Source organism: Ursus americanus, unplaced genomic scaffold, assembly GCF_024610735.1.
Source record: "Ursus americanus isolate L20-20 unplaced genomic scaffold, mUrsAme1.1.p SCAF_168, whole genome shotgun sequence".
In the NCBI taxonomy this organism is placed as follows: Eukaryota; Metazoa; Chordata; class Mammalia; order Carnivora; family Ursidae; genus Ursus; species Ursus americanus.
Window position 1 is genome coordinate 1 of NW_028273750.1, and position 133,966 is coordinate 133,966.

A 133,966-nucleotide genomic window follows, 5' to 3' on the forward strand; every position below is an offset into this window, starting at 1 on the left:
CGCAGGAGAATCTGTTGGCCCCACCAAAGCCTGGAAAGGGCCTGGCCACCCCTGGGGCTCAGGCCCCCTCTTCCTCATCGCTCACAGACTCTTCACACAGGGCCAGGGACGAAGGCTGCGGCCCGCGACTGACCCGCAGCAAATACTCCAGCACTTGGAACTTGCTGGTTTCAGCATAGGCCCTGGGACCCCACAGGAACTCGTAGCGGGCAGGGTCGCTGCCGGGCACCTGCCGGTACTCCACGTACCCTTCCTGCACCCAGACATTGGTGAGGAGCTCCCTGGGCTCCCCGTAGATGACGTGCTCCCTGCTGGCGTACACCCCCATGACCCCCAGCACTTCCCACACCTTCTCCTCCGGGGCACAGTCGCCCTCCAGGACGATCACCCCCAAGAGCACCACCAGGAGGCCGGTCTTGGGCATGCCCTGCTCACCGCTCGGCAGCCCACCGCAGGTGAGGCCCAGGACGGTGACCAGGACGTAGGAGTGGTCGCTGGGGTCCACCTCCTTCACATCCACGCCAAAGACCAGCCGCATGCACTCGGACGCTTGGCCGAAGATCACGGGGAAGGCGTCCTGGTAGTCGTTGCCGACCACCTCCAGCATCTCTGCCTGGCTGGTGCGCTGCTGGGTGAGATACTTGAGCACCAGGAACGCCACCAGGTCAGCAGCCTTCCCCTGGAGTGTGTCCTGGAGCAGGGGCTGGGCTTCCTCGGGCTCCTCCCAGCCGCTCGACCCCTCCTCATCTGGGCTGCTGGAGCCATGGTGGGGCTGGCCCCATGCAGTGGCTGCCAGGCCAGTGGGGGAGGGGCAGGCACTCTGAGGGCTCTGGGGAGCACTCGGGCCCCCAGCAGCAGACCCCTCCTCCGGAGGGCCCAGAAACAGGGCAGAGCAGGAGATGCGAGAGGGGCTGGACTGGGAGGAGGCAGAGGCTGAGGAGGAGGGACATGGGCCCCCCTCCTCCCCAGCCCCGGACAGCTGTGCCTCCACCAGGCTCTGGGCCGGGACTGGGTCTTCCTCCAGCTGCCAGAGCTCACTCCTCCGACCCAGGGACATGGCGCCTGTCGGGCTGAACCTGAAGACAGAGGTGGGATGGCTCCTCAGAGTCCAGCCGGCCTGCAGAGGCCTGAGGTCCCAGAGCTGACAGTGGGCTGCTTCCTGCTTAGGAGAGGATGGGAAGGGCAAGCCCCTGGGTCCTCACCTTGACCTGTGGCACTCCCCTGCGCCTCCCCTGCTCTGTGACCTTAGGGACTCCTGCCTCAGGCAGAGACCTCGACTCTGAGTTCTTGAAGCCCCTGGAGGAGAAAGGGAGGGGCACCTCAGGGTGCAGACAGGAGGGCTGGGTCGGACTCTGTGAGGTCCCCACCAGTCCAGGCTGGGTGGTCCCCTCCTTGGCCTCTCAAGAGGCGGCTATTTCCCCTGCCAGAGCCTGGGCCCCACCCAACGTGGGACTGAGGCCAAAGGATCACAGCAAGGCCACGCAGCCCTGAGACTCCACAGAAGGTAAGCTAGGAGGCCCACATCTGGCCACAACTGCCAAAGGTCCACAGGGCTTGTCACGGATGTCCAGGGATGGCCAGGCTCGGGGTTCCATCTGTGCTGGGATGGGTGTGCCTCTTGGTCGATACCTTGACCCCACGGAAGGCCTGGGAAAACTCTCACCCGCCCTGTGCTGAGGCCTCATCTCCGGAGGACGCCAGAGGGAAAAATCAATTAGCCCACCATTTCCTGTCTCCCCATGGCTGAGAGAAGTAGCAGGGCAAGCCTGGTCCCTAGGGATCCTGCTGTGGGAGGCATGCCCTCATTTCTCACCTCCATCCCCACCAGGGCCAGGGCCAGGGCCAAGGTCCCTGCCTCCCCCACTGACTAGAGTCCAGACCCTCAGGCCCAGGCCCAGGCCCTCCCCTCCCTGAGACCAGGGATCTGGAGAGGAGGAGGGGCTCAGCCCAACAGGCTCCACCCAGGGTTCCCAGGGTTCTCAGGTAGGGCCTGGCCAGATTTCTAGGCCATCTCCTCCTTTTCCTGAGGGGTGGGTTCGGACCCAGCCCCTCCTCTCTCAGGGGTCCCCACATGGATTCTTGGCAGTACCAGGGACTCCTGTGTGTCTCCCAGGAGGGCTTCCTCAGATGACCTGACTGAGACCTCTCCCAGCATGGTCCTCTCGTGCCTGAGAGCTGGGAGAGAAGGGTGCGGACGCAGCAATCCACGCCCTCCCCCTGCACCCCACCCAATTCACAAGGAGCTCAGATCGGGGGTTGGTCCCTCTGTCCAGGGGCAGGAGTCCACTCTTTGTCCCTAAGGTGCTCACGTTTACGTTCGGCAGGTGCTGGAACTATCCCTTCTCCTATCCTCAGCATGCATCCTGCAGAACAACGCCACCACCCCGCGGAGACCCAGGGGAGAAAGTGGGGTGCTTATTTTCTTGACTCCCAGCCTGGCCTCGCAGGACTGGCCACCGGGGCAGGACTTCATTTGGGACCCCTGTGTCTGCGTGGGGGTCTGCTCAGTCCTCCCTCAGAGTCTTGGGGCTCCACCCTCTGCTGACCTGAGGCCACAATCCTCAGACCAAGGCTCTCACCTCCCTCAGACCCTGGGTGCAGAAGTCAAGAACACTTCAGATGTTCCCCCCAGCTTGGGGGACATCCAAGAAGGAGCCCACGGGCAACAAAATCACTGTCTGTTTTAGGCTCTAAGGTCCTCAACGCTCACCCTGCATCCCTCGGGACTGCCCTGTGCTGTCCCCAGTCCTTTCCCCTCTGACAGCCCCACGCATCCGTGAGATCCAAGGCCAAATGTGGGGGTGCGACAGCTGCCCTATGGCCTCCCGTCGGTGACTCTGTTCTGGGGTCCAGGGTCCACGCAGTTCTCCCTGAGGGTTCTCGCCTTGACTTCGGGAGGATTTGACCTTCCCTGCTGCTGACCCTGATCTGCCTCTTACCCGAACCCCCAGACGCTCTATGACCCGGATGTGGAAGTCTGGACATGCCACTTGTCCTCTTCCCGCTCAGGGGCTTCCCAGGCCTGATGCTGTTCTGGGGTTCAGGGTCGCTCATGTCCTCCCACCGGGTCCTCGCATCCAGTCCCATTAGCCCCTGCCCCTCGTTTTTTAAACCATGGCCCCCGCTTCTGTCAGACCTGGATGCGGACGTCCTGACACACTGCCTGTGGACTTGGCACAAACACGCCTCACAGGGCTGACAGCAGGGGCAGGTTTCAGTGCGCTGTCCCTGTTCTGGAGTCCAGGTCCCTCCCTGAGTCCTCCCTCAGGGATCTTAGCTTGAGCCTCAGCACATCTTGTGTTCCTCTCTCTGCTGTCTCCAGGCCTGTTCCCTCAGACCAAAGCCCTCGCTGCCCTGAGAACCATGGGAAACGATCCTGGATGGCACATCAGGCAACAAAGGCCAGGGATTCCCTGAGATGGGTTCCTTCGGGTCACTTAGGCCTGTCCTCTATTGCCCACCTGCACTCCCTGGATGGCCAGTGCCTTCATCCCTGCATCTGAAGGCCGCTCCTTACAACAAGCTCTCAGTGTCTCTGGGACCCAGAGCCGAAGTCAGGACACGCCTCATGTCATGCTTGTCCCACTCAAGGGCCTCCCAGGACTGATTCCCTACTGGGCCCAGGGTCCCTCTGTCCTCCCTCTGGTCCTCACCTTGACTCCCGACAGAAGCTGGGCCCTCCCAGCCTTCCGACCTGAGGCCGTGCTCCTTACCGCACGCCTCCTGACTCCTGAGACCCAGAATCGGATCTGCAGGCTCGCTATGCATCCCCATGGCCCCCAGGGATCTTCCTGGACTGACACTATGGCCCCACCCCTGGGAGATCTCCTCTGTCCTCCCTCAGAGTTCATAGCTTGACTCGGGTTACTGCCTAGGCCCTCTCCTCTGCACACCGGAGGGAGGCCCTGCTCCTTCCACCCAGGCCCCCAGGGTCTCTGACACTGGGGATGCAAAAGTCCTGACTCACCACCTCCAATCCCCCCTGCACGGACCTTCCCTCACTGCCTCTGTGCTGGGGTCCAGCGTCCTTCAGTCTTCCCTCTGCATCCTCAGCATGAAGCCCAGCAGGCCATGGGGTCTCCCCTCTGCCCACCTGAGCATTGGCTCCTTTCACCAGGTCCCCAGTCTCTCGGGAGACCCGGATGCACCAGTCCAGCCACACTGGCCTCGTTTCCCCATCGCGCCCAGGGGCCTTCCTGGACTGACACTAGGGCCTGACCTCTGTGAGTTCCCCTCTGTCCTCCCTCAGGGTTCATACCTTGACGCCCATAAGCGCCTGGGCCCTCGCCTCTAAAGACCTGAGATCTGCTCCTTACCACAGGCCCTTTATCACTCGGACACCCAGATGCAGAAGTCAAGACTCACCACGTGTTCCCATCCCGCACCAGGGGCCTTCATAGAAACCCTGTGCTAGGAACCAGGGTCTCTCAGTCCTCCCTCTGCATCCTCACATTGAAGAGCAGCAGGACCTAGGCCCTCCCCTCTGTCCACCGGATGGAAGACAGACTTCTTCCTCCGAGGCCCCCATTCTCTCAGGAGACCACGTTGCCGAAGTCCGGCCCCAGTGGCGGCGTGTTCCCATCCCGCCCGGTAGGCTCCCTAGACTGCCATCCTAGGCGGACTTCTGCCAGGGTCCCCTCTGTCCTCCGTTATGGTTCATCCCTGGTCTCCTCTCGATTCGCGCCAGGACCCTCCCCTCTGCCCACCTGAGCTTTGGCTCCCTCCATCAGGCGTTTAATCTCTCAGAGACCCGTATGCGGAAGTCCAGACTCACCACGTGTTCCCATCCGCGCCCCCCCCCCCCCCGCGCATTGCCCCCGCCCCCGCCCGCCCATGTATCTTCTATGACTGACTCTGCTGGGGTCCAGCGACCTGCAGTCCTCCCTCTGCATCCTCACCACGATGCCCAGCAGGACCTGGGCCCTCCCTTCTGCCTACCTGAGCATCCGCTCCTTCCATCAGGCCTTTAGTCTCTCAGATACCCGTATGTGGAACTCCTGACTCACCACGTGGATCCACCTTCCCCTCCCCGCCCCCCCGGTGGACCTTCCCTGACTGCTGGTGTCTAGTGTCCGGCAGTCCTCCCTCTGTATCCTCACCACGACGCCCAGTAGGACCTGGGTACTCCCCTTGCCCACCTGAGGGAGTCCCTGGTCCTTCCACCAAGGCCCCCAGTCTCTCGGGAGACCTGGATGCACCAGTCCCGCCCCATCGGCCATGTGTCCCTATCCCTCCCAGGGGCCTTCCCGGTCTGACCCTGGGGCCCGACCGCGCTGAGGTCCCCTCTGTCCCCGGCTTCTATGTCCGTGGGTCCTGCCCCCGATCCGTCCCCACGCGGTCCCTACCTGGACTCCCTGGGCCTGCCTCTGCCCCTGCCCCTTCCCGACCTGGCATCCTTCCGCTCTGACCAAGGTCCTAAGCTCCCTCAGACCCCCGAGGTGCATTTCACCAGACGCCCTCTGTGGCCACCCTCCCTAGGGACCCCCAGGGCCCGGCCGCGCCAGGAACCCAGTGCCTGGACCGAAGCGGGGGAGGGTGGGCCGCACAGTTCTCCCTCAGGTCCCACCACCCGCTCCAGGGAGGGCCTGGGCCCGTCCCTCTGGGGACCTGTGGCCACTGTCCTGGGCCCCGGCGGGAGGGGCGCAGCCGGACGACGCTGCCCCTGCCCGCGGTCTCTCGGGGCTACCGGCAGGGGCCACCTGGCTCCTGGGCACCCCAACCCACCCCCACCCCCACCCCCAGTGTGCTCCCTCACGGGTGGGTCTACCTGCACGCCTCGCCTCAGCTGACCAAGATCCCGCCTCCCTCACGCGGAGGTCGTCGCCGCTCTCAGAGCTCTGAGGCGGAAGTCGGAGCTCGTCACTTCCGGACCCCTTAGGAAGGGGTCCCCTAGGGCCGCCAGCACGTCGGGCGGCGATGGGTTCCGGCGAGGGGGTAGGTGGGGGAGGAGAGGGGAACGGGCAGGGCCGGGGTCCCCCGGTCCTCCCTGGTCTCCTTACCTGGACTCAGGCAGGCAGGGTTGGAGCCTGTCCGCCTCACAACCAGTCTCGCACCCACCCCACCACTTCCTTAACAGGGAGGCAGAGAGTGGAGTCTGGCTACTGTCACCACGCAGGTTCCTGGTGACCAGCTGCACAGAAGCCATCACGGCGCCCCTCTGGTCTCCCCAGACACCCAGGCCGGGCCAGGGGCATTTGCACTGCAGTGCTCGCCCCGGGAGCCACACCCCGTCACCCTGCTTCCCCTTCTTCTGCAGGGCTCAGGGCACCCCTCCCCACCTTCCTGCCAACACTGCGGCTGCTGGACACAGTCCCCTATGCCTGGGACGTGTCCTGCTTCTCCTGGTGTCCTCACTGCTCACCCACAGTGCCTTCCAGAGAGCAGAGCTCAGCCACTGGCTGGCAATCAAGGCGAGCAGGGCTCCCTCTGCGCTGACAGGAGGTTTCTCCTCCTTTCTTGAAGAACCAAGCCAATGCAGGAGCGCACATCTGCGTGTGCCTTTAGCATTTGCACAGTGACAGACAGCAAAGCATCAGAAGCAAGAACCAACAAACTTTCCCTTTTATTTCTCTATTTCCTGACCCCACACTTCACTCTTCCTTTTTTCACCTTTTCAACCCATCCTTAGACCAATGCCCTGTGATTTTGGTCCAGAGCCCAAAGAAGGAGGCAAGGGGTCCCACCTGGTTTCCAGGACATGACAAAACTCTTAACTCTTGACCTGGGTAAGGACAAATGCTGTGTGTTTGTGGGGGGGGGGGGCGGATGTCACTCACACACTCAGCCGCCAAAGCGGATGAAACCTTCTATGCCAAGGAACCCCACTGGAGAGCTTCCTCGAGGACACCAAGCTCTGCATGTGGGAGTCATCACAGAGAACAGCCCCCTCCCATCCCCCCCAAGGAGGCTCCTTGCCCAGCTTTCTTCTCCCAACCCTCCTTGGCCCTGCACTCCTTAGAAAGCCCAGGGCTGCCTCTTCACACACACACACACACACACACACACACACACACACACACAGTAACAGGAAAGAACCAGCAAGCAGCCTCACTTCCCGCCCAGCATCCCGCAGGAGAATCTGTTGGCCCCACCAAAGCCTGGAAAGGGCCTGGCCACCCCTGGGGCTCAGGCCCCCTCTTCCTCATCGCTCACAGACTCTTCACACAGGGCCAGGGACGAAGGCTGCGGCCCGCGACTGACCCGCAGCAAATACTCCAGCACTTGGAACTTGCTGGTTTCAGCATAGGCCCTGGGACCCCACAGGAACTCGTAGCGGGCAGGGTCGCTGCCGGGCACCTGCCGGTACTCCACGTACCCTTCCTGCACCCAGACATTGGTGAGGAGCTCCCTGGGCTCCCCGTAGATGACGTGCTCCCTGCTGGCGTACACCCCCATGACCCCCAGCACTTCCCACACCTTCTCCTCCGGGGCACAGTCGCCCTCCAGGACGATCACCCCCAAGAGCACCACCAGGAGGCCGGTCTTGGGCATGCCCTGCTCACCGCTCGGCAGCCCACCGCAGGTGAGGCCCAGGACGGTGACCAGGACGTAGGAGTGGTCGCTGGGGTCCACCTCCTTCACATCCACGCCAAAGACCAGCCGCATGCACTCGGACGCTTGGCCGAAGATCACGGGGAAGGCGTCCTGGTAGTCGTTGCCGACCACCTCCAGCATCTCTGCCTGGCTGGTGCGCTGCTGGGTGAGATACTTGAGCACCAGGAACGCCACCAGGTCAGCAGCCTTCCCCTGGAGTGTGTCCTGGAGCAGGGGCTGGGCTTCCTCGGGCTCCTCCCAGCCGCTCGACCCCTCCTCATCTGGGCTGCTGGAGCCATGGTGGGGCTGGCCCCATGCAGTGGCTGCCAGGCCAGTGGGGGAGGGGCAGGCACTCTGAGGGCTCTGGGGAGCACTCGGGCCCCCAGCAGCAGACCCCTCCTCCGGAGGGCCCAGAAACAGGGCAGAGCAGGAGATGCGAGAGGGGCTGGACTGGGAGGAGGCAGAGGCTGAGGAGGAGGGACATGGGCCCCCCTCCTCCCCAGCCCCGGACAGCTGTGCCTCCACCAGGCTCTGGGCCGGGACTGGGTCTTCCTCCAGCTGCCAGAGCTCACTCCTCCGACCCAGGGACATGGCGCCTGTCGGGCTGAACCTGAAGACAGAGGTGGGATGGCTCCTCAGAGTCCAGCCGGCCTGCAGAGGCCTGAGGTCCCAGAGCTGACAGTGGGCTGCTTCCTGCTTAGGAGAGGATGGGAAGGGCAAGCCCCTGGGTCCTCACCTTGACCTGTGGCACTCCCCTGCGCCTCCCCTGCTCTGTGACCTTAGGGACTCCTGCCTCAGGCAGAGACCTCGACTCTGAGTTCTTGAAGCCCCTGGAGGAGAAAGGGAGGGGCACCTCAGGGTGCAGACAGGAGGGCTGGGTCGGACTCTGTGAGGTCCCCACCAGTCCAGGCTGGGTGGTCCCCTCCTTGGCCTCTCAAGAGGCGGCTATTTCCCCTGCCAGAGCCTGGGCCCCACCCAACGTGGGACTGAGGCCAAAGGATCACAGCAAGGCCACGCAGCCCTGAGACTCCACAGAAGGTAAGCTAGGAGGCCCACATCTGGCCACAACTGCCAAAGGTCCACAGGGCTTGTCACGGATGTCCAGGGATGGCCAGGCTCGGGGTTCCATCTGTGCTGGGATGGGTGTGCCTCTTGGTCGATACCTTGACCCCACGGAAGGCCTGGGAAAACTCTCACCCGCCCTGTGCTGAGGCCTCATCTCCGGAGGACGCCAGAGGGAAAAATCAATTAGCCCACCATTTCCTGTCTCCCCATGGCTGAGAGAAGTAGCAGGGCAAGCCTGGTCCCTAGGGATCCTGCTGTGGGAGGCATGCCCTCATTTCTCACCTCCATCCCCACCAGGGCCAGGGCCAGGGCCAAGGTCCCTGCCTCCCCCACTGACTAGAGTCCAGACCCTCAGGCCCAGGCCCAGGCCCTCCCCTCCCTGAGACCAGGGATCTGGAGAGGAGGAGGGGCTCAGCCCAACAGGCTCCACCCAGGGTTCCCAGGGTTCTCAGGTAGGGCCTGGCCAGATTTCTAGGCCATCTCCTCCTTTTCCTGAGGGGTGGGTTCGGACCCAGCCCCTCCTCTCTCAGGGGTCCCCACATGGATTCTTGGCAGTACCAGGGACTCCTGTGTGTCTCCCAGGAGGGCTTCCTCAGATGACCTGACTGAGACCTCTCCCAGCATGGTCCTCTCGTGCCTGAGAGCTGGGAGAGAAGGGTGCGGACGCAGCAATCCACGCCCTCCCCCTGCACCCCACCCAATTCACAAGGAGCTCAGATCGGGGGTTGGTCCCTCTGTCCAGGGGCAGGAGTCCACTCTTTGTCCCTAAGGTGCTCACGTTTACGTTCGGCAGGTGCTGGAACTATCCCTTCTCCTATCCTCAGCATGCATCCTGCAGAACAACGCCACCACCCCGCGGAGACCCAGGGGAGAAAGTGGGGTGCTTACTTTTCTTGACTCCCAGCCTGGCCTCGCAGGACTGGCCACCGGGGCAGGACTTCATTTGGGACCCCTGTGTCTGCGTGGGGGTCTGCTCAGTCCTCCCTCAGAGTCTTGGGGCTCCACCCTCTGCTGACCTGAGGCCACAATCCTCAGACCAAGGCTCTCACCTCCCTCAGACCCTGGGTGCAGAAGTCAAGAACACTTCAGATGTTCCCCCCAGCTTGGGGGACATCCAAGAAGGAGCCCACGGGCAACAAAATCACTGTCTGTTTTAGGCTCTAAGGTCCTCAACGCTCACCCTGCATCCCTCGGGACTGCCCTGTGCTGTCCCCAGTCCTTTCCCCTCTGACAGCCCCACGCATCCGCATCCGTGAGATCCAAGGCCAAATGTGGGGGTGCGACAGCTGCCCTATGGCCTCCCGTCGGTGACTCTGTTCTGGGGTCCAGGGTCCACGCAGTTCTCCCTGAGGGTTCTCGCCTTGACTTCGGGAGGATTTGACCTTCCCTGCTGCTGACCCTGATCTGCCTCTTACCCGAACCCCCAGACGCTCTATGACCCGGATGTGGAAGTCTGGACATGCCACTTGTCCTCTTCCCGCTCAGGGGCTTCCCAGGCCTGATGCTGTTCTGGGGTTCAGGGTCGCTCATGTCCTCCCACCGGGTCCTCGCATCCAGTCCCATTAGCCCCTGCCCCTCGTTTTTTAAACCATGGCCCCCGCTTCTGTCAGACCTGGATGCGGACGTCCTGACACACTGCCTGTGGACTTGGCACAAACACGCCTCACAGGGCTGACAGCAGGGGCAGGTTTCAGTGCGCTGTCCCTGTTCTGGAGTCCAGGTCCCTCCCTGAGTCCTCCCTCAGGGATCTTAGCTTGAGCCTCAGCACATCTTGTGTTCCTCTCTCTGCTGTCTCCAGGCCTGTTCCCTCAGACCAAAGCCCTCGCTGCCCTGAGAACCATGGGAAACGATCCTGGATGGCACATCAGGCAACAAAGGCCAGGGATTCCCTGAGATGGGTTCCTTCGGGTCACTTAGGCCTGTCCTCTATTGCCCACCTGCACTCCCTGGATGGCCAGTGCCTTCATCCCTGCATCTGAAGGCCGCTCCTTACAACAAGCTCTCAGTGTCTCTGGGACCCAGAGCCGAAGTCAGGACACGCCTCATGTCATGCTTGTCCCACTCAAGGGCCTCCCAGGACTGATTCCCTACTGGGCCCAGGGTCCCTCTGTCCTCCCTCTGGTCCTCACCTTGACTCCCGACAGAAGCTGGGCCCTCCCAGCCTTCCGACCTGAGGCCGTGCTCCTTACCGCACGCCTCCTGACTCCTGAGACCCAGAATCGGATCTGCAGGCTCGCTATGCATCCCCATGGCCCCCAGGGATCTTCCTGGACTGACACTATGGCCCCACCCCTGGGAGATCTCCTCTGTCCTCCCTCAGAGTTCATAGCTTGACTCGGGTTACTGCCTAGGCCCTCTCCTCTGCACACCGGAGGGAGGCCCTGCTCCTTCCACCCAGGCCCCCAGGGTCTCTGACACTGGGGATGCAAAAGTCCTGACTCACCACCTCCAATCCCCCCTGCACGGACCTTCCCTCACTGCCTCTGTGCTGGGGTCCAGCGTCCTTCAGTCTTCCCTCTGCATCCTCAGCATGAAGCCCAGCAGGCCATGGGGTCTCCCCTCTGCCCACCTGAGCATTGGCTCCTTTCACCAGGTCCCCAGTCTCTCGGGAGACCCGGATGCACCAGTCCAGCCACACTGGCCTCGTTTCCCCATCGCGCCCAGGGGCCTTCCTGGACTGACACTAGGGCCTGACCTCTGTGAGTTCCCCTCTGTCCTCCCTCAGGGTTCATACCTTGACGCCCAGAAGCGCCTGGGCCCTCGCCTCTAAAGACCTGAGATCTGCTCCTTACGACAGGCCCTTTATCACTCGGACACCCAGATGCAGAAGTCAAGACTCACCACGTGTTCCCATCCCGCACCAGGGGCCTTCATAGAAACCCTGTGCTAGGAACCAGGGTCTCTCAGTCCTCCCTCTGCATCCTCACATTGAAGAGCAGCAGGACCTGGGCCCTCCCCTCTGTCCACCGGATGGAAGACAGACTTCTTCCTCCGAGGCCCCCATTCTCTCAGGAGACCACGTTGCCGAAGTCCGGCCCCAGTGGCGGCGTGTTCCCATCCCGCCCGGTAGGCTCCCTAGACTGCCATCCTAGGCGGACTTCTGCCAGGGTCCCCTCTGTCCTCCGTTATGGTTCATCCCTGGTCTCCTCTCGATTCGCGCCAGGACCCTCCCCTCTGCCCACCTGAGCTTTGGCTCCCTCCATCAGGCGTTTAATCTCTCAGAGACCCGTATGCGGAAGTCCAGACTCACCACGTGTTCCCATCCGCGCCCCCCCCCCCCCCCCCGCGCATTGCCCCCGCCCCCGCCCGCCCATGTATCTTCTATGACTGACTCTGCTGGGGTCCAGCGACCTGCAGTCCTCCCTCTGCATCCTCACCACGATGCCCAGCAGGACCTGGGCCCTCCCTTCTGCCTACCTGAGCATCCGCTCCTTCCATCAGGCCTTTAGTCTCTCAGATACCCGTATGTGGAACTCCTGACTCACCACGTGGATCCACCTTCCCCTCCCCCCCCCCCCCCGTGGACCTTCCCTGACTGCTGGTGTCTAGTGTCCCGCAGTCCTCCCTCTGTATCCTCACCACGACGCCCAGTAGGACCTGGGTCCTCCCCTTGCCCACCTGAGGGAGTCCCTGGTCCTTCCACCAAGGCCCCCAGTCTCTCGGGAGACCTGGATGCACCAGTCCCGCCCCATCGGCCATGTGTCCCTATCCCTCCCAGGGGCCTTCCCGGTCTGACCCTGGGGCCCGACCGCGCTGAGGTCCCCTCTGTCCCCGGCTTCTATGTCCGTGGGTCCTGCCCCCGATCCGTCCCCACGCGGTCCCTACCTGGACTCCCTGGGCCTGCCTCTGCCCCTGCCCCTTCCCGACCTGGCATCCTTCCGCTCTGACCAAGGTCCTAAGCTCCCTCAGACCCCCGAGGTGCATTTCACCAGACGCCCTCTGTGGCCACCCTCCCTAGGGACCCCCAGGGCCCAGCCGCGCCAGGAACCCAGTGCCTGGACCGAAGCGGGGGAGGGTGGGCCGCACAGTTCTCCCTCAGGTCCCACCACCCGCTCCAGGGAGGGCCTGGGCCCGTCCCTCTGGGGACCTGTGGCCTCTGTCCTGGGCCCCGGCGGGAGGGGCGCAGCCGGACGACGCTGCCCCTGCCCGCGGTCTCTCGGGGCTACCGGCAGGGGCCACCTGGTTCCTGGGCGCCCCACCCCCACCCCCAGTGTGCTCCCTCACGGGTGGGTCTACCTGCACGCCTCGCCTCAGCTGACCAAGATCCCGCCTCCCTCACGCGGAGCTCGTCGCCGCTCTCAGAGCTCTGAGGCGGAAGTCGGAGCTCCTCGTCACTTCCGGACCCCTTAGGAAGGGGTCCCCTAGGGCCGCCAGCACGTCGGGCGGCGATGGGTTCCGGCGAGGGGGTAGGTGGGGGAGGAGAGGGGAACGGGCAGGGCCGGGGTCCCCCGGTCCTCCCTGGTCTCCTTACCTGGACTCGGGCAGGCAGGGTTGGAGCCTGTCCGCCTCACAACCAGTCTCGCACCCACCCCACCACTTCCTTAACAGGGAGGCAGAGAGTGGAGTCTGGCTACTGTCACCACGCAGGTTCCTGGTGACCAGCTGCACAGAAGCCATCACGGCGCCCCTCTGGTCTCCCCAGACACCCAGGCCGGGCCAGGGGCATTTGCACTGCAGTGCTCGCCCCGGGAGCCACACCCCGTCACCCTGCTTCCCCTTCTTCTGCAGGGCTCAGGGCACCCCTCCCCACCTTCCTGCCAACACTGCGGCTGCTGGACACAGTCCCCTATGCCTGGGACGTGTCCTGCTTCTCCTGGTGTCCTCACTGCTCACCCACAGTGCCTTCCAGAGAGCAGAGCTCAGCCACTGGCTGGCAATCAAGGCGAGCAGGGCTCCCTCTGCGCTGACAGGAGGTTTCTCCTCCTTTCTTGAAGAACCAAGCCAATGCAGGAGCGCACATCTGCGTGTGCCTTTAGCATTTGCACAGTGACAGACAGCAAAGCATCAGAAGCAAGAACCAACAAACTTTCCCTTTTATTTCTCTATTTCCTGACCCCATCACTTCACTCTTCCTTTTTTCACCTTTTCAACCCATCCTTAGACCAATGCCCTGTGATTTTGGTCCAGAGCCCAAAGAAGGAGGCAAGGGGTCCCACCTGGTTTCCAGGACATGACAAAACTCTTAACTCTTGAACTGGGTGAGGACAAATGCTGTGTGTGTGTGTGGGGGGGGGGGGCGGATGTCACTCACACACTCAGCCGCCGAAGCGGATGAAACCTTCTATGCCTAGGAACCCCACTGGAGAGCTTCCTCGAGGACACCAAGCTCTGCATGTGGGAGTCATCACAGAGAACAGCCCCCTCCCATCCCCCCCAAGGAGGCTCCTTGCCCAGCTTTCTTCTCCCAACCCTCCTTGGCCCTGCACTCCTTAGAAAGCCCAGGGCTGCGTCTTCACACACACACACACACACACACACACACACACACACACACACACACAGTAACAGGAAAGAACCAGCAAGCAGCCTCACTTCCCGCCCAGCATCCCGCAGGAGAATCTGTTGGCCCCACCAAAGCCTGGAAAGGGCCTGGCCACCCCTGGGGCTCAGGCCCCCTCTTCCTCATCGCTCACAGACTCTTCACACAGGGCCAGGGACGAAGGCTGCGGCCCGCGACTGACCCGCAGCAAATACTCCAGCACTTGGAACTTGCTGGTTTCAGCATAGGCCCTGGGACCCCACAGGAACTCGTAGCGGGCAGGGTCGCTGCCGGGCACCTGCCGGTACTCCACGTACCCTTCCTGCACCCAGACATTGGTGAGGAGCTCCCTGGGCTCCCCGTAGATGACGTGCTCCCTGCTGGCGTACACCCCCATGACCCCCAGCACTTCCCACACCTTCTCCTCCGGGGCACAGTCGCCCTCCAGGACGATCACCCCCAAGAGCACCACCAGGAGGCCGGTCTTGGGCATGCCCTGCTCACCGCTCGGCAGCCCACCGCAGGTGAGGCCCAGGACGGTGACCAGGACGTAGGAGTGGTCGCTGGGGTCCACCTCCTTCACATCCACGCCAAAGACCAGCCGCATGCACTCGGACGCTTGGCCGAAGATCACGGGGAAGGCGTCCTGGTAGTCGTTGCCGACCACCTCCAGCATCTCTGCCTGGCTGGTGCGCTGCTGGGTGAGATACTTGAGCACCAGGAACGCCACCAGGTCAGCAGCCTTCCCCTGGAGTGTGTCCTGGAGCAGGGGCTGGGCTTCCTCGGGCTCCTCCCAGCCGCTCGACCCCTCCTCATCTGGGCTGCTGGAGCCATGGTGGGGCTGGCCCCATGCAGTGGCTGCCAGGCCAGTGGGGGAGGGGCAGGCACTCTGAGGGCTCTGGGGAGCACTCGGGCCCCCAGCAGCAGACCCCTCCTCCGGAGGGCCCAGAAACAGGGCAGAGCAGGAGATGCGAGAGGGGCTGGACTGGGAGGAGGCAGAGGCTGAGGAGGAGGGACATGGGCCCCCCTCCTCCCCAGCCCCGGACAGCTGTGCCTCCACCAGGCTCTGGGCCGGGACTGGGTCTTCCTCCAGCTGCCAGAGCTCACTCCTCCGACCCAGGGACATGGCGCCTGTCGGGCTGAACCTGAAGACAGAGGTGGGATGGCTCCTCAGAGTCCAGCCGGCCTGCAGAGGCCTGAGGTCCCAGAGCTGACAGTGGGCTGCTTCCTGCTTAGGAGAGGATGGGAAGGGCAAGCCCCTGGGTCCTCACCTTGACCTGTGGCACTCCCCTGCGCCTCCCCTGCTCTGTGACCTTAGGGACTCCTGCCTCAGGCAGAGACCTCGACTCTGAGTTCTTGAAGCCCCTGGAGGAGAAAGGGAGGGGCACCTCAGGGTGCAGACAGGAGGGCTGGGTCGGACTCTGTGAGGTCCCCACCAGTCCAGGCTGGGTGGTCCCCTCCTTGGCCTCTCAAGAGGCGGCTATTTCCCCTGCCAGAGCCTGGGCCCCACCCAACGTGGGACTGAGGCCAAAGGATCACAGCAAGGCCACGCAGCCCTGAGACTCCACAGAAGGTAAGCTAGGAGGCCCACATCTGGCCACAACTGCCAAAGGTCCACAGGGCTTGTCACGGATGTCCAGGGATGGCCAGGCTCGGGGTTCCATCTGTGCTGGGATGGGTGTGCCTCTTGGTCGATACCTTGACCCCACGGAAGGCCTGGGAAAACTCTCACCCGCCCTGTGCTGAGGCCTCATCTCCAGAGGACGCCAGAGGGAAAAATCAATTAGCCCACCATTTCCTGTCTCCCCATGGCTGAGAGAAGTAGCAGGGCAAGCCTGGTCCCTAGGGATCCTGCTGTGGGAGGCATGCCCTCATTTCTCACCTCCATCCCCACCAGGGCCAGGGCCAGGGCCAAGGTCCCTGCCTCCCCCACTGACTAGAGTCCAGACCCTCAGGCCCAGGCCCAGGCCCTCCCCTCCCTGAGACCAGGGATCTGGAGAGGAGGAGGGGCTCAGCCCAACAGGCTCCACCCAGGGTTCCCAGGGTTCTCAGGTAGGGCCTGGCCAGATTTCTAGGCCATCTCCTCCTTTTCCTGAGGGGTGGGTTCGGACCCAGCCCCTCCTCTCTCAGGGGTCCCCACATGGATTCTTGGCAGTACCAGGGACTCCTGTGTGTCTCCCAGGAGGGCTTCCTCAGATGACCTGACTGAGACCTCTCCCAGCATGGTCCTCTCGTGCCTGAGAGCTGGGAGAGAAGGGTGCGGACGCAGCAATCCACGCCCTCCCCCTGCACCCCACCCAATTCACAAGGAGCTCAGATCGGGGGTTGGTCCCTCTGTCCAGGGGCAGGAGTCCACTCTTTGTCCCTAAGGTGCTCACGTTTACGTTCGGCAGGTGCTGGAACTATCCCTTCTCCTATCCTCAGCATGCATCCTGCAGAACAACGCCACCACCCCGCGGAGACCCAGGGGAGAAAGTGGGGTGCTTACTTTTCTTGACTCCCAGCCTGGCCTCGCAGGACTGGCCACCGGGGCAGGACTTCATTTGGGACCCCTGTGTCTGCGTGGGGGTCTGCTCAGTCCTCCCTCAGAGTCTTGGGGCTCCACCCTCTGCTGACCTGAGGCCACAATCCTCAGACCAAGGCTCTCACCTCCCTCAGACCCTGGGTGCAGAAGTCAAGAACACTTCAGATGTTCCCCCCAGCTTGGGGGACATCCAAGAAGGAGCCCACGGGCAACAAAATCACTGTCTGTTTTAGGCTCTAAGGTCCTCAACGCTCACCCTGCATCCCTCGGGACTGCCCTGTGCTGTCCCCAGTCCTTTCCCCTCTGACAGCCCCACGCATCCGTGAGATCCAAGGCCAAATGTGGGGGTGCGACAGCTGCCCTATGGCCTCCCGTCGGTGACTCTGTTCTGGGGTCCAGGGTCCACGCAGTTCTCCCTGAGGGTTCTCGCCTTGACTTCGGGAGGATTTGACCTTCCCTGCTGCTGACCCTGATCTGCCTCTTACCCGAACCCCCAGACGCTCTATGACCCGGATGTGGAAGTCTGGACATGCCACTTGTCCTCTTCCCGCTCAGGGGCTTCCCAGGCCTGATGCTGTTCTGGGGTTCAGGGTCGCTCATGTCCTCCCACCGGGTCCTCGCATCCAGTCCCATTAGCCCCTGCCCCTCGTTTTTTAAACCATGGCCCCCGCTTCTGTCAGACCTGGATGCGGACGTCCTGACACACTGCCTGTGGACTTGGCACAAACACGCCTCACAGGGCTGACAGCAGGGGCAGGTTTCAGTGCGCTGTCCCTGTTCTGGAGTCCAGGTCCCTCCCTGAGTCCTCCCTCAGGGATCTTAGCTTGAGCCTCAGCACATCTTGTGTTCCTCTCTCTGCTGTCTCCAGGCCTGTTCCCTCAGACCAAAGCCCTCGCTGCCCTGAGAACCATGGGAAACGATCCTGGATGGCACATCAGGCAACAAAGGCCAGGGATTCCCTGAGATGGGTTCCTTCGGGTCACTTAGGCCTGTCCTCTATTGCCCACCTGCACTCCCTGGATGGCCAGTGCCTTCATCCCTGCATCTGAAGGCCGCTCCTTACAACAAGCTCTCAGTGTCTCTGGGACCCAGAGCCGAAGTCAGGACACGCCTCATGTCATGCTTGTCCCACTCAAGGGCCTCCCAGGACTGATTCCCTACTGGGCCCAGGGTCCCTCTGTCCTCCCTCTGGTCCTCACCTTGACTCCCGACAGAAGCTGGGCCCTCCCAGCCTTCCGACCTGAGGCCGTGCTCCTTACCGCACGCCTCCTGACTCCTGAGACCCAGAATCGGATCTGCAGGCTCGCTATGCATCCCCATGGCCCCCAGGGATCTTCCTGGACTGACACTATGGCCCCACCCCTGGGAGATCTCCTCTGTCCTCCCTCAGAGTTCATAGCTTGACTCGGGTTACTGCCTAGGCCCTCTCCTCTGCACACCGGAGGGAGGCCCTGCTCCTTCCACCCAGGCCCCCAGGGTCTCTGACACTGGGGATGCAAAAGTCCTGACTCACCACCTCCAATCCCCCCTGCACGGACCTTCCCTCACTGCCTCTGTGCTGGGGTCCAGCGTCCTTCAGTCTTCCCTCTGCATCCTCAGCATGAAGCCCAGCAGGCCATGGGGTCTCCCCTCTGCCCACCTGAGCATTGGCTCCTTTCACCAGGTCCCCAGTCTCTCGGGAGACCCGGATGCACCAGTCCAGCCACACTGGCCTCGTTTCCCCATCGCGCCCAGGGGCCTTCCTGGACTGACACTAGGGCCTGACCTCTGTGAGTTCCCCTCTGTCCTCCCTCAGGGTTCATACCTTGACGCCCATAAGCGCCTGGGCCCTCGCCTCTAAAGACCTGAGATCTGCTCCTTACCACAGGCCCTTTATCACTCGGACACCCAGATGCAGAAGTCAAGACTCACCACGTGTTCCCATCCCGCACCAGGGGCCTTCATAGAAACCCTGTGCTAGGAACCAGGGTCTCTCAGTCCTCCCTCTGCATCCTCACATTGAAGAGCAGCAGGACCTAGGCCCTCCCCTCTGTCCACCGGATGGAAGACAGACTTCTTCCTCCGAGGCCCCCATTCTCTCAGGAGACCACGTTGCCGAAGTCCGGCCCCAGTGGCGGCGTGTTCCCATCCCGCCCGGTAGGCTCCCTAGACTGCCATCCTAGGCGGACTTCTGCCAGGGTCCCCTCTGTCCTCCGTTATGGTTCATCCCTGGTCTCCTCTCGATTCGCGCCAGGACCCTCCCCTCTGCCCACCTGAGCTTTGGCTCCCTCCATCAGGCGTTTAATCTCTCAGAGACCCGTATGCGGAAGTCCAGACTCACCACGTGTTCCCATCCGCGCCCCCCCCCCCCCGCGCATTGCCCCCGCCCCCGCCCGCCCATGTATCTTCTATGACTGACTCTGCTGGGGTCCAGCGACCTGCAGTCCTCCCTCTGCATCCTCACCACGATGCCCAGCAGGACCTGGGCCCTCCCTTCTGCCTACCTGAGCATCCGCTCCTTCCATCAGGCCTTTAGTCTCTCAGATACCCGTATGTGGAACTCCTGACTCACCACGTGGATCCACCTTCCCCTCCCCCCCCCCCCGGTGGACCTTCCCTGACTGCTGGTGTCTAGTGTCCGGCAGTCCTCCCTCTGTATCCTCACCACGACGCCCAGTAGGACCTGGGTACTCCCCTTGCCCACCTGAGGGAGTCCCTGGTCCTTCCACCAAGGCCCCCAGTCTCTCGGGAGACCTGGATGCACCAGTCCCGCCCCATCGGCCATGTGTCCCTATCCCTCCCAGGGGCCTTCCCGGTCTGACCCTGGGGCCCGACCGCGCTGAGGTCCCCTCTGTCCCCGGCTTCTATGTCCGTGGGTCCTGCCCCCGATCCGTCCCCACGCGGTCCCTACCTGGACTCCCTGGGCCTGCCTCTGCCCCTGCCCCTTCCCGACCTGGCATCCTTCCGCTCTGACCAAGGTCCTAAGCTCCCTCAGACCCCCGAGGTGCATTTCACCAGACGCCCTCTGTGGCCACCCTCCCTAGGGACCCCCAGGGCCCGGCCGCGCCAGGAACCCAGTGCCTGGACCGAAGCGGGGGAGGGTGGGCCGCACAGTTCTCCCTCAGGTCCCACCACCCGCTCCAGGGAGGGCCTGGGCCCGTCCCTCTGGGGACCTGTGGCCACTGTCCTGGGCCCCGGCGGGAGGGGCGCAGCCGGACGACGCTGCCCCTGCCCGCGGTCTCTCGGGGCTACCGGCAGGGGCCACCTGGCTCCTGGGCACCCCAACCCACCCCCACCCCCACCCCCAGTGTGCTCCCTCACGGGTGGGTCTACCTGCACGCCTCGCCTCAGCTGACCAAGATCCCGCCTCCCTCACGCGGAGGTCGTCGCCGCTCTCAGAGCTCTGAGGCGGAAGTCGGAGCTCGTCACTTCCGGACCCCTTAGGAAGGGGTCCCCTAGGGCCGCCAGCACGTCGGGCGGCGATGGGTTCCGGCGAGGGGGTAGGTGGGGGAGGAGAGGGGAACGGGCAGGGCCGGGGTCCCCCGGTCCTCCCTGGTCTCCTTACCTGGACTCAGGCAGGCAGGGTTGGAGCCTGTCCGCCTCACAACCAGTCTCGCACCCACCCCACCACTTCCTTAACAGGGAGGCAGAGAGTGGAGTCTGGCTACTGTCACCACGCAGGTTCCTGGTGACCAGCTGCACAGAAGCCATCACGGCGCCCCTCTGGTCTCCCCAGACACCCAGGCCGGGCCAGGGGCATTTGCACTGCAGTGCTCGCCCCGGGAGCCACACCCCGTCACCCTGCTTCCCCTTCTTCTGCAGGGCTCAGGGCACCCCTCCCCACCTTCCTGCCAACACTGCGGCTGCTGGACACAGTCCCCTATGCCTGGGACGTGTCCTGCTTCTCCTGGTGTCCTCACTGCTCACCCACAGTGCCTTCCAGAGAGCAGAGCTCAGCCACTGGCTGGCAATCAAGGCGAGCAGGGCTCCCTCTGCGCTGACAGGAGGTTTCTCCTCCTTTCTTGAAGAACCAAGCCAATGCAGGAGCGCACATCTGCGTGTGCCTTTAGCATTTGCACAGTGACAGACAGCAAAGCATCAGAAGCAAGAACCAACAAACTTTCCCTTTTATTTCTCTATTTCCTGACCCCATCACTTCACTCTTCCTTTTTTCACCTTTTCAACCCATCCTTAGACCAATGCCCTGTGATTTTGGTCCAGAGCCCAAAGAAGGAGGCAAGGGGTCCCACCTGGTTTCCAGGACATGACAAAACTCTTAACTCTTGAACTGGGTAAGGACAAATGCTGTGTGTGGGGGGGGGGGGGCGGATGTCACTCACACACTCAGCCGCCGAAGCGGATGAAACCTTCTATGCCTAGGAACCCCACTGGAGAGCTTCCTCGAGGACACCAAGCTCTGCATGTGGGAGTCATCACAGAGAACAGCCCCCTCCCATCCCCCCCAAGGAGGCTCCTTGCCCAGCTTTCTTCTCCCAACCCTCCTTGGCCCTGCACTCCTTAGAAAGCCCAGGGCTGCGTCTTCACACACACACACACACACACACACACACACACACACACACAGTAACAGGAAAGAACCAGCAAGCAGCCTCACTTCCCGCCCAGCATCCCGCAGGAGAATCTGTTGGCCCCACCAAAGCCTGGAAAGGGCCTGGCCACCCCTGGGGCTCAGGCCCCCTCTTCCTCATCGCTCACAGACTCTTCACACAGGGCCAGGGACGAAGGCTGCTGCCCGCGACTGACCCGCAGCAAATACTCCAGCACTTGGAACTTGCTGGTTTCAGCATAGGCCCTGGGACCCCACAGGAACTCGTAGCGGGCAGGGTCGCTGCCGGGCACCTGCCGGTACTCCACGTACCCTTCCTGCACCCAGACATTGGTGAGGAGCTCCCTGGGCTCCCCGTAGATGACGTGCTCCCTGCTGGCGTACACCCCCATGACCCCCAGCACTTCCCACACCTTCTCCTCCGGGGCACAGTCGCCCTCCAGGACGATCACCCCCAAGAGCACCACCAGGAGGCCGGTCTTGGGCATGCCCTGCTCACCGCTCGGCAGCCCACCGCAGGTGAGGCCCAGGACGGTGACCAGGACGTAGGAGTGGTCGCTGGGGTCCACCTCCTTCACATCCACGCCAAAGACCAGCCGCATGCACTCGGACGCTTGGCCGAAGATCACGGGGAAGGCGTCCTGGTAGTCGTTGCCGACCACCTCCAGCATCTCTGCCTGGCTGGTGCGCTGCTGGGTGAGATACTTGAGCACCAGGAACGCCACCAGGTCAGCAGCCTTCCCCTGGAGTGTGTCCTGGAGCAGGGGCTGGGCTTCCTCGGGCTCCTCCCAGCCGCTCGACCCCTCCTCATCTGGGCTGCTGGAGCCATGGTGGGGCTGGCCCCATGCAGTGGCTGCCAGGCCAGTGGGGGAGGGGCAGGCACTCTGAGGGCTCTGGGGAGCACTCGGGCCCCCAGCAGCAGACCCCTCCTCCGGAGGGCCCAGAAACAGGGCAGAGCAGGAGATGCGAGAGGGGCTGGACTGGGAGGAGGCAGAGGCTGAGGAGGAGGGACATGGGCCCCCCTCCTCCCCAGCCCCGGACAGCTGTGCCTCCACCAGGCTCTGGGCCGGGACTGGGTCTTCCTCCAGCTGCCAGAGCTCACTCCTCCGACCCAGGGACATGGCGCCTGTCGGGCTGAACCTGAAGACAGAGGTGGGATGGCTCCTCAGAGTCCAGCCGGCCTGCAGAGGCCTGAGGTCCCAGAGCTGACAGTGGGCTGCTTCCTGCTTAGGAGAGGATGGGAAGGGCAAGCCCCTGGGTCCTCACCTTGACCTGTGGCACTCCCCTGCGCCTCCCCTGCTCTGTGACCTTAGGGACTCCTGCCTCAGGCAGAGACCTCGACTCTGAGTTCTTGAAGCCCCTGGAGGAGAAAGGGAGGGGCACCTCAGGGTGCAGACAGGAGGGCTGGGTCGGACTCTGTGAGGTCCCCACCAGTCCAGGCTGGGTGGTCCCCTCCTTGGCCTCTCAAGAGGCGGCTATTTCCCCTGCCAGAGCCTGGGCCCCACCCAACGTGGGACTGAGGCCAAAGGATCACAGCAAGGCCACGCAGCCCTGAGACTCCACAGAAGGTAAGCTAGGAGGCCCACATCTGGCCACAACTGCCAAAGGTCCACAGGGCTTGTCACGGATGTCCAGGGATGGCCAGGCTCGGGGTTCCATCTGTGCTGGGATGGGTGTGCCTCTTGGTCGATACCTTGACCCCACGGAAGGCCTGGGAAAACTCTCACCCGCCCTGTGCTGAGGCCTCATCTCCGGAGGACGCCAGAGGGAAAAATCAATTAGCCCACCATTTCCTGTCTCCCCATGGCTGAGAGAAGTAGCAGGGCAAGCCTGGTCCCTAGGGATCCTGCTGTGGGAGGCATGCCCTCATTTCTCACCTCCATCCCCACCAGGGCCAGGGCCAGGGCCAAGGTCCCTGCCTCCCCCACTGACTAGAGTCCAGACCCTCAGGCCCAGGCCCAGGCCCTCCCCTCCCTGAGACCAGGGATCTGGAGAGGAGGAGGGGCTCAGCCCAACAGGCTCCACCCAGGGTTCCCAGGGTTCTCAGGTAGGGCCTGGCCAGATTTCTAGGCCATCTCCTCCTTTTCCTGAGGGGTGGGTTCGGACCCAGCCCCTCCTCTCTCAGGGGTCCCCACATGGATTCTTGGCAGTACCAGGGACTCCTGTGTGTCTCCCAGGAGGGCTTCCTCAGATGACCTGACTGAGACCTCTCCCAGCATGGTCCTCTCGTGCCTGAGAGCTGGGAGAGAAGGGTGCGGACGCAGCAATCCACGCCCTCCCCCTGCACCCCACCCAATTCACAAGGAGCTCAGATCGGGGGTTGGTCCCTCTGTCCAGGGGCAGGAGTCCACTCTTTGTCCCTAAGGTGCTCACGTTTACGTTCGGCAGGTGCTGGAACTATCCCTTCTCCTATCCTCAGCATGCATCCTGCAGAACAACGCCACCACCCCGCGGAGACCCAGGGGAGAAAGTGGGGTGCTTACTTTTCTTGACTCCCAGCCTGGCCTCGCAGGACTGGCCACCGGGGCAGGACTTCATTTGGGACCCCTGTGTCTGCGTGGGGGTCTGCTCAGTCCTCCCTCAGAGTCTTGGGGCTCCACCCTCTGCTGACCTGAGGCCACAATCCTCAGACCAAGGCTCTCACCTCCCTCAGACCCTGGGTGCAGAAGTCAAGAACACTTCAGATGTTCCCCCCAGCTTGGGGGACATCCAAGAAGGAGCCCACGGGCAACAAAATCACTGTCTGTTTTAGGCTCTAAGGTCCTCAACGCTCACCCTGCATCCCTCGGGGACTGCCCTGTGCTGTCCCCAGTCCTTTCCCCTCTGACAGCCCCACGCATCCGTGAGATCCAAGGCCAAATGTGGGGGTGCGACAGCTGCCCTATGGCCTCCCGTCGGTGACTCTGTTCTGGGGTCCAGGGTCCACGCAGTTCTCCCTGAGGGTTCTCGCCTTGACTTCGGGAGGATTTGACCTTCCCTGCTGCTGACCCTGATCTGCCTCTTACCCGAACCCCCAGACGCTCTATGACCCGGATGTGGAAGTCTGGACATGCCACTTGTCCTCTTCCCGCTCAGGGGCTTCCCAGGCCTGATGCTGTTCTGGGGTTCAGGGTCGCTCATGTCCTCCCACCGGGTCCTCGCATCCAGTCCCATTAGCCCCTGCCCCTCGTTTTTTAAACCATGGCCCCCGCTTCTGTCAGACCTGGATGCGGACGTCCTGACACACTGCCTGTGGACTTGGCACAAACACGCCTCACAGGGCTGACAGCAGGGGCAGGTTTCAGTGCGCTGTCCCTGTTCTGGAGTCCAGGTCCCTCCCTGAGTCCTCCCTCAGGGATCTTAGCTTGAGCCTCAGCACATCTTGTGTTCCTCTCTCTGCTGTCTCCAGGCCTGTTCCCTCAGACCAAAGCCCTCGCTGCCCTGAGAACCATGGGAAACGATCCTGGATGGCACATCAGGCAACAAAGGCCAGGGATTCCCTGAGATGGGTTCCTTCGGGTCACTTAGGCCTGTCCTCTATTGCCCACCTGCACTCCCTGGATGGCCAGTGCCTTCATCCCTGCATCTGAAGGCCGCTCCTTACAACAAGCTCTCAGTGTCTCTGGGACCCAGAGCCGAAGTCAGGACATGCCTCATGTCATGCTTGTCCCACTCAAGGGCCTCCCAGGACTGATTCCCTACTGGGCCCAGGGTCCCTCTGTCCTCCCTCTGGTCCTCACCTTGACTCCCAACAGAAGCTGGGCCCTCCCAGCCTTCCGACCTGAGGCCGTGCTCCTTACCGCACGCCTCCTGACTCCTGAGACCCAGAATCGGATCTGCAGGCTCGCTATGCATCCCCATGGCCCCCAGGGATCTTCCTGGACTGACACTATGGCCCCACCCCTGGGAGATCTCCTCTGTCCTCCCTCAGAGTTCATAGCTTGACTCGGGTTACTGCCTAGGCCCTCTCCTCTGCACACCGGAGGGAGGCCCTGCTCCTTCCACCCAGGCCCCCAGGGTCTCTGACACTGGGGATGCAAAAGTCCTGACTCACCACCTCCAATCCCCCCTGCACGGACCTTCCCTCACTGCCTCTGTGCTGGGGTCCAGCGTCCTTCAGTCTTCCCTCTGCATCCTCAGCATGAAGCCCAGCAGGCCATGGGGTCTCCCCTCTGCCCACCTGAGCATTGGCTCCTTTCACCAGGTCCCCAGTCTCTCGGGAGACCCGGATGCACCAGTCCAGCCACACTGGCCTCGTTTCCCCATCGCGCCCAGGGGCCTTCCTGGACTGACACTAGGGCCTGACCTCTGTGAGTTCCCCTCTGTCCTCCCTCAGGGTTCATACCTTGACGCCCATAAGCGCCTGGGCCCTCGCCTCTAAAGACCTGAGATCTGCTCCTTACGACAGGCCCTTTATCACTCGGACACCCAGATGCAGAAGTCAAGACTCACCACGTGTTCCCATCCCGCACCAGGGGCCTTCATAGAAACCCTGTGCTAGGAACCAGGGTCTCTCAGTCCTCCCTCTGCATCCTCACATTGAAGAGCAGCAGGACCTAGGCCCTCCCCTCTGTCCACCGGATGGAAGACAGACTTCTTCCTCCGAGGCCCCCATTCTCTCAGGAGACCACGTTGCCAAAGTCCGGCCCCAGTGGCGGCGTGTTCCCATCCCGCCCGGTAGGCTCCCTAGACTGCCATCCTAGGCGGACTTCTGCCAGGGTCCCCTCTGTCCTCCGTTATGGTTCATCCCTGGTCTCCTCTCGATTCGCGCCAGGACCCTCCCCTCTGCCCACCTGAGCTTTGGCTCCCTCCATCAGGCGTTTAATCTCTCAGAGACCCGTATGCGGAAGTCCAGACTCACCACGTGTTCCCATCCGAGCCCCCCCCCCCCCCCGCGCATTGCCCCCGCCCCCGCCCGCCCATGTATCTTCTATGACTGACTCTGCTGGGGTCCAGCGACCTGCAGTCCTCCCTCTGCATCCTCACCACGATGCCCAGCAGGACCTGGGCCCTCCCTTCTGCCTACCTGAGCATCCGCTCCTTCCATCAGGCCTTTAGTCTCTCAGATACCCGTATGTGGAACTCCTGACTCACCACGTGGATCCACCTTCCCCTCCCCCCCCCCGGGTGGACCTTCCCTGACTGCTGGTGTCTAGTGTCCCGCAGTCCTCCCTCTGTATCCTCACCACGACGCCCAGTAGGACCTGGGTACTCCCCTTGCCCACCTGAGGGAGTCCCTGGTCCTTCCACCAAGGCCCCCATTCTCTCGGGAGACCTGGATGCACCAGTCCCGCCCCATCGGCCATGTGTCCCTATCCCTCCCAGGGGCCTTCCCGGTCTGACCCTGGGGCCCGACCGCGCTGAGGTCCCCTCTGTCCCCGGCTTCTATGTCCGTGGGTCCTGCCCCCGATCCGTCCCCACGCGGTCCCTACCTGGACTCCCTGGGCCTGCCTCTGCCCCTGCCCCTTCCCGACCTGGCATCCTTCCGCTCTGACCAAGGTCCTAAGCTCCCTCAGACCTCCGAGGTGCATTTCACCAGACGCCCTCTGTGGCCACCCTCCCTAGGGACCCCCAGGGCCCGGCCGCGCCAGGAACCCAGTGCCTGGACCGAAGCGGGGGAGGGTGGGCCGCACAGTTCTCCCTCAGGTCCCACCACCCGCTCCAGGGAGGGCCTGGGCCCGTCCCTCTGGGGACCTGTGGCCTCTGTCCTGGGCCCCGGCGGGAGGGGCGCAGCCGGACGACGCTGCCCCTGCCCGCGGTCTTTCGGGGCTACCGGCAGGGGCCACCTGGCTCCTGGGCGCCCCACCCCCACCCCCACCCCCAGTGTGCTCCCTCACGGGTGGGTCTACCTGCACGCCTCGCCTCAGCTGACCAAGATCCCGCCTCCCTCACGCGGAGGTCGTCGCCGCTCTCAGAGCTCTGAGGCGGAAGTCGGAGCTCGTCACTTCCGGACCCCTTAGGAAGGGGTCCCCTAGGGCCGCCAGCACGTCGGGCGGCGATGGGTTCCGGCGAGGGGGTAGGTGGGGGAGGAGAGGGGAACGGGCAGGGCCGGGGTCCCCCGGTCCTCCCTGGTCTCCTTACCTGGACTCAGGCAGGCAGGGTTGGAGCCTGTCCGCCTCACAACCAGTCTCGCACCCACCCCACCACTTCCTTAACAGGGAGGCAGAGAGTGGAGTCTGGCTACTGTCACCACGCAGGTTCCTGGTGACCAGCTGCACAGAAGCCATCACGGCGCCCCTCTGGTCTCCCCAGACACCCAGGCCGGGCCAGGGGCATTTGCACTGCAGTGCTCGCCCCGGGAGCCACACCCCGTCACCCTGCTTCCCCTTCTTCTGCAGGGCTCAGGGCACCCCTCCCCACCTTCCTGCCAACACTGCGGCTGCTGGACACAGTCCCCTATGCCTGGGACGTGTCCTGCTTCTCCTGGTGTCCTCACTGCTCACCCACAGTGCCTTCCAGAGAGCAGAGCTCAGCCACTGGCTGGCAATCAAGGCGAGCAGGGCTCCCTCTGCGCTGACAGGAGGTTTCTCCTCCTTTCTTGAAGAACCAAGCCAATGCAGGAGCGCACATCTGCGTGTGCCTTTAGCATTTGCACAGTGACAGACAGCAAAGCATCAGAAGCAAGAACCAACAAACTTTCCCTTTTATTTCTCTATTTCCTGACCCCATCACTTCACTCTTCCTTTTTTCACCTTTTCAACCCATCCTTAGACCAATGCCCTGTGATTTTGGTCCAGAGCCCAAAGAAGGAGGCAAGGGGTCCCACCTGGTTTCCAGGACATGACAAAACTCTTAACTCTTGAACTGGGTAAGGACAAATGCTGTGTGTGTGTGGGGGGGGGGGGGGCGGATGTCACTCACACACTCAGCCGCCGAAGCGGATGAAACCTTCTATGCCTAGGAACCCCACTGGAGAGCTTCCTCGAGGACACCAAGCTCTGCATGTGGGAGTCATCACAGAGAACAGCCCCCTCCCATCCCCCCCACGGAGGCTCCTTGCCCAGCTTTCTTCTCCCAACCCTCCTTGGCCCTGCACTCCTTAGAAAGCCCAGGGCTGCGTCTTCACACACACACACACACACACACACACACACACACACACACAGTAACAGGAAAGAACCAGCAAGTAGCCTCACTTCCCGCCCAGCATCCCGCAGGAGAATCTGTTGGCCCCACCAAAGCCTGGAAAGGGCCTGGCCACCCCTGGGGCTCAGGCCCCCTCTTCCTCATCGCTCACAGACTCTTCACACAGGGCCAGGGACGAAGGCTGCGGCCCGCGACTGACCCGCAGCAAATACTCCAGCACTTGGAACTTGCTGGTTTCAGCATAGGCCCTGGGACCCCACAGGAACTCGTAGCGGGCAGGGTCGCTGCCGGGCACCTGCCGGTACTCCACGTACCCTTCCTGCACCCAGACATTGGTGAGGAGCTCCCTGGGCTCCCCGTAGATGACGTGCTCCCTGCTGGCGTACACCCCCATGACCCCCAGCACTTCCCACACCTTCTCCTCCGGGGCACAGTCGCCCTCCAGGACGATCACCCCCAAGAGCACCACCAGGAGGCCGGTCTTGGGCATGCCCTGCTCACCGCTCGGCAGCCCACCGCAGGTGAGGCCCAGGACGGTGACCAGGACGTAGGAGTGGTCGCTGGGGTCCACCTCCTTCACATCCACGCCAAAGACCAGCCGCATGCACTCGGACGCTTGGCCGAAGATCACGGGGAAGGCGTCCTGGTAGTCGTTGCCGACCACCTCCAGCATCTCTGCCTGGCTGGTGCGCTGCTGGGTGAGATACTTGAGCACCAGGAACGCCACCAGGTCAGCAGCCTTCCCCTGGAGTGTGTCCTGGAGCAGGGGCTGGGCTTCCTCGGGCTCCTCCCAGCCGCTCGACCCCTCCTCATCTGGGCTGCTGGAGCCATGGTGGGGCTGGCCCCATGCAGTGGCTGCCAGGCCAGTGGGGGAGGGGCAGGCACTCTGAGGGCTCTGGGGAGCACTCGGGCCCCCAGCAGCAGACCCCTCCTCCGGAGGGCCCAGAAACAGGGCAGAGCAGGAGATGCGAGAGGGGCTGGACTGGGAGGAGGCAGAGGCTGAGGAGGAGGGACATGGGCCCCCCTCCTCCCCAGCCCCGGACAGCTGTGCCTCCACCAGGCTCTGGGCCGGGACTGGGTCTTCCTCCAGCTGCCAGAGCTCACTCCTCCGACCCAGGGACATGGCGCCTGTCGGGCTGAACCTGAAGACAGAGGTGGGATGGCTCCTCAGAGTCCAGCCGGCCTGCAGAGGCCTGAGGTCCCAGAGCTGACAGTGGGCTGCTTCCTGCTTAGGAGAGGATGGGAAGGGCAAGCCCCTGGGTCCTCACCTTGACCTGTGGCACTCCCCTGCGCCTCCCCTGCTCTGTGACCTTAGGGACTCCTGCCTCAGGCAGAGACCTCGACTCTGAGTTCTTGAAGCCCCTGGAGGAGAAAGGGAGGGGCACCTCAGGGTGCAGACAGGAGGGCTGGGTCGGACTCTGTGAGGTCCCCACCAGTCCAGGCTGGGTGGTCCCCTCCTTGGCCTCTCAAGAGGCGGCTATTTCCCCTGCCAGAGCCTGGGCCCCACCCAACGTGGGACTGAGGCCAAAGGATCACAGCAAGGCCACGCAGCCCTGAGACTCCACAGAAGGTAAGCTAGGAGGCCCACATCTGGCCACAACTGCCAAAGGTCCACAGGGCTTGTCACGGATGTCCAGGGATGGCCAGGCTCGGGGTTCCATCTGTGCTGGGATGGGTGTGCCTCTTGGTCGATACCTTGACCCCACGGAAGGCCTGGGAAAACTCTCACCCGCCCTGTGCTGAGGCCTCATCTCCGGAGGACGCCAGAGGGAAAAATCAATTAGCCCACCATTTCCTGTCTCCCCATGGCTGAGAGAAGTAGCAGGGCAAGCCTGGTCCCTAGGGATCCTGCTGTGGGAGGCATGCCCTCATTTCTCACCTCCATCCCCACCAGGGCCAGGGCCAGGGCCAAGGTCCCTGCCTCCCCCACTGACTAGAGTCCAGACCCTCAGGCCCAGGCCCAGGCCCTCCCCTCCCTGAGACCAGGGATCTGGAGAGGAGGAGGGGCTCAGCCCAACAGGCTCCACCCAGGGTTCCCAGGGTTCTCAGGTAGGGCCTGGCCAGATTTCTAGGCCATCTCCTCCTTTTCCTGAGGGGTGGGTTCGGACCCAGCCCCTCCTCTCTCAGGGGTCCCCACATGGATTCTTGGCAGTACCAGGGACTCCTGTGTGTCTCCCAGGAGGGCTTCCTCAGATGACCTGACTGAGACCTCTCCCAGCATGGTCCTCTCGTGCCTGAGAGCTGGGAGAGAAGGGTGCGGACGCAGCAATCCACGCCCTCCCCCTGCACCCCACCCAATTCACAAGGAGCTCAGATCGGGGGTTGGTCCCTCTGTCCAGGGGCAGGAGTCCACTCTTTGTCCCTAAGGTGCTCACGTTTACGTTCGGCAGGTGCTGGAACTATCCCTTCTCCTATCCTCAGCATGCATCCTGCAGAACAACGCCACCACCCCGCGGAGACCCAGGGGAGAAAGTGGGGTGCTTACTTTTCTTGACTCCCAGCCTGGCCTCGCAGGACTGGCCACCGGGGCAGGACTTCATTTGGGACCCCTGTGTCTGCGTGGGGGTCTGCTCAGTCCTCCCTCAGAGTCTTGGGGCTCCACCCTCTGCTGACCTGAGGCCACAATCCTCAGACCAAGGCTCTCACCTCCCTCAGACCCTGGGTGCAGAAGTCAAGAACACTTCAGATGTTCCCCCCAGCTTGGGGGACATCCAAGAAGGAGCCCACGGGCAACAAAATCACTGTCTGTTTTAGGCTCTAAGGTCCTCAACGCTCACCCTGCATCCCTCGGGACTGCCCTGTGCTGTCCCCAGTCCTTTCCCCTCTGACAGCCCCACGCATCCGTGAGATCCAAGGCCAAATGTGGGGGTGTGACAGCTGCCCTATGGCCTCCCGTCGGTGACTCTGTTCTGGGGTCCAGGGTCCACGCAGTTCTCCCTGAGGGTTCTCGCCTTGACTTCGGGAGGATTTGACCTTCCCTGCTGCTGACCCTGATCTGCCTCTTACCCGAACCCCCAGACGCTCTATGACCCGGATGTGGAAGTCTGGACATGCCACTTGTCCTCTTCCCGCTCAGGGGCTTCCCAGGCCTGATGCTGTTCTGGGGTTCAGGGTCGCTCATGTCCTCCCACCGGGTCCTCGCATCCAGTCCCATTAGCCCCTGCCCCTCGTTTTTTAAACCATGGCCCCCGCTTCTGTCAGACCTGGATGCGGACATCCTGACACACTGCCTGTGGACTTGGCACAAACACGCCTCACAGGGCTGACAGCAGGGGCAGGTTTCAGTGCGCTGTCCCTGTTCTGGAGTCCAGGTCCCTCCCTGAGTCCTCCCTCAGGGATCTTAGCTTGAGCCTCAGCACATCTTGTGTTCCTCTCTCTGCTGTCTCCAGGCCTGTTCCCTCAGACCAAAGCCCTCGCTGCCCTGAGAACCATGGGAAACGATCCTGGATGGCACATCAGGCAACAAAGGCCAGGGATTCCCTGAGATGGGTTCCTTCGGGTCACTTAGGCCTGTCCTCTATTGCCCACCTGCACTCCCTGGATGGCCAGTGCCTTCATCCCTGCATCTGAAGGCCGCTCCTTACAACAAGCTCTCAGTGTCTCTGGGACCCAGAGCCGAAGTCAGGACATGCCTCATGTCATGCTTGTCCCACTCAAGGGCCTCCCAGGACTGATTCCCTACTGGGCCCAGGGTCCCTCTGTCCTCCCTCTGGTCCTCACCTTGACTCCCGACAGAAGCTGGGCCCTCCCAGCCTTCCGACCTGAGGCCGTGCTCCTTACCGCATGCCTCCTGACTCCTGAGACCCAGAATCGGATCTGCAGGCTCGCTATGCATCCCCATGGCCCCCAGGGATCTTCCTGGACTGACACTATGGCCCCACCCCTGGGAGATCTCTGTCCTCCCTCAGAGTTCATAGCTTGACTCGGGTTACTGCCTAGGCCCTCTCCTCTGCACACCGGAGGGAGGCCCTGCTCCTTCCACCCAGGCCCCCAGGGTCTCTGACACTGGGGATGCAAAAGTCCTGACTCACCACCTCCAATCCCCCCTGCACGGACCTTCCCTCACTGCCTCTGTGCTGGGGTCCAGCGTCCTTCAGTCTTCCCTCTGCATCCTCAGCATGAAGCCCAGCAGGCCATGGGGTCTCCCCTCTGCCCACCTGAGCATTGGCTCCTTTCACCAGGTCCCCAGTCTCTCGGGAGACCCGGATGCACCAGTCCAGCCACACTGGCCTCGTTTCCCCATCGCGCCCAGGGGCCTTCCTGGACTGACACTAGGGCCTGACCTCTGTGAGTTCCCCTCTGTCCTCCCTCAGGGTTCATACCTTGACTCCCATAAGCGCCTGGGCCCTCGCCTCTAAAGACCTGAGATCTGCTCCTTACGACAGGCCCTTTATCACTCGGACACCCAGATGCAGAAGTCAAGACTCACCACGTTTTCCCATCCCGCACCAGGGGCCTTCATAGAAACCCTGTGCTAGGAACCAGGGTCTCTCAGTCCTCCCTCTGCATCCTCACATTGAAGCCCAGCAGGACCTGGGCCCTCCCCTCTGTCCACCGGATGGAAGACAGACTTCTTCCTCCGAGGCCCCCATTCTCTCAGGAGACCACGTTGCCGAAGTCCGGCCCCAGTGGCGGCGTGTTCCCATCCCGCCCGGTAGGCTCCCTAGACTGCCATCCTAGGCGGACTTCTGCCAGGGTCCCCTCTGTCCTCCATTATGGTTCATCCCTGGTCTCCTCTCGATTCGCGCCAGGACCCTCCCCTCTGCCCACCTGAGCTTTGGCTCCCTCCATCAGGCGTTTAATCTCTCAGAGACCCGTATGCGGAAGTCCAGACTCACCACGTGTTCCCATCCGCGCCCCCCCCCCCCGCGCATTGCCCCCGCCGCCGCCCGCCCATGTATCTTCTATGACTGACTCTGCTGGGGTCCAGCGACCTGCAGTCCTCCCTCTGCATCCTCACCACGATGCCCAGCAGGACCTGGGCCCTCCCTTCTGCCTACCTGAGCATCCGCTCCTTCCATCAGGCCTTTAGTCTCTCAGAGACCCGTATGTGGAACTCCTGACTCACCACGTGGACCCACCTTCCCCTCCCCCCCCCCCGGTGGACCTTCCCTGACTGCTGGTGTCTAGTGTCCCGCAGTCCTCCCTCTGTATCCTCACCACGACGCCCAGTAGGACCTGGGTCCTCCCCTTGCCCACCTGAGGGAGTCCCTGGTCCTTCCACCAAGGCCCCCAGTCTCTCCGGAGACCTGGATGCACCAGTCCCGCCCCATCGGCCATGTGTCCCTATCCCTCCCAGGGGCCTTCCGGTCTGACCCTGGGGCCCGACCGCGCTGAGGTCCCCTCTGTCCCCGGCTTCTATGTCCGTGGGTCCTGCCCCCGATCCGTCCCCACGCGGTCCCTACCTGGACTCCCTGGGCCTGCCTCTGCCCCTGCCCCTTCCCGACCTGGCATCCTTCCGCTCTGACCAAGGTCCTAAGCTCCCTCAGACCCCCGAGGTGCATTTCACCAGACGCCCTCTGTGGCCACCCTCCCTAGGGACCCCCAGGGCCCGGCCGCGCCAGGAACCCAGTGCCTGGACCGAAGCGGGGGAGGGTGGGCCGCACAGTTCTCCCTCAGGTCCCACCACCCGCTCCAGGGAGGGCCTGGGCCCGTCCCTCTGGGGACCTGTGGCCACTGTCCTGGGCCCCGGCGGGAGGGGTGCAGCCGGACGACGCTGCCCCTGCCCGCGGTTTCTCGGGGCTACCGGCAGGGGCCACCTGGCTCCTGGGCGCCCTACCCCCACCCCCACCCCCACCCCCAGTGTGCTCCCTCACGGGTGGGTCTACCTGCACGCCTCGCCTCAGCTGACCAAGATCCCGCCTCCCTCACGCGGAGGTCGTCGCCGCTCTCAGAGCTCTGAGGCGGAAGTCGGAGCTCGTCACTTCCGGACCCCTTAGGAAGGGGTCCCCTAGGGCCGCCAGCACGTCGGGCGGCGATGGGTTCCGGCGAGGGGGTAGGTGGGGGAGGAGAGGGGAACGGGCAGGGCCGGGGTCCCCCGGTCCTCCCTGGTCTCCTTACCTGGACTCAGGCAGGCAGGGTTGGAGCCTGTCCGCCTCACAACCAGTCTCGCACCCACCCCACCACTTCCTTAACAGGGAGGCAGAGAGTGGAGTCTGGCTACTGTCACCACGCAGGTTCCTGGTGACCAGCTGCACAGAAGCCATCACGGCGCCCCTCTGGTCTCCCCAGACACCCAGGCCGGGCCAGGGGCATTTGCACTGCAGTGCTCGCCCCGGGAGCCACACCCCGTCACCCTGCTTCCCCTTCTTCTGCAGGGCTCAGGGCACCCCTCCCCACCTTCCTGCCAACACTGCGGCTGCTGGACACAGTCCCCTATGCCTGGGACGTGTCCTGCTTCTCCTGGTGTCCTCACTGCTCACCCACAGTGCCTTCCAGAGAGCAGAGCTCAGCCACTGGCTGGCAATCAAGGCGAGCAGGGCTCCCTCTGCGCTGACAGGAGGTTTCTCCTCCTTTCTTGAAGAACCAAGCCAATGCAGGAGCGCACATCTGCGTGTGCCTTTAGCATTTGCACAGTGACAGACAGCAAAGCATCAGAAGCAAGAACCAACAAACTTTCCCTTTTATTTCTCTATTTCCTGACCCCATCACTTCACTCTTCCTTTTTTCACCTTTTCAACCCATCCTTAGACCGATGCCCTGTGATTTTGGTCCAGAGCCCAAAGAAGGAGGCAAGGGGTCCCACCTGGTTTCCAGGACATGACAAAACTCTTAACTCTTGAACTGGGTGAGGACAAATGCTGTGTGTGTGTGGGGGGGGGGGCGGATGTCACTCACACACTCAGCCGCCGAAGCGGATGAAACCTTCTATGCCTAGGAACCCCACTGGAGAGCTTCCTCGAGGACACCAAGCTCTGCATGTGGGAGTCATCACAGAGAACAGCCCCCTCCCATCCCCCCCAAGGAGGCTCCTTGCCCAGCTTTCTTCTCCCAACCCTCCTTGGCCCTGCACTCCTTAGAAAGCCCAGGGCTGCGTCTTCACACACACACACACACACACACACACACACACACACACACAGTAACAGGAAAGAACCAGCAAGCAGCCTCACTTCCCGCCCAGCATCCCGCAGGAGAATCTGTTGGCCCCACCAAAGCCTGGAAAGGGCCTGGCCACCCCTGGGGCTCAGGCCCCCTCTTCCTCATCGCTCACAGACTCTTCACACAGGGCCAGGGACGAAGGCTGCGGCCCGCGACTGACCCGCAGCAAATACTCCAGCACTTGGAACTTGCTGGTTTCAGCATAGGCCCTGGGACCCCACAGGAACTCGTAGCGGGCAGGGTCGCTGCCGGGCACCTGCCGGTACTCCACGTACCCTTCCTGCACCCAGACATTGGTGAGGAGCTCCCTGGGCTCCCCGTAGATGACGTGCTCCCTGCTGGCGTACACCCCCATGACCCCCAGCACTTCCCACACCTTCTCCTCCGGGGCACAGTCGCCCTCCAGGACGATCACCCCCAAGAGCACCACCAGGAGGCCGGTCTTGGGCATGCCCTGCTCACCGCTCGGCAGCCCACCGCAGGTGAGGCCCAGGACGGTGACCAGGACGTAGGAGTGGTCGCTGGGGTCCACCTCCTTCACATCCACGCCAAAGACCAGCCGCATGCACTCGGACGCTTGGCCGAAGATCACGGGGAAGGCGTCCTGGTAGTCGTTGCCGACCACCTCCAGCATCTCTGCCTGGCTGGTGCGCTGCTGGGTGAGATACTTGAGCACCAGGAACGCCACCAGGTCAGCAGCCTTCCCCTGGAGTGTGTCCTGGAGCAGGGGCTGGGCTTCCTCGGGCTCCTCCCAGCCGCTCGACCCCTCCTCATCTGGGCTGCTGGAGCCATGGTGGGGCTGGCCCCATGCAGTGGCTGCCAGGCCAGTGGGGGAGGGGCAGGCACTCTGAGGGCTCTGGGGAGCACTCGGGCCCCCAGCAGCAGACCCCTCCTCCGGAGGGCCCAGAAACAGGGCAGAGCAGGAGATGCGAGAGGGGCTGGACTGGGAGGAGGCAGAGGCTGAGGAGGAGGGACATGGGCCCCCCTCCTCCCCAGCCCCGGACAGCTGTGCCTCCACCAGGCTCTGGGCCGGGACTGGGTCTTCCTCCAGCTGCCAGAGCTCACTCCTCCGACCCAGGGACATGGCGCCTGTCGGGCTGAACCTGAAGACAGAGGTGGGATGGCTCCTCAGAGTCCAGCCGGCCTGCAGAGGCCTGAGGTCCCAGAGCTGACAGTGGGCTGCTTCCTGCTTAGGAGAGGATGGGAAGGGCAAGCCCCTGGGTCCTCACCTTGACCTGTGGCACTCCCCTGCGCCTCCCCTGCTCTGTGACCTTAGGGACTCCTGCCTCAGGCAGAGACCTCGACTCTGAGTTCTTGAAGCCCCTGGAGGAGAAAGGGAGGGGCACCTCAGGGTGCAGACAGGAGGGCTGGGTCGGACTCTGTGAGGTCCCCACCAGTCCAGGCTGGGTGGTCCCCTCCTTGGCCTCTCAAGAGGCGGCTATTTCCCCTGCCAGAGCCTGGGCCCCACCCAACGTGGGACTGAGGCCAAAGGATCACAGCAAGGCCACGCAGCCCTGAGACTCCACAGAAGGTAAGCTAGGAGGCCCACATCTGGCCACAACTGCCAAAGGTCCACAGGGCTTGTCACGGATGTCCAGGGATGGCCAGGCTCGGGGTTCCATCTGTGCTGGGATGGGTGTGCCTCTTGGTCGATACCTTGACCCCACGGAAGGCCTGGGAAAACTCTCACCCGCCCTGTGCTGAGGCCTCATCTCCGGAGGACGCCAGAGGGAAAAATCAATTAGCCCACCATTTCCTGTCTCCCCATGGCTGAGAGAAGTAGCAGGGCAAGCCTGGTCCCTAGGGATCCTGCTGTGGGAGGCATGCCCTCATTTCTCACCTCCATCCCCACCAGGGCCAGGGCCAGGGCCAAGGTCCCTGCCTCCCCCACTGACTAGAGTCCAGACCCTCAGGCCCAGGCCCAGGCCCTCCCCTCCCTGAGACCAGGGATCTGGAGAGGAGGAGGGGCTCAGCCCAACAGGCTCCACCCAGGGTTCCCAGGGTTCTCAGGTAGGGCCTGGCCAGATTTCTAGGCCATCTCCTCCTTTTCCTGAGGGGTGGGTTCGGACCCAGCCCCTCCTCTCTCAGGGGTCCCCACATGGATTCTTGGCAGTACCAGGGACTCCTGTGTGTCTCCCAGGAGGGCTTCCTCAGATGACCTGACTGAGACCTCTCCCAGCATGGTCCTCTCGTGCCTGAGAGCTGGGAGAGAAGGGTGCGGATGCAGCAATCCACGCCCTCCCCCTGCACCCCACCCAATTCACAAGGAGCTCAGATCGGGGGTTGGTCCCTCTGTCCAGGGGCAGGAGTCCACTCTTTGTCCCTAAGGTGCTCACGTTTACGTTCGGCAGGTGCTGGAACTATCCCTTCTCCTATCCTCAGCATGCATCCTGCAGAACAACGCCACCACCCCGCGGAGACCCAGGGGAGAAAGTGGGGTGCTTACTTTTCTTGACTCCCAGCCTGGCCTCGCAGGACTGGCCACCGGGGCAGGACTTCATTTGGGACCCCTGTGTCTGCGTGGGGGTCTGCTCAGTCCTCCCTCAGAGTCTTGGGGCTCCACCCTCTGCTGACCTGAGGCCACAATCCTCAGACCAAGGCTCTCACCTCCCTCAGACCCTGGGTGCAGAAGTCAAGAACACTTCAGATGTTCCCCCCAGCTTGGGGGACATCCAAGAAGGAGCCCACGGGCAACAAAATCACTGTCTGTTTTAGGCTCTAAGGTCCTCAACGCTCACCCTGCATCCCTCGGGACTGCCCTGTGCTGTCCCCAGTCCTTTCCCCTCTGACATCCCCACGCATCCGCATCCGTGAGATCCAAGGCCAAATGTGGGGGTGCGACAGCTGCCCTATGGCCTCCCGTCGGTGACTCTGTTCTGGGGTCCAGGGTCCACGCAGTTCTCCCTGAGGGTTCTCGCCTTGACTTCGGGAGGATTTGACCTTCCCTGCTGCTGACCCTGATCTGCCTCTTACCCGAACCCCCAGACGCTCTATGACCCGGATGTGGAAGTCTGGACATGCCACTTGTCCTCTTCCCGCTCAGGGGCTTCCCAGGCCTGATGCTGTTCTGGGGTTCAGGGTCGCTCATGTCCTCCCACCGGGTCCTCGCATCCAGTCCCATTAGCCCCTGCCCCTCGTTTTTTAAACCATGGCCCCCGCTTCTGTCAGACCTGGATGCGGACGTCCTGACACACTGCCTGTGGACTTGGCACAAACACGCCTCACAGGGCTGACAGCAGGGGCAGGTTTCAGTGCGCTGTCCCTGTTCTGGAGTCCAGGTCCCTCCCTGAGTCCTCCCTCAGGGATCTTAGCTTGAGCCTCAGCACATCTTGTGTTCCTCTCTCTGCTGTCTCCAGGCCTGTTCCCTCAGACCAAAGCCCTCGCTGCCCTGAGAACCATGGGAAACGATCCTGGATGGCACATCAGGCAACAAAGGCCAGGGATTCCCTGAGATGGGTTCCTTCGGGTCACTTAGGCCTGTCCTCTATTGCCCACCTGCACTCCCTGGATGGCCAGTGCCTTCATCCCTGCATCTGAAGGCCGCTCCTTACAACAAGCTCTCAGTGTCTCTGGGACCCAGAGCCGAAGTCAGGACACGCCTCATGTCATGCTTGTCCCACTCAAGGGCCTCCCAGGACTGATTCCCTACTGGGCCCAGGGTCCCTCTGTCCTCCCTCTGGTCCTCACCTTGACTCCCGACAGAAGCTGGGCCCTCCCAGCCTTCCGACCTGAGGCCGTGCTCCTTACCGCACGCCTCCTGACTCCTGAGACCCAGAATCGGATCTGCAGGCTCGCTATGCATCCCCATGGCCCCCAGGGATCTTCCTGGACTGACACTATGGCCCCACCCCTGGGAGATCTCCTCTGTCCTCCCTCAGAGTTCATAGCTTGACTCGGGTTACTGCCTAGGCCCTCTCCTCTGCACACCGGAGGGAGGCCCTGCTCCTTCCACCCAGGCCCCCAGGGTCTCTGACACTGGGGATGCAAAAGTCCTGACTCACCACCTCCAATCCCCCCTGCACGGACCTTCCCTCACTGCCTCTGTGCTGGGGTCCAGCGTCCTTCAGTCTTCCCTCTGCATCCTCAGCATGAAGCCCAGCAGGCCATGGGGTCTCCCCTCTGCCCACCTGAGCATTGGCTCCTTTCACCAGGTCCCCAGTCTCTCGGGAGACCCGGATGCACCAGTCCAGCCACACTGGCCTCGTTTCCCCATCGCGCCCAGGGGCCTTCCTGGACTGACACTAGGGCCTGACCTCTGTGAGTTCCCCTCTGTCCTCCCTCAGGGTTCATACCTTGACGCCCATAAGCGCCTGGGCCCTCGCCTCTAAAGACCTGAGATCTGCTCCTTACCACAGGCCCTTTATCACTCGGACACCCAGATGCAGAAGTCAAGACTCACCACGTGTTCCCATCCCGCACCAGGGGCCTTCATAGAAACCCTGTGCTAGGAACCAGGGTCTCTCAGTCCTCCCTCTGCATCCTCACATTGAAGAGCAGCAGGACCTAGGCCCTCCCCTCTGTCCACCGGATGGAAGACAGACTTCTTCCTCCGAGGCCCCCATTCTCTCAGGAGACCACGTTGCCGAAGTCCGGCCCCAGTGGCGGCGTGTTCCCATCCCGCCCGGTAGGCTCCCTAGACTGCCATCCTAGGCGGACTTCTGCCAGGGTCCCCTCTGTCCTCCGTTATGGTTCATCCCTGGTCTCCTCTCGATTCGCGCCAGGACCCTCCCCTCTGCCCACCTGAGCTTTGGCTCCCTCCATCAGGCGTTTAATCTCTCAGAGACCCGTATGCGGAAGTCCAGACTCACCACGTGTTCCCATCCGCGCCCCCCCCCCCCCCCGCGCATTGCCCCCGCCCCCGCCCGCCCATGTATCTTCTATGACTGACTCTGCTGGGGTCCAGAGACCTGCAGTCCTCCCTCTGCATCCTCACCACGATGCCCAGCAGGACCTGGGCCCTCCCTTCTGCCTACCTGAGCATCCGCTCCTTCCATCAGGCCTTTAGTCTCTCAGATACCCGTATGTGGAACTCCTGACTCACCACGTGGATCCACCTTCCCCTCCCCCCCCCCCGGTGGACCTTCCCTGACTGCTGGTGTCTAGTGTCCGGCAGTCCTCCCTCTGTATCCTCACCACGACGCCCAGTAGGACCTGGGTCCTCCCCTTGCCCACCTGAGGGAGTCCCTGGTCCTTCCACCAAGGCCCCCAGTCTCTCGGGAGACCTGGATGCACCAGCCCCGCCCCATCGGCCATGTGTCCCTATCCCTCCCAGGGGCCTTCCCGGTCTGACCCTGGGGCCCGACCGCGCTGAGGTCCCCTCTGTCCCCGGCTTCTATGTCCGTGGGTCCTGCCCCCGATCCGTCCCCACGCGGTCCCTACCTGGACTCCCTGGGCCTGCCTCTGCCCCTGCCCCTTCCCGACCTGGCATCCTTCCGCTCTGACCAAGGTCCTAAGCTCCCTCAGACCCCCGAGGTGCATTTCACCAGACGCCCTCTGTGGCCACCCTCCCTAGGGACCCCCAGGGCCCGGCCGCGCCAGGAACCCAGTGCCTGGACCGAAGCGGGGGAGGGTGGGCCGCACAGTTCTCCCTCAGGTCCCACCACCCGCTCCAGGGAGGGCCTGGGCCCGTCCCTCTGGGGACCTGTGGCCACTGTCCTGGGCCCCGGCGGGAGGGGTGCAGCCGGACGACGCTGCCCCTGCCCGCGGTCTCTCGGGGCTACCGGCAGGGGCCACCTGGCTCCTGGGCGCCCTACCCCCACCCCCACACCCACCCCCAGTGTGCTCCCTCACGGGTGGGTCTACCTGCACGCCTCGCCTCAGCTGACCAAGATCCCGCCTCCCTCACGCGGAGGTCGTCGCCGCTCTCAGAGCTCTGAGGCGGAAGTCGGAGCTCGTCACTTCCGGACCCCTTAGGAAGGGGTCCCCTAGGGCCGCCAGCACGTCGGGCGGCGATGGGTTCCGGCGAGGGGGTAGGTGGGGGAGGCGAGGGGAACGGGCAGGGCCGGGGTCCCCCGGTCCTCCCTGGTCTCCTTACCTGGACTCAGGCAGGCAGGGTTGGAGCCTGTCCGCCTCACAACCAGTCTCGCACCCACCCCACCACTTCCTTAACAGGGAGGCAGAGAGTGGAGTCTGGCTACTGTCACCACGCAGGTTCCTGGTGACCAGCTGCACAGAAGCCATCACGGCGCCCCTCTGGTCTCCCCAGACACCCAGGCCGGGCCAGGGGCATTTGCACTGCAGTGCTCGCCCCGGGAGCCACACCCCGTCACCCTGCTTCCCCTTCTTCTGCAGGGCTCAGGGCACCCCTCCCCACCTTCCTGCCAACACTGCGGCTGCTGGACACAGTCCCCTATGCCTGGGACGTGTCCTGCTTCTCCTGGTGTCCTCACTGCTCACCCACAGTGCCTTCCAGAGAGCAGAGCTCAGCCACTGGCTGGCAATCAAGGCGAGCAGGGCTCCCTCTGCGCTGACAGGAGGTTTCTCCTCCTTTCTTGAAGAACCAAGCCAATGCAGGAGCGCACATCTGCGTGTGCCTTTAGCATTTGCACAGTGACAGACAGCAAAGCATCAGAAGCAAGAACCAACAAACTTTCCCTTTTATTTCTCTATTTCCTGACCCCATCACTTCACTCTTCCTTTTTTCACCTTTTCAACCCATCCTTAGACCAATGCCCTGTGATTTTGGTCCAGAGCCCAAAGAAGGAGGCAAGGGGTCCCACCTGGTTTCCAGGACATGACAAAACTCTTAACTCTTGAACTGGGTGAGGACAAATGCTGTGTGTGTGGGGGGGGGGGCGGATGTCACTCACACACTCAGCCGCCGAAGCGGATGAAACCTTCTATGCCTAGGAACCCCACTGGAGAGCTTCCTCGAGGACACCAAGCTCTGCATGTGGGAGTCATCACAGAGAACAGCCCCCTCCCATCCCCCCCAAGGAGGCTCCTTGCCCAGCTTTCTTCTCCCAACCCTCCTTGGCCCTGCACTCCTTAGAAAGCCCAGGGCTGCGTCTTCACACACACACACACACACACACACACACACACACACACACACAGTAACAGGAAAGAACCAGCAAGCAGCCTCACTTCCCGCCCAGCATCCCGCAGGAGAATCTGTTGGCCCCACCAAAGCCTGGAAAGGGCCTGGCCACCCCTGGGGCTCAGGCCCCCTCTTCCTCATCGCTCACAGACTCTTCACACAGGGCCAGGGACGAAGGCTGCGGCCCGCGACTGACCCGCAGCAAATACTCCAGCACTTGGAACTTGCTGGTTTCAGCATAGGCCCTGGGACCCCACAGGAACTCGTAGCGGGCAGGGTCGCTGCCGGGCACCTGCCGGTACTCCACGTACCCTTCCTGCACCCAGACATTGGTGAGGAGCTCCCTGGGCTCCCCGTAGATGACGTGCTCCCTGCTGGCGTACACCCCCATGACCCCCAGCACTTCCCACACCTTCTCCTCCGGGGCACAGTCGCCCTCCAGGACGATCACCCCCAAGAGCACCACCAGGAGGCCGGTCTTGGGCATGCCCTGCTCACCGCTCGGCAGCCCACCGCAGGTGAGGCCCAGGACGGTGACCAGGACGTAGGAGTGGTCGCTGGGGTCCACCTCCTTCACATCCACGCCAAAGACCAGCCGCATGCACTCGGACGCTTGGCCGAAGATCACGGGGAAGGCGTCCTGGTAGTCGTTGCCGACCACCTCCAGCATCTCTGCCTGGCTGGTGCGCTGCTGGGTGAGATACTTGAGCACCAGGAACGCCACCAGGTCAGCAGCCTTCCCCTGGAGTGTGTCCTGGAGCAGGGGCTGGGCTTCCTCGGGCTCCTCCCAGCCGCTCGACCCCTCCTCATCTGGGCTGCTGGAGCCATGGTGGGGCTGGCCCCATGCAGTGGCTGCCAGGCCAGTGGGGGAGGGGCAGGCACTCTGAGGGCTCTGGGGAGCACTCGGGCCCCCAGCAGCAGACCCCTCCTCCGGAGGGCCCAGAAACAGGGCAGAGCAGGAGATGCGAGAGGGGCTGGACTGGGAGGAGGCAGAGGCTGAGGAGGAGGGACATGGGCCCCCCTCCTCCCCAGCCCCGGACAGCTGTGCCTCCACCAGGCTCTGGGCCGGGACTGGGTCTTCCTCCAGCTGCCAGAGCTCACTCCTCCGACCCAGGGACATGGCGCCTGTCGGGCTGAACCTGAAGACAGAGGTGGGATGGCTCCTCAGAGTCCAGCCGGCCTGCAGAGGCCTGAGGTCCCAGAGCTGACAGTGGGCTGCTTCCTGCTTAGGAGAGGATGGGAAGGGCAAGCCCCTGGGTCCTCACCTTGACCTGTGGCACTCCCCTGCGCCTCCCCTGCTCTGTGACCTTAGGGACTCCTGCCTCAGGCAGAGACCTCGACTCTGAGTTCTTGAAGCCCCTGGAGGAGAAAGGGAGGGGCACCTCAGGGTGCAGACAGGAGGGCTGGGTCGGACTCTGTGAGGTCCCCACCAGTCCAGGCTGGGTGGTCCCCTCCTTGGCCTCTCAAGAGGCGGCTATTTCCCCTGCCAGAGCCTGGGCCCCACCCAACGTGGGACTGAGGCCAAAGGATCACAGCAAGGCCACGCAGCCCTGAGACTCCACAGAAGGTAAGCTAGGAGGCCCACATCTGGCCACAACTGCCAAAGGTCCACAGGGCTTGTCACGGATGTCCAGGGATGGCCAGGCTCGGGGTTCCATCTGTGCTGGGATGGGTGTGCCTCTTGGTCGATACCTTGACCCCACGGAAGGCCTGGGAAAACTCTCACCCGCCCTGTGCTGAGGCCTCATCTCCGGAGGACGCCAGAGGGAAAAATCAATTAGCCCACCATTTCCTGTCTCCCCATGGCTGAGAGAAGTAGCAGGGCAAGCCTGGTCCCTAGGGATCCTGCTGTGGGAGGCATGCCCTCATTTCTCACCTCCATCCCCACCAGGGCCAGGGCCAGGGCCAAGGTCCCTGCCTCCCCCACTGACTAGAGTCCAGACCCTCAGGCCCAGGCCCAGGCCCTCCCCTCCCTGAGACCAGGGATCTGGAGAGGAGGAGGGGCTCAGCCCAACAGGCTCCACCCAGGGTTCCCAGGGTTCTCAGGTAGGGCCTGGCCAGATTTCTAGGCCATCTCCTCCTTTTCCTGAGGGGTGGGTTCGGACCCAGCCCCTCCTCTCTCAGGGGTCCCCACATGGATTCTTGGCAGTACCAGGGACTCCTGTGTGTCTCCCAGGAGGGCTTCCTCAGATGACCTGACTGAGACCTCTCCCAGCATGGTCCTCTCGTGCCTGAGAGCTGGGAGAGAAGGGTGCGGACGCAGCAATCCACGCCCTCCCCCTGCACCCCACCCAATTCACAAGGAGCTCAGATCGGGGGTTGGTCCCTCTGTCCAGGGGCAGGAGTCCACTCTTTGTCCCTAAGGTGCTCACGTTTACTTTCGGCAGGTGCTGGAACTATCCCTTCTCCTATCCTCAGCATGCATCCTGCAGAACAACGCCACCACCCCGCGGAGACCCAGGGGAGAAAGTGGGGTGCTTACTTTTCTTGACTCCCAGCCTGGCCTCGCAGGACTGGCCACCGGGGCAGGACTTCATTTGGGACCCCTGTGTCTGCGTGGGGGTCTGCTCAGTCCTCCCTCAGAGTCTTGGGGCTCCACCCTCTGCTGACCTGAGGCCACAATCCTCAGACCAAGGCTCTCACCTCCCTCAGACCCTGGGTGCAGAAGTCAAGAACACTTCAGATGTTCCCCCCAGCTTGGGGGACATCCAAGAAGGAGCCCACGGGCAACAAAATCACTGTCTGTTTTAGGCTCTAAGGTCCTCAACGCTCACCCTGCATCCCTCGGGGACTGCCCTGTGCTGTCCCCAGTCCTTTCCCCTCTGACAGCCCCACGCATCCGTGAGATCCAAGGCCAAATGTGGGGGTGCGACAGCTGCCCTATGGCCTCCCGTCGGTGACTCTGTTCTGGGGTCCAGGGTCCACGCAGTTCTCCCTGAGGGTTCTCGCCTTGACTTCGGGAGGATTTGACCTTCCCTGCTGCTGACCCTGATCTGCCTCTTACCCGAACCCCCAGACGCTCTATGACCCGGATGTGGAAGTCTGGACATGCCACTTGTCCTCTTCCCGCTCAGGGGCTTCCCAGGCCTGATGCTGTTCTGGGGTTCAGGGTCGCTCATGTCCTCCCACCGGGTCCTCGCATCCAGTCCCATTAGCCCCTGCCCCTCGTTTTTTAAACCATGGCCCCCGCTTCTGTCAGACCTGGATGCGGACGTCCTGACACACTGCCTGTGGACTTGGCACAAACACGCCTCACAGGGCTGACAGCAGGGGCAGGTTTCAGTGCGCTGTCCCTGTTCTGGAGTCCAGGTCCCTCCCTGAGTCCTCCCTCAGGGATCTTAGCTTGAGCCTCAGCACATCTTGTGTTCCTCTCTCTGCTGTCTCCAGGCCTGTTCCCTCAGACCAAAGCCCTCGCTGCCCTGAGAACCATGGGAAACGATCCTGGATGGCACATCAGGCAACAAAGGCCAGGGATTCCCTGAGATGGGTTCCTTCGGGTCACTTCGGCTTGTCCTCTATTGCCCACCTGCACTCCCTGGATGGCCAGTGCCTTCATCCCTGCATCTGAAGGCCGCTCCTTACAACAAGCTCTCAGTGTCTCTGGGACCCAGAGCCGAAGTCAGGACACGCCTCATGTCATGCTTGTCCCACTCAAGGGCCTCCCAGGACTGATTCCCTACTGGGCCCAGGGTCCCTCTGTCCTCCCTCTGGTCCTCACCTTGACTCCCGACAGAAGCTGGGCCCTCCCAGCCTTCCGACCTGAGGCCGTGCTCCTTACCGCACGCCTCCTGACTCCTGAGACCCAGAATCGGATCTGCAGGCTCGCTATGCATCCCCATGGCCCCCAGGGATCTTCCTGGACTGACACTATGGCCCCACCCCTGGGAGATCTCCTCTGTCCTCCCTCAGAGTTCATAGCTTGACTCGGGTTACTGCCTAGGCCCTCTCCTCTGCACACCGGAGGGAGGCCCTGCTCCTTCCACCCAGGCCCCCAGGGTCTCTGACACTGGGGATGCAAAAGTCCTGACTCACCACCTCCAATCCCCCCTGCACGGACCTTCCCTCACTGCCTCTGTGCTGGGGTCCAGCGTCCTTCAGTCTTCCCTCTGCATCCTCAGCATGAAGCCCAGCAGGCCATGGGGTCTCCCCTCTGCCCACCTGAGCATTGGCTCCTTTCACCAGGTCCCCAGTCTCTCGGGAGACCCGGATGCACCAGTCCAGCCACACTGGCCTCGTTTCCCCATCGCGCCCAGGGGCCTTCCTGGACTGACACTAGGGCCTGACCTCTGTGAGTTCCCCTCTGTCCTCCCTCAGGGTTCATACCTTGACGCCCATAAGCGCCTGGGCCCTCGCCTCTAAAGACCTGAGATCTGCTCCTTACGACAGGCCCTTTATCACTCGGACACCCAGATGCAGAAGTCAAGACTCACCACGTGTTCCCATCCCGCACCAGGGGCCTTCATAGAAACCCTGTGCTAGGAACCAGGGTCTCTCAGTCCTCCCTCTGCATCCTCACATTGAAGAGCAGCAGGACCTGGGCCCTCCCCTCTGTCCACCGGATGGAAGACAGACTTCTTCCTCCGAGGCCCCCATTCTCTCAGGAGACCACGTTGCCGAAGTCCGGCCCCAGTGGCGGCGTGTTCCCATCCCGCCCGGTAGGCTCCCTAGACTGCCATCCTAGGCGGACTTCTGCCAGGGTCCCCTCTGTCCTCCGTTATGGTTCATCCCTGGTCTCCTCTCGATTCGCGCCAGGACCCTCCCCTCTGCCCACCTGAGCTTTGGCTCCCTCCATCAGGCGTTTAATCTCTCAGAGACCCGTATGTGGAATCCTGACTCACCACGTGGACCCACCTTCCCCTCCCCCCCCCCGTGGACCTTCCCTGACTGCTGGTGTCTAGTGTCCCGCAGTCCTCCCTCTGTATCCTCACCACGACGCCCAGTAGGACCTGGGTACTCCCCTTGCCCACCTGAGGGAGTCCCTGGTCCTTCCACCAAGGCCCCCAGTCTCTCGGGAGACCTGGATGCACCAGTCCCGCCCCATCGGCCATGTGTCCCTATCCCTCCCAGGGGCCTTCCCGGTCTGACCCTGGGGCCCGACCGCGCTGAGGTCCCCTCTGTCCCCGGCTTCTATGTCCGTGGGTCCTGCCCCCGATCCGTCCCCACGCGGTCCCTACCTGGACTCCCTGGGCCTGCCTCTGCCCCTGCCCCTTCCCGACCTGGCATCCTTCCGCTCTGACCAAGGTCCTAAGCTCCCTCAGACCCCCGAGGTGCATTTCACCAGACGCCCTCTGTGGCCACCCTCCCTAGGGACCCCCAGGGCCCGGCCGCGCCAGGAACCCAGTGCCTGGACCGAAGCGGGGGAGGGTGGGCCGCACAGTTCTCCCTCAGGTCCCACCACCCGCTCCAGGGAGGGCCTGGGCCCGTCCCTCTGGGGACCTGTGGCCACTGTCCTGGGCCCCGGCGGGAGGGGCGCAGCCGGACGACGCTGCCCCTGCCCGCGGTCTCTCGGGGCTACCGGCAGGGGCCACCTGGCTCCTGGGCACCCCAACCCACCCCCACCCCCACCCCCAGTGTGCTCCCTCACGGGTGGGTCTACCTGCACGCCTCGCCTCAGCTGACCAAGATCCCGCCTCCCTCACGCGGAGGTCGTCGCCGCTCTCAGAGCTCTGAGGCGGAAGTCGGAGCTCGTCACTTCCGGACCCCTTAGGAAGGGGTCCCCTAGGGCCGCCAGCACGTCGGGCGGCGATGGGTTCCGGCGAGGGGGTAGGTGGGGGAGGAGAGGGGAACGGGCAGGGCCGGGGTCCCCCGGTCCTCCCTGGTCTCCTTACCTGGACTCAGGCAGGCAGGGTTGGAGCCTGTCCGCCTCACAACCAGTCTCGCACCCACCCCACCACTTCCTTAACAGGGAGGCAGAGAGTGGAGTCTGGCTACTGTCACCACGCAGGTTCCTGGTGACCAGCTGCACAGAAGCCATCACGGCGCCCCTCTGGTCTCCCCAGACACCCAGGCCGGGCCAGGGGCATTTGCACTGCAGTGCTCGCCCCGGGAGCCACACCCCGTCACCCTGCTTCCCCTTCTTCTGCAGGGCTCAGGGCACCCCTCCCCACCTTCCTGCCAACACTGCGGCTGCTGGACACAGTCCCCTATGCCTGGGACGTGTCCTGCTTCTCCTGGTGTCCTCACTGCTCACCCACAGTGCCTTCCAGAGAGCAGAGCTCAGCCACTGGCTGGCAATCAAGGCGAGCAGGGCTCCCTCTGCGCTGACAGGAGGTTTCTCCTCCTTTCTTGAAGAACCAAGCCAATGCAGGAGCGCACATCTGCGTGTGCCTTTAGCATTTGCACAGTGACAGACAGCAAAGCATCAGAAGCAAGAACCAACAAACTTTCCCTTTTATTTCTCTATTTCCTGACCCCATCACTTCACTCTTCCTTTTTTCACCTTTTCAACCCATCCTTAGACCGATGCCCTGTGATTTTGGTCCAGAGCCCAAAGAAGGAGGCAAGGGGTCCCACCTGGTTTCCAGGACATGACAAAACTCTTAACTCTTGAACTGGGTGAGGACAAATGCTGTGTGTGTGGGGGGGGGGGCGGATGTCACTCACACACTCAGCCGCCGAAGCGGATGAAACCTTCTATGCCTAGGAACCCCACTGGAGAGCTTCCTCGAGGACACCAAGCTCTGCATGTGGGAGTCATCACAGAGAACAGCCCCCTCCCATCCCCCCCAAGGAGGCTCCTTGCCCAGCTTTCTTCTCCCAACCCTCCTTGGCCCTGCACTCCTTAGAAAGCCCAGGGCTGCGTCTTCACACACACACACACACACACACACACACACACACACACACAGTAACAGGAAAGAACCAGCAAGCAGCCTCACTTCCCGCCCAGCATCCCGCAGGAGAATCTGTTGGCCCCACCAAAGCCTGGAAAGGGCCTGGCCACCCCTGGGGCTCAGGCCCCCTCTTCCTCATCGCTCACAGACTCTTCACACAGGGCCAGGGACGAAGGCTGCTGCCCGCGACTGACCCGCAGCAAATACTCCAGCACTTGGAACTTGCTGGTTTCAGCATAGGCCCTGGGACCCCACAGGAACTCGTAGCGGGCAGGGTCGCTGCCGGGCACCTGCCGGTACTCCACGTACCCTTCCTGCACCCAGACATTGGTGAGGAGCTCCCTGGGCTCCCCGTAGATGACGTGCTCCCTGCTGGCGTACACCCCCATGACCCCCAGCACTTCCCACACCTTCTCCTCCGGGGCACAGTCGCCCTCCAGGACGATCACCCCCAAGAGCACCACCAGGAGGCCGGTCTTGGGCATGCCCTGCTCACCGCTCGGCAGCCCACCGCAGGTGAGGCCCAGGACGGTGACCAGGACGTAGGAGTGGTCGCTGGGGTCCACCTCCTTCACATCCACGCCAAAGACCAGCCGCATGCACTCGGACGCTTGGCCGAAGATCACGGGGAAGGCGTCCTGGTAGTCGTTGCCGACCACCTCCAGCATCTCTGCCTGGCTGGTGCGCTGCTGGGTGAGATACTTGAGCACCAGGAACGCCACCAGGTCAGCAGCCTTCCCCTGGAGTGTGTCCTGGAGCAGGGGCTGGGCTTCCTCGGGCTCCTCCCAGCCGCTCGACCCCTCCTCATCTGGGCTGCTGGAGCCATGGTGGGGCTGGCCCCATGCAGTGGCTGCCAGGCCAGTGGGGGAGGGGCAGGCACTCTGAGGGCTCTGGGGAGCACTCGGGCCCCCAGCAGCAGACCCCTCCTCCGGAGGGCCCAGAAACAGGGCAGAGCAGGAGATGCGAGAGGGGCTGGACTGGGAGGAGGCAGAGGCTGAGGAGGAGGGACATGGGCCCCCCTCCTCCCCAGCCCCGGACAGCTGTGCCTCCACCAGGCTCTGGGCCGGGACTGGGTCTTCCTCCAGCTGCCAGAGCTCACTCCTCCGACCCAGGGACATGGCGCCTGTCGGGCTGAACCTGAAGACAGAGGTGGGATGGCTCCTCAGAGTCCAGCCGGCCTGCAGAGGCCTGAGGTCCCAGAGCTGACAGTGGGCTGCTTCCTGCTTAGGAGAGGATGGGAAGGGCAAGCCCCTGGGTCCTCACCTTGACCTGTGGCACTCCCCTGCGCCTCCCCTGCTCTGTGACCTTAGGGACTCCTGCCTCAGGCAGAGACCTCGACTCTGAGTTCTTGAAGCCCCTGGAGGAGAAAGGGAGGGGCACCTCAGGGTGCAGACAGGAGGGCTGGGTCGGACTCTGTGAGGTCCCCACCAGTCCAGGCTGGGTGGTCCCCTCCTTGGCCTCTCAAGAGGCGGCTATTTCCCCTGCCAGAGCCTGGGCCCCACCCAACGTGGGACTGAGGCCAAAGGATCACAGCAAGGCCACGCAGCCCTGAGACTCCACAGAAGGTAAGCTAGGAGGCCCACATCTGGCCACAACTGCCAAAGGTCCACAGGGCTTGTCACGGATGTCCAGGGATGGCCAGGCTCGGGGTTCCATCTGTGCTGGGATGGGTGTGCCTCTTGGTCGATACCTTGACCCCACGGAAGGCCTGGGAAAACTCTCACCCGCCCTGTGCTGAGGCCTCATCTCCAGAGGACGCCAGAGGGAAAAATCAATTAGCCCACCATTTCCTGTCTCCCCATGGCTGAGAGAAGTAGCAGGGCAAGCCTGGTCCCTAGGGATCCTGCTGTGGGAGGCATGCCCTCATTTCTCACCTCCATCCCCACCAGGGCCAGGGCCAGGGCCAAGGTCCCTGCCTCCCCCACTGACTAGAGTCCAGACCCTCAGGCCCAGGCCCAGGCCCTCCCCTCCCTGAGACCAGGGATCTGGAGAGGAGGAGGGGCTCAGCCCAACAGGCTCCACCCAGGGTTCCCAGGGTTCTCAGGTAGGGCCTGGCCAGATTTCTAGGCCATCTCCTCCTTTTCCTGAGGGGTGGGTTCGGACCCAGCCCCTCCTCTCTCAGGGGTCCCCACATGGATTCTTGGCAGTACCAGGGACTCCTGTGTGTCTCCCAGGAGGGCTTCCTCAGATGACCTGACTGAGACCTCTCCCAGCATGGTCCTCTCGTGCCTGAGAGCTGGGAGAGAAGGGTGCGGACGCAGCAATCCACGCCCTCCCCCTGCACCCCACCCAATTCACAAGGAGCTCAGATCGGGGGTTGGTCCCTCTGTCCAGGGGCAGGAGTCCACTCTTTGTCCCTAAGGTGCTCACGTTTACGTTCGGCAGGTGCTGGAACTATCCCTTCTCCTATCCTCAGCATGCATCCTGCAGAACAACGCCACCACCCCGCGGAGACCCAGGGGAGAAAGTGGGGTGCTTACTTTTCTTGACTCCCAGCCTGGCCTCGCAGGACTGGCCACCGGGGCAGGACTTCATTTGGGACCCCTGTGTCTGCGTGGGGGTCTGCTCAGTCCTCCCTCAGAGTCTTGGGGCTCCACCCTCTGCTGACCTGAGGCCACAATCCTCAGACCAAGGCTCTCACCTCCCTCAGACCCTGGGTGCAGAAGTCAAGAACACTTCAGATGTTCCCCCCAGCTTGGGGGACATCCAAGAAGGAGCCCACGGGCAACAAAATCACTGTCTGTTTTAGGCTCTAAGGTCCTCAACGCTCACCCTGCATCCCTCGGGGACTGCCCTGTGCTGTCCCCAGTCCTTTCCCCTCTGACAGCCCCACGCATCCGTGAGATCCAAGGCCAAATGTGGGGGTGCGACAGCTGCCCTATGGCCTCCCGTCGGTGACTCTGTTCTGGGGTCCAGGGTCCACGCAGTTCTCCCTGAGGGTTCTCGCCTTGACTTCGGGAGGATTTGACCTTCCCTGCTGCTGACCCTGATCTGCCTCTTACCCGAACCCCCAGACGCTCTATGACCCGGATGTGGAAGTCTGGACATGCCACTTGTCCTCTTCCCGCTCAGGGGCTTCCCAGGCCTGATGCTGTTCTGGGGTTCAGGGTCGCTCATGTCCTCCCACCGGGTCCTCGCATCCAGTCCCATTAGCCCCTGCCCCTCGTTTTTTAAACCATGGCCCCCGCTTCTGTCAGACCTGGATGCGGACGTCCTGACACACTGCCTGTGGACTTGGCACAAACACGCCTCACAGGGCTGACAGCAGGGGCAGGTTTCAGTGCGCTGTCCCTGTTCTGGAGTCCAGGTCCCTCCCTGAGTCCTCCCTCAGGGATCTTAGCTTGAGCCTCAGCACATCTTGTGTTCCTCTCTCTGCTGTCTCCAGGCCTGTTCCCTCAGACCAAAGCCCTCGCTGCCCTGAGAACCATGGGAAACGATCCTGGATGGCACATCAGGCAACAAAGGCCAGGGATTCCCTGAGATGGGTTCCTTCGGGTCACTTAGGCCTGTCCTCTATTGCCCACCTGCACTCCCTGGATGGCCAGTGCCTTCATCCCTGCATCTGAAGGCCGCTCCTTACAACAAGCTCTCAGTGTCTCTGGGACCCAGAGCCGAAGTCAGGACATGCCTCATGTCATGCTTGTCCCACTCAAGGGCCTCCCAGGACTGATTCCCTACTGGGCCCAGGGTCCCTCTGTCCTCCCTCTGGTCCTCACCTTGACTCCCAACAGAAGCTGGGCCCTCCCAGCCTTCCGACCTGAGGCCGTGCTCCTTACCGCACGCCTCCTGACTCCTGAGACCCAGAATCGGATCTGCAGGCTCGCTATGCATCCCCATGGCCCCCAGGGATCTTCCTGGACTGACACTATGGCCCCACCCCTGGGAGATCTCCTCTGTCCTCCCTCAGAGTTCATAGCTTGACTCGGGTTACTGCCTAGGCCCTCTCCTCTGCACACCGGAGGGAGGCCCTGCTCCTTCCACCCAGGCCCCCAGGGTCTCTGACACTGGGGATGCAAAAGTCCTGACTCACCACCTCCAATCCCCCCTGCACGGACCTTCCCTCACTGCCTCTGTGCTGGGGTCCAGCGTCCTTCAGTCTTCCCTCTGCATCCTCAGCATGAAGCCCAGCAGGCCATGGGGTCTCCCCTCTGCCCACCTGAGCATTGGCTCCTTTCACCAGGTCCCCAGTCTCTCGGGAGACCCGGATGCACCAGTCCAGCCACACTGGCCTCGTTTCCCCATCGCGCCCAGGGGCCTTCCTGGACTGACACTAGGGCCTGACCTCTGTGAGTTCCCCTCTGTCCTCCCTCAGGGTTCATACCTTGACGCCCATAAGCGCCTGGGCCCTCGCCTCTAAAGACCTGAGATCTGCTCCTTACGACAGGCCCTTTATCACTCGGACACCCAGATGCAGAAGTCAAGACTCACCACGTGTTCCCATCCCGCACCAGGGGCCTTCATAGAAACCCTGTGCTAGGAACCAGGGTCTCTCAGTCCTCCCTCTGCATCCTCACATTGAAGAGCAGCAGGACCTAGGCCCTCCCCTCTGTCCACCGGATGGAAGACAGACTTCTTCCTCCGAGGCCCCCATTCTCTCAGGAGACCACGTTGCCAAAGTCCGGCCCCAGTGGCGGCGTGTTCCCATCCCGCCCGGTAGGCTCCCTAGACTGCCATCCTAGGCGGACTTCTGCCAGGGTCCCCTCTGTCCTCCGTTATGGTTCATCCCTGGTCTCCTCTCGATTCGCGCCAGGACCCTCCCCTCTGCCCACCTGAGCTTTGGCTCCCTCCATCAGGCGTTTAATCTCTCAGAGACCCGTATGCGGAAGTCCAGACTCACCACGTGTTCCCATCCGAGCCCCCCCCCCCCCCCGCGCATTGCCCCCGCCCCCGCCCGCCCATGTATCTTCTATGACTGACTCTGCTGGGGTCCAGCGACCTGCAGTCCTCCCTCTGCATCCTCACCACGATGCCCAGCAGGACCTGGGCCCTCCCTTCTGCCTACCTGAGCATCCGCTCCTTCCATCAGGCCTTTAGTCTCTCAGATACCCGTATGTGGAACTCCTGACTCACCACGTGGATCCACCTTCCCCTCCCCCCCCCCGGGTGGACCTTCCCTGACTGCTGGTGTCTAGTGTCCCGCAGTCCTCCCTCTGTATCCTCACCACGACGCCCAGTAGGACCTGGGTACTCCCCTTGCCCACCTGAGGGAGTCCCTGGTCCTTCCACCAAGGCCCCCATTCTCTCGGGAGACCTGGATGCACCAGTCCCGCCCCATCGGCCATGTGTCCCTATCCCTCCCAGGGGCCTTCCCGGTCTGACCCTGGGGCCCGACCGCGCTGAGGTCCCCTCTGTCCCCGGCTTCTATGTCCGTGGGTCCTGCCCCCGATCCGTCCCCACGCGGTCCCTACCTGGACTCCCTGGGCCTGCCTCTGCCCCTGCCCCTTCCCGACCTGGCATCCTTCCGCTCTGACCAAGGTCCTAAGCTCCCTCAGACCTCCGAGGTGCATTTCACCAGACGCCCTCTGTGGCCACCCTCCCTAGGGACCCCCAGGGCCCGGCCGCGCCAGGAACCCAGTGCCTGGACCGAAGCGGGGGAGGGTGGGCCGCACAGTTCTCCCTCAGGTCCCACCACCCGCTCCAGGGAGGGCCTGGGCCCGTCCCTCTGGGGACCTGTGGCCTCTGTCCTGGGCCCCGGCGGGAGGGGCGCAGCCGGACGACGCTGCCCCTGCCCGCGGTCTTTCGGGGCTACCGGCAGGGGCCACCTGGCTCCTGGGCGCCCCACCCCCACCCCCACCCCCAGTGTGCTCCCTCACGGGTGGGTCTACCTGCACGCCTCGCCTCAGCTGACCAAGATCCCGCCTCCCTCACGCGGAGGTCGTCGCCGCTCTCAGAGCTCTGAGGCGGAAGTCGGAGCTCCTCGTCACTTCCGGACCCCTTAGGAAGGGGTCCCCTAGGGCCGCCAGCACGTCGGGCGGCGATGGGTTCCGGCGAGGGGGTAGGTGGGGGAGGAGAGGGGAACGGGCAGGGCCGGGGTCCCCCGGTCCTCCCTGGTCTCCTTACCTGGACTCAGGCAGGCAGGGTTGGAGCCTGTCCGCCTCACAACCAGTCTCGCACCCACCCCACCACTTCCTTAACAGGGAGGCAGAGAGTGGAGTCTGGCTACTGTCACCACGCAGGTTCCTGGTGACCAGCTGCACAGAAGCCATCACGGCGCCCCTCTGGTCTCCCCAGACACCCAGGCCGGGCCAGGGGCATTTGCACTGCAGTGCTCGCCCCGGGAGCCACACCCCGTCACCCTGCTTCCCCTTCTTCTGCAGGGCTCAGGGCACCCCTCCCCACCTTCCTGCCAACACTGCGGCTGCTGGACACAGTCCCCTATGCCTGGGACGTGTCCTGCTTCTCCTGGTGTCCTCACTGCTCACCCACAGTGCCTTCCAGAGAGCAGAGCTCAGCCACTGGCTGGCAATCAAGGCGAGCAGGGCTCCCTCTGCGCTGACAGGAGGTTTCTCCTCCTTTCTTGAAGAACCAAGCCAATGCAGGAGCGCACATCTGCGTGTGCCTTTAGCATTTGCACAGTGACAGACAGCAAAGCATCAGAAGCAAGAACCAACAAACTTTCCCTTTTATTTCTCTATTTCCTGACCCCATCACTTCACTCTTCCTTTTTTCACCTTTTCAACCCATCCTTAGACCAATGCCCTGTGATTTTGGTCCAGAGCCCAAAGAAGGAGGCAAGGGGTCCCACCTGGTTTCCAGGACATGACAAAACTCTTAACTCTTGAACTGGGTAAGGACAAATGTTGTGTGTGTGTGTGGGGGGGGGCGGATGTCACTCACACACTCAGCCGCCGAAGCGGATGAAACCTTCTATGCCTAGGAACCCCACTGGAGAGCTTCCTCGAGGACACCAAGCTCTGCATGTGGGAGTCATCACAGAGAACAGCCCCCTCCCATCCCCCCCAAGGAGGCTCCTTGCCCAGCTTTCTTCTCCCAACCCTCCTTGGCCCTGCACTCCTTAGAAAGCCCAGGGCTGCGTCTTCACACACACACACACACACACACACACACACACACACACACACAGTAACAGGAAAGAACCAGCAAGCAGCCTCACTTCCCGCCCAGCATCCCGCAGGAGAATCTGTTGGCCCCACCAAAGCCTGGAAAGGGCCTGGCCACCCCTGGGGCTCAGGCCCCCTCTTCCTCATCGCTCACAGACTCTTCACACAGGGCCAGGGACGAAGGCTGCGGCCCGCGACTGACCCGCAGCAAATACTCCAGCACTTGGAACTTGCTGGTTTCAGCATAGGCCCTGGGACCCCACAGGAACTCGTAGCGGGCAGGGTCGCTGCCGGGCACCTGCCGGTACTCCACGTACCCTTCCTGCACCCAGACATTGGTGAGGAGCTCCCTGGGCTCCCCGTAGATGACGTGCTCCCTGCTGGCGTACACCCCCATGACCCCCAGCACTTCCCACACCTTCTCCTCCGGGGCACAGTCGCCCTCCAGGACGATCACCCCCAAGAGCACCACCAGGAGGCCGGTCTTGGGCATGCCCTGCTCACCGCTCGGCAGCCCACCGCAGGTGAGGCCCAGGACGGTGACCAGGACGTAGGAGTGGTCGCTGGGGTCCACCTCCTTCACATCCACGCCAAAGACCAGCCGCATGCACTCGGACGCTTGGCCGAAGATCACGGGGAAGGCGTCCTGGTAGTCGTTGCCGACCACCTCCAGCATCTCTGCCTGGCTGGTGCGCTGCTGGGTGAGATACTTGAGCACCAGGAACGCCACCAGGTCAGCAGCCTTCCCCTGGAGTGTGTCCTGGAGCAGGGGCTGGGCTTCCTCGGGCTCCTCCCAGCCGCTCGACCCCTCCTCATCTGGGCTGCTGGAGCCATGGTGGGGCTGGCCCCATGCAGTGGCTGCCAGGCCAGTGGGGGAGGGGCAGGCACTCTGAGGGCTCTGGGGAGCACTCGGGCCCCCAGCAGCAGACCCCTCCTCCGGAGGGCCCAGAAACAGGGCAGAGCAGGAGATGCGAGAGGGGCTGGACTGGGAGGAGGCAGAGGCTGAGGAGGAGGGACATGGGCCCCCCTCCTCCCCAGCCCCGGACAGCTGTGCCTCCACCAGGCTCTGGGCCGGGACTGGGTCTTCCTCCAGCTGCCAGAGCTCACTCCTCCGACCCAGGGACATGGCGCCTGTCGGGCTGAACCTGAAGACAGAGGTGGGATGGCTCCTCAGAGTCCAGCCGGCCTGCAGAGGCCTGAGGTCCCAGAGCTGACAGTGGGCTGCTTCCTGCTTAGGAGAGGATGGGAAGGGCAAGCCCCTGGGTCCTCACCTTGACCTGTGGCACTCCCCTGCGCCTCCCCTGCTCTGTGACCTTAGGGACTCCTGCCTCAGGCAGAGACCTCGACTCTGAGTTCTTGAAGCCCCTGGAGGAGAAAGGGAGGGGCACCTCAGGGTGCAGACAGGAGGGCTGGGTCGGACTCTGTGAGGTCCCCACCAGTCCAGGCTGGGTGGTCCCCTCCTTGGCCTCTCAAGAGGCGGCTATTTCCCCTGCCAGAGCCTGGGCCCCACCCAACGTGGGACTGAGGCCAAAGGATCACAGCAAGGCCACGCAGCCCTGAGACTCCACAGAAGGTAAGCTAGGAGGCCCACATCTGGCCACAACTGCCAAAGGTCCACAGGGCTTGTCACGGATGTCCAGGGATGGCCAGGCTCGGGGTTCCATCTGTGCTGGGATGGGTGTGCCTCTTGGTCGATACCTTGACCCCACGGAAGGCCTGGGAAAACTCTCACCCGCCCTGTGCTGAGGCCTCATCTCCGGAGGACGCCAGAGGGAAAAATCAATTAGCCCACCATTTCCTGTCTCCCCATGGCTGAGAGAAGTAGCAGGGCAAGCCTGGTCCCTAGGGATCCTGCTGTGGGAGGCATGCCCTCATTTCTCACCTCCATCCCCACCAGGGCCAGGGCCAGGGCCAAGGTCCCTGCCTCCCCCACTGACTAGAGTCCAGACCCTCAGGCCCAGGCCCAGGCCCTCCCCTCCCTGAGACCAGGGATCTGGAGAGGAGGAGGGGCTCAGCCCAACAGGCTCCACCCAGGGTTCCCAGGGTTCTCAGGTAGGGCCTGGCCAGATTTCTAGGCCATCTCCTCCTTTTCCTGAGGGGTGGGTTCGGACCCAGCCCCTCCTCTCTCAGGGGTCCCCACATGGATTCTTGGCAGTACCAGGGACTCCTGTGTGTCTCCCAGGAGGGCTTCCTCAGATGACCTGACTGAGACCTCTCCCAGCATGGTCCTCTCGTGCCTGAGAGCTGGGAGAGAAGGGTGCGGACGCAGCAATCCACGCCCTCCCCCTGCACCCCACCCAATTCACAAGGAGCTCAGATCGGGGGTTGGTCCCTCTGTCCAGGGGCAGGAGTCCACTCTTTGTCCCTAAGGTGCTCACGTTTACGTTCGGCAGGTGCTGGAACTATCCCTTCTCCTATCCTCAGCATGCATCCTGCAGAACAACGCCACCACCCCGCGGAGACCCAGGGGAGAAAGTGGGGTGCTTACTTTTCTTGACTCCCAGCCTGGCCTCGCAGGACTGGCCACCGGGGCAGGACTTCATTTGGGACCCCTGTGTCTGCGTGGGGGTCTGCTCAGTCCTCCCTCAGAGTCTTGGGGCTCCACCCTCTGCTGACCTGAGGCCACAATCCTCAGACCAAGGCTCTCACCTCCCTCAGACCCTGGGTGCAGAAGTCAAGAACACTTCAGATGTTCCCCCCAGCTTGGGGGACATCCAAGAAGGAGCCCACGGGCAACAAAATCACTGTCTGTTTTAGGCTCTAAGGTCCTCAACGCTCACCCTGCATCCCTCGGGACTGCCCTGTGCTGTCCCCAGTCCTTTCCCCTCTGACAGCCCCACGCATCCGTGAGATCCAAGGCCAAATGTGGGGGTGTGACAGCTGCCCTATGGCCTCCCGTCGGTGACTCTGTTCTGGGGTCCAGGGTCCACGCAGTTCTCCCTGAGGGTTCTCGCCTTGACTTCGGGAGGATTTGACCTTCCCTGCTGCTGACCCTGATCTGCCTCTTACCCGAACCCCCAGACGCTCTATGACCCGGATGTGGAAGTCTGGACATGCCACTTGTCCTCTTCCCGCTCAGGGGCTTCCCAGGCCTGATGCTGTTCTGGGGTTCAGGGTCGCTCATGTCCTCCCACCGGGTCCTCGCATCCAGTCCCATTAGCCCCTGCCCCTCGTTTTTTAAACCATGGCCCCCGCTTCTGTCAGACCTGGATGCGGACATCCTGACACACTGCCTGTGGACTTGGCACAAACACGCCTCACAGGGCTGACAGCAGGGGCAGGTTTCAGTGCGCTGTCCCTGTTCTGGAGTCCAGGTCCCTCCCTGAGTCCTCCCTCAGGGATCTTAGCTTGAGCCTCAGCACATCTTGTGTTCCTCTCTCTGCTGTCTCCAGGCCTGTTCCCTCAGACCAAAGCCCTCGCTGCCCTGAGAACCATGGGAAACGATCCTGGATGGCACATCAGGCAACAAAGGCCAGGGATTCCCTGAGATGGGTTCCTTCGGGTCACTTAGGCCTGTCCTCTATTGCCCACCTGCACTCCCTGGATGGCCAGTGCCTTCATCCCTGCATCTGAAGGCCGCTCCTTACAACAAGCTCTCAGTGTCTCTGGGACCCAGAGCCGAAGTCAGGACACGCCTCATGTCATGCTTGTCCCACTCAAGGGCCTCCCAGGACTGATTCCCTACTGGGCCCAGGGTCCCTCTGTCCTCCCTCTGGTCCTCACCTTGACTCCCGACAGAAGCTGGGCCCTCCCAGCCTTCCGACCTGAGGCCGTGCTCCTTACCGCATGCCTCCTGACTCCTGAGACCCAGAATCGGATCTGCAGGCTCGCTATGCATCCCCATGGCCCCCAGGGATCTTCCTGGACTGACACTATGGCCCCACCCCTGGGAGATCTCTGTCCTCCCTCAGAGTTCATAGCTTGACTCGGGTTACTGCCTAGGCCCTCTCCTCTGCACACCGGAGGGAGGCCCTGCTCCTTCCACCCAGGCCCCCAGGGTCTCTGACACTGGGGATGCAAAAGTCCTGACTCACCACCTCCAATCCCCCCTGCACGGACCTTCCCTCACTGCCTCTGTGCTGGGGTCCAGCGTCCTTCAGTCTTCCCTCTGCATCCTCAGCATGAAGCCCAGCAGGCCATGGGGTCTCCCCTCTGCCCACCTGAGCATTGGCTCCTTTCACCAGGTCCCCAGTCTCTCGGGAGACCCGGATGCACCAGTCCAGCCACACTGGCCTCGTTTCCCCATCGCGCCCAGGGGCCTTCCTGGACTGACACTAGGGCCTGACCTCTGTGAGTTCCCCTCTGTCCTCCCTCAGGGTTCATACCTTGACTCCCATAAGCGCCTGGGCCCTCGCCTCTAAAGACCTGAGATCTGCTCCTTACGACAGGCCCTTTATCACTCGGACACCCAGATGCAGAAGTCAAGACTCACCACGTTTTCCCATCCCGCACCAGGGGCCTTCATAGAAACCCTGTGCTAGGAACCAGGGTCTCTCAGTCCTCCCTCTGCATCCTCACATTGAAGCCCAGCAGGACCTGGGCCCTCCCCTCTGTCCACCGGATGGAAGACAGACTTCTTCCTCCGAGGCCCCCATTCTCTCAGGAGACCACGTTGCCGAAGTCCGGCCCCAGTGGCGGCGTGTTCCATCCCGCCCGGTAGGCTCCCTAGACTGCCATCCTAGGCGGACTTCTGCCAGGGTCCCCTCTGTCCTCCATTATGGTTCATCCCTGGTCTCCTCTCGATTCGCGCCAGGACCCTCCCCTCTGCCCACCTGAGCTTTGGCTCCCTCCATCAGGCGTTTAATCTCTCAGAGACCCGTATGCGGAAGTCCAGACTCACCACGTGTTCCCATCCGCGCCCCCCCCCCCCCCGCGCATTGCCCCCGCCGCCGCCCGCCCATGTATCTTCTATGACTGACTCTGCTGGGGTCCAGCGACCTGCAGTCCTCCCTCTGCATCCTCACCACGATGCCCAGCAGGACCTGGGCCCTCCCTTCTGCCTACCTGAGCATCCGCTCCTTCCATCAGGCCTTTAGTCTCTCAGAGACCCGTATGTGGAACTCCTGACTCACCACGTGGACCCACCTTCCCCTCCCCCCCCCCGGTGGACCTTCCCTGACTGCTGGTGTCTAGTGTCCCGCAGTCCTCCCTCTGTATCCTCACCACGACGCCCAGTAGGACCTGGGTCCTCCCCTTGCCCACCTGAGGGAGTCCCTGGTCCTTCCACCAAGGCCCCCAGTCTCTCCGGAGACCTGGATGCACCAGTCCCGCCCCATCGGCCATGTGTCCCTATCCCTCCCAGGGGCCTTCCCGGTCTGACCCTGGGGCCCGACCGCGCTGAGGTCCCCTCTGTCCCCGGCTTCTATGTCCGTGGGTCCTGCCCCCGATCCGTCCCCACGCGGTCCCTACCTGGACTCCCTGGGCCTGCCTCTGCCCCTGCCCCTTCCCGACCTGGCATCCTTCCGCTCTGACCAAGGTCCTAAGCTCCCTCAGACCCCCGAGGTGCATTTCACCAGACGCCCTCTGTGGCCACCCTCCCTAGGGACCCCCAGGGCCCGGCCGCGCCAGGAACCCAGTGCCTGGACCGAAGCGGGGGAGGGTGGGCCGCACAGTTCTCCCTCAGGTCCCACCACCCGCTCCAGGGAGGGCCTGGGCCCGTCCCTCTGGGGACCTGTGGCCACTGTCCTGGGCCCCGGCGGGAGGGGTGCAGCCGGACGACGCTGCCCCTGCCCGCGGTTTCTCGGGGCTACCGGCAGGGGCCACCTGGCTCCTGGGCGCCCTACCCCCCACCCCCACCCCCACCCCCAGTGTGCTCCCTCACGGGTGGGTCTACCTGCACGCCTCGCCTCAGCTGACCAAGATCCCGCCTCCCTCACGCGGAGGTCGTCGCCGCTCTCAGAGCTCTGAGGCGGAAGTCGGAGCTCGTCACTTCCGGACCCCTTAGGAAGGGGTCCCCTAGGGCCGCCAGCACGTCGGGCGGCGATGGGTTCCGGCGAGGGGGTAGGTGGGGGAGGAGAGGGGAACGGGCAGGGCCGGGGTCCCCCGGTCCTCCCTGGTCTCCTTACCTGGACTCAGGCAGGCAGGGTTGGAGCCTGTCCGCCTCACAACCAGTCTCGCACCCACCCCACCACTTCCTTAACAGGGAGGCAGAGAGTGGAGTCTGGCTACTGTCACCACGCAGGTTCCTGGTGACCAGCTGCACAGAAGCCATCACGGCGCCCCTCTGGTCTCCCCAGACACCCAGGCCGGGCCAGGGGCATTTGCACTGCAGTGCTCGCCCCGGGAGCCACACCCCGTCACCCTGCTTCCCCTTCTTCTGCAGGGCTCAGGGCACCCCTCCCCACCTTCCTGCCAACACTGCGGCTGCTGGACACAGTCCCCTATGCCTGGGACGTGTCCTGCTTCTCCTGGTGTCCTCACTGCTCACCCACAGTGCCTTCCAGAGAGCAGAGCTCAGCCACTGGCTGGCAATCAAGGCGAGCAGGGCTCCCTCTGCGCTGACAGGAGGTTTCTCCTCCTTTCTTGAAGAACCAAGCCAATGCAGGAGCGCACATCTGCGTGTGCCTTTAGCATTTGCACAGTGACAGACAGCAAAGCATCAGAAGCAAGAACCAACAAACTTTCCCTTTTATTTCTCTATTTCCTGACCCCATCACTTCACTCTTCCTTTTTTCACCTTTTCAACCCATCCTTAGACCAATGCCCTGTGATTTTGGTCCAGAGCCCAAAGAAGGAGGCAAGGGGTCCCACCTGGTTTCCAGGACATGACAAAACTCTTAACTCTTGAACTGGGTAAGGACAAATGTTGTGTGTGTGTGTGGGGGGGGGCGGATGTCACTCACACACTCAGCCGCCGAAGCGGATGAAACCTTCTATGCCTAGGAACCCCACTGGAGAGCTTCCTCGAGGACACCAAGCTCTGCATGTGGGAGTCATCACAGAGAACAGCCCCCTCCCATCCCCCCCAAGGAGGCTCCTTGCCCAGCTTTCTTCTCCCAACCCTCCTTGGCCCTGCACTCCTTAGAAAGCCCAGGGCTGCGTCTTCACACACACACACACACACACACACACACACACACACACAGTAACAGGAAAGAACCAGCAAGCAGCCTCACTTCCCGCCCAGCATCCCGCAGGAGAATCTGTTGGCCCCACCAAAGCCTGGAAAGGGCCTGGCCACCCCTGGGGCTCAGGCCCCCTCTTCCTCATCGCTCACAGACTCTTCACACAGGGCCAGGGACGAAGGCTGCGGCCCGCGACTGACCCGCAGCAAATACTCCAGCACTTGGAACTTGCTGGTTTCAGCATAGGCCCTGGGACCCCACAGGAACTCGTAGCGGGCAGGGTCGCTGCCGGGCACCTGCCGGTACTCCACGTACCCTTCCTGCACCCAGACATTGGTGAGGAGCTCCCTGGGCTCCCCGTAGATGACGTGCTCCCTGCTGGCGTACACCCCCATGACCCCCAGCACTTCCCACACCTTCTCCTCCGGGGCACAGTCGCCCTCCAGGACGATCACCCCCAAGAGCACCACCAGGAGGCCGGTCTTGGGCATGCCCTGCTCACCGCTCGGCAGCCCACCGCAGGTGAGGCCCAGGACGGTGACCAGGACGTAGGAGTGGTCGCTGGGGTCCACCTCCTTCACATCCACGCCAAAGACCAGCCGCATGCACTCGGACGCTTGGCCGAAGATCACGGGGAAGGCGTCCTGGTAGTCGTTGCCGACCACCTCCAGCATCTCTGCCTGGCTGGTGCGCTGCTGGGTGAGATACTTGAGCACCAGGAACGCCACCAGGTCAGCAGCCTTCCCCTGGAGTGTGTCCTGGAGCAGGGGCTGGGCTTCCTCGGGCTCCTCCCAGCCGCTCGACCCCTCCTCATCTGGGCTGCTGGAGCCATGGTGGGGCTGGCCCCATGCAGTGGCTGCCAGGCCAGTGGGGGAGGGGCAGGCACTCTGAGGGCTCTGGGGAGCACTCGGGCCCCCAGCAGCAGACCCCTCCTCCGGAGGGCCCAGAAACAGGGCAGAGCAGGAGATGCGAGAGGGGCTGGACTGGGAGGAGGCAGAGGCTGAGGAGGAGGGACATGGGCCCCCCTCCTCCCCAGCCCCGGACAGCTGTGCCTCCACCAGGCTCTGGGCCGGGACTGGGTCTTCCTCCAGCTGCCAGAGCTCACTCCTCCGACCCAGGGACATGGCGCCTGTCGGGCTGAACCTGAAGACAGAGGTGGGATGGCTCCTCAGAGTCCAGCCGGCCTGCAGAGGCCTGAGGTCCCAGAGCTGACAGTGGGCTGCTTCCTGCTTAGGAGAGGATGGGAAGGGCAAGCCCCTGGGTCCTCACCTTGACCTGTGGCACTCCCCTGCGCCTCCCCTGCTCTGTGACCTTAGGGACTCCTGCCTCAGGCAGAGACCTCGACTCTGAGTTCTTGAAGCCCCTGGAGGAGAAAGGGAGGGGCACCTCAGGGTGCAGACAGGAGGGCTGGGTCGGACTCTGTGAGGTCCCCACCAGTCCAGGCTGGGTGGTCCCCTCCTTGGCCTCTCAAGAGGCGGCTATTTCCCCTGCCAGAGCCTGGGCCCCACCCAACGTGGGACTGAGGCCAAAGGATCACAGCAAGGCCACGCAGCCCTGAGACTCCACAGAAGGTAAGCTAGGAGGCCCACATCTGGCCACAACTGCCAAAGGTCCACAGGGCTTGTCACGGATGTCCAGGGATGGCCAGGCTCGGGGTTCCATCTGTGCTGGGATGGGTGTGCCTCTTGGTCGATACCTTGACCCCACGGAAGGCCTGGGAAAACTCTCACCCGCCCTGTGCTGAGGCCTCATCTCCGGAGGACGCCAGAGGGAAAAATCAATTAGCCCACCATTTCCTGTCTCCCCATGGCTGAGAGAAGTAGCAGGGCAAGCCTGGTCCCTAGGGATCCTGCTGTGGGAGGCATGCCCTCATTTCTCACCTCCATCCCCACCAGGGCCAGGGCCAGGGCCAAGGTCCCTGCCTCCCCCACTGACTAGAGTCCAGACCCTCAGGCCCAGGCCCAGGCCCTCCCCTCCCTGAGACCAGGGATCTGGAGAGGAGGAGGGGCTCAGCCCAACAGGCTCCACCCAGGGTTCCCAGGGTTCTCAGGTAGGGCCTGGCCAGATTTCTAGGCCATCTCCTCCTTTTCCTGAGGGGTGGGTTCGGACCCAGCCCCTCCTCTCTCAGGGGTCCCCACATGGATTCTTGGCAGTACCAGGGACTCCTGTGTGTCTCCCAGGAGGGCTTCCTCAGATGACCTGACTGAGACCTCTCCCAGCATGGTCCTCTCGTGCCTGAGAGCTGGGAGAGAAGGGTGCGGATGCAGCAATCCACGCCCTCCCCCTGCACCCCACCCAATTCACAAGGAGCTCAGATCGGGGGTTGGTCCCTCTGTCCAGGGGCAGGAGTCCACTCTTTGTCCCTAAGGTGCTCACGTTTACGTTCGGCAGGTGCTGGAACTATCCCTTCTCCTATCCTCAGCATGCATCCTGCAGAACAACGCCACCACCCCGCGGAGACCCAGGGGAGAAAGTGGGGTGCTTACTTTTCTTGACTCCCAGCCTGGCCTCGCAGGACTGGCCACCGGGGCAGGACTTCATTTGGGACCCCTGTGTCTGCGTGGGGGTCTGCTCAGTCCTCCCTCAGAGTCTTGGGGCTCCACCCTCTGCTGACCTGAGGCCACAATCCTCAGACCAAGGCTCTCACCTCCCTCAGACCCTGGGTGCAGAAGTCAAGAACACTTCAGATGTTCCCCCCAGCTTGGGGGACATCCAAGAAGGAGCCCACGGGCAACAAAATCACTGTCTGTTTTAGGCTCTAAGGTCCTCAACGCTCACCCTGCATCCCTCGGGACTGCCCTGTGCTGTCCCCAGTCCTTTCCCCTCTGACAGCCCCACGCATCCGTGAGATCCAAGGCCAAATGTGGGGGTGTGACAGCTGCCCTATGGCCTCCCGTCGGTGACTCTGTTCTGGGGTCCAGGGTCCACGCAGTTCTCCCTGAGGGTTCTCGCCTTGACTTCGGGAGGATTTGACCTTCCCTGCTGCTGACCCTGATCTGCCTCTTACCCGAACCCCCAGACGCTCTATGACCCGGATGTGGAAGTCTGGACATGCCACTTGTCCTCTTCCCGCTCAGGGGCTTCCCAGGCCTGATGCTGTTCTGGGGTTCAGGGTCGCTCATGTCCTCCCACCGGGTCCTCGCATCCAGTCCCATTAGCCCCTGCCCCTCGTTTTTTAAACCATGGCCCCCGCTTCTGTCAGACCTGGATGCGGACATCCTGACACACTGCCTGTGGACTTGGCACAAACACGCCTCACAGGGCTGACAGCAGGGGCAGGTTTCAGTGCGCTGTCCCTGTTCTGGAGTCCAGGTCCCTCCCTGAGTCCTCCCTCAGGGATCTTAGCTTGAGCCTCAGCACATCTTGTGTTCCTCTCTCTGCTGTCTCCAGGCCTGTTCCCTCAGACCAAAGCCCTCGCTGCCCTGAGAACCATGGGAAACGATCCTGGATGGCACATCAGGCAACAAAGGCCAGGGATTCCCTGAGATGGGTTCCTTCGGGTCACTTAGGCCTATCCTCTATTGCCCACCTGCACTCCCTGGATGGCCAGTGCCTTCATCCCTGCATCTGAAGGCCGCTCCTTACAACAAGCTCTCAGTGTCTCTGGGACCCAGAGCCGAAGTCAGGACACGCCTCATGTCATGCTTGTCCCACTCAAGGGCCTCCCAGGACTGATTCCCTACTGGGCCCAGGGTCCCTCTGTCCTCCCTCTGGTCCTCACCTTGACTCCCGACAGAAGCTGGGCCCTCCCAGCCTTCCGACCTGAGGCCGTGCTCCTTACCGCATGCCTCCTGACTCCTGAGACCCAGAATCGGATCTGCAGGCTCGCTATGCATCCCCATGGCCCCCAGGGATCTTCCTGGACTGACACTATGGCCCCACCCCTGGGAGATCTCTGTCCTCCCTCAGAGTTCATAGCTTGACTCGGGTTACTGCCTAGGCCCTCTCCTCTGCACACCGGAGGGAGGCCCTGCTCCTTCCACCCAGGCCCCCAGGGTCTCTGACACTGGGGATGCAAAAGTCCTGACTCACCACCTCCAATCCCCCCTGCACGGACCTTCCCTCACTGCCTCTGTGCTGGGGTCCAGCGTCCTTCAGTCTTCCCTCTGCATCCTCAGCATGAAGCCCAGCAGGCCATGGGGTCTCCCCTCTGCCCACCTGAGCATTGGCTCCTTTCACCAGGTCCCCAGTCTCTCGGGAGACCCGGATGCACCAGTCCAGCCACACTGGCCTCGTTTCCCCATCGCGCCCAGGGGCCTTCCTGGACTGACACTAGGGCCTGACCTCTGTGAGTTCCCCTCTGTCCTCCCTCAGGGTTCATACCTTGACTCCCATAAGCGCCTGGGCCCTCGCCTCTAAAGACCTGAGATCTGCTCCTTACGACAGGCCCTTTATCACTCGGACACCCAGATGCAGAAGTCAAGACTCACCACGTTTTCCCATCCCGCACCAGGGGCCTTCATAGAAACCCTGTGCTAGGAACCAGGGTCTCTCAGTCCTCCCTCTGCATCCTCACATTGAAGCCCAGCAGGACCTGGGCCCTCCCCTCTGTCCACCGGATGGAAGACAGACTTCTTCCTCCGAGGCCCCCATTCTCTCAGGAGACCACGTTGCCGAAGTCCGGCCCCAGTGGCGGCGTGTTCCATCCCGCCCGGTAGGCTCCCTAGACTGCCATCCTAGGCGGACTTCTGCCAGGGTCCCCTCTGTCCTCCATTATGGTTCATCCCTGGTCTCCTCTCGATTCGCGCCAGGACCCTCCCCTCTGCCCACCTGAGCTTTGGCTCCCTCCATCAGGCGTTTAATCTCTCAGAGACCCGTATGCGGAAGTCCAGACTCACCACGTGTTCCCATCCGCGCCCCCCCCCCCCCGCGCATTGCCCCCGCCGCCGCCCGCCCATGTATCTTCTATGACTGACTCTGCTGGGGTCCAGCGACCTGCAGTCCTCCCTCTGCATCCTCACCACGATGCCCAGCAGGACCTGGGCCCTCCCTTCTGCCTACCTGAGCATCCGCTCCTTCCATCAGGCCTTTAGTCTCTCAGAGACCCGTATGTGGAACTCCTGACTCACCACGTGGACCCACCTTCCCCTCCCCCCCCCCCGGTGGACCTTCCCTGACTGCTGGTGTCTAGTGTCCCGCAGTCCTCCCTCTGTATCCTCACCACGACGCCCAGTAGGACCTGGGTCCTCCCCTTGCCCACCTGAGGGAGTCCCTGGTCCTTCCACCAAGGCCCCCAGTCTCTCCGGAGACCTGGATGCACCAGTCCCGCCCCATCGGCCATGTGTCCCTATCCCTCCCAGGGGCCTTCCCGGTCTGACCCTGGGGCCCGACCGCGCTGAGGTCCCCTCTGTCCCCGGCTTCTATGTCCGTGGGTCCTGCCCCCGATCCGTCCCCACGCGGTCCCTACCTGGACTCCCTGGGCCTGCCTCTGCCCCTGCCCCTTCCCGACCTGGCATCCTTCCGCTCTGACCAAGGTCCTAAGCTCCCTCAGACCCCCGAGGTGCATTTCACCAGACGCCCTCTGTGGCCACCCTCCCTAGGGACCCCCAGGGCCCGGCCGCGCCAGGAACCCAGTGCCTGGACCGAAGCGGGGGAGGGTGGGCCGCACAGTTCTCCCTCAGGTCCCACCACCCGCTCCAGGGAGGGCCTGGGCCCGTCCCTCTGGGGACCTGTGGCCACTGTCCTGGGCCCCGGCGGGAGGGGTGCAGCCGGACGACGCTGCCCCTGCCCGCGGTTTCTCGGGGCTACCGGCAGGGGCCACCTGGCTCCTGGGCGCCCTACCCCCACCCCCACCCCCACCCCCAGTGTGCTCCCTCACGGGTGGGTCTACCTGCACGCCTCGCCTCAGCTGACCAAGATCCCGCCTCCCTCACGCGGAGGTCGTCGCCGCTCTCAGAGCTCTGAGGCGGAAGTCGGAGCTCGTCACTTCCGGACCCCTTAGGAAGGGGTCCCCTAGGGCCGCCAGCACGTCGGGCGGCGATGGGTTCCGGCGAGGGGGTAGGTGGGGGAGGAGAGGGGAACGGGCAGGGCCGGGGTCCCCCGGTCCTCCCTGGTCTCCTTACCTGGACTCAGGCAGGCAGGGTTGGAGCCTGTCCGCCTCACAACCAGTCTCGCACCCACCCCACCACTTCCTTAACAGGGAGGCAGAGAGTGGAGTCTGGCTACTGTCACCACGCAGGTTCCTGGTGACCAGCTGCACAGAAGCCATCACGGCGCCCCTCTGGTCTCCCCAGACACCCAGGCCGGGCCAGGGGCATTTGCACTGCAGTGCTCGCCCCGGGAGCCACACCCCGTCACCCTGCTTCCCCTTCTTCTGCAGGGCTCAGGGCACCCCTCCCCACCTTCCTGCCAACACTGCGGCTGCTGGACACAGTCCCCTATGCCTGGGACGTGTCCTGCTTCTCCTGGTGTCCTCACTGCTCACCCACAGTGCCTTCCAGAGAGCAGAGCTCAGCCACTGGCTGGCAATCAAGGCGAGCAGGGCTCCCTCTGCGCTGACAGGAGGTTTCTCCTCCTTTCTTGAAGAACCAAGCCAATGCAGGAGCGCACATCTGCGTGTGCCTTTAGCATTTGCACAGTGACAGACAGCAAAGCATCAGAAGCAAGAACCAACAAACTTTCCCTTTTATTTCTCTATTTCCTGACCCCATCACTTCACTCTTCCTTTTTTCACCTTTTCAACCCATCCTTAGACCAATGCCCTGTGATTTTGGTCCAGAGCCCAAAGAAGGAGGCAAGGGGTCCCACCTGGTTTCCAGGACATGACAAAACTCTTAACTCTTGAACTGGGTAAGGACAAATGTTGTGTGTGTGTGTGGGGGGGGGCGGATGTCACTCACACACTCAGCCGCCGAAGCGGATGAAACCTTCTATGCCTAGGAACCCCACTGGAGAGCTTCCTCGAGGACACCAAGCTCTGCATGTGGGAGTCATCACAGAGAACAGCCCCCTCCCATCCCCCCCAAGGAGGCTCCTTGCCCAGCTTTCTTCTCCCAACCCTCCTTGGCCCTGCACTCCTTAGAAAGCCCAGGGCTGCGTCTTCACACACACACACACACACACACACACACACACACACACACACACAGTAACAGGAAAGAACCAGCAAGCAGCCTCACTTCCCGCCCAGCATCCCGCAGGAGAATCTGTTGGCCCCACCAAAGCCTGGAAAGGGCCTGGCCACCCCTGGGGCTCAGGCCCCCTCTTCCTCATCGCTCACAGACTCTTCACACAGGGCCAGGGACGAAGGCTGCGGCCCGCGACTGACCCGCAGCAAATACTCCAGCACTTGGAACTTGCTGGTTTCAGCATAGGCCCTGGGACCCCACAGGAACTCGTAGCGGGCAGGGTCGCTGCCGGGCACCTGCCGGTACTCCACGTACCCTTCCTGCACCCAGACATTGGTGAGGAGCTCCCTGGGCTCCCCGTAGATGACGTGCTCCCTGCTGGCGTACACCCCCATGACCCCCAGCACTTCCCACACCTTCTCCTCCGGGGCACAGTCGCCCTCCAGGACGATCACCCCCAAGAGCACCACCAGGAGGCCGGTCTTGGGCATGCCCTGCTCACCGCTCGGCAGCCCACCGCAGGTGAGGCCCAGGACGGTGACCAGGACGTAGGAGTGGTCGCTGGGGTCCACCTCCTTCACATCCACGCCAAAGACCAGCCGCATGCACTCGGACGCTTGGCCGAAGATCACGGGGAAGGCGTCCTGGTAGTCGTTGCCGACCACCTCCAGCATCTCTGCCTGGCTGGTGCGCTGCTGGGTGAGATACTTGAGCACCAGGAACGCCACCAGGTCAGCAGCCTTCCCCTGGAGTGTGTCCTGGAGCAGGGGCTGGGCTTCCTCGGGCTCCTCCCAGCCGCTCGACCCCTCCTCATCTGGGCTGCTGGAGCCATGGTGGGGCTGGCCCCATGCAGTGGCTGCCAGGCCAGTGGGGGAGGGGCAGGCACTCTGAGGGCTCTGGGGAGCACTCGGGCCCCCAGCAGCAGACCCCTCCTCCGGAGGGCCCAGAAACAGGGCAGAGCAGGAGATGCGAGAGGGGCTGGACTGGGAGGAGGCAGAGGCTGAGGAGGAGGGACATGGGCCCCCCTCCTCCCCAGCCCCGGACAGCTGTGCCTCCACCAGGCTCTGGGCCGGGACTGGGTCTTCCTCCAGCTGCCAGAGCTCACTCCTCCGACCCAGGGACATGGCGCCTGTCGGGCTGAACCTGAAGACAGAGGTGGGATGGCTCCTCAGAGTCCAGCCGGCCTGCAGAGGCCTGAGGTCCCAGAGCTGACAGTGGGCTGCTTCCTGCTTAGGAGAGGATGGGAAGGGCAAGCCCCTGGGTCCTCACCTTGACCTGTGGCACTCCCCTGCGCCTCCCCTGCTCTGTGACCTTAGGGACTCCTGCCTCAGGCAGAGACCTCGACTCTGAGTTCTTGAAGCCCCTGGAGGAGAAAGGGAGGGGCACCTCAGGGTGCAGACAGGAGGGCTGGGTCGGACTCTGTGAGGTCCCCACCAGTCCAGGCTGGGTGGTCCCCTCCTTGGCCTCTCAAGAGGCGGCTATTTCCCCTGCCAGAGCCTGGGCCCCACCCAACGTGGGACTGAGGCCAAAGGATCACAGCAAGGCCACGCAGCCCTGAGACTCCACAGAAGGTAAGCTAGGAGGCCCACATCTGGCCACAACTGCCAAAGGTCCACAGGGCTTGTCACGGATGTCCAGGGATGGCCAGGCTCGGGGTTCCATCTGTGCTGGGATGGGTGTGCCTCTTGGTCGATACCTTGACCCCACGGAAGGCCTGGGAAAACTCTCACCCGCCCTGTGCTGAGGCCTCATCTCCGGAGGACGCCAGAGGGAAAAATCAATTAGCCCACCATTTCCTGTCTCCCCATGGCTGAGAGAAGTAGCAGGGCAAGCCTGGTCCCTAGGGATCCTGCTGTGGGAGGCATGCCCTCATTTCTCACCTCCATCCCCACCAGGGCCAGGGCCAGGGCCAAGGTCCCTGCCTCCCCCACTGACTAGAGTCCAGACCCTCAGGCCCAGGCCCAGGCCCTCCCCTCCCTGAGACCAGGGATCTGGAGAGGAGGAGGGGCTCAGCCCAACAGGCTCCACCCAGGGTTCCCAGGGTTCTCAGGTAGGGCCTGGCCAGATTTCTAGGCCATCTCCTCCTTTTCCTGAGGGGTGGGTTCGGACCCAGCCCCTCCTCTCTCAGGGGTCCCCACATGGATTCTTGGCAGTACCAGGGACTCCTGTGTGTCTCCCAGGAGGGCTTCCTCAGATGACCTGACTGAGACCTCTCCCAGCATGGTCCTCTCGTGCCTGAGAGCTGGGAGAGAAGGGTGCGGATGCAGCAATCCACGCCCTCCCCCTGCACCCCACCCAATTCACAAGGAGCTCAGATCGGGGGTTGGTCCCTCTGTCCAGGGGCAGGAGTCCACTCTTTGTCCCTAAGGTGCTCACGTTTACGTTCGGCAGGTGCTGGAACTATCCCTTCTCCTATCCTCAGCATGCATCCTGCAGAACAACGCCACCACCCCGCGGAGACCCAGGGGAGAAAGTGGGGTGCTTACTTTTCTTGACTCCCAGCCTGGCCTCGCAGGACTGGCCACCGGGGCAGGACTTCATTTGGGACCCCTGTGTCTGCGTGGGGGTCTGCTCAGTCCTCCCTCAGAGTCTTGGGGCTCCACCCTCTGCTGACCTGAGGCCACAATCCTCAGACCAAGGCTCTCACCTCCCTCAGACCCTGGGTGCAGAAGTCAAGAACACTTCAGATGTTCCCCCCAGCTTGGGGGACATCCAAGAAGGAGCCCACGGGCAACAAAATCACTGTCTGTTTTAGGCTCTAAGGTCCTCAACGCTCACCCTGCATCCCTCGGGACTGCCCTGTGCTGTCCCCAGTCCTTTCCCCTCTGACAGCCCCACGCATCCGCATCCGTGAGATCCAAGGCCAAATGTGGGGGTGCGACAGCTGCCCTATGGCCTCCCGTCGGTGACTCTGTTCTGGGGTCCAGGGTCCACGCAGTTCTCCCTGAGGGTTCTCGCCTTGACTTCGGGAGGATTTGACCTTCCCTGCTGCTGACCCTGATCTGCCTCTTACCCGAACCCCCAGACGCTCTATGACCCGGATGTGGAAGTCTGGACATGCCACTTGTCCTCTTCCCGCTCAGGGGCTTCCCAGGCCTGATGCTGTTCTGGGGTTCAGGGTCGCTCATGTCCTCCCACCGGGTCCTCGCATCCAGTCCCATTAGCCCCTGCCCCTCGTTTTTTAAACCATGGCCCCCGCTTCTGTCAGACCTGGATGCGGACGTCCTGACACACTGCCTGTGGACTTGGCACAAACACGCCTCACAGGGCTGACAGCAGGGGCAGGTTTCAGTGCGCTGTCCCTGTTCTGGAGTCCAGGTCCCTCCCTGAGTCCTCCCTCAGGGATCTTAGCTTGAGCCTCAGCACATCTTGTGTTCCTCTCTCTGCTGTCTCCAGGCCTGTTCCCTCAGACCAAAGCCCTCGCTGCCCTGAGAACCATGGGAAACGATCCTGGATGGCACATCAGGCAACAAAGGCCAGGGATTCCCTGAGATGGGTTCCTTCGGGTCACTTAGGCCTGTCCTCTATTGCCCACCTGCACTCCCTGGATGGCCAGTGCCTTCATCCCTGCATCTGAAGGCCGCTCCTTACAACAAGCTCTCAGTGTCTCTGGGACCCAGAGCCGAAGTCAGGACACGCCTCATGTCATGCTTGTCCCACTCAAGGGCCTCCCAGGACTGATTCCCTACTGGGCCCAGGGTCCCTCTGTCCTCCCTCTGGTCCTCACCTTGACTCCCGACAGAAGCTGGGCCCTCCCAGCCTTCCGACCTGAGGCCGTGCTCCTTACCGCACGCCTCCTGACTCCTGAGACCCAGAATCGGATCTGCAGGCTCGCTATGCATCCCCATGGCCCCCAGGGATCTTCCTGGACTGACACTATGGCCCCACCCCTGGGAGATCTCCTCTGTCCTCCCTCAGAGTTCATAGCTTGACTCGGGTTACTGCCTAGGCCCTCTCCTCTGCACACCGGAGGGAGGCCCTGCTCCTTCCACCCAGGCCCCCAGGGTCTCTGACACTGGGGATGCAAAAGTCCTGACTCACCACCTCCAATCCCCCCTGCACGGACCTTCCCTCACTGCCTCTGTGCTGGGGTCCAGCGTCCTTCAGTCTTCCCTCTGCATCCTCAGCATGAAGCCCAGCAGGCCATGGGGTCTCCCCTCTGCCCACCTGAGCATTGGCTCCTTTCACCAGGTCCCCAGTCTCTCGGGAGACCCGGATGCACCAGTCCAGCCACACTGGCCTCGTTTCCCCATCGCGCCCAGGGGCCTTCCTGGACTGACACTAGGGCCTGACCTCTGTGAGTTCCCCTCTGTCCTCCCTCAGGGTTCATACCTTGACGCCCATAAGCGCCTGGGCCCTCGCCTCTAAAGACCTGAGATCTGCTCCTTACCACAGGCCCTTTATCACTCGGACACCCAGATGCAGAAGTCAAGACTCACCACGTGTTCCCATCCCGCACCAGGGGCCTTCATAGAAACCCTGTGCTAGGAACCAGGGTCTCTCAGTCCTCCCTCTGCATCCTCACATTGAAGAGCAGCAGGACCTAGGCCCTCCCCTCTGTCCACCGGATGGAAGACAGACTTCTTCCTCCGAGGCCCCCATTCTCTCAGGAGACCACGTTGCCGAAGTCCGGCCCCAGTGGCGGCGTGTTCCCATCCCGCCCGGTAGGCTCCCTAGACTGCCATCCTAGGCGGACTTCTGCCAGGGTCCCCTCTGTCCTCCGTTATGGTTCATCCCTGGTCTCCTCTCGATTCGCGCCAGGACCCTCCCCTCTGCCCACCTGAGCTTTGGCTCCCTCCATCAGGCGTTTAATCTCTCAGAGACCCGTATGCGGAAGTCCAGACTCACCACGTGTTCCCATCCGCGCCCCCCCCCCCCCCGCGCATTGCCCCCGCCCCCGCCCGCCCATGTATCTTCTATGACTGACTCTGCTGGGGTCCAGAGACCTGCAGTCCTCCCTCTGCATCCTCACCACGATGCCCAGCAGGACCTGGGCCCTCCCTTCTGCCTACCTGAGCATCCGCTCCTTCCATCAGGCCTTTAGTCTCTCAGATACCCGTATGTGGAACTCCTGACTCACCACGTGGATCCACCTTCCCCTCCCCCCCCCCGGTGGACCTTCCCTGACTGCTGGTGTCTAGTGTCCGGCAGTCCTCCCTCTGTATCCTCACCACGACTCCCAGTAGGACCTGGGTACTCCCCTTGCCCACCTGAGGGAGTCCCTGGTCCTTCCACCAAGGCCCCCAGTCTCTCGGGAGACCTGGATGCACCAGCCCCGCCCCATCGGCCATGTGTCCCTATCCCTCCCAGGGGCCTTCCCGGTCTGACCCTGGGGCCCGACCGCGCTGAGGTCCCCTCTGTCCCCGGCTTCTATGTCCGTGGGTCCTGCCCCCGATCCGTCCCCACGCGGTCCCTACCTGGACTCCCTGGGCCTGCCTCTGCCCCTGCCCCTTCCCGACCTGGCATCCTTCCGCTCTGACCAAGGTCCTAAGCTCCCTCAGACCCCCGAGGTGCATTTCACCAGACGCCCTCTGTGGCCACCCTCCCTAGGGACCCCCAGGGCCCGGCCGCGCCAGGAACCCAGTGCCTGGACCGAAGCGGGGGAGGGTGGGCCGCACAGTTCTCCCTCAGGTCCCACCACCCGCTCCAGGGAGGGCCTGGGCCCGTCCCTCTGGGGACCTGTGGCCACTGTCCTGGGCCCCGGCGGGAGGGGTGCAGCCGGACGACGCTGCCCCTGCCCGCGGTCTCTCGGGGCTACCGGCAGGGGCCACCTGGCTCCTGGGCGCCCTACCCCCACCCCCACACCCACCCCCAGTGTGCTCCCTCACGGGTGGGTCTACCTGCACGCCTCGCCTCAGCTGACCAAGATCCCGCCTCCCTCACGCGGAGGTCGTCGCCGCTCTCAGAGCTCTGAGGCGGAAGTCGGAGCTCGTCACTTCCGGACCCCTTAGGAAGGGGTCCCCTAGGGCCGCCAGCACGTCGGGCGGCGATGGGTTCCGGCGAGGGGGTAGGTGGGGGAGGCGAGGGGAACGGGCAGGGCCGGGGTCCCCCGGTCCTCCCTGGTCTCCTTACCTGGACTCAGGCAGGCAGGGTTGGAGCCTGTCCGCCTCACAACCAGTCTCGCACCCACCCCACCACTTCCTTAACAGGGAGGCAGAGAGTGGAGTCTGGCTACTGTCACCACGCAGGTTCCTGGTGACCAGCTGCACAGAAGCCATCACGGCGCCCCTCTGGTCTCCCCAGACACCCAGGCCGGGCCAGGGGCATTTGCACTGCAGTGCTCGCCCCGGGAGCCACACCCCGTCACCCTGCTTCCCCTTCTTCTGCAGGGCTCAGGGCACCCCTCCCCACCTTCCTGCCAACACTGCGGCTGCTGGACACAGTCCCCTATGCCTGGGACGTGTCCTGCTTCTCCTGGTGTCCTCACTGCTCACCCACAGTGCCTTCCAGAGAGCAGAGCTCAGCCACTGGCTGGCAATCAAGGCGAGCAGGGCTCCCTCTGCGCTGACAGGAGGTTTCTCCTCCTTTCTTGAAGAACCAAGCCAATGCAGGAGCGCACATCTGCGTGTGCCTTTAGCATTTGCACAGTGACAGACAGCAAAGCATCAGAAGCAAGAACCAACAAACTTTCCCTTTTATTTCTCTATTTCCTGACCCCATCACTTCACTCTTCCTTTTTTCACCTTTTCAACCCATCCTTAGACCAATGCCCTGTGATTTTGGTCCAGAGCCCAAAGAAGGAGGCAAGGGGTCCCACCTGGTTTCCAGGACATGACAAAACTCTTAACTCTTGAACTGGGTGAGGACAAATGCTGTGTGTGTGTGTGGGGGGGGGCGGATGTCACTCACACACTCAGCCGCCGAAGCGGATGAAACCTTCTATGCCTAGGAACCCCACTGGAGAGCTTCCTCGAGGACACCAAGCTCTGCATGTGGGAGTCATCACAGAGAACAGCCCCCTCCCATCCCCCCCAAGGAGGCTCCTTGCCCAGCTTTCTTCTCCCAACCCTCCTTGGCCCTGCACTCCTTAGAAAGCCCAGGGCTGCGTCTTCACACACACACACACACACACACACACACACACACACACACAGTAACAGGAAAGAACCAGCAAGCAGCCTCACTTCCCGCCCAGCATCCCGCAGGAGAATCTGTTGGCCCCACCAAAGCCTGGAAAGGGCCTGGCCACCCCTGGGGCTCAGGCCCCCTCTTCCTCATCGCTCACAGACTCTTCACACAGGGCCAGGGACGAAGGCTGCGGCCCGCGACTGACCCGCAGCAAATACTCCAGCACTTGGAACTTGCTGGTTTCAGCATAGGCCCTGGGACCCCACAGGAACTCGTAGCGGGCAGGGTCGCTGCCGGGCACCTGCCGGTACTCCACGTACCCTTCCTGCACCCAGACATTGGTGAGGAGCTCCCTGGGCTCCCCGTAGATGACGTGCTCCCTGCTGGCGTACACCCCCATGACCCCCAGCACTTCCCACACCTTCTCCTCCGGGGCACAGTCGCCCTCCAGGACGATCACCCCCAAGAGCACCACCAGGAGGCCGGTCTTGGGCATGCCCTGCTCACCGCTCGGCAGCCCACCGCAGGTGAGGCCCAGGACGGTGACCAGGACGTAGGAGTGGTCGCTGGGGTCCACCTCCTTCACATCCACGCCAAAGACCAGCCGCATGCACTCGGACGCTTGGCCGAAGATCACGGGGAAGGCGTCCTGGTAGTCGTTGCCGACCACCTCCAGCATCTCTGCCTGGCTGGTGCGCTGCTGGGTGAGATACTTGAGCACCAGGAACGCCACCAGGTCAGCAGCCTTCCCCTGGAGTGTGTCCTGGAGCAGGGGCTGGGCTTCCTCGGGCTCCTCCCAGCCGCTCGACCCCTCCTCATCTGGGCTGCTGGAGCCATGGTGGGGCTGGCCCCATGCAGTGGCTGCCAGGCCAGTGGGGGAGGGGCAGGCACTCTGAGGGCTCTGGGGAGCACTCGGGCCCCCAGCAGCAGACCCCTCCTCCGGAGGGCCCAGAAACAGGGCAGAGCAGGAGATGCGAGAGGGGCTGGACTGGGAGGAGGCAGAGGCTGAGGAGGAGGGACATGGGCCCCCCTCCTCCCCAGCCCCGGACAGCTGTGCCTCCACCAGGCTCTGGGCCGGGACTGGGTCTTCCTCCAGCTGCCAGAGCTCACTCCTCCGACCCAGGGACATGGCGCCTGTCGGGCTGAACCTGAAGACAGAGGTGGGATGGCTCCTCAGAGTCCAGCCGGCCTGCAGAGGCCTGAGGTCCCAGAGCTGACAGTGGGCTGCTTCCTGCTTAGGAGAGGATGGGAAGGGCAAGCCCCTGGGTCCTCACCTTGACCTGTGGCACTCCCCTGCGCCTCCCCTGCTCTGTGACCTTAGGGACTCCTGCCTCAGGCAGAGACCTCGACTCTGAGTTCTTGAAGCCCCTGGAGGAGAAAGGGAGGGGCACCTCAGGGTGCAGACAGGAGGGCTGGGTCGGACTCTGTGAGGTCCCCACCAGTCCAGGCTGGGTGGTCCCCTCCTTGGCCTCTCAAGAGGCGGCTATTTCCCCTGCCAGAGCCTGGGCCCCACCCAACGTGGGACTGAGGCCAAAGGATCACAGCAAGGCCACGCAGCCCTGAGACTCCACAGAAGGTAAGCTAGGAGGCCCACATCTGGCCACAACTGCCAAAGGTCCACAGGGCTTGTCACGGATGTCCAGGGATGGCCAGGCTCGGGGTTCCATCTGTGCTGGGATGGGTGTGCCTCTTGGTCGATACCTTGACCCCACGGAAGGCCTGGGAAAACTCTCACCCGCCCTGTGCTGAGGCCTCATCTCCGGAGGACGCCAGAGGGAAAAATCAATTAGCCCACCATTTCCTGTCTCCCCATGGCTGAGAGAAGTAGCAGGGCAAGCCTGGTCCCTAGGGATCCTGCTGTGGGAGGCATGCCCTCATTTCTCACCTCCATCCCCACCAGGGCCAGGGCCAGGGCCAAGGTCCCTGCCTCCCCCACTGACTAGAGTCCAGACCCTCAGGCCCAGGCCCAGGCCCTCCCCTCCCTGAGACCAGGGATCTGGAGAGGAGGAGGGGCTCAGCCCAACAGGCTCCACCCAGGGTTCCCAGGGTTCTCAGGTAGGGCCTGGCCAGATTTCTAGGCCATCTCCTCCTTTTCCTGAGGGGTGGGTTCGGACCCAGCCCCTCCTCTCTCAGGGGTCCCCACATGGATTCTTGGCAGTACCAGGGACTCCTGTGTGTCTCCCAGGAGGGCTTCCTCAGATGACCTGACTGAGACCTCTCCCAGCATGGTCCTCTCGTGCCTGAGAGCTGGGAGAGAAGGGTGCGGACGCAGCAATCCACGCCCTCCCCCTGCACCCCACCCAATTCACAAGGAGCTCAGATCGGGGGTTGGTCCCTCTGTCCAGGGGCAGGAGTCCACTCTTTGTCCCTAAGGTGCTCACGTTTACGTTCGGCAGGTGCTGGAACTATCCCTTCTCCTATCCTCAGCATGCATCCTGCAGAACAACGCCACCACCCCGCGGAGACCCAGGGGAGAAAGTGGGGTGCTTACTTTTCTTGACTCCCAGCCTGGCCTCGCAGGACTGGCCACCGGGGCAGGACTTCATTTGGGACCCCTGTGTCTGCGTGGGGGTCTGCTCAGTCCTCCCTCAGAGTCTTGGGGCTCCACCCTCTGCTGACCTGAGGCCACAATCCTCAGACCAAGGCTCTCACCTCCCTCAGACCCTGGGTGCAGAAGTCAAGAACACTTCAGATGTTCCCCCCAGCTTGGGGGACATCCAAGAAGGAGCCCACGGGCAACAAAATCACTGTCTGTTTTAGGCTCTAAGGTCCTCAACGCTCACCCTGCATCCCTCGGGACTGCCCTGTGCTGTCCCCAGTCCTTTCCCCTCTGACAGCCCCACGCATCCGTGAGATCCAAGGCCAAATGTGGGGGTGTGACAGCTGCCCTATGGCCTCCCGTCGGTGACTCTGTTCTGGGGTCCAGGGTCCACGCAGTTCTCCCTGAGGGTTCTCGCCTTGACTTCGGGAGGATTTGACCTTCCCTGCTGCTGACCCTGATCTGCCTCTTACCCGAACCCCCAGACGCTCTATGACCCGGATGTGGAAGTCTGGACATGCCACTTGTCCTCTTCCCGCTCAGGGGCTTCCCAGGCCTGATGCTGTTCTGGGGTTCAGGGTCGCTCATGTCCTCCCACCGGGTCCTCGCATCCAGTCCCATTAGCCCCTGCCCCTCGTTTTTTAAACCATGGCCCCCGCTTCTGTCAGACCTGGATGCGGACGTCCTGACACACTGCCTGTGGACTTGGCACAAACACGCCTCACAGGGCTGACAGCAGGGGCAGGTTTCAGTGCGCTGTCCCTGTTCTGGAGTCCAGGTCCCTCCCTGAGTCCTCCCTCAGGGATCTTAGCTTGAGCCTCAGCACATCTTGTGTTCCTCTCTCTGCTGTCTCCAGGCCTGTTCCCTCAGACCAAAGCCCTCGCTGCCCTGAGAACCATGGGAAACGATCCTGGATGGCACATCAGGCAACAAAGGCCAGGGATTCCCTGAGATGGGTTCCTTCGGGTCACTTAGGCCTGTCCTCTATTGCCCACCTGCACTCCCTGGATGGCCAGTGCCTTCATCCCTGCATCTGAAGGCCGCTCCTTACAACAAGCTCTCAGTGTCTCTGGGACCCAGAGCCGAAGTCAGGACATGCCTCATGTCATGCTTGTCCCACTCAAGGGCCTCCCAGGACTGATTCCCTACTGGGCCCAGGGTCCCTCTGTCCTCCCTCTGGTCCTCACCTTGACTCCCGACAGAAGCTGGGCCCTCCCAGCCTTCCGACCTGAGGCCGTGCTCCTTACCGCACGCCTCCTGACTCCTGAGACCCAGAATCGGATCTGCAGGCTCGCTATGCATCCCCATGGCCCCCAGGGATCTTCCTGGACTGACACTATGGCCCCACCCCTGGGAGATCTCCTCTGTCCTCCCTCAGAGTTCATAGCTTGACTCGGGTTACTGCCTAGGCCCTCTCCTCTGCACACCGGAGGGAGGCCCTGCTCCTTCCACCCAGGCCCCCAGGGTCTCTGACACTGGGGATGCAAAAGTCCTGACTCACCACCTCCAATCCCCCCTGCACGGACCTTCCCTCACTGCCTCTGTGCTGGGGTCCAGCGTCCTTCAGTCTTCCCTCTTCATCCTCAGCATGAAGCCCAGCAGGCCATGGGGTCTCCCCTCTGCCCACCTGAGCATTGGCTCCTTTCACCAGGTCCCCAGTCTCTCGGGAGACCCGGATGCACCAGTCCAGCCACACTGGCCTCGTTTCCCCATCGCGCCCAGGGGCCTTCCTGGACTGACACTAGGGCCTGACCTCTGTGAGTTCCCCTCTGTCCTCCCTCAGGGTTCATACCTTGACGCCCATAAGCGCCTGGGCCCTCGCCTCTAAAGACCTGAGATCTGCTCCTTACCACAGGCCCTTTATCACTCGGACACCCAGATGCAGAAGTCAAGACTCACCACGTGTTCCCATCCCGCACCAGGGGCCTTCATAGAAACCCTGTGCTAGGAACCAGGGTCTCTCAGTCCTCCCTCTGCATCCTCACATTGAAGAGCAGCAGGACCTGGGCCCTCCCCTCTGTCCACCGGATGGAAGACAGACTTCTTCCTCCGAGGCCCCCATTCTCTCAGGAGACCACGTTGCCGAAGTCCGGCCCCAGTGGCGGCGTGTTCCCATCCCGCCCGGTAGGCTCCCTAGACTGCCATCCTAGGCGGACTTCTGCCAGGGTCCCCTCTGTCCTCCGTTATGGTTCATCCCTGGTCTCCTCTCGATTCTCGCCAGGACCCTCCCCTCTGCCCACCTGAGCTTTGGCTCCCTCCATCAGGCGTTTAATCTCTCAGAGACCCGTATGCGGAAGTCCAGACTCACCACGTGTTCCCATCCGCGCCCCCCCCCCCCCGCGCATTGCCCCCGCCCCCGCCCGCCCATGTATCTTCTATGACTGACTCTGCTGGGGTCCAGCGACCTGCAGTCCTCCCTCTGCATCCTCACCACGATGCCCAGCAGGACCTGGGCCCTCCCTTCTGCCTACCTGAGCATCCGCTCCTTCCATCAGGCCTTTAGTCTCTCAGAGACCCGTATGTGGAACTCCTGACTCACCACGTGGATCCACCTTCCCCTCCCCCCCCCCCCGTGGACCTTCCCTGACTGCTGGTGTCTAGTGTCCCGCAGTCCTCCCTCTGTATCCTCACCACGACGCCCAGTAGGACCTGGGTACTCCCCTTGCCCACCTGAGGGAGTCCCTGGTCCTTCCACCAAGGCCCCCAGTCTCTCGGGAGACCTGGATGCACCAGTCCCGCCCCATCGGCCATGTGTCCCTATCCCTCCCAGGGGCCTTCCCGGTCTGACCCTGGGGCCCGACCGCGCTGAGGTCCCCTCTGTCCCCGGCTTCTATGTCCGTGGGTCCTGCCCCCGATCCGTCCCCACGCGGTCCCTACCTGGACTCCCTGGGCCTGCCTCTGCCCCTGCCCCTTCCCGACCTGGCATCCTTCCGCTCTGACCAAGGTCCTAAGCTCCCTCAGACCCCCGAGGTGCATTTCACCAGACGCCCTCTGTGGCCACCCTCCCTAGGGACCCCCAGGGCCCGGCCGCGCCAGGAACCCAGTGCCTGGACCGAAGCGGGGGAGGGTGGGCCGCACAGTTCTCCCTCAGGTCCCACCACCCGCTCCAGGGAGGGCCTGGGCCCGTCCCTCTGGGGACCTGTGGCCTCTGTCCTGGGCCCCGGCGGGAGGGGCGCAGCCGGACGACGCTGCCCCTGCCCGCGGTCTCTCGGGGCTACCGGCAGGGGCCACCTGGCTCCTGGGCGCCCCACCCCCACCCCCACCCCCAGTGTGCTCCCTCACGGGTGGGTCTACCTGCACGCCTCGCCTCAGCTGACCAAGATCCCGCCTCCCTCACGCGGAGGTCGTCGCCGCTCTCAGAGCTCTGAGGCGGAAGTCGGAGCTCGTCACTTCCGGACCCCTTAGGAAGGGGTCCCCTAGGGCCGCCAGCACGTCGGGCGGCGATGGGTTCCGGCGAGGGGGTAGGTGGGGGAGGCGAGGGGAACGGGCAGGGCCGGGGTCCCCCGGTCCTCCCTGGTCTCCTTACCTGGACTCAGGCAGGCAGGGTTGGAGCCTGTCCGCCTCACAACCAGTCTCGCACCCACCCCACCACTTCCTTAACAGGGAGGCAGAGAGTGGAGTCTGGCTACTGTCACCACGCAGGTTCCTGGTGACCAGCTGCACAGAAGCCATCACGGCGCCCCTCTGGTCTCCCCAGACACCCAGGCCGGGCCAGGGGCATTTGCACTGCAGTGCTCGCCCCGGGAGCCACACCCCGTCACCCTGCTTCCCCTTCTTCTGCAGGGCTCAGGGCACCCCTCCCCACCTTCCTGCCAACACTGCGGCTGCTGGACACAGTCCCCTATGCCTGGGACGTGTCCTGCTTCTCCTGGTGTCCTCACTGCTCACCCACAGTGCCTTCCAGAGAGCAGAGCTCAGCCACTGGCTGGCAATCAAGGCGAGCAGGGCTCCCTCTGCGCTGACAGGAGGTTTCTCCTCCTTTCTTGAAGAACCAAGCCAATGCAGGAGCGCACATCTGCGTGTGCCTTTAGCATTTGCACAGTGACAGACAGCAAAGCATCAGAAGCAAGAACCAACAAACTTTCCCTTTTATTTCTCTATTTCCTGACCCCATCACTTCACTCTTCCTTTTTTCACCTTTTCAACCCATCCTTAGACCGATGCCCTGTGATTTTGGTCCAGAGCCCAAAGAAGGAGGCAAGGGGTCCCACCTGGTTTCCAGGACATGACAAAACTCTTAACTCTTGAACTGGGTGAGGACAAATGCTGTGTGTGTGTGGGGGGGGGGCGGATGTCACTCACACACTCAGCCGCCGAAGCGGATGAAACCTTCTATGCCTAGGAACCCCACTGGAGAGCTTCCTCGAGGACACCAAGCTCTGCATGTGGGAGTCATCACAGAGAACAGCCCCCTCCCATCCCCCCCAAGGAGGCTCCTTGCCCAGCTTTCTTCTCCCAACCCTCCTTGGCCCTGCACTCCTTAGAAAGCCCAGGGCTGCGTCTTCACACACACACACACACACACACACACACACACACACACACACACACAGTAACAGGAAAGAACCAGCAAGCAGCCTCACTTCCCGCCCAGCATCCCGCAGGAGAATCTGTTGGCCCCACCAAAGCCTGGAAAGGGCCTGGCCACCCCTGGGGCTCAGGCCCCCTCTTCCTCATCGCTCACAGACTCTTCACACAGGGCCAGGGACGAAGGCTGCGGCCCGCGACTGACCCGCAGCAAATACTCCAGCACTTGGAACTTGCTGGTTTCAGCATAGGCCCTGGGACCCCACAGGAACTCGTAGCGGGCAGGGTCGCTGCCGGGCACCTGCCGGTACTCCACGTACCCTTCCTGCACCCAGACATTGGTGAGGAGCTCCCTGGGCTCCCCGTAGATGACGTGCTCCCTGCTGGCGTACACCCCCATGACCCCCAGCACTTCCCACACCTTCTCCTCCGGGGCACAGTCGCCCTCCAGGACGATCACCCCCAAGAGCACCACCAGGAGGCCGGTCTTGGGCATGCCCTGCTCACCGCTCGGCAGCCCACCGCAGGTGAGGCCCAGGACGGTGACCAGGACGTAGGAGTGGTCGCTGGGGTCCACCTCCTTCACATCCACGCCAAAGACCAGCCGCATGCACTCGGACGCTTGGCCGAAGATCACGGGGAAGGCGTCCTGGTAGTCGTTGCCGACCACCTCCAGCATCTCTGCCTGGCTGGTGCGCTGCTGGGTGAGATACTTGAGCACCAGGAACGCCACCAGGTCAGCAGCCTTCCCCTGGAGTGTGTCCTGGAGCAGGGGCTGGGCTTCCTCAGGCTCCTCCCAGCCGCTCGACCCCTCCTCATCTGGGCTGCTGGAGCCATGGTGGGGCTGGCCCCATGCAGTGGCTGCCAGGCCAGTGGGGGAGGGGCAGGCACTCTGAGGGCTCTGGGGAGCACTCGGGCCCCCAGCAGCAGACCCCTCCTCCGGAGGGCCCAGAAACAGGGCAGAGCAGGAGATGCGAGAGGGGCTGGACTGGGAGGAGGCAGAGGCTGAGGAGGAGGGACATGGGCCCCCCTCCTCCCCAGCCCCGGACAGCTGTGCCTCCACCAGGCTCTGGGCCGGGACTGGGTCTTCCTCCAGCTGCCAGAGCTCACTCCTCCGACCCAGGGACATGGCGCCTGTCGGGCTGAACCTGAAGACAGAGGTGGGATGGCTCCTCAGAGTCCAGCCGGCCTGCAGAGGCCTGAGGTCCCAGAGCTGACAGTGGGCTGCTTCCTGCTTAGGAGAGGATGGGAAGGGCAAGCCCCTGGGTCCTCACCTTGACCTGTGGCACTCCCCTGCGCCTCCCCTGCTCTGTGACCTTAGGGACTCCTGCCTCAGGCAGAGACCTCGACTCTGAGTTCTTGAAGCCCCTGGAGGAGAAAGGGAGGGGCACCTCAGGGTGCAGACAGGAGGGCTGGGTCGGACTCTGTGAGGTCCCCACCAGTCCAGGCTGGGTGGTCCCCTCCTTGGCCTCTCAAGAGGCGGCTATTTCCCCTGCCAGAGCCTGGGCCCCACCCAACGTGGGACTGAGGCCAAAGGATCACAGCAAGGCCACGCAGCCCTGAGACTCCACAGAAGGTAAGCTAGGAGGCCCACATCTGGCCACAACTGCCAAAGGTCCACAGGGCTTGTCACGGATGTCCAGGGATGGCCAGGCTCGGGGTTCCATCTGTGCTGGGATGGGTGTGCCTCTTGGTCGATACCTTGACCCCACGGAAGGCCTGGGAAAACTCTCACCCGCCCTGTGCTGAGGCCTCATCTCCGGAGGACGCCAGAGGGAAAAATCAATTAGCCCACCATTTCCTGTCTCCCCATGGCTGAGAGAAGTAGCAGGGCAAGCCTGGTCCCTAGGGATCCTGCTGTGGGAGGCATGCCCTCATTTCTCACCTCCATCCCCACCAGGGCCAGGGCCAGGGCCAAGGTCCCTGCCTCCCCCACTGACTAGAGTCCAGACCCTCAGGCCCAGGCCCAGGCCCTCCCCTCCCTGAGACCAGGGATCTGGAGAGGAGGAGGGGCTCAGCCCAACAGGCTCCACCCAGGGTTCCCAGGGTTCTCAGGTAGGGCCTGGCCAGATTTCTAGGCCATCTCCTCCTTTTCCTGAGGGGTGGGTTCGGACCCAGCCCCTCCTCTCTCAGGGGTCCCCACATGGATTCTTGGCAGTACCAGGGACTCCTGTGTGTCTCCCAGGAGGGCTTCCTCAGATGACCTGACTGAGACCTCTCCCAGCATGGTCCTCTCGTGCCTGAGAGCTGGGAGAGAAGGGTGCGGACGCAGCAATCCACGCCCTCCCCCTGCACCCCACCCAATTCACAAGGAGCTCAGATCGGGGGTTGGTCCCTCTGTCCAGGGGCAGGAGTCCACTCTTTGTCCCTAAGGTGCTCACGTTTACGTTCGGCAGGTGCTGGAACTATCCCTTCTCCTATCCTCAGCATGCATCCTGCAGAACAACGCCACCACCCCGCGGAGACCCAGGGGAGAAAGTGGGGTGCTTACTTTTCTTGACTCCCAGCCTGGCCTCGCAGGCCTGGCCACCGGGGCAGGACTTCATTTGGGACCCCTGTGTCTGCGTGGGGGTCTGCTCAGTCCTCCCTCAGAGTCTTGGGGCTCCACCCTCTGCTGACCTGAGGCCACAATCCTCAGACCAAGGCTCTCACCTCCCTCAGACCCTGGGTGCAGAAGTCAAGAACACTTCAGATGTTCCCCCCAGCTTGGGGGACATCCAAGAAGGAGCCCACGGGCAACAAAATCACTGTCTGTTTTAGGCTCTAAGGTCCTCAACGCTCACCCTGCATCCCTCGGGGACTGCCCTGTGCTGTCCCCAGTCCTTTCCCCTCTGACAGCCCCACGCATCCGTGAGATCCAAGGCCAAATGTGGGGGTGCGACAGCTGCCCTATGGCCTCCCGTCGGTGACTCTGTTCTGGGGTCCAGGGTCCACGCAGTTCTCCCTGAGGGTTCTCGCCTTGACTTCGGGAGGATTTGACCTTCCCTGCTGCTGACCCTGATCTGCCTCTTACCCGAACCCCCAGACGCTCTATGACCCGGATGTGGAAGTCTGGACATGCCACTTGTCCTCTTCCCGCTCAGGGGCTTCCCAGGCCTGATGCTGTTCTGGGGTTCAGGGTCGCTCATGTCCTCCCACCGGGTCCTCGCATCCAGTCCCATTAGCCCCTGCCCCTCGTTTTTTAAACCATGGCCCCCGCTTCTGTCAGACCTGGATGCGGACGTCCTGACACACTGCCTGTGGACTTGGCACAAACACGCCTCACAGGGCTGACAGCAGGGGCAGGTTTCAGTGCGCTGTCCCTGTTCTGGAGTCCAGGTCCCTCCCTGAGTCCTCCCTCAGGGATCTTAGCTTGAGCCTCAGCACATCTTGTGTTCCTCTCTCTGCTGTCTCCAGGCCTGTTCCCTCAGACCAAAGCCCTCGCTGCCCTGAGAACCATGGGAAACGATCCTGGATGGCACATCAGGCAACAAAGGCCAGGGATTCCCTGAGATGGGTTCCTTCGGGTCACTTCGGCTTGTCCTCTATTGCCCACCTGCACTCCCTGGATGGCCAGTGCCTTCATCCCTGCATCTGAAGGCCGCTCCTTACAACAAGCTCTCAGTGTCTCTGGGACCCAGAGCCAAAGTCAGGACACGCCTCATGTCATGCTTGTCCCACTCAAGGGCCTCCCAGGACTGATTCCCTACTGGGCCCAGGGTCCCTCTGTCCTCCCTCTGGTCCTCACCTTGACTCCCGACAGAAGCTGGGCCCTCCCAGCCTTCCGACCTGAGGCCGTGCTCCTTACCGCACGCCTCCTGACTCCTGAGACCCAGAATCGGATCTGCAGGCTCGCTATGCATCCCCATGGCCCCCAGGGATCTTCCTGGACTGACACTATGGCCCCACCCCTGGGAGATCTCCTCTGTCCTCCCTCAGAGTTCATAGCTTGACTCGGGTTACTGCCTAGGCCCTCTCCTCTGCACACCGGAGGGAGGCCCTGCTCCTTCCACCCAGGCCCCCAGGGTCTCTGACACTGGGGATGCAAAAGTCCTGACTCACCACCTCCAATCCCCCCTGCACGGACCTTCCCTCACTGCCTCTGTGCTGGGGTCCAGCGTCCTTCAGTCTTCCCTCTGCATCCTCAGCATGAAGCCCAGCAGGCCATGGGGTCTCCCCTCTGCCCACCTGAGCATTGGCTCCTTTCACCAGGTCCCCAGTCTCTCGGGAGACCCGGATGCACCAGTCCAGCCACACTGGCCTCGTTTCCCCATCGCGCCCAGGGGCCTTCCTGGACTGACACTAGGGCCTGACCTCTGTGAGTTCCCCTCTGTCCTCCCTCAGGGTTCATACCTTGACGCCCATAAGCGCCTGGGCCCTCGCCTCTAAAGACCTGAGATCTGCTCCTTACCACAGGCCCTTTATCACTCGGACACCCAGATGCAGAAGTCAAGACTCACCACGTGTTCCCATCCCGCACCAGGGGCCTTCATAGAAACCCTGTGCTAGGAACCAGGGTCTCTCAGTCCTCCCTCTGCATCCTCACATTGAAGAGCAGCAGGACCTGGGCCCTCCCCTCTGTCCACCGGATGGAAGACAGACTTCTTCCTCCGAGGCCCCCATTCTCTCAGGAGACCACGTTGCCGAAGTCCGGCCCCAGTGGCGGCGTGTTCCCATCCCGCCCGGTAGGCTCCCTAGACTGCCATCCTAGGCGGACTTCTGCCAGGGTCCCCTCTGTCCTCCGTTATGGTTCATCCCTGGTCTCCTCTCGATTCTCGCCAGGACCCTCCCCTCTGCCCACCTGAGCTTTGGCTCCCTCCATCAGGCGTTTAATCTCTCAGAGACCCGTATGCGGAAGTCCAGACTCACCACGTGTTCCCATCCGCGCCCCCCCCCCCCGCGCATTGCCCCCGCCCCCGCCCGCCCATGTATCTTCTATGACTGACTCTGCTGGGGTCCAGCGACCTGCAGTCCTCCCTCTGCATCCTCACCACGATGCCCAGCAGGACCTGGGCCCTCCCTTCTGCCTACCTGAGCATCCGCTCCTTCCATCAGGCCTTTAGTCTCTCAGAGACCCGTATGTGGAACTCCTGACTCACCACGTGGATCCACCTTCCCCTCCCCCCCCCCCCCCGTGGACCTTCCCTGACTGCTGGTGTCTAGTGTCCCGCAGTCCTCCCTCTGTATCCTCACCACGACGCCCAGTAGGACCTGGGTACTCCCCTTGCCCACCTGAGGGAGTCCCTGGTCCTTCCACCAAGGCCCCCAGTCTCTCGGGAGACCTGGATGCACCAGTCCCGCCCCATCGGCCATGTGTCCCTATCCCTCCCAGGGGCCTTCCCGGTCTGACCCTGGGGCCCGACCGCGCTGAGGTCCCCTCTGTCCCCGGCTTCTATGTCCGTGGGTCCTGCCCCCGATCCGTCCCCACGCGGTCCCTACCTGGACTCCCTGGGCCTGCCTCTGCCCCTGCCCCTTCCCGACCTGGCATCCTTCCGCTCTGACCAAGGTCCTAAGCTCCCTCAGACCCCCGAGGTGCATTTCACCAGACGCCCTCTGTGGCCACCCTCCCTAGGGACCCCCAGGGCCCGGCCGCGCCAGGAACCCAGTGCCTGGACCGAAGCGGGGGAGGGTGGGCCGCACAGTTCTCCCTCAGGTCCCACCACCCGCTCCAGGGAGGGCCTGGGCCCGTCCCTCTGGGGACCTGTGGCCTCTGTCCTGGGCCCCGGCGGGAGGGGCGCAGCCGGACGACGCTGCCCCTGCCCGCGGTCTCTCGGGGCTACCGGCAGGGGCCACCTGGCTCCTGGGCGCCCCACCCCCACCCCCACCCCCAGTGTGCTCCCTCACGGGTGGGTCTACCTGCACGCCTCGCCTCAGCTGACCAAGATCCCGCCTCCCTCACGCGGAGGTCGTCGCCGCTCTCAGAGCTCTGAGGCGGAAGTCGGAGCTCGTCACTTCCGGACCCCTTAGGAAGGGGTCCCCTAGGGCCGCCAGCACGTCGGGCGGCGATGGGTTCCGGCGAGGGGGTAGGTGGGGGAGGCGAGGGGAACGGGCAGGGCCGGGGTCCCCCGGTCCTCCCTGGTCTCCTTACCTGGACTCAGGCAGGCAGGGTTGGAGCCTGTCCGCCTCACAACCAGTCTCGCACCCACCCCACCACTTCCTTAACAGGGAGGCAGAGAGTGGAGTCTGGCTACTGTCACCACGCAGGTTCCTGGTGACCAGCTGCACAGAAGCCATCACGGCGCCCCTCTGGTCTCCCCAGACACCCAGGCCGGGCCAGGGGCATTTGCACTGCAGTGCTCGCCCCGGGAGCCACACCCCGTCACCCTGCTTCCCCTTCTTCTGCAGGGCTCAGGGCACCCCTCCCCACCTTCCTGCCAACACTGCGGCTGCTGGACACAGTCCCCTATGCCTGGGACGTGTCCTGCTTCTCCTGGTGTCCTCACTGCTCACCCACAGTGCCTTCCAGAGAGCAGAGCTCAGCCACTGGCTGGCAATCAAGGCGAGCAGGGCTCCCTCTGCAATGACAGGAGGTTTCTCCTCCTTTCTTGAAGAACCAAGCCAATGCAGGAGCACACATCTGCGTGTGCCTTTAGCATTTGCACAGTGACAGACAGCAAAGCATCAGAAGCAAGAACCAACAAACTTTCCCTTTTATTTCTCTATTTCCTGACCCCATCACTTCACTCTTCCTTTTTTCACCTTTTCAACCCATCCTTAGACCAATGCCCTGTGATTTTGGTCCAGAGCCCAAAGAAGGAGGCAAGGGGTCCCACCTGGTTTCCAGGACATGACAAAACTCTTAACTCTTGAACTGGGTAAGGACAAATGCTGTGTGTGTGTGTGGGGGGGGCGGATGTCACTCACACACTCAGCCGCCGAAGCGGATGAAACCTTCTATGCCAAGGAACCCCACTGGAGAGCTTCCTCGAGGACACCAAGCTCTGCATGTGGGAGTCATCACAGAGAACAGCCCCCTCCCATCCCCCCCAAGGAGGCTCCTTGCCCAGCTTTCTTCTCCCAACCCTCCTTGGCCCTGCACTCCTTAGAAAGCCCAGGGCTGCGTCTTCACACACACACACACACACACACACACACACACACACACACAGTAACAGGAAAGAACCAGCAAGCAGCCTCACTTCCCGCCCAGCATCCCGCAGGAGAATCTGTTGGCCCCACCAAAGCCTGGAAAGGGCCTGGCCACCCCTGGGGCTCAGGCCCCCTCTTCCTCATCGCTCACAGACTCTTCACACAGGGCCAGGGACGAAGGCTGCGGCCCGCGACTGACCCGCAGCAAATACTCCAGCACTTGGAACTTGCTGGTTTCAGCATAGGCCCTGGGACCCCACAGGAACTCGTAGCGGGCAGGGTCGCTGCCGGGCACCTGCCGGTACTCCACGTACCCTTCCTGCACCCAGACATTGGTGAGGAGCTCCCTGGGCTCCCCGTAGATGACGTGCTCCCTGCTGGCGTACACCCCCATGACCCCCAGCACTTCCCACACCTTCTCCTCCGGGGCACAGTCGCCCTCCAGGACGATCACCCCCAAGAGCACCACCAGGAGGCCGGTCTTGGGCATGCCCTGCTCACCGCTCGGCAGCCCACCGCAGGTGAGGCCCAGGACGGTGACCAGGACGTAGGAGTGGTCGCTGGGGTCCACCTCCTTCACATCCACGCCAAAGACCAGCCGCATGCACTCGGACGCTTGGCCGAAGATCACGGGGAAGGCGTCCTGGTAGTCGTTGCCGACCACCTCCAGCATCTCTGCCTGGCTGGTGCGCTGCTGGGTGAGATACTTGAGCACCAGGAACGCCACCAGGTCAGCAGCCTTCCCCTGGAGTGTGTCCTGGAGCAGGGGCTGGGCTTCCTCGGGCTCCTCCCAGCCGCTCGACCCCTCCTCATCTGGGCTGCTGGAGCCATGGTGGGGCTGGCCCCATGCAGTGGCTGCCAGGCCAGTGGGGGAGGGGCAGGCACTCTGAGGGCTCTGGGGAGCACTCGGGCCCCCAGCAGCAGACCCCTCCTCCGGAGGGCCCAGAAACAGGGCAGAGCAGGAGATGCGAGAGGGGCTGGACTGGGAGGAGGCAGAGGCTGAGGAGGAGGGACATGGGCCCCCCTCCTCCCCAGCCCCGGACAGCTGTGCCTCCACCAGGCTCTGGGCCGGGACTGGGTCTTCCTCCAGCTGCCAGAGCTCACTCCTCCGACCCAGGGACATGGCGCCTGTCGGGCTGAACCTGAAGACAGAGGTGGGATGGCTCCTCAGAGTCCAGCCGGCCTGCAGAGGCCTGAGGTCCCAGAGCTGACAGTGGGCTGCTTCCTGCTTAGGAGAGGATGGGAAGGGCAAGCCCCTGGGTCCTCACCTTGACCTGTGGCACTCCCCTGCGCCTCCCCTGCTCTGTGACCTTAGGGACTCCTGCCTCAGGCAGAGACCTCGACTCTGAGTTCTTGAAGCCCCTGGAGGAGAAAGGGAGGGGCACCTCAGGGTGCAGACAGGAGGGCTGGGTCGGACTCTGTGAGGTCCCCACCAGTCCAGGCTGGGTGGTCCCCTCCTTGGCCTCTCAAGAGGCGGCTATTTCCCCTGCCAGAGCCTGGGCCCCACCCAACGTGGGACTGAGGCCAAAGGATCACAGCAAGGCCACGCAGCCCTGAGACTCCACAGAAGGTAAGCTAGGAGGCCCACATCTGGCCACAACTGCCAAAGGTCCACAGGGCTTGTCACGGATGTCCAGGGATGGCCAGGCTCGGGGTTCCATCTGTGCTGGGATGGGTGTGCCTCTTGGTCGATACCTTGACCCCACGGAAGGCCTGGGAAAACTCTCACCCGCCCTGTGCTGAGGCCTCATCTCCGGAGGACGCCAGAGGGAAAAATCAATTAGCCCACCATTTCCTGTCTCCCCATGGCTGAGAGAAGTAGCAGGGCAAGCCTGGTCCCTAGGGATCCTGCTGTGGGAGGCATGCCCTCATTTCTCACCTCCATCCCCACCAGGGCCAGGGCCAGGGCCAAGGTCCCTGCCTCCCCCACTGACTAGAGTCCAGACCCTCAGGCCCAGGCCCAGGCCCTCCCCTCCCTGAGACCAGGGATCTGGAGAGGAGGAGGGGCTCAGCCCAACAGGCTCCACCCAGGGTTCCCAGGGTTCTCAGGTAGGGCCTGGCCAGATTTCTAGGCCATCTCCTCCTTTTCCTGAGGGGTGGGTTCGGACCCAGCCCCTCCTCTCTCAGGGGTCCCCACATGGATTCTTGGCAGTACCAGGGACTCCTGTGTGTCTCCCAGGAGGGCTTCCTCAGATGACCTGACTGAGACCTCTCCCAGCATGGTCCTCTCGTGCCTGAGAGCTGGGAGAGAAGGGTGAGGACGCAGCAATCCACGCCCTCCCCCTGCACCCCACCCAATTCACAAGGAGCTCAGATCGGGGGTTGGTCCCTCTGTCCAGGGGCAGGAGTCCACTCTTTGTCCCTAAGGTGCTCACGTTTACTTTCGGCAGGTGCTGGAACTATCCCTTCTCCTATCCTCAGCATGCATCCTGCAGAACAACGCCACCACCCCGCGGAGACCCAGGGGAGAAAGTGGGGTGCTTACTTTTCTTGACTCCCAGCCTGGCCTCGCAGGACTGGCCACCGGGGCAGGACTTCATTTGGGACCCCTGTGTCTGCGTGGGGGTCTGCTCAGTCCTCCCTCAGAGTCTTGGGGCTCCACCCTCTGCTGACCTGAGGCCACAATCCTCAGACCAAGGCTCTCACCTCCCTCAGACCCTGGGTGCAGAAGTCAAGAACACTTCAGATGTTCCCCCCAGCTTGGGGGACATCCAAGAAGGAGCCCACGGGCAACAAAATCACTGTCTGTTTTAGGCTCTAAGGTCCTCAACGCTCACCCTGCATCCCTCGGGACTGCCCTGTGCTGTCCCCAGTCCTTTCCCCTCTGACAGCCCCACGCATCCGCATCCGTGAGATCCAAGGCCAAATGTGGGGGTGCGACAGCTGCCCTATGGCCTCCCGTCGGTGACTCTGTTCTGGGGTCCAGGGTCCACGCAGTTCTCCCTGAGGGTTCTCGCCTTGACTTCGGGAGGATTTGACCTTCCCTGCTGCTGACCCTGATCTGCCTCTTACCCGAACCCCCAGACGCTCTATGACCCGGATGTGGAAGTCTGGACATGCCACTTGTCCTCTTCCCGCTCAGGGGCTTCCCAGGCCTGATGCTGTTCTGGGGTTCAGGGTCGCTCATGTCCTCCCACCGGGTCCTCGCATCCAGTCCCATTAGCCCCTGCCCCTCGTTTTTTAAACCATGGCCCCCGCTTCTGTCAGACCTGGATGCGGACGTCCTGACACACTGCCTGTGGACTTGGCACAAACACGCCTCACAGGGCTGACAGCAGGGGCAGGTTTCAGTGCGCTGTCCCTGTTCTGGAGTCCAGGTCCCTCCCTGAGTCCTCCCTCAGGGATCTTAGCTTGAGCCTCAGCACATCTTGTGTTCCTCTCTCTGCTGTCTCCAGGCCTGTTCCCTCAGACCAAAGCCCTCGCTGCCCTGAGAACCATGGGAAACGATCCTGGATGGCACATCAGGCAACAAAGGCCAGGGATTCCCTGAGATGGGTTCCTTCGGGTCACTTAGGCCTGTCCTCTATTGCCCACCTGCACTCCCTGGATGGCCAGTGCCTTCATCCCTGCATCTGAAGGCCGCTCCTTACAACAAGCTCTCAGTGTCTCTGGGACCCAGAGCCAAAGTCAGGACACGCCTCATGTCATGCTTGTCCCACTCAAGGGCCTCCCAGGACTGATTCCCTACTGGGCCCAGGGTCCCGCTGTCCTCCCTCTGGTCCTCACCTTGACTCCCGACAGAAGCTGGGCCCTCCCAGCCTTCCGACCTGAGGCCGTGCTCCTTACCGCACGCCTCCTGACTCCTGAGACCCAGAATCGGATCTGCAGGCTCGCTATGCATCCCCATGGCCCCCAGGGATCTTCCTGGACTGACACTATGGCCCCACCCCTGGGAGATCTCCTCTGTCCTCCCTCAGAGTTCATAGCTTGACTCGGGTTACTGCCTAGGCCCTCTCCTCTGCACACCGGAGGGAGGCCCTGCTCCTTCCACCCAGGCCCCCAGGGTCTCTGACACTGGGGATGCAAAAGTCCTGACTCACCACCTCCAATCCCCCCTGCACGGACCTTCCCTCACTGCCTCTGTGCTGGGGTCCAGCGTCCTTCAGTCTTCCCTCTGCATCCTCAGCATGAAGCCCAGCAGGCCATGGGGTCTCCCCTCTGCCCACCTGAGCATTGGCTCCTTTCACCAGGTCCCCAGTCTCTCGGGAGACCCGGATGCACCAGTCCAGCCACACTGGCCTCGTTTCCCCATCGCGCCCAGGGGCCTTCCTGGACTGACACTAGGGCCTGACCTCTGTGAGTTCCCCTCTGTCCTCCCTCAGGGTTCATACCTTGACGCCCATAAGCGCCTGGGCCCTCGCCTCTAAAGACCTGAGATCTGCTCCTTACGACAGGCCCTTTATCACTCGGACACCCAGATGCAGAAGTCAAGACTCACCACGTGTTCCCATCCCGCACCAGGGGCCTTCATAGAAACCCTGTGCTAGGAACCAGGGTCTCTCAGTCCTCCCTCTGCATCCTCACATTGAAGAGCAGCAGGACCTAGGCCCTCCCCTCTGTCCACCGGATGGAAGACAGACTTCTTCCTCCGAGGCCCCCATTCTCTCAGGAGACCACGTTGCCGAAGTCCGGCCCCAGTGGCGGCGTGTTCCCATCCCGCCCGGTAGGCTCCCTAGACTGCCATCCTAGGTGGACTTCTGCCAGGGTCCCCTCTGTCCTCCGTTATGGTTCATCCCTGGTCTCCTCTCGATTCGCGCCAGGACCCTCCCCTCTGCCCACCTGAGCTTTGGCTCCCTCCATCAGGCGTTTAATCTCTCAGAGACCCGTATGCGGAAGTCCAGACTCACCACGTGTTCCCATCCGCGCCCCCCCCCCCCCCCGCGCATTGCCCCCGCCCCCGCCCGCCCATGTATCTTCTATGACTGACTCTGCTGGGGTCCAGCGACCTGCAGTCCTCCCTCTGCATCCTCACCACGATGCCCAGCAGGACCTGGGCCCTCCTTTCTGCCTACCTGAGCATCCGCTCCTTCCATCAGGCCTTTAGTCTCTCAGATACCCGTATGTGGAACTCCTGACTCACCACGTGGATCCACCTTCCCCTCCCCCCCCCCCCCCGTGGACCTTCCCTGACTGCTGGTGTCTAGTGTCCCGCAGTCCTCCCTCTGTATCCTCACCACGACGCCCAGTAGGACCTGGGTCCTCCCCTTGCCCACCTGAGGGAGTCCCTGGTCCTTCCACCAAGGCCCCCAGTCTCTCGGGAGACCTGGATGCACCAGTCCCGCCCCATCGGCCATGTGTCCCTATCCCTCCCAGGGGCCTTCCCGGTCTGACCCTGGGGCCCGACCGCGCTGAGGTCCCCTCTGTCCCCGGCTTCTATGTCCGTGGGTCCTGCCCCCGATCCGTCCCCACGCGGTCCCTACCTGGACTCCCTGGGCCTGCCTCTGCCCCTGCCCCTTCCCGACCTGGCATCCTTCCGCTCTGACCAAGGTCCTAAGCTCCCTCAGACCCCCGAGGTGCATTTCACCAGACGCCCTCTGTGGCCACCCTCCCTAGGGACCCCCAGGGCCCAGCCGCGCCAGGAACCCAGTGCCTGGACCGAAGCGGGGGAGGGTGGGCCGCACAGTTCTCCCTCAGGTCCCACCACCCGCTCCAGGGAGGGCCTGGGCCCGTCCCTCTGGGGACCTGTGGCCTCTGTCCTGGGCCCCGGCGGGAGGGGCGCAGCCGGACGACGCTGCCCCTGCCCGCGGTCTCTCGGGGCTACCGGCAGGGGCAACCTGGTTCCTGGGCGCCCCACCCCCACCCCCAGTGTGCTCCCTCACGGGTGGGTCTACCTGCACGCCTCGCCTCAGCTGACCAAGATCCCGCCTCCCTCACGCGGAGGTCGTCGCCGCTCTCAGAGCTCTGAGGCGGAAGTCGGAGCTCCTCGTCACTTCCGGACCCCTTAGGAAGGGGTCCCCTAGGGCCGCCAGCACGTCGGGCGGCGATGGGTTCCGGCGAGGGGGTAGGTGGGGGAGGAGAGGGGAACGGGCAGGGCCGGGGTCCCCCGGTCCTCCCTGGTCTCCTTACCTGGACTCAGGCAGGCAGGGTTGGAGCCTGTCCGCCTCACAACCAGTCTCGCACCCACCCCACCACTTCCTTAACAGGGAGGCAGAGAGTGGAGTCTGGCTACTGTCACCACGCAGGTTCCTGGTGACCAGCTGCACAGAAGCCATCACGGCGCCCCTCTGGTCTCCCCAGACACCCAGGCCGGGCCAGGGGCATTTGCACTGCAGTGCTCGCCCCGGGAGCCACACCCCGTCACCCTGCTTCCCCTTCTTCTGCAGGGCTCAGGGCACCCCTCCCCACCTTCCTGCCAACACTGCGGCTGCTGGACACAGTCCCCTATGCCTGGGACGTGTCCTGCTTCTCCTGGTGTCCTCACTGCTCACCCACAGTGCCTTCCAGAGAGCAGAGCTCAGCCACTGGCTGGCAATCAAGGCGAGCAGGGCTCCCTCTGCGCTGACAGGAGGTTTCTCCTCCTTTCTTGAAGAACCAAGCCAATGCAGGAGCGCACATCTGCGTGTGCCTTTAGCATTTGCACAGTGACAGACAGCAAAGCATCAGAAGCAAGAACCAACAAACTTTCCCTTTTATTTCTCTATTTCCTGACCCCATCACTTCACTCTTCCTTTTTTCACCTTTTCAACCCATCCTTAGACCAATGCCCTGTGATTTTGGTCCAGAGCCCAAAGAAGGAGGCAAGGGGTCCCACCTGGTTTCCAGGACATGACAAAACTCTTAACTCTTGAACTGGGTGAGGACAAATGCTGTGTGTGTGTGGGGGGGGGGGGGGCGGATGTCACTCACACACTCAGCCGCCGAAGCGGATGAAACCTTCTATGCCTAGGAACCCCACTGGAGAGCTTCCTCGAGGACACCAAGCTCTGCATGTGGGAGTCATCACAGAGAACAGCCCCCTCCCATCCCCCCCAAGGAGGCTCCTTGCCCAGCTTTCTTCTCCCAACCCTCCTTGGCCCTGCACTCCTTAGAAAGCCCAGGGCTGCGTCTTCACACACACACACACACACACACACACACACACACACACACACAGTAACAGGAAAGAACCAGCAAGCAGCCTCACTTCCCGCCCAGCATCCCGCAGGAGAATCTGTTGGCCCCACCAAAGCCTGGAAAGGGCCTGGCCACCCCTGGGGCTCAGGCCCCCTCTTCCTCATCGCTCACAGACTCTTCACACAGGGCCAGGGACGAAGGCTGCGGCCCGCGACTGACCCGCAGCAAATACTCCAGCACTTGGAACTTGCTGGTTTCAGCATAGGCCCTGGGACCCCACAGGAACTCGTAGCGGGCAGGGTCGCTGCCGGGCACCTGCCGGTACTCCACGTACCCTTCCTGCACCCAGACATTGGTGAGGAGCTCCCTGGGCTCCCCGTAGATGACGTGCTCCCTGCTGGCGTACACCCCCATGACCCCCAGCACTTCCCACACCTTCTCCTCCGGGGCACAGTCGCCCTCCAGGACGATCACCCCCAAGAGCACCACCAGGAGGCCGGTCTTGGGCATGCCCTGCTCACCGCTCGGCAGCCCACCGCAGGTGAGGCCCAGGACGGTGACCAGGACGTAGGAGTGGTCGCTGGGGTCCACCTCCTTCACATCCACGCCAAAGACCAGCCGCATGCACTCGGACGCTTGGCCGAAGATCACGGGGAAGGCGTCCTGGTAGTCGTTGCCGACCACCTCCAGCATCTCTGCCTGGCTGGTGCGCTGCTGGGTGAGATACTTGAGCACCAGGAACGCCACCAGGTCAGCAGCCTTCCCCTGGAGTGTGTCCTGGAGCAGGGGCTGGGCTTCCTCGGGCTCCTCCCAGCCGCTCGACCCCTCCTCATCTGGGCTGCTGGAGCCATGGTGGGGCTGGCCCCATGCAGTGGCTGCCAGGCCAGTGGGGGAGGGGCAGGCACTCTGAGGGCTCTGGGGAGCACTCGGGCCCCCAGCAGCAGACCCCTCCTCCGGAGGGCCCAGAAACAGGGCAGAGCAGGAGATGCGAGAGGGGCTGGACTGGGAGGAGGCAGAGGCTGAGGAGGAGGGACATGGGCCCCCCTCCTCCCCAGCCCCGGACAGCTGTGCCTCCACCAGGCTCTGGGCCGGGACTGGGTCTTCCTCCAGCTGCCAGAGCTCACTCCTCCGACCCAGGGACATGGCGCCTGTCGGGCTGAACCTGAAGACAGAGGTGGGATGGCTCCTCAGAGTCCAGCCGGCCTGCAGAGGCCTGAGGTCCCAGAGCTGACAGTGGGCTGCTTCCTGCTTAGGAGAGGATGGGAAGGGCAAGCCCCTGGGTCCTCACCTTGACCTGTGGCACTCCCCTGCGCCTCCCCTGCTCTGTGACCTTAGGGACTCCTGCCTCAGGCAGAGACCTCGACTCTGAGTTCTTGAAGCCCCTGGAGGAGAAAGGGAGGGGCACCTCAGGGTGCAGACAGGAGGGCTGGGTCGGACTCTGTGAGGTCCCCACCAGTCCAGGCTGGGTGGTCCCCTCCTTGGCCTCTCAAGAGGCGGCTATTTCCCCTGCCAGAGCCTGGGCCCCACCCAACGTGGGACTGAGGCCAAAGGATCACAGCAAGGCCACGCAGCCCTGAGACTCCACAGAAGGTAAGCTAGGAGGCCCACATCTGGCCACAACTGCCAAAGGTCCACAGGGCTTGTCACGGATGTCCAGGGATGGCCAGGCTCGGGGTTCCATCTGTGCTGGGATGGGTGTGCCTCTTGGTCGATACCTTGACCCCACGGAAGGCCTGGGAAAACTCTCACCCGCCCTGTGCTGAGGCCTCATCTCCGGAGGACGCCAGAGGGAAAAATCAATTAGCCCACCATTTCCTGTCTCCCCATGGCTGAGAGAAGTAGCAGGGCAAGCCTGGTCCCTAGGGATCCTGCTGTGGGAGGCATGCCCTCATTTCTCACCTCCATCCCCACCAGGGCCAGGGCCAGGGCCAAGGTCCCTGCCTCCCCCACTGACTAGAGTCCAGACCCTCAGGCCCAGGCCCAGGCCCTCCCCTCCCTGAGACCAGGGATCTGGAGAGGAGGAGGGGCTCAGCCCAACAGGCTCCACCCAGGGTTCCCAGGGTTCTCAGGTAGGGCCTGGCCAGATTTCTAGGCCATCTCCTCCTTTTCCTGAGGGGTGGGTTCGGACCCAGCCCCTCCTCTCTCAGGGGTCCCCACATGGATTCTTGGCAGTACCAGGGACTCCTGTGTGTCTCCCAGGAGGGCTTCCTCAGATGACCTGACTGAGACCTCTCCCAGCATGGTCCTCTCGTGCCTGAGAGCTGGGAGAGGAGGGTGAGGACGCAGCAATCCACGCCCTCCCCCTGCACCCCACCCAATTCACAAGGAGCTCAGATCGGGGATTGGTCCCTCTGTCCAGGGGCAGGAGTCCACTCTTTGTCCCTAAGGTGCTCACGTTTACTTTCGGCAGGTGCTGGAACTATCCCTTCTCCTATCCTCAGCATGCATCCTGCAGAACAACGCCACCACCCCGCGGAGACCCAGGGGAGAAAGTGGGGTGCTTACTTTTCTTGACTCCCAGCCTGGCCTCGCAGGACTGGCCACCGGGGCAGGACTTCATTTGGGACCCCTGTGTCTGCGTGGGGGTCTGCTCAGTCCTCCCTCAGAGTCTTGGGGCTCCACCCTCTGCTGACCTGAGGCCACAATCCTCAGACCAAGGCTCTCACCTCCCTCAGACCCTGGGTGCAGAAGTCAAGAACACTTCAGATGTTCCCCCCAGCTTGGGGGACATCCAAGAAGGAGCCCACGGGCAACAAAATCACTGTCTGTTTTAGGCTCTAAGGTCCTCAACGCTCACCCTGCATCCCTCGGGGACTGCCCTGTGCTGTCCCCAGTCCTTTCCCCTCTGACAGCCCCACGCATCCGTGAGATCCAAGGCCAAATGTGGGGGTGCGACAGCTGCCCTATGGCCTCCCGTCGGTGACTCTGTTCTGGGGTCCAGGGTCCACGCAGTTCTCCCTGAGGGTTCTCGCCTTGACTTCGGGAGGATTTGACCTTCCCTGCTGCTGACCCTGATCTGCCTCTTACCCGAACCCCCAGACGCTCTATGACCCGGATGTGGAAGTCTGGACATGCCACTTGTCCTCTTCCCGCTCAGGGGCTTCCCAGGCCTGATGCTGTTCTGGGGTTCAGGGTCGCTCATGTCCTCCCACCGGGTCCTCGCATCCAGTCCCATTAGCCCCTGCCCCTCGTTTTTTAAACCATGGCCCCCGCTTCTGTCAGACCTGGATGCGGACGTCCTGACACACTGCCTGTGGACTTGGCACAAACACGCCTCACAGGGCTGACAGCAGGGGCAGGTTTCAGTGCGCTGTCCGTGTTCTGGAGTCCAGGTCCCTCCCTGAGTCCTCCCTCAGGGATCTTAGCTTGAGCCTCAGCACATCTTGTGTTCCTCTCTCTGCTGTCTCCAGGCCTGTTCCCTCAGACCAAAGCCCTCGCTGCCCTGAGAACCATGGGAAACGATCCTGGATGGCACATCAGGCAACAAAGGCCAGGGATTCCCTGAGATGGGTTCCTTCGGGTCACTTAGGCCTATCCTCTATTGCCCACCTACACTCCCTGGATGGCCTGTGCCTTCATCCCTGCACCTGAAGGCCGCTCCTTACAACAAGCTCTCAGTGTCTCTGGGACCCAGAGCCAAAGTCAGGACACGCCTCATGTCATGCTTGTCCCACTCAAGGGCCTCCCAGGACTGATTCCCTACTGGGCCCAGGGTCCCTCTGTCCTCCCTCTGGTCCTCACCTTGACTCCCGACAGAAGCTGGGCCCTCCCAGCCTTCCGACCTGAGGCCGTGCTCCTTACTGCACGCCTCCTGACTCCTGAGACCCAGAATCGGATCTGCAGGCTCCCTATGCATCCCCATGGCCCCCAGGGATCTTCCTGGACTGACACTATGGCCCCACCCCTGGGAGATCTCCTCTGTCCTCCCTCAGAGTTCATAGCTTGACTCGGGTTACTGCCTAGGCCCTCTCCTCTGCACACCGGAGGGAGGCCCTGCTCCTTCCACCCAGGCCCCCAGGGTCTCTGACACTGGGGATGCAAAAGTCCTGACTCACCACCTCCAATCCCCCCTGCACGGACCTTCCCTCACTGCCTCTGTGCTGGGGTCCAGCGTCCTTCAGTCTTCCCTCTGCATCCTCAGCATGAAGCCCAGCAGGCCATGGGGTCTCCCCTCTGCCCACCTGAGCATTGGCTCCTTTCACCAGGTCCCCAGTCTCTCGGGAGACCCGGATGCACCAGTCCAGCCACACTGGCCTCGTTTCCCCATCGCGCCCAGGGGCCTTCCTGGACTGACACTAGGGCCTGACCTCTGTGAGTTCCCCTCTGTCCTCCCTCAGGGTTCATACCTTGACGCCCATAAGCGCCTGGGCCCTCGCCTCTAAAGACCTGAGATCTGCTCCTTACCACAGGCCCTTTATCACTCGGACACCCAGATGCAGAAGTCAAGACTCACCACGTGTTCCCATCCCGCACCAGGGGCCTTCATAGAAACCCTGTGCTAGGAACCAGGGTCTCTCAGTCCTCCCTCTGCATCCTCACATTGAAGCCCAGCAGGACCTGGGCCCTCCCCTCTGTCCACCGGATGGAAGACAGACTTCTTCCTCCGAGGCCCCCATTCTCTCAGGAGACCACGTTGCCGAAGTCCGGCCCCAGTGGCGGCGTGTTCCCATCCCGCCCGGTAGGCTCCCTAGACGGCCATCCTAGACGGACTTCTGCCAGGGTCCCCTCTGTCCTCCGTTATGGTTCATCCCTGGTCTCCTCTCGATTCGCGCCAGGACCCTCCCCTCTGCCCACCTGAGCTTTGGCTCCCTCCATCAGGCGTTTAATCTCTCAGAGACCCGTATGCGGAAGTCCAGACTCACCACGTGTTCCCATCCGCGCCCCCCCCCCCCCGCGCATTGCCCCCACCCCCGCCCGCCCATGTATCTTCTATGACTGACTCTGCTGGGGTCCAGCGACCTGCAGTCCTCCCTCTGCATCCTCACCACGATGCCCAGCAGGACCTGGGCCCTCCCTTCTGCCTACCTGAGCATCCGCTCCTTCCATCAGGCCTTTAGTCTCTCAGATACCCGTATGTGGAACTCCTGACTCACCACGTGGATCCACCTTCCCCTCCCCCCCCCCCCGGTGGACCTTCCCTGACTGCTGGTGTCTAGTGTCCCGCAGTCCTCCCTCTGTATCCTCACCACGACGCCCAGTAGGACCTGGGTCCTCCCCTTGCCCACCTGAGGGAGTCCCTGGTCCTTCCACCAAGGCCCCCAGTCTCTCGGGAGACCTGGATGCACCAGTCCCGCCCCATCGGCCATGTGTCCCTATCCCTCCCAGGGGCCTTCCCGGTCTGACCCTGGGGCCCGACCGCGCTGAGGTCCCCTCTGTCCCCGGCTTCTATGTCCGTGGGTCCTGCCCCCGATCCGTCCCCACGCGGTCCCTACCTGGACTCCCTGGGCCTGCCTCTGCCCCTGCCCCTTCCCGACCTGGCATCCTTCCGCTCTGACCAAGGTCCTAAGCTCCCTCAGAACCCCGAGGTGCATTTCACCAGACGCCCTCTGTGGCCACCCTCCCTAGGGACCCCCAGGGCCCGGCCGCACCAGGAACCCAGTGCCTGGACCGAAGCGGGGGAGGGTGGGCCGCACAGTTCTCCCTCAGGTCCCACCACCCGCTCCAGGGAGGGCCTGGGCCCGTCCCTCTGGGGACCTGTGGCCTCTGTCCTGGGCCCCGGCGGGAGGGGCGCAGCCGGACGACGCTGCCCCTGCCCGCGGTCTCTCGGGGCTACCGGCAGGGGCCACCTGGCTCCTGGGCGCCCCACCCCCACCCCCACCCCCAGTGTGCTCCCTCACGGGTGGGTCTACCTGCACGCCTCGCCTCAGCTGACCAAGATCCCGCCTCCCTCACGCGGAGGTCGTCGCCGCTCTCAGAGCTCTGAGGCGGAAGTCGGAGCTCGTCACTTCCGGACCCCTTAGGAAGGGGTCCCCTAGGGCCGCCAGCACGTCGGGCGGCGATGGGTTCCGGCGAGGGGGTAGGTGGGGGAGGAGAGGGGAACGGGCAGGGCCGGGGTCCCCCGGTCCTCCCTGGTCTCCTTACCTGGACTCAGGCAGGCAGGGTTGGAGCCTGTCCGCCTCACAACCAGTCTCGCACCCACCCCACCACTTCCTTAACAGGGAGGCAGAGAGTGGAGTCTGGCTACTGTCACCACGCAGGTTCCTGGTGACCAGCTGCACAGAAGCCATCACGGCGCCCCTCTGGTCTCCCCAGACACCCAGGCCGGGCCAGGGGCATTTGCACTGCAGTGCTCGCCCCGGGAGCCACACCCCGTCACCCTGCTTCCCCTTCTTCTGCAGGGCTCAGGGCACCCCTCCCCACCTTCCTGCCAACACTGCGGCTGCTGGACACAGTCCCCTATGCCTGGGACGTGTCCTGCTTCTCCTGGTGTCCTCACTGCTCACCCACAGTGCCTTCCAGAGAGCAGAGCTCAGCCACTGGCTGGCAATCAAGGCGAGCAGGGCTCCCTCTGCAATGACAGGAGGTTTCTCCTCCTTTCTTGAAGAACCAAGCCAATGCAGGAGCACACATCTGCGTGTGCCTTTAGCATTTGCACAGTGACAGACAGCAAAGCATCAGAAGCAAGAACCAACAAACTTTCCCTTTTATTTCTCTATTTCCTGACCCCATCACTTCACTCTTCCTTTTTTCACCTTTTCAACCCATCCTTAGACCAATGCCCTGTGATTTTGGTCCAGAGCCCAAAGAAGGAGGCAAGGGGTCCCACCTGGTTTCCAGGACATGACAAAACTCTTAACTCTTGAACTGGGTAAGGACAAATGCTGTGTGTGTGTGGGGGGGGGGCGGATGTCACTCACACACTCAGCCGCCGAAGCGGATGAAACCTTCTATGCCAAGGAACCCCACTGGAGAGCTTCCTCGAGGACACCAAGCTCTGCATGTGGGAGTCATCACAGAGAACAGCCCCCTCCCATCCCCCCCAAGGAGGCTCCTTGCCCAGCTTTCTTCTCCCAACCCTCCTTGGCCCTGCACTCCTTAGAAAGCCCAGGGCTGCGTCTTCACACACACACACACACACACACACACACACACACACACACACACAGTAACAGGAAAGAACCAGCAAGCAGCCTCACTTCCCGCCCAGCATCCCGCAGGAGAATCTGTTGGCCCCACCAAAGCCTGGAAAGGGCCTGGCCACCCCTGGGGCTCAGGCCCCCTCTTCCTCATCGCTCACAGACTCTTCACACAGGGCCAGGGACGAAGGCTGCGGCCCGCGACTGACCCGCAGCAAATACTCCAGCACTTGGAACTTGCTGGTTTCAGCATAGGCCCTGGGACCCCACAGGAACTCGTAGCGGGCAGGGTCGCTGCCGGGCACCTGCCGGTACTCCACGTACCCTTCCTGCACCCAGACATTGGTGAGGAGCTCCCTGGGCTCCCCGTAGATGACGTGCTCCCTGCTGGCGTACACCCCCATGACCCCCAGCACTTCCCACACCTTCTCCTCCGGGGCACAGTCGCCCTCCAGGACGATCACCCCCAAGAGCACCACCAGGAGGCCGGTCTTGGGCATGCCCTGCTCACCGCTCGGCAGCCCACCGCAGGTGAGGCCCAGGACGGTGACCAGGACGTAGGAGTGGTCGCTGGGGTCCACCTCCTTCACATCCACGCCAAAGACCAGCCGCATGCACTCGGACGCTTGGCCGAAGATCACGGGGAAGGCGTCCTGGTAGTCGTTGCCGACCACCTCCAGCATCTCTGCCTGGCTGGTGCGCTGCTGGGTGAGATACTTGAGCACCAGGAACGCCACCAGGTCAGCAGCCTTCCCCTGGAGTGTGTCCTGGAGCAGGGGCTGGGCTTCCTCGGGCTCCTCCCAGCCGCTCGACCCCTCCTCATCTGGGCTGCTGGAGCCATGGTGGGGCTGGCCCCATGCAGTGGCTGCCAGGCCAGTGGGGGAGGGGCAGGCACTCTGAGGGCTCTGGGGAGCACTCGGGCCCCCAGCAGCAGACCCCTCCTCCGGAGGGCCCAGAAACAGGGCAGAGCAGGAGATGCGAGAGGGGCTGGACTGGGAGGAGGCAGAGGCTGAGGAGGAGGGACATGGGCCCCCCTCCTCCCCAGCCCCGGACAGCTGTGCCTCCACCAGGCTCTGGGCCGGGACTGGGTCTTCCTCCAGCTGCCAGAGCTCACTCCTCCGACCCAGGGACATGGCGCCTGTCGGGCTGAACCTGAAGACAGAGGTGGGATGGCTCCTCAGAGTCCAGCCGGCCTGCAGAGGCCTGAGGTCCCAGAGCTGACAGTGGGCTGCTTCCTGCTTAGGAGAGGATGGGAAGGGCAAGCCCCTGGGTCCTCACCTTGACCTGTGGCACTCCCCTGCGCCTCCCCTGCTCTGTGACCTTAGGGACTCCTGCCTCAGGCAGAGACCTCGACTCTGAGTTCTTGAAGCCCCTGGAGGAGAAAGGGAGGGGCACCTCAGGGTGCAGACAGGAGGGCTGGGTCGGACTCTGTGAGGTCCCCACCAGTCCAGGCTGGGTGGTCCCCTCCTTGGCCTCTCAAGAGGCGGCTATTTCCCCTGCCAGAGCCTGGGCCCCACCCAACGTGGGACTGAGGCCAAAGGATCACAGCAAGGCCACGCAGCCCTGAGACTCCACAGAAGGTAAGCTAGGAGGCCCACATCTGGCCACAACTGCCAAAGGTCCACAGGGCTTGTCACGGATGTCCAGGGATGGCCAGGCTCGGGGTTCCATCTGTGCTGGGATGGGTGTGCCTCTTGGTCGATACCTTGACCCCACGGAAGGCCTGGGAAAACTCTCACCCGCCCTGTGCTGAGGCCTCATCTCCGGAGGACGCCAGAGGGAAAAATCAATTAGCCCACCATTTCCTGTCTCCCCATGGCTGAGAGAAGTAGCAGGGCAAGCCTGGTCCCTAGGGATCCTGCTGTGGGAGGCATGCCCTCATTTCTCACCTCCATCCCCACCAGGGCCAGGGCCAGGGCCAAGGTCCCTGCCTCCCCCACTGACTAGAGTCCAGACCCTCAGGCCCAGGCCCAGGCCCTCCCCTCCCTGAGACCAGGGATCTGGAGAGGAGGAGGGGCTCAGCCCAACAGGCTCCACCCAGGGTTCCCAGGGTTCTCAGGTAGGGCCTGGCCAGATTTCTAGGCCATCTCCTCCTTTTCCTGAGGGGTGGGTTCGGACCCAGCCCCTCCTCTCTCAGGGGTCCCCACATGGATTCTTGGCAGTACCAGGGACTCCTGTGTGTCTCCCAGGAGGGCTTCCTCAGATGACCTGACTGAGACCTCTCCCAGCATGGTCCTCTCGTGCCTGAGAGCTGGGAGAGAAGGGTGAGGACGCAGCAATCCACGCCCTCCCCCTGCACCCCACCCAATTCACAAGGAGCTCAGATCGGGGGTTGGTCCCTCTGTCCAGGGGCAGGAGTCCACTCTTTGTCCCTAAGGTGCTCACGTTTACTTTCGGCAGGTGCTGGAACTATCCCTTCTCCTATCCTCAGCATGCATCCTGCAGAACAACGCCACCACCCCGCGGAGACCCAGGGGAGAAAGTGGGGTGCTTACTTTTCTTGACTCCCAGCCTGGCCTCGCAGGACTGGCCACCGGGGCAGGACTTCATTTGGGACCCCTGTGTCTGCGTGGGGGTCTGCTCAGTCCTCCCTCAGAGTCTTGGGGCTCCACCCTCTGCTGACCTGAGGCCACAATCCTCAGACCAAGGCTCTCACCTCCCTCAGACCCTGGGTGCAGAAGTCAAGAACACTTCAGATGTTCCCCCCAGCTTGGGGGACATCCAAGAAGGAGCCCACGGGCAACAAAATCACTGTCTGTTTTAGGCTCTAAGGTCCTCAACGCTCACCCTGCATCCCTCGGGGACTGCCCTGTGCTGTCCCCAGTCCTTTCCCCTCTGACAGCCCCACGCATCCGTGAGATCCAAGGCCAAATGTGGGGGTGCGACAGCTGCCCTATGGCCTCCCGTCGGTGACTCTGTTCTGGGGTCCAGGGTCCACGCAGTTCTCCCTGAGGGTTCTCGCCTTGACTTCGGGAGGATTTGACCTTCCCTGCTGCTGACCCTGATCTGCCTCTTACCCGAACCCCCAGACGCTCTATGACCCGGATGTGGAAGTCTGGACATGCCACTTGTCCTCTTCCCGCTCAGGGGCTTCCCAGGCCTGATGCTGTTCTGGGGTTCAGGGTCGCTCATGTCCTCCCACCGGGTCCTCGCATCCAGTCCCATTAGCCCCTGCCCCTCGTTTTTTAAACCATGGCCCCCGCTTCTGTCAGACCTGGATGCGGACGTCCTGACACACTGCCTGTGGACTTGGCACAAACACGCCTCACAGGGCTGACAGCAGGGGCAGGTTTCAGTGCGCTGTCCCTGTTCTGGAGTCCAGGTCCCTCCCTGAGTCCTCCCTCAGGGATCTTAGCTTGAGCCTCAGCACATCTTGTGTTCCTCTCTCTGCTGTCTCCAGGCCTGTTCCCTCAGACCAAAGCCCTCGCTGCCCTGAGAACCATGGGAAACGATCCTGGATGGCACATCAGGCAACAAAGGCCAGGGATTCCCTGAGATGGGTTCCTTCGGGTCACTTAGGCCTATCCTCTATTGCCCACCTGCACTCCCTGGATGGCCAGTGCCTTCATCCCTGCATCTGAAGGCCGCTCCTTACAACAAGCTCTCAGTGTCTCTGGGACCCAGAGCCGAAGTCAGGACACGCCTCATGTCATGCTTGTCCCACTCAAGGGCCTCCCAGGACTGATTCCCTACTGGGCCCAGGGTCCCTCTGTCCTCCCTCTGGTCCTCACCTTGACTCCCAACAGAAGCTGGGCCCTCCCAGCCCTCCGACCTGAGGCCGTGCTCCTTACCGCACGCCTCCTGACTCCTGAGACCCAGAATCGGATCTGCAGGCTCGCTATGCATCCCCATGGCCCCCAGGGATCTTCCTGGACTGACACTATGGCCCCACCCCTGGGAGATCTCCTCTGTCCTCCCTCAGAGTTCATAGCTTGACTCGGGTTACTGCCTAGGCCCTCTCCTCTGCACACCGGAGGGAGGCCCTGCTCCTTCCACCCAGGCCCCCAGGGTCTCTGACACTGGGGATGCAAAAGTCCTGACTCACCACCTCCAATCCCCCCTGCACGGACCTTCCCTCACTGCCTCTGTGCTGGGGTCCAGCGTCCTTCAGTCTTCCCTCTGCATCCTCAGCATGAAGCCCAGCAGGCCATGGGGTCTCCCCTCTGCCCACCTGAGCATTGGCTCCTTTCACCAGGTCCCCAGTCTCTCGGGAGACCCGGATGCACCAGTCCAGCCACACTGGCCTCGTTTCCCCATCGCGCCCAGGGGCCTTCCTGGACTGACACTAGGGCCTGACCTCTGTGAGTTCCCCTCTGTCCTCCCTCAGGGTTCATACCTTGACGCCCATAAGCGCCTGGGCCCTCGCCTCTAAAGACCTGAGATCTGCTCCTTACCACAGGCCCTTTATCACTCGGACACCCAGATGCAGAAGTCAAGACTCACCACGTGTTCCCATCCCGCACCAGGGGCCTTCATAGAAACCCTGTGCTAGGAACCAGGGTCTCTCAGTCCTCCCTCTGCATCCTCACATTGAAGCCCAGCAGGACCTGGGCCCTCCCCTCTGTCCACCGGATGGAAGACAGACTTCTTCCTCCGAGGCCCCCATTCTCTCAGGAGACCACGTTGCCGAAGTCCGGCCCCAGTGGCGGCGTGTTCCCATCCCGCCCGGTAGGCTCCCTAGACGGCCATCCTAGACGGACTTCTGCCAGGGTCCCCTCTGTCCTCCGTTATGGTTCATCCCTGGTCTCCTCTCGATTCGCGCCAGGACCCTCCCCTCTGCCCACCTGAGCTTTGGCTCCCTCCATCAGGCGTTTAATCTCTCAGAGACCCGTATGCGGAAGTCCAGACTCACCACGTGTTCCCATCCGCGCCCCCCCCCCCCCCCCCGCGCATTGCCCCCACCCCCGCCCGCCCATGTATCTTCTATGACTGACTCTGCTGGGGTCCAGCGACCTGCAGTCCTCCCTCTGCATCCTCACCACGATGCCCAGCAGGACCTGGGCCCTCCCTTCTGCCTACCTGAGCATCCGCTCCTTCCATCAGGCCTTTAGTCTCTCAGATACCCGTATGTGGAACTCCTGACTCACCACGTGGATCCACCTTCCCCTCCCCCCCCCCCCCGGTGGACCTTCCCTGACTGCTGGTGTCTAGTGTCCCGCAGTCCTCCCTCTGTATCCTCACCACGACGCCCAGTAGGACCTGGGTCCTCCCCTTGCCCACCTGAGGGAGTCCCTGGTCCTTCCACCAAGGCCCCCAGTCTCTCGGGAGACCTGGATGCACCAGTCCCGCCCCATCGGCCATGTGTCCCTATCCCTCCCAGGGGCCTTCCCGGTCTGACCCTGGGGCCCGACCGCGCTGAGGTCCCCTCTGTCCCCGGCTTCTATGTCCGTGGGTCCTGCCCCCGATCCGTCCCCACGCGGTCCCTACCTGGACTCCCTGGGCCTGCCTCTGCCCCTGCCCCTTCCCGACCTGGCATCCTTCCGCTCTGACCAAGGTCCTAAGCTCCCTCAGAACCCCGAGGTGCATTTCACCAGACGCCCTCTGTGGCCACCCTCCCTAGGGACCCCCAGGGCCCGGCCGCACCAGGAACCCAGTGCCTGGACCGAAGCGGGGGAGGGTGGGCCGCACAGTTCTCCCTCAGGTCCCACCACCCGCTCCAGGGAGGGCCTGGGCCCGTCCCTCTGGGGACCTGTGGCCTCTGTCCTGGGCCCCGGCGGGAGGGGCGCAGCCGGACGACGCTGCCCCTGCCCGCGGTCTCTCGGGGCTACCGGCAGGGGCCACCTGGCTCCTGGGCGCCCCACCCCCACCCCCACCCCCAGTGTGCTCCCTCACGGGTGGGTCTACCTGCACGCCTCGCCTCAGCTGACCAAGATCCCGCCTCCCTCACGCGGAGGTCGTCGCCGCTCTCAGAGCTCTGAGGTGGAAGTCGGAGCTCGTCACTTCCGGACCCCTTAGGAAGGGGTCCCCTAGGGCCGCCAGCACGTCGGGCGGCGATGGGTTCCGGCGAGGGGGTAGGTGGGGGAGGAGAGGGGAACGGGCAGGGCCGGGGTCCCCCGGTCCTCCCTGGTCTCCTTACCTGGACTCAGGCAGGCAGGGTTGGAGCCTGTCCGCCTCACAACCAGTCTCGCACCCACCCCACCACTTCCTTAACAGGGAGGCAGAGAGTGGAGTCTGGCTACTGTCACCACGCAGGTTCCTGGTGACCAGCTGCACAGAAGCCATCACGGCGCCCCTCTGGTCTCCCCAGACACCCAGGCCGGGCCAGGGGCATTTGCACTGCAGTGCTCGCCCCGGGAGCCACACCCCGTCACCCTGCTTCCCCTTCTTCTGCAGGGCTCAGGGCACCCCTCCCCACCTTCCTGCCAACACTGCGGCTGCTGGACACAGTCCCCTATGCCTGGGACGTGTCCTGCTTCTCCTGGTGTCCTCACTGCTCACCCACAGTGCCTTCCAGAGAGCAGAGCTCAGCCACTGGCTGGCAATCAAGGCGAGCAGGGCTCCCTCTGCAATGACAGGAGGTTTCTCCTCCTTTCTTGAAGAACCAAGCCAATGCAGGAGCACACATCTGCGTGTGCCTTTAGCATTTGCACAGTGACAGACAGCAAAGCATCAGAAGCAAGAACCAACAAACTTTCCCTTTTATTTCTCTATTTCCTGACCCCATCACTTCACTCTTCCTTTTTTCACCTTTTCAACCCATCCTTAGACCAATGCCCTGTGATTTTGGTCCAGAGCCCAAAGAAGGAGGCAAGGGGTCCCACCTGGTTTCCAGGACATGACAAAACTCTTAACTCTTGAACTGGGTAAGGACAAATGCTGTGTGTGGGGGGGGGGGGCGGATGTCACTCACACACTCAGCCGCCGAAGCGGATGAAACCTTCTATGCCTAGGAACCCCACTGGAGAGCTTCCTCGAGGACACCAAGCTCTGCATGTGGGAGTCATCACAGAGAACAGCCCCCTCCCATCCCCCCCAAGGAGGCTCCTTGCCCAGCTTTCTTCTCCCAACCCTCCTTGGCCCTGCACTCCTTAGAAAGCCCAGGGCTGCGTCTTCACACACACACACACACACACACACACACACACACACACACACAGTAACAGGAAAGAACCAGCAAGCAGCCTCACTTCCCGCCCAGCATCCCGCAGGAGAATCTGTTGGCCCCACCAAAGCCTGGAAAGGGCCTGGCCACCCCTGGGGCTCAGGCCCCCTCTTCCTCATCGCTCACAGACTCTTCACACAGGGCCAGGGACGAAGGCTGCGGCCCGCGACTGACCCGCAGCAAATACTCCAGCACTTGGAACTTGCTGGTTTCAGCATAGGCCCTGGGACCCCACAGGAACTCGTAGCGGGCAGGGTCGCTGCCGGGCACCTGCCGGTACTCCACGTACCCTTCCTGCACCCAGACATTGGTGAGGAGCTCCCTGGGCTCCCCGTAGATGACGTGCTCCCTGCTGGCGTACACCCCCATGACCCCCAGCACTTCCCACACCTTCTCCTCCGGGGCACAGTCGCCCTCCAGGACGATCACCCCCAAGAGCACCACCAGGAGGCCGGTCTTGGGCATGCCCTGCTCACCGCTCGGCAGCCCACCGCAGGTGAGGCCCAGGACGGTGACCAGGACGTAGGAGTGGTCGCTGGGGTCCACCTCCTTCACATCCACGCCAAAGACCAGCCGCATGCACTCGGACGCTTGGCCGAAGATCACGGGGAAGGCGTCCTGGTAGTCGTTGCCGACCACCTCCAGCATCTCTGCCTGGCTGGTGCGCTGCTGGGTGAGATACTTGAGCACCAGGAACGCCACCAGGTCAGCAGCCTTCCCCTGGAGTGTGTCCTGGAGCAGGGGCTGGGCTTCCTCGGGCTCCTCCCAGCCGCTCGACCCCTCCTCATCTGGGCTACTGGAGCCATGGTGGGGCTGGCCCCATGCAGTGGCTGCCAGGCCAGTGGGGGAGGGGCAGGCACTCTGAGGGCTCTGGGGAGCACTCGGGCCCCCAGCAGCAGACCCCTCCTCCGGAGGGCCCAGAAACAGGGCAGAGCAGGAGATGCGAGAGGGGCTGGACTGGGAGGAGGCAGAGGCTGAGGAGGAGGGACATGGGCCCCCCTCCTCCCCAGCCCCGGACAGCTGTGCCTCCACCAGGCTCTGGGCCGGGACTGGGTCTTCCTCCAGCTGCCAGAGCTCACTCCTCCGACCCAGGGACATGGCGCCTGTCGGGCTGAACCTGAAGACAGAGGTGGGATGGCTCCTCAGAGTCCAGCCGGCCTGCAGAGGCCTGAGGTCCCAGAGCTGACAGTGGGCTGCTTCCTGCTTAGGAGAGGATGGGAAGGGCAAGCCCCTGGGTCCTCACCTTGACCTGTGGCACTCCCCTGCGCCTCCCCTGCTCTGTGACCTTAGGGACTCCTGCCTCAGGCAGAGACCTCGACTCTGAGTTCTTGAAGCCCCTGGAGGAGAAAGGGAGGGGCACCTCAGGGTGCAGACAGGAGGGCTGGGTCGGACTCTGTGAGGTCCCCACCAGTCCAGGCTGGGTGGTCCCCTCCTTGGCCTCTCAAGAGGCGGCTATTTCCCCTGCCAGAGCCTGGGCCCCACCCAACGTGGGACTGAGGCCAAAGGATCACAGCAAGGCCACGCAGCCCTGAGACTCCACAGAAGGTAAGCTAGGAGGCCCACATCTGGCCACAACTGCCAAAAGTCCACAGGGCTTGTCACGGATGTCCAGGGATGGCCAGGCTCGGGGTTCCATCTGTGCTGGGATGGGTGTGCCTCTTGGTCGATACCTTGACCCCACGGAAGGCCTGGGAAAACTCTCACCCGCCCTGTGCTGAGGCCTCATCTCCGGAGGACGCCAGAGGGAAAAATCAATTAGCCCACCATTTCCTGTCTCCCCATGGCTGAGAGAAGTAGCAGGGCAAGCCTGGTCCCTAGGGATCCTGCTGTGGGAGGCATGCCCTCATTTCTCACCTCCATCCCCACCAGGGCCAGGGCCAGGGCCAAGGTCCCTGCCTCCCCCACTGACTAGAGTCCAGACCCTCAGGCCCAGGCCCAGGCCCTCCCCTCCCTGAGACCAGGGATCTGGAGAGGAGGAGGGGCTCAGCCCAACAGGCTCCACCCAGGGTTCCCAGGGTTCTCAGGTAGGGCCTGGCCAGATTTCTAGGCCATCTCCTCCTTTTCCTGAGGGGTGGGTTCGGACCCAGCCCCTCCTCTCTCAGGGGTCCCCACATGGATTCTTGGCAGTACCAGGGACTCCTGTGTGTCTCCCAGGAGGGCTTCCTCAGATGACCTGACTGAGACCTCTCCCAGCATGGTCCTCTCGTGCCTGAGAGCTGGGAGAGAAGGGTGAGGACGCAGCAATCCACGCCCTCCCCCTGCACCCCACCCAATTCACAAGGAGCTCAGATCGGGGGTTGGTCCCTCTGTCCAGGGGCAGGAGTCCACTCTTTGTCCCTAAGGTGCTCACGTTTACTTTCGGCAGGTGCTGGAACTATCCCTTCTCCTATCCTCAGCATGCATCCTGCAGAACAACGCCACCACCCCGCGGAGACCCAGGGGAGAAAGTGGGGTGCTTACTTTTCTTGACTCCCAGCCTGGCCTCGCAGGACTGGCCACCGGGGCAGGACTTCATTTGGGACCCCTGTGTCTGCGTGGGGGTCTGCTCAGTCCTCCCTCAGAGTCTTGGGGCTCCACCCTCTGCTGACCTGAGGCCACAATCCTCAGACCAAGGCTCTCACCTCCCTCAGACCCTGGGTGCAGAAGTCAAGAACACTTCAGATGTTCCCCCCAGCTTGGGGGACATCCAAGAAGGAGCCCACGGGCAACAAAATCACTGTCTGTTTTAGGCTCTAAGGTCCTCAACGCTCACCCTGCATCCCTCGGGGACTGCCCTGTGCTGTCCCCAGTCCTTTCCCCTCTGACAGCCCCACGCATCCGTGAGATCCAAGGCCAAATGTGGGGGTGCGACAGCTGCCCTATGGCCTCCCGTCGGTGACTCTGTTCTGGGGTCCAGGGTCCACGCAGTTCTCCCTGAGGGTTCTCGCCTTGACTTCGGGAGGATTTGACCTTCCCTGCTGCTGACCCTGATCTGCCTCTTACCCGAACCCCCAGACGCTCTATGACCCGGATGTGGAAGTCTGGACATGCCACTTGTCCTCTTCCCGCTCAGGGGCTTCCCAGGCCTGATGCTGTTCTGGGGTTCAGGGTCGCTCATGTCCTCCCACCGGGTCCTCGCATCCAGTCCCATTAGCCCCTGCCCCTCGTTTTTTAAACCATGGCCCCCGCTTCTGTCAGACCTGGATGCGGACGTCCTGACACACTGCCTGTGGACTTGGCACAAACACGCCTCACAGGGCTGACAGCAGGGGCAGGTTTCAGTGCGCTGTCCCTGTTCTGGAGTCCAGGTCCCTCCCTGAGTCCTCCCTCAGGGATCTTAGCTTGAGCCTCAGCACATCTTGTGTTCCTCTCTCTGCTGTCTCCAGGCCTGTTCCCTCAGACCAAAGCCCTCGCTGCCCTGAGAACCATGGGAAACGATCCTGGATGGCACATCAGGCAACAAAGGCCAGGGATTCCCTGAGATGGGTTCCTTCGGGTCACTTAGGCCTATCCTCTATTGCCCACCTGCACTCCCTGGATGGCCAGTGCCTTCATCCCTGCATCTGAAGGCCGCTCCTTACAACAAGCTCTCAGTGTCTCTGGGACCCAGAGCCGAAGTCAGGACACGCCTCATGTCATGCTTGTCCCACTCAAGGGCCTCCCAGGACTGATTCCCTACTGGGCCCAGGGTCCCTCTGTCCTCCCTCTGGTCCTCACCTTGACTCCCGACAGAAGCTGGGCCCTCCCAGCCCTCCGACCTGAGGCCGTGCTCCTTACCGCACGCCTCCTGACTCCTGAGACCCAGAATCGGATCTGCAGGCTCGCTATGCATCCCCATGGCCCCCAGGGATCTTCCTGGACTGACACTATGGCCCCACCCCTGGGAGATCTCCTCTGTCCTCCCTCAGAGTTCATAGCTTGACTCGGGTTACTGCCTAGGCCCTCTCCTCTGCACACCGGAGGGAGGCCCTGCTCCTTCCACCCAGGCCCCCCAGGGTCTCTGACACTGGGGATGCAAAAGTCCTGACTCACCACCTCCAATCCCCCCTGCACGGACCTTCCCTCACTGCCTCTGTGCTGGGGTCCAGCGTCCTTCAGTCTTCCCTCTGCATCCTCAGCATGAAGCCCAGCAGGCCATGGGGTCTCCCCTCTGCCCACCTGAGCATTGGCTCCTTTCACCAGGTCCCCAGTCTCTCGGGAGACCCGGATGCACCAGTCCAGCCACACTGGCCTCGTTTCCCCATCGCGCCCAGGGGCCTTCCTGGACTGACACTAGGGCCTGACCTCTGTGAGTTCCCCTCTGTCCTCCCTCAGGGTTCATACCTTGACGCCCATAAGCGCCTGGGCCCTCGCCTCTAAAGACCTGAGATCTGCTCCTTACCACAGGCCCTTTATCACTCGGACACCCAGATGCAGAAGTCAAGACTCACCACGTGTTCCCATCCCGCACCAGGGGCCTTCATAGAAACCCTGTGCTAGGAACCAGGGTCTCTCAGTCCTCCCTCTGCATCCTCACATTGAAGCCCAGCAGGACCTGGGCCCTCCCCTCTGTCCACCGGATGGAAGACAGACTTCTTCCTCCGAGGCCCCCATTCTCTCGGGAGACCACGTTGCCGAAGTCCGGCCCCAGTGGCGGCGTGTTCCCATCCCGCCCGGTAGGCTCCCTAGACTGCCATCCTAGACGGACTTCTGCCAGGGTCCCCTCTGTCCTCCGTTATGGTTCATCCCTGGTCTCCTCTCGATTCGCGCCAGGACCCTCCCCTCTGCCCACCTGAGCTTTGGCTCCCTCCATCAGGCGTTTAATCTCTCAGAGACCCATATGCGGAAGTCCAGACTCACCACGTGTTCCCATCCGCGCCCCCCCCCCCCCCCCGCGCATTGCCCCCACCCCCGCCCGCCCATGTATCTTCTATGACTGACTCTGCTGGGGTCCAGCGACCTGCAGTCCTCCCTCTGCATCCTCACCACGATGCCCAGCAGGACCTGGGCCCTCCCTTCTGCCTACCTGAGCATCCGCTCCTTCCATCAGGCCTTTAGTCTCTCAGAGACCGGTATGTGGAACTCCTGACTCACCACGTGGATCCACCTTCCCCTCCCCCCCCCCCCGGTGGACCTTCCCTGACTGCTGGTGTCTAGTGTCCCGCAGTCCTCCCTCTGTATCCTCACCACGACGCCCAGTAGGACCTGGGTACTCCCCTTGCCCACCTGAGGGAGTCCCTGGTCCTTCCACCAAGGCCCCCAGTCTCTCGGGAGACCTGGATGCACCAGTCCCGCCCCATCGGCCATGTGTCCCTATCCCTCCCAGGGGCCTTCCCGGTCTGACCCTGGGGCCCGACCGCGCTGAGGTCCCCTCTGTCCCCGGCTTCTATGTCCGTGGGTCCTGCCCCCGATCCGTCCCCACGCGGTCCCTACCTGGACTCCCTGGGCCTGCCTCTGCCCCTGCCCCTTCCCGACCTGGCATCCTTCCGCTCTGACCAAGGTCCTAAGCTCCCTCAGACCCCCGAGGTGCATTTCACCAGACGCCCTCTGTGGCCACCCTCCCTAGGGACCCCCAGGGCCCGGCCGCGCCAGGAACCCAGTGCCTGGACCGAAGCGGGGGAGGGTGGGCCGCACAGTTCTCCCTCAGGTCCCACCACCCGCTCCAGGGAGGGCCTGGGCCCGTCCCTCTGGGGACCTGTGGCCTCTGTCCTGGGCCCCGGCGGGAGGGGCGCAGCCGGACAACGCTGCCCCTGCCCGCGGTCTCTCGGGGCTACCGGCAGGGGCCACCTGGCTCCTGGGCGCCCCACCCCCACCCCCACCCCCAGTGTGCTCCCTCACGGGTGGGTCTACCTGCACGCCTCGCCTCAGCTGACCAAGATCCCGCCTCCCTCACGCGGAGGTCGTCGCCGCTCTCAGAGCTCTGAGGCGGAAGTCGGAGCTCGTCACTTCCGGACCCCTTAGGAAGGGGTCCCCTAGGGCCGCCAGCACGTCGGGCGGCGATGGGTTCCGGCGAGGGGGTAGGTGGGGGAGGAGAGGGGAACGGGCAGGGCCGGGGTCCCCCGGTCCTCCCTGGTCTCCTTACCTGGACTCAGGCAGGCAGGGTTGGAGCCTGTCCGCCTCACAACCAGTCTCGCACCCACCCCACCACTTCCTTAACAGGGAGGCAGAGAGTGGAGTCTGGCTACTGTCACCACGCAGGTTCCTGGTGACCAGCTGCACAGAAGCCATCACGGCGCCCCTCTGGTCTCCCCAGACACCCAGGCCGGGCCAGGGGCATTTGCACTGCAGTGCTCGCCCCGGGAGCCACACCCCGTCACCCTGCTTCCCCTTCTTCTGCAGGGCTCAGGGCACCCCTCCCCACCTTCCTGCCAACACTGCGGCTGCTGGACACAGTCCCCTATGCCTGGGACGTGTCCTGCTTCTCCTGGTGTCCTCACTGCTCACCCACAGTGCCTTCCAGAGAGCAGAGCTCAGCCACTGGCTGGCAATCAAGGCGAGCAGGGCTCCCTCTGCAATGACAGGAGGTTTCTCCTCCTTTCTTGAAGAACCAAGCCAATGCAGGAGCACACATCTGCGTGTGCCTTTAGCATTTGCACAGTGACAGACAGCAAAGCATCAGAAGCAAGAACCAACAAACTTTCCCTTTTATTTCTCTATTTCCTGACCCCATCACTTCACTCTTCCTTTTTTCACCTTTTCAACCCATCCTTAGACCAATGCCCTGTGATTTTGGTCCAGAGCCCAAAGAAGGAGGCAAGGGGTCCCACCTGGTTTCCAGGACATGACAAAACTCTTAACTCTTGAACTGGGTAAGGACAAATGCTGTGTGTGTGGGGGGGGGGGGCGGATGTCACTCACACACTCAGCCGCCGAAGCGGATGAAACCTTCTATGCCTAGGAACCCCACTGGAGAGCTTCCTCGAGGACACCAAGCTCTGCATGTGGGAGTCATCACAGAGAACAGCCCCCTCCCATCCCCCCCAAGGAGGCTCCTTGACCAGCTTTCTTCTCCCAACCCTCCTTGGCCCTGCACTCCTTAGAAAGCCCAGGGCTGAGTCTTCACACACACACACACACACACACACACACACACACACACAGTAACAGGAAAGAACCAGCAAGCAGCCTCACTTCCCGCCCAGCATCCCGCAGGAGAATCTGTTGGCCCCACCAAAGCCTGGAAAGGGCCTGGCCACCCCTGGGGCTCAGGCCCCCTCTTCCTCATCGCTCACAGACTCTTCACACAGGGCCAGGGACGAAGGCTGCTGCCCGCGACTGACCCGCAGCAAATACTCCAGCACTTGGAACTTGCTGGTTTCAGCATAGGCCCTGGGACCCCACAGGAACTCGTAGCGGGCAGGGTCGCTGCCGGGCACCTGCCGGTACTCCACGTACCCTTCCTGCACCCAGACATTGGTGAGGAGCTCCCTGGGCTCCCCGTAGATGACGTGCTCCCTGCTGGCGTACACCCCCATGACCCCCAGCACTTCCCACACCTTCTCCTCCGGGGCACAGTCGCCCTCCAGGACGATCACCCCCAAGAGCACCACCAGGAGGCCGGTCTTGGGCATGCCCTGCTCACCGCTCGGCAGCCCACCGCAGGTGAGGCCCAGGACGGTGACCAGGACGTAGGAGTGGTCGCTGGGGTCCACCTCCTTCACATCCACGCCAAAGACCAGCCGCATGCACTCAGACGCTTGGCCGAAGATCACGGGGAAGGCGTCCTGGTAGTCGTTGCCGACCACCTCCAGCATCTCTGCCTGGCTGGTGCGCTGCTGGGTGAGATACTTGAGCACCAGGAACGCCACCAGGTCAGCAGCCTTCCCCTGGAGTGTGTCCTGGAGCAGGGGCTGGGCTTCCTCGGGCTCCTCCCAGCCGCTCGACCCCTCCTCATCTGGGCTGCTGCAGTGGCTGCCAGGCCAGTGGGGGAGGGGCAGGCACTCTGAGGGCTCTGGGGAGCACTCGGGCCCCCAGCAGCAGACCCCTCCTCCGGAGGGCCCAGAAACAGGGCAGAGCAGGAGATGCGAGAGGGGCTGGACTGGGAGGAGGCAGAGGCTGAGGAGGAGGGACATGGGCCCCCCTCCTCCCCAGCCCCGGACAGCTGTGCCTCCACCAGGCTCTGGGCCGGGACTGGGTCTTCCTCCAGCTGCCAGAGCTCACTCCTCCGACCCAGGGACATGGCGCCTGTCGGGCTGAACCTGAAGACAGAGGTGGGATGGCTCCTCAGAGTCCAGCCGGCCTGCAGAGGCCTGAGGTCCCAGAGCTGACAGTGGGCTGCTTCCTGCTTAGGAGAGGATGGGAAGGGCAAGCCCCTGGGTCCTCACCTTGACCTGTGGCACTCCCCTGCGCCTCCCCTGCTCTGTGACCTTAGGGACTCCTGCCTCAGGCAGAGACCTCGACTCTGAGTTCTTGAAGCCCCTGGAGGAGAAAGGGAGGGGCACCTCAGGGTGCAGACAGGAGGGCTGGGTCGGACTCTGTGAGGTCCCCACCAGTCCAGGCTGGGTGGTCCCCTCCTTGGCCTCTCAAGAGGCGGCTATTTCCCCTGCCAGAGCCTGGGCCCCACCCAACGTGGGACTGAGGCCAAAGGATCACAGCAAGGCCACGCAGCCCTGAGACTCCACAGAAGGTAAGCTAGGAGGCCCACATCTGGCCACAACTGCCAAAGGTCCACAGGGCTTGTCACGGATGTCCAGGGATGGCCAGGCTCGGGGTTCCATCTGTGCTGGGATGGGTGTGCCTCTTGGTCGATACCTTGACCCCACGGAAGGCCTGGGAAAACTCTCACCCGCCCTGTGCTGAGGCCTCATCTCCGGAGGACGCCAGAGGGAAAAATCAATTAGCCCACCATTTCCTGTCTCCCCATGGCTGAGAGAAGTAGCAGGGCAAGCCTGGTCCCTAGGGATCCTGCTGTGGGAGGCATGCCCTCATTTCTCACCTCCATCCCCACCAGGGCCAGGGCCAGGGCCAAGGTCCCTGCCTCCCCCACTGACTAGAGTCCAGACCCTCAGGCCCAGGCCCAGGCCCTCCCCTCCCTGAGACCAGGGATCTGGAGAGGAGGAGGGGCTCAGCCCAACAGGCTCCACCCAGGGTTCCCAGGGTTCTCAGGTAGGGCCTGGCCAGATTTCTAGGCCATCTCCTCCTTCTCCTGAGGGGTGGGTTCGGACCCAGCCCCTCCTCTCTCAGGGGTCCCCACATGGATTCTTGGCAGTACCAGGGACTCCTGTGTGTCTCCCAGGAGGGCTTCCTCAGATGACCTGACTGAGACCTCTCCCAGCATGGTCCTCTCGTGCCTGAGAGCTGGGAGAGGAGGGTGAGGACGCAGCAATCCACGCCCTCCCCCTGCACCCCACCCAATTCACAAGGAGCTCAGATCGGGGATTGGTCCCTCTGTCCAGGGGCAGGAGTCCACTCTTTGTCCCTAAGGTGCTCACGTTTACTTTCGGCACGTGCTGGAACTATCCCTTCTCCTATCCTCAGCATGCATCCTGCAGAACAACGCCACCACCCCGCGGAGACCCAGGGGAGAAAGTGGGGTGCTTACTTTTCTTGACTCCCAGCCTGGCCTCGCAGGACTGGCCACCGGGGCAGGACTTCATTTGGGACCCCTGTGTCTGCGTGGGGGTCTGCTCAGTCCTCCCTCAGAGTCTTGGGGCTCCACCCTCTGCTGACCTGAGGCCACAATCCTCAGACCAAGGCTCTCACCTCCCTCAGACCCTGGGTGCAGAAGTCAAGAACACTTCAGATGTTCCCCCCAGCTTGGGGGACATCCAAGAAGGAGCCCACGGGCAACAAAATCACTGTCTGTTTTAGGCTCTAAGGTCCTCAACGCTCACCCTGCATCCCTCGGGGACTGCCCTGTGCTGTCCCCAGTCCTTTCCCCTCTGACAGCCCCACGCATCCGTGAGATCCAAGGCCAAATGTGGGGGTGCGACAGCTGCCCTATGGCCTCCCGTCGGTGACTCTGTTCTGGGGTCCAGGGTCCACGCAGTTCTCCCTGAGGGTTCTCGCCTTGACTTCGGGAGGATTTGACCTTCCCTGCTGCTGACCCTGATCTGCCTCTTACCCGAACCCCCAGACGCTCTATGACCCGGATGTGGAAGTCTGGACATGCCACTTGTCCTCTTCCCGCTCAGGGGCTTCCCAGGCCTGATGCTGTTCTGGGGTTCAGGGTCGCTCATGTCCTCCCACCGGGTCCTCGCATCCAGTCCCATTAGCCCCTGCCCCTCGTTTTTTAAACCATGGCCCCCGCTTCTGTCAGACCTGGATGCGGACGTCCTGACACACTGCCTGTGGACTTGGCACAAACACGCCTCACAGGGCTGACAGCAGGGGCAGGTTTCAGTGCGCTGTCCCTGTTCTGGAGTCCAGGTCCCTCCCTGAGTCCTCCCTCAGGGATCTTAGCTTGAGCCTCAGCACATCTTGTGTTCCTCTCTCTGCTGTCTCCAGGCCTGTTCCCTCAGACCAAAGCCCTCGCTGCCCTGAGAACCATGGGAAACGATCCTGGATGGCACATCAGGCAACAAAGGCCAGGGATTCCCTGAGATGGGTTCCTTCGGGTCACTTAGGCCTATCCTCTATTGCCCACCTGCACTCCCTGGATGGCCAGTGCCTTCATCCCTGCATCTGAAGGCCGCTCCTTACAACAAGCTCTCAGTGTCTCTGGGACCCAGAGCCGAAGTCAGGACACGCCTCATGTCATGCTTGTCCCACTCAAGGGCCTCCCAGGACTGATTCCCTACTGGGCCCAGGGTCCCTCTGTCCTCCCTCTGGTCCTCACCTTGACTCCCGACAGAAGCTGGGCCCTCCCAGCCCTCCGACCTGAGGCCGTGCTCCTTACCGCACGCCTCCTGACTCCTGAGACCCAGAATCGGATCTGCAGGCTCGCTATGCATCCCCATGGCCCCCAGGGATCTTCCTGGACTGACACTATGGCCCCACCCCTGGGAGATCTCCTCTGTCCTCCCTCAGAGTTCATAGCTTGACTCGGGTTACTGCCTAGGCCCTCTCCTCTGCACACCGGAGGGAGGCCCTGCTCCTTCCACCCAGGCCCCCAGGGTCTCTGACACTGGGGATGCAAAAGTCCTGACTCACCACCTCCAATCCCCCCTGCACGGACCTTCCCTCACTGCCTCTGTGCTGGGGTCCAGCGTCCTTCAGTCTTCCCTCTGCATCCTCAGCATGAAGCCCAGCAGGCCATGGGGTCTCCCCTCTGCCCACCTGAGCATTGGCTCCTTTCACCAGGTCCCCAGTCTCTCGGGAGACCCGGATGCACCAGTCCAGCCACACTGGCCTCGTTTCCCCATCGCGCCCAGGGGCCTTCCTGGACTGACACTAGGGCCTGACCTCTGTGAGTTCCCCTCTGTCCTCCCTCAGGGTTCATACCTTGACGCCCATAAGCGCCTGGGCCCTCGCCTCTAAAGACCTGAGATCTGCTCCTTACCACAGGCCCTTTATCACTCGGACACCCAGATGCAGAAGTCAAGACTCACCACGTGTTCCCATCCCGCACCAGGGGCCTTCATAGAAACCCTGTGCTAGGAACCAGGGTCTCTCAGTCCTCCCTCTGCATCCTCACATTGAAGCCCAGCAGGACCTGGGCCCTCCCCTCTGTCCACCGGATGGAAGACAGACTTCTTCCTCCGAGGCCCCCATTCTCTCAGGAGACCACGTTGCCGAAGTCCGGCCCCAGTGGCGGCGTGTTCCCATCCCGCCCGGTAGGCTCCCTAGACTGCCATCCTAGACGGACTTCTGCCAGGGTCCCCTCTGTCCTCCGTTATGGTTCATCCCTGGTCTCCTCTCGATTCGCGCCAGGACCCTCCCCTCTGCCCACCTGAGCTTTGGCTCCCTCCATCAGGCGTTTAATCTCTCAGAGACCCGTATGCGGAAGTCCAGACTCACCACGTGTTCCCATCCCCGCCCCGCCCCCCCGCCACGCGCATTGCCCCCGCCCCCGCCCGCCCATGTATCTTTTATGACTGACTCTGCTGGGGTCCAGCGACCTGCAGTCCTCCCTCTGCATCCTCACCACGATGCCCAGCAGGACCTGGGCCCTCCCTTCTGCCTACCTGAGCATCCGCTCCTTCCATCAGGCCTTTAGTCTCTCAGAGACCCCTATGTGGAACTCCTGACTCACCACGTGGACCCACCTTCCCCTCCCCCCCCCCCGTGGACCTTCCCTGACTGCTGGTGTCTAGTGTCCCGCAGTCCTCCCTCTGTAGCCTCACCACGACGCCCAGTAGGACCTGGGTCCTCCCCTTGCCCACCTGAGGGAGTCCCTGGTCCTTCCACCAAGGCCCCCAGTCTCTCGGGAGACCTGGATGCACCAGTCCCGCCCCATCGGCCATGTGTCCCTATCCCTCCCAGGGGCCTTCCCGGTCTGACCCTGGGGCCCGACCGCGCTGAGGTCCCCTCTGTCCCCGGCTTCTATGTCCGTGGGTCCTGCCCCCGATCCGTCCCCACGCGGTCCCTACCTGGACTCCCTGGGCCTGCCTCTGCCCCTGCCCCTTCCCGACCTGGCATCCTTCCGCTCTGACCAAGGTCCTAAGCTCCCTCAGACCCCCGAGGTGCATTTCACCAGACGCCCTCTGTGGCCACCCTCCCTAGGGACCCCCAGGGCCCGGCCGCGCCAGGAACCCAGTGCCTGGACCGAAGCGGGGGAGGGTGGGCCGCACAGTTCTCCCTCAGGTCCCACCACCCGCTCCAGGGAGGGCCTGGGCCCGTCCCTCTGGGGACCTGTGGCCACTGTCTTGGGCCCCGGCGGGAGGGGCGCAGCCGGACGACGCTGCCCCTGCCCGCGGTCTCTCGGGGCTACCGGCATGGGCCACTTGGCTCCTGGGCGCCCCACCCCCACCCCCACCCCCAGTGTGCTCCCTCACGGGTGGGTCTACCCGCACGCCTCGCCTCAGCTGACCAAGATCCCGCCTCCCTCACGCGGAGGTCGTCGCCGCTCTCAGAGCTCTGAGGCGGAAGTCGGAGCTCGTCACTTCCGGACCCCTTAGGAAGGGGTCCCCTAGGGCCGCCAGCACGTCGAGCGGCGATGGGTTCCGGCGAGGGGGTAGGTGGGGGAGGAGAGGGGAACGGGCAGGGCCGGGGTCCCCCGGTCCTCCCTGGTCTCCTTACCTGGACTCGGGCAGGCAGGGTTGGAGCCTGTCCGCCTCACAACCAGTCTCGCACCCACCCCACCACTTCCTTAACAGGGAGGCAGAGAGTGGAGTCTGGCTACTGTCACCACGCAGGTTCCTGGTGACCAGCTGCACAGAAGCCATCACGGCGCCCCTCTGGTCTCCCCAGACACCCAGGCCGGGCCAGGGGCATTTGCACTGCAGTGCTCGCCCCGGGAGCCACACCCCGTCACCCTGCTTCCCCTTCTTCTGCAGGGCTCAGGGCACCCCTCCCCACCTTCCTGCCAACACTGCGGCTGCTGGACACAGTCCCCTATGCCTGGGACGTGTCCTGCTTCTCCTGGTGTCCTCACTGCTCACCCACAGTGCCTTCCAGAGAGCAGAGCTCAGCCACTGGCTGGCAATCAAGGCGAGCAGGGCTCCCTCTGCGCTGACAGGAGGTTTCTCCTCCTTTCTTGAAGAACCAAGCCAATGCAGGAGCACACATCTGCGTGTGCCTTTAGCATTTGCACAGTGACAGACAGCAAAGCATCAGAAGCAAGAACCAACAAACTTTCCCTTTTATTTCTCTATTTCCTGACCCCATCACTTCACTCTTCCTTTTTTCACCTTTTCAACCCATCCTTAGACCGATGCCCTGTGGTTTTGGTCCAGAGCCCAAAGAAGGAGGCAAGGGGTCCCACCTGGTTTCCAGGACATGACAAAACTCTTAACTCTTGAACTGGGTAAGGACAAATGCTGTGTGTGTGTGTGGGGGGGGGCGGATGTCACTCACACACTCAGCCGCCGAAGCGGATGAAACCTTCTATGCCTAGGAACCCCACTGGAGAGCTTCCTCGAGGACACCAAGCTCTGCATGTGGGAGTCATCACAGAGAACAGCCCCCTCCCATCCCCCCCACGGAGGCTCCTTGCCCAGCTTTCTTCTCCCAACCCTCCTTGGCCCTGCACTCCTTAGAAAGCCCAGGGCTGCGTCTTCACACACACACACACACACACACACACACACACACACAGTAACAGGAAAGAACCAGCAAGCAGCCTCACTTCCCGCCCAGCATCCCGCAGGAGAATCTGTTGGCCCCACCAAAGCCTGGAAAGGGCCTGGCCACCCCTGGGGCTCAGGCCCCCTCTTCCTCATCGCTCACAGACTCTTCACACAGGGCCAGGGACGAAGGCTGCTGCCCGCGACTGACCCGCAGCAAATACTCCAGCACTTGGAACTTGCTGGTTTCAGCATAGGCCCTGGGACCCCACAGGAACTCGTAGCGGGCAGGGTCGCTGCCGGGCACCTGCCGGTACTCCACGTACCCTTCCTGCACCCAGACATTGGTGAGGAGCTCCCTGGGCTCCCCGTAGATGACGTGCTCCCTGCTGGCGTACACCCCCATGACCCCCAGCACTTCCCACACCTTCTCCTCCGGGGCACAGTCGCCCTCCAGGACGATCACCCCCAAGAGCACCACCAGGAGGCCGGTCTTGGGCATGCCCTGCTCACCGCTCGGCAGCCCACCGCAGGTGAGGCCCAGGACGGTGACCAGGACGTAGGAGTGGTCGCTGGGGTCCACCTCCTTCACATCCACGCCAAAGACCAGCCGCATGCACTCGGACGCTTGGCCGAAGATCACGGGGAAGGCGTCCTGGTAGTCGTTGCCGACCACCTCCAGCATCTCTGCCTGGCTGGTGCGCTGCTGGGTGAGATACTTGAGCACCAGGAACGCCACCAGGTCAGCAGCCTTCCCCTGGAGTGTGTCCTGGAGCAGGGGCTGGGCTTCCTCGGGCTCCTCCCAGCCGCTCGACCCCTCCTCATCTGGGCTGCTGGAGCCATGGTGGGGCTGGCCCCATGCAGTGGCTGCCAGGCCAGTGGGGGAGGGGCAGGCACTCTGAGGGCTCTGGGGAGCACTCGGGCCCCCAGCAGCAGACCCCTCCTCCGGAGGGCCCAGAAACAGGGCAGAGCAGGAGATGCGAGAGGGGCTGGACTGGGAGGAGGCAGAGGCTGAGGAGGAGGGACATGGGCCCCCCTCCTCCCCAGCCCCGGACAGCTGTGCCTCCACCAGGCTCTGGGCCGGGACTGGGTCTTCCTCCAGCTGCCAGAGCTCACTCCTCCGACCCAGGGACATGGCGCCTGTCGGGCTGAACCTGAAGACAGAGGTGGGATGGCTCCTCAGAGTCCAGCCGGCCTGCAGAGGCCTGAGGTCCCAGAGCTGACAGTGGGCTGCTTCCTGCTTAGGAGAGGATGGGAAGGGCAAGCCCCTGGGTCCTCACCTTGACCTGTGGCACTCCCCTGCGCCTCCCCTGCTCTGTGACCTTAGGGACTCCTGCCTCAGGCAGAGACCTCGACTCTGAGTTCTTGAAGCCCCTGGAGGAGAAAGGGAGGGGCACCTCAGGGTGCAGACAGGAGGGCTGGGTCGGACTCTGTGAGGTCCCCACCAGTCCAGGCTGGGTGGTCCCCTCCTTGGCCTCTCAAGAGGCGGCTATTTCCCCTGCCAGAGCCTGGGCCCCACCCAACGTGGGACTGAGGCCAAAGGATCACAGCAAGGCCACGCAGCCCTGAGACTCCACAGAAGGTAAGCTAGGAGGCCCACATCTGGCCACAACTGCCAAAGGTCCACAGGGCTTGTCACGGATGTCCAGGGATGGCCAGGCTCGGGGTTCCATCTGTGCTGGGATGGGTGTGCCTCTTGGTCGATACCTTGACCCCACGGAAGGCCTGGGAAAACTCTCACCCGCCCTGTGCTGAGGCCTCATCTCCGGAGGACGCCAGAGGGAAAAATCAATTAGCCCACCATTTCCTGTCTCCCCATGGCTGAGAGAAGTAGCAGGGCAAGCCTGGTCCCTAGGGATCCTGCTGTGGGAGGCATGCCCTCATTTCTCACCTCCATCCCCACCAGGGCCAGGGCCAGGGCCAAGGTCCCTGCCTCCCCCACTGACTAGAGTCCAGACCCTCAGGCCCAGGCCCAGGCCCTCCCCTCCCTGAGATCAGGGATCTGGAGAGGAGGAGGGGCTCAGCCCAACAGGCTCCACCCAGGGTTCCCAGGGTTCTCAGGTAGGGCCTGGCCAGATTTCTAGGCCATCTCCTCCTTCTCCTGAGGGGTGGGTTCGGACCCAGCCCCTCCTCTCTCAGGGGTCCCCACATGGATTCTTGGCAGTACCAGGGACTCCTGTGTGTCTCCCAGGAGGGCTTCCTCAGATGACCTGACTGAGACCTCTCCCAGCATGGTCCTCTCGTGCCTGAGAGCTGGGAGAGGAGGGTGAGGACGCAGCAATCCACGCCCTCCCCCTGCACCCCACCCAATTCACAAGGAGCTCAGATCGGGGATTGGTCCCTCTGTCCAGGGGCAGGAGTCCACTCTTTGTCCCTAAGGTGCTCACGTTTACTTTCGGCAGGTGCTGGAACTATCCCTTCTCCTATCCTCAGCATGCATCCTGCAGAACAACGCCACCACCCCGCGGAGACCCAGGGGAGAAAGTGGGGTGCTTACTTTTCTTGACTCCCAGCCTGGCCTCGCAGGACTGGCCACCGGGGCAGGACTTCATTTGGGACCCCTGTGTCTGCGTGGGGGTCTGCTCAGTCCTCCCTCAGAGTCTTGGGGCTCCACCCTCTGCTGACCTGAGGCCACAATCCTCAGACCAAGGCTCTCACCTCCCTCAGACCCTGGGTGCAGAAGTCAAGAACACTTCAGATGTTCCCCCCAGCTTGGGGGACATCCAAGAAGGAGCCCACGGGCAACAAAATCACTGTCTGTTTTAGGCTCTAAGGTCCTCAACGCTCACCCTGCATCCCTCGGGGACTGCCCTGTGCTGTCCCCAGTCCTTTCCCCTCTGACAGCCCCACGCATCCGTGAGATCCAAGGTCAAATGTGGGGGTGCGACAGCTGCCCTATGGCCTCCCGTCGGTGACTCTGTTCTGGGGTCCAGGGTCCACGCAGTTCTCCCTGAGGGTTCTCGCCTTGACTTCGGGAGGATTTGACCTTCCCTGCTGCTGACCCTGATCTGCCTCTTACCCAAACCCCCAGACGCTCTATGACCCGGATGTGGAAGTCTGGACATGCCACTTGTCCTCTTCCCGCTCAGGGGCTTCCCAGGCCTGATGCTGTTCTGGGGTTCAGGGTCGCTCATGTCCTCCCACCGGGTCCTCGCATCCAGTCCCATTAGCCCCTGCCCCTCGTTTTTTAAACCATGGCCCCCGCTTCTGTCAGACCTGGATGCGGACGTCCTGACACACTGCCTGTGGACTTGGCACAAACACGCCTCACAGGGCTGACAGCAGGGGCAGGTTTCAGTGCGCTGTCCGTGTTCTGGAGTCCAGGTCCCTCCCTGAGTCCTCCCTCAGGGATCTTAGCTTGAGCCTCAGCACATCTTGTGTTCCTCTCTCTGCTGTCTCCAGGCCTGTTCCCTCAGACCAAAGCCCTCGCTGCCCTGAGAACCATGGGAAACGATCCTGGATGGCACATCAGGCAACAAAGGCCAGGGATTCCCTGAGATGGGTTCCTTCGGGTCACTTAGGCCTATCCTCTATTGCCCACCTGCACTCCCTGGATGGCCAGTGCCTTCATCCCTGCATCTGAAGGCCGCTCCTTACAACAAGCTCTCAGTGTCTCTGGGACCCAGAGCCGAAGTCAGGACACGCCTCATGTCATGCTTGTCCCACTCAAGGGCCTCCCAGGACTGATTCCCTACTGGGCCCAGGGTCCCTCTGTCCTCCCTCTGGTCCTCACCTTGACTCCCGACAGAAGCTGGGCCCTCCCAGCCTTCTGACCTGAGGCCGTGCTCCTTACCGCACGCTTCCTGACTCCTGAGACCCAGAATCGGATCTGCAGGCTCGCTATGCATCCCCATGGCCCCCAGGGATCTTCCTGGACTGACACTATGGCCCCACCCCTGGGAGATCTCCTCTGTCCTCCCTCAGAGTTCATAGCTTGACTCGGGTTACTGCCTAGGCCCTCTCCTCTGCACACCGGAGGGAGGCCCTGCTCCTTCCACCCAGGCCCCCAGGGTCTCTGACACTGGGGATGCAAAAGTCCTGACTCACCACCTCCAATCCCCCCTGCACGGACCTTCCCTCACTGCCTCTGTGCTGGGGTCCAGCGTCCTTCAGTCTTCCCTCTGCATCCTCAGCATGAAGCCCAGCAGGCCATGGGTTCTCCCCTCTGCCCACCTGAGCATTGGCTCCTTTCACCAGGTCCCCAGTCTCTCGGGAGACCCGGATGCACCAGTCCAGCCACACTGGCCTCGTTTCCCCATCGCGCCCAGGGGCCTTCCTGGACTGACACTAGGGCCTGACCTCTGTGAGTTCCCCTCTGTCCTCCCTCAGGGTTCATACCTTGACGCCCATAAGCGCCTGGGCCCTCGCCTCTAAAGACCTGAGATCTGCTCCTTACCACAGGCCCTTTATCACTCGGACACCCAGATGCACAAGTCAAGACTCGCCACGTGTTGCCATCCCGCACCAGGGGCCTTCATAGAAACCCTGTGCTAGGAACCAGGGTCTCTCAGTCCTCCCTCTGCATCCTCACATTGAAGCCCAGCAGGACCTGGGCCCTCCCCTCTGTCCACCGGATGGAAGACAGACTTCTTCCTCCGAGGCCCCCATTCTCTCAGGAGACCACGTTGCCGAAGTCCGGCCCCAGTGGCGGCGTGTTCCCATCCCGCCCGGTAGGCTCCCTAGACTGCCATCCTAGGCGGACTTCTGCCAGGGTCCCCTCTGTCCTCCGTTATGGTTCATCCCTGGTCTCCTCTCGATTCGCGCCAGGACCCTCCCCTCTGCCCACCTGAGCTTTGGCTCCCTCCATCAGGCGTTTAATCTCTCAGAGACCCGTATGCGGAAGTCCAGACTCACCACGTGTTCCCATCCGCGCCCCCCGCCCCCGCGCATTGCCCCCGCCCCCGCCCGCCCATGTATCTTCTATGACTGACTCTGCTGGGGTCCAGCGACCTGCAGTCCTCCCTCTGCATCCTCACCACGATGCCCAGCATGACCTGGGCCCTCCCTTCTGCCTACCTGAGCATCCCCTCCTTCCATCAGGCCTTTAGTCTCTCAGAGACCCGTATGTGGAACTCCTGACTCACCACGTGGACCCACCTTCCCCTCCCCGCCCCCCCGGTGGACCTTCCCTGACTGCTGGTGTCTAGTGTCCCGCAGTCCTCCCTCTGTAGCCTCACCACGACGCCCAGTAGGACCTGGGTCCTCCCCTTGCCCACCTGAGGGAGTCCCTGGTCCTTCCACCAAGGCCCCCAGTCTCTCCGGAGACCTGGATGCACCAGTCCCGCCCCATCGGCCATGTGTCCCTATCCCTCCCAGGGGCCTTCCCGGTCTGACCCTGGGGCCCGACCGCGCTGAGGTCCCCTCTGTCCCCGGCTTCTTTGTCCGTGGGTCCTGCCCCCGATCCGTCCCCACGCGGTCCCTACCTGGACTCCCTGGGCCTGCCTCTGCCCCTGCCCCTTCCCGACCTGGCATCCTTCCGCTCTGACCAAGGTCCTAAGCTCCCTCAGACCCCCGAGGTGCATTTCACCAGACGCCCTCTGTGGCCACCCTCCCTAGGGACCCCCAGGGCCCGGCCGCGCCAGGAACCCAGTGCCTGGACCGAAGCGGGGGAGGGTGGGCCGCACAGTTCTCCCTCAGGTCCCACCACCCGCTCCAGGGATGGCCTGGGCCCGTCCCTCTGGGGACCTGTGGCCACTGTCCTGGGCCCCGTCGGGAGGGGCGCAGCCGGACGACGCTGCCCCTGCCCGCGGTCTCTCGGGGCTACCGGCAGGGGCCACCTGGCTCCTGGGCGCCCCACCCCCACCCCCACCCCCACCCCCAGTGTGCTCCCTCACGGGTGGGTCTACCTGCACGCCTCGCCTCAGCTGACCAAGATCCCGCCTCCCTCACGCGGAGGTCGTCGCCGCTCTCAGAGCTCTGAGGCGGAAGTCGGAGCTCGTCACTTCCGGACCCCTTAGGAAGGGGTCCCCTAGGGCCGCCAGCACGTCGGGCGGCGATGGGTTCCGGCGAGGGGGTAGGTGGGGGAGGAGAGGGGAACGGGCAGGGCCGGGGTCCCCCGGTCCTCCCTGGTCTCCTTACCTGGACTCGGGCAGGCAGGGTTGGAGCCTGTCCGCCTCACAACCAGTCTCGCACCCACCCCACCACTTCCTTAACAGGGAGGCAGAGAGTGGAGTCTGGCTACTGTCACCACGCAGGTTCCTGGTGACCAGCTGCACAGAAGCCATCACGGCGCCCCTCTGGTCTCCCCAGACACCCAGGCCGGGCCAGGGGCATTTGCACTGCAGTGCTCGCCCCGGGAGCCACACCCCGTCACCCTGCTTCCCCTTCTTCTGCAGGGCTCAGGGCACCCCTCCCCACCTTCCTGCCAACACTGCGGCTGCTGGACACAGTCCCCTATGCCTGGGACGTGTCCTGCTTCTCCTGGTGTCCTCACTGCTCACCCACAGTGCCTTCCAGAGAGCAGAGCTCAGCCACTGGCTGGCAATCAAGGCGAGCAGGGCTCCCTCTGCGCTGACAGGAGGTTTCTCCTCCTTTCTTGAAGAACCAAGCCAATGCAGGAGCACACATCTGCGTGTGCCTTTAGCATTTGCACAGTGACAGACAGCAAAGCATCAGAAGCAAGAACCAACAAACTTTCCCTTTTATTTCTCTATTTCCTGACCCCATCACTTCACTCTTCCTTTTTTCACCTTTTCAACCCATCCTTAGACCGATGCCCTGTGGTTTTGGTCCAGAGCCCAAAGAAGGAGGCAAGGGGTCCCACCTGGTTTCCAGGACATGACAAAACTCTTAACTCTTGAACTGGGTAAGGACAAATGCTGTGTGTGTGTGGGGGGGGGGCGGATGTCACTCACACACTCAGCCGCCGAAGCGGATGAAACCTTCTATGCCAAGGAACCCCACTGGAGAGCTTCCTCGAGGACACCAAGCTCTGCATGTGGGAGTCATCACAGAGAACAGCCCCCTCCCATCCCCCCCACGGAGGCTCCTTGCCCAGCTTTCTTCTCCCAACCCTCCTTGGCCCTGCACTCCTTAGAAAGCCCAGGGCTGCGTCTTCACACACACACACACACACACACACACACACACACAC

At 63.0% G+C, this 133,966-nt stretch overlaps 20 protein-coding genes across 20 annotated transcripts in view; all 20 read right to left on the reverse strand.

Moving 5' to 3' along the window:
* Positions 1 to 33: 33 nt before the first annotated feature.
* On the reverse strand, positions 34 to 1,070 carry LOC148106644 (melanoma-associated antigen 4-like). The gene has a single exon (XM_087860587.1). The coding sequence runs from the start codon at positions 1,055 to 1,057 to the stop codon at positions 59 to 61; it is 999 nt and encodes a 332-aa protein (XP_087716713.1). The 5' UTR covers positions 1,058 to 1,070; the 3' UTR covers positions 34 to 58.
* Positions 1,071 to 6,623: 5,553 nt separating this feature from the next.
* LOC148106645 (melanoma-associated antigen 4-like) lies at positions 6,624 to 8,137 on the reverse strand. Its single transcript, XM_087860593.1, has one exon. It carries the CDS (start codon positions 8,122 to 8,124, stop codon positions 7,126 to 7,128), a length of 999 nt encoding a protein of 332 aa, XP_087716719.1. The 5' UTR covers positions 8,125 to 8,137; the 3' UTR covers positions 6,624 to 7,125.
* A 5,744-nt stretch (positions 8,138 to 13,881) lies between these two features.
* Positions 13,882 to 15,216, reverse strand: LOC148106646 (melanoma-associated antigen 4-like). The gene has a single exon (XM_087860594.1). It carries the CDS (start codon positions 15,201 to 15,203, stop codon positions 14,205 to 14,207), a length of 999 nt encoding a protein of 332 aa, XP_087716720.1. The 5' UTR covers positions 15,204 to 15,216; the 3' UTR covers positions 13,882 to 14,204.
* Positions 15,217 to 20,952: 5,736 nt separating this feature from the next.
* LOC123787677 (melanoma-associated antigen 4) lies at positions 20,953 to 22,281 on the reverse strand. Its single transcript, XM_087860590.1, has one exon. It carries the CDS (start codon positions 22,266 to 22,268, stop codon positions 21,270 to 21,272), a length of 999 nt encoding a protein of 332 aa, XP_087716716.1. The 5' UTR covers positions 22,269 to 22,281; the 3' UTR covers positions 20,953 to 21,269.
* Positions 22,282 to 28,273: 5,992 nt separating this feature from the next.
* On the reverse strand, positions 28,274 to 29,348 carry LOC148106647 (melanoma-associated antigen 4-like). The gene has a single exon (XM_087860591.1). The coding sequence runs from the start codon at positions 29,333 to 29,335 to the stop codon at positions 28,337 to 28,339; it is 999 nt and encodes a 332-aa protein (XP_087716717.1). The 5' UTR covers positions 29,336 to 29,348; the 3' UTR covers positions 28,274 to 28,336.
* A 5,733-nt stretch (positions 29,349 to 35,081) lies between these two features.
* Positions 35,082 to 36,410, reverse strand: LOC148106648 (melanoma-associated antigen 4-like). The gene has a single exon (XM_087860595.1). It carries the CDS (start codon positions 36,395 to 36,397, stop codon positions 35,399 to 35,401), a length of 999 nt encoding a protein of 332 aa, XP_087716721.1. The 5' UTR covers positions 36,398 to 36,410; the 3' UTR covers positions 35,082 to 35,398.
* A 5,744-nt stretch (positions 36,411 to 42,154) lies between these two features.
* LOC148106649 (melanoma-associated antigen 4-like) lies at positions 42,155 to 43,485 on the reverse strand. The gene has a single exon (XM_087860596.1). The coding sequence runs from the start codon at positions 43,470 to 43,472 to the stop codon at positions 42,474 to 42,476; it is 999 nt and encodes a 332-aa protein (XP_087716722.1). The 5' UTR covers positions 43,473 to 43,485; the 3' UTR covers positions 42,155 to 42,473.
* Positions 43,486 to 48,987: 5,502 nt separating this feature from the next.
* Positions 48,988 to 50,316, reverse strand: LOC148106650 (melanoma-associated antigen 4-like). The gene has a single exon (XM_087860589.1). It carries the CDS (start codon positions 50,301 to 50,303, stop codon positions 49,305 to 49,307), a length of 999 nt encoding a protein of 332 aa, XP_087716715.1. The 5' UTR covers positions 50,304 to 50,316; the 3' UTR covers positions 48,988 to 49,304.
* A 5,738-nt stretch (positions 50,317 to 56,054) lies between these two features.
* On the reverse strand, positions 56,055 to 57,385 carry LOC148106651 (melanoma-associated antigen 4-like). Its single transcript, XM_087860586.1, has one exon. The coding sequence runs from the start codon at positions 57,370 to 57,372 to the stop codon at positions 56,374 to 56,376; it is 999 nt and encodes a 332-aa protein (XP_087716712.1). The 5' UTR covers positions 57,373 to 57,385; the 3' UTR covers positions 56,055 to 56,373.
* A 5,735-nt stretch (positions 57,386 to 63,120) lies between these two features.
* LOC148106652 (melanoma-associated antigen 4-like) lies at positions 63,121 to 64,447 on the reverse strand. Its single transcript, XM_087860597.1, has one exon. The coding sequence runs from the start codon at positions 64,432 to 64,434 to the stop codon at positions 63,436 to 63,438; it is 999 nt and encodes a 332-aa protein (XP_087716723.1). The 5' UTR covers positions 64,435 to 64,447; the 3' UTR covers positions 63,121 to 63,435.
* Positions 64,448 to 70,181: 5,734 nt separating this feature from the next.
* On the reverse strand, positions 70,182 to 71,514 carry LOC148106653 (melanoma-associated antigen 4-like). Its single transcript, XM_087860598.1, has one exon. It carries the CDS (start codon positions 71,499 to 71,501, stop codon positions 70,503 to 70,505), a length of 999 nt encoding a protein of 332 aa, XP_087716724.1. The 5' UTR covers positions 71,502 to 71,514; the 3' UTR covers positions 70,182 to 70,502.
* Positions 71,515 to 77,258: 5,744 nt separating this feature from the next.
* Positions 77,259 to 78,587, reverse strand: LOC148106654 (melanoma-associated antigen 4-like). The gene has a single exon (XM_087860599.1). The coding sequence runs from the start codon at positions 78,572 to 78,574 to the stop codon at positions 77,576 to 77,578; it is 999 nt and encodes a 332-aa protein (XP_087716725.1). The 5' UTR covers positions 78,575 to 78,587; the 3' UTR covers positions 77,259 to 77,575.
* Positions 78,588 to 84,318: 5,731 nt separating this feature from the next.
* On the reverse strand, positions 84,319 to 85,640 carry LOC148106655 (melanoma-associated antigen 4-like). Its single transcript, XM_087860600.1, has one exon. It carries the CDS (start codon positions 85,638 to 85,640, stop codon positions 84,642 to 84,644), a length of 999 nt encoding a protein of 332 aa, XP_087716726.1. The 3' UTR covers positions 84,319 to 84,641.
* A 5,851-nt stretch (positions 85,641 to 91,491) lies between these two features.
* LOC148106656 (melanoma-associated antigen 4-like) lies at positions 91,492 to 92,715 on the reverse strand. Its single transcript, XM_087860588.1, has one exon. The coding sequence runs from the start codon at positions 92,700 to 92,702 to the stop codon at positions 91,704 to 91,706; it is 999 nt and encodes a 332-aa protein (XP_087716714.1). The 5' UTR covers positions 92,703 to 92,715; the 3' UTR covers positions 91,492 to 91,703.
* Positions 92,716 to 98,457: 5,742 nt separating this feature from the next.
* LOC148106657 (melanoma-associated antigen 4-like) lies at positions 98,458 to 99,788 on the reverse strand. The gene has a single exon (XM_087860603.1). The coding sequence runs from the start codon at positions 99,773 to 99,775 to the stop codon at positions 98,777 to 98,779; it is 999 nt and encodes a 332-aa protein (XP_087716729.1). The 5' UTR covers positions 99,776 to 99,788; the 3' UTR covers positions 98,458 to 98,776.
* Positions 99,789 to 105,703: 5,915 nt separating this feature from the next.
* Positions 105,704 to 106,854, reverse strand: LOC148106658 (melanoma-associated antigen 4-like). The gene has a single exon (XM_087860604.1). It carries the CDS (start codon positions 106,839 to 106,841, stop codon positions 105,843 to 105,845), a length of 999 nt encoding a protein of 332 aa, XP_087716730.1. The 5' UTR covers positions 106,842 to 106,854; the 3' UTR covers positions 105,704 to 105,842.
* Positions 106,855 to 112,590: 5,736 nt separating this feature from the next.
* LOC148106659 (melanoma-associated antigen 4-like) lies at positions 112,591 to 113,908 on the reverse strand. Its single transcript, XM_087860592.1, has one exon. The coding sequence runs from the start codon at positions 113,906 to 113,908 to the stop codon at positions 112,910 to 112,912; it is 999 nt and encodes a 332-aa protein (XP_087716718.1). The 3' UTR covers positions 112,591 to 112,909.
* Positions 113,909 to 119,845: 5,937 nt separating this feature from the next.
* On the reverse strand, positions 119,846 to 120,947 carry LOC148106660 (melanoma-associated antigen 10-like). Its single transcript, XM_087860605.1, has 2 exons — positions 120,868 to 120,947; positions 119,846 to 120,679 (listed from the first exon to the last, which is right to left on the reverse strand). Exons 1-2 carry the CDS (start codon positions 120,945 to 120,947, stop codon positions 119,974 to 119,976), a joined length of 786 nt encoding a protein of 261 aa, XP_087716731.1. The 3' UTR covers positions 119,846 to 119,973.
* Positions 120,948 to 126,810: 5,863 nt separating this feature from the next.
* LOC148106661 (melanoma-associated antigen 4-like) lies at positions 126,811 to 128,021 on the reverse strand. The gene has a single exon (XM_087860601.1). The coding sequence runs from the start codon at positions 128,006 to 128,008 to the stop codon at positions 127,010 to 127,012; it is 999 nt and encodes a 332-aa protein (XP_087716727.1). The 5' UTR covers positions 128,009 to 128,021; the 3' UTR covers positions 126,811 to 127,009.
* A 5,923-nt stretch (positions 128,022 to 133,944) lies between these two features.
* LOC148106662 (melanoma-associated antigen 4-like) overlaps positions 133,945 to 133,966 on the reverse strand; it is a 1,140-nt gene continuing 1,118 nt past the window's right edge. The window contains exon 1 of the mRNA XM_087860602.1: positions 133,945 to 133,966. This exon is cut by the window's right edge and continues 1,118 nt beyond it. The gene's annotated coding sequence lies outside the window, so the exon portion shown is untranslated.

Bases quoted from the DNA above. Each gene is read 5' to 3' on its own strand.
- LOC148106652 (XM_087860597.1), bottom strand. From the start codon at position 64,434: ATGTCCCTGGGTCGGAGGAGTGAGCTCTGGCAGCTGGAGGAAGACCCA.
- LOC148106661 (XM_087860601.1), bottom strand. From the start codon at position 128,008: ATGTCCCTGGGTCGGAGGAGTGAGCTCTGGCAGCTGGAGGAAGACCCA.
- LOC123787677 (XM_087860590.1), bottom strand. From the start codon at position 22,268: ATGTCCCTGGGTCGGAGGAGTGAGCTCTGGCAGCTGGAGGAAGACCCA.
- LOC148106648 (XM_087860595.1), bottom strand. From the start codon at position 36,397: ATGTCCCTGGGTCGGAGGAGTGAGCTCTGGCAGCTGGAGGAAGACCCA.
- LOC148106650 (XM_087860589.1), bottom strand. From the start codon at position 50,303: ATGTCCCTGGGTCGGAGGAGTGAGCTCTGGCAGCTGGAGGAAGACCCA.
- LOC148106645 (XM_087860593.1), bottom strand. From the start codon at position 8,124: ATGTCCCTGGGTCGGAGGAGTGAGCTCTGGCAGCTGGAGGAAGACCCA.
- LOC148106654 (XM_087860599.1), bottom strand. From the start codon at position 78,574: ATGTCCCTGGGTCGGAGGAGTGAGCTCTGGCAGCTGGAGGAAGACCCA.
- LOC148106644 (XM_087860587.1), bottom strand. From the start codon at position 1,057: ATGTCCCTGGGTCGGAGGAGTGAGCTCTGGCAGCTGGAGGAAGACCCA.
- LOC148106660 (XM_087860605.1), bottom strand. From the start codon at position 120,947: ATGTCCCTGGGTCGGAGGAGTGAGCTCTGGCAGCTGGAGGAAGACCCA. The intron at 120,680-120,867 runs GTCCGGGGCTGG...CTGGCCTGGCAG, and splicing joins AGCCTGGTGGAGGCACAGCT to CCACTGCAGCAGCCCAGATG.
- LOC148106657 (XM_087860603.1), bottom strand. From the start codon at position 99,775: ATGTCCCTGGGTCGGAGGAGTGAGCTCTGGCAGCTGGAGGAAGACCCA.
- LOC148106647 (XM_087860591.1), bottom strand. From the start codon at position 29,335: ATGTCCCTGGGTCGGAGGAGTGAGCTCTGGCAGCTGGAGGAAGACCCA.
- LOC148106659 (XM_087860592.1), bottom strand. From the start codon at position 113,908: ATGTCCCTGGGTCGGAGGAGTGAGCTCTGGCAGCTGGAGGAAGACCCA.
- LOC148106656 (XM_087860588.1), bottom strand. From the start codon at position 92,702: ATGTCCCTGGGTCGGAGGAGTGAGCTCTGGCAGCTGGAGGAAGACCCA.
- LOC148106649 (XM_087860596.1), bottom strand. From the start codon at position 43,472: ATGTCCCTGGGTCGGAGGAGTGAGCTCTGGCAGCTGGAGGAAGACCCA.
- LOC148106651 (XM_087860586.1), bottom strand. From the start codon at position 57,372: ATGTCCCTGGGTCGGAGGAGTGAGCTCTGGCAGCTGGAGGAAGACCCA.
- LOC148106653 (XM_087860598.1), bottom strand. From the start codon at position 71,501: ATGTCCCTGGGTCGGAGGAGTGAGCTCTGGCAGCTGGAGGAAGACCCA.
- LOC148106658 (XM_087860604.1), bottom strand. From the start codon at position 106,841: ATGTCCCTGGGTCGGAGGAGTGAGCTCTGGCAGCTGGAGGAAGACCCA.
- LOC148106646 (XM_087860594.1), bottom strand. From the start codon at position 15,203: ATGTCCCTGGGTCGGAGGAGTGAGCTCTGGCAGCTGGAGGAAGACCCA.
- LOC148106655 (XM_087860600.1), bottom strand. From the start codon at position 85,640: ATGTCCCTGGGTCGGAGGAGTGAGCTCTGGCAGCTGGAGGAAGACCCA.